The following is a 144179-nucleotide window of genomic DNA, read 5'->3' on the forward strand; positions in this document are numbered from 1 at the left end:
GAGTGGAACGAAATTGAAAAGTGTTTTTGGGAGATCAAGTCCACCGTGAAAAAAAATTGCTCTGCAAAGTTGAATTTTCCTCGCAGATTCAGGAAACGGCACACGCTTCAATAGGGAATAGCATTTTCCCACACGCGTAGCTGGGTGGAACCACTGGGTTTCCTGCTAGTGTGGTACATTTTGTATGGAACCAGAAAAAACCCCCATTTGGATTAGAGGAAGGAAGCAAGTGACGTTTTCATTAGTTGCTTGCCAGTGACAGCTAGGAAGTGCGAGTTGCCCCAGCTGTCAGTTGTAGGGCACGTTCCGTGTCGAAAAAGAAGAAACTGGAGGGGAACGGTGCATGGTCCCGGCAATGTTCACTGTGAAGAAACCGTGGGTTCAGGAGTTTCTAGTTCCGTAAGAAGATAATATCTTTCGGGTGGTGGTAGCTCTGCAGGGAACAGGTGTAGAGACGGTGTGAGTGTGTGCAACGGGTGCACAGGCTAACGTAACGGATAGTCATTAACTACGACGAGTACCTAGTAGGTGTCCCGTCGCGAAGGACCATTTCCGTGGATGCGTGAAAAACAAGTACCTACGTTTTTTTCGTGTCGAGAGTGTGTTTTTTGGCTGTGGCTTTCCATATATTACGCATTCTTCGTTGTACAGAAGAGAGAGAATGATTGCAGGGTGTTAACGGCAGTGTTGGCAGATTTTTTTTTTGAAATTTATTGGTTTGAAGATGCACTCAAAAAAATAATTGTAGGTGTTATGCGATTTGAATGCTTTGAAAAACTGATTGGTGAGGAGAAGCAAATTTTAAACAGTCAATGCAAATTAGAGCACTTTGTTTACTACGACGCTGATCGAATAAGTTTCTATGATTTTCCTACATACTGAAAAGTGATAATTTTGTTCAAAATATTACTTTATTTTCAATTTACGTGACTCAATTTTCTTCATTCGCCACGTACTAACATATTACGTAAAAAGTGTATTGAACATAGAACAAACCATGCTATTAATGAAAAATGAACAGAGGGGCTCTCTGCCTTATAATTTTTTTATTTTTCGCCGATATTAAAAATTGTTTTACGAATTTTTTTAAATCAGCTCTATTTTTGTTTAAAGAAATAAGTAATTTATTACGCTTATTATTTATTTCTTGACAAATTTTGCAGGTTGCATGAAGTTTTTGACCATTTGTTTGCATTTTTGTTCGAAATATTAAATTATTGACCAGCCTTGCTGAAATCTGAAAACCTAACATAAATTAAGCTTGATTTTTTTAAATTTAGGTTAGGTTTTGTGTCTTTAGCGCACAAATCGGGTTAATTAGTTTCCTTTTGGAAATTATTATCGCATAATGTCAGGCGTTTGACTCTCTAGACAATAGACAAGAGTTCGTTTTCGCTTTCTCATCAGCAAACCAGAGCTTCTGCATTAGCTTCTCGGAACAAGACAAGTTGCTTTAGACGTTCACATGTGTCCTGTGATCGCTTAGATTTTTTTGTGCAATTAGTTCTAATTTGGTTTCCAGTTTAGATACATTGTCTAAATAGACACCCAGTTGGTTCTAGTTACTGACGAAACAAAAAATCAAACGATTTGATATCTCAAATCATTTTGCATATTGTCGAAGAAAATAACAGTGCCAATTTTCCAAATAGAATTATAATGAATTGGCCAAACTTCTTTTGCAATTTGTTCAACATTTACATTCAGCAGATAGACTCTTCAAATTTTTGCAAGATTTTCTAAATTTATTGAAAAGTAACCTGTGTAAGCAACGGCTGTGTACGTCTTTTGCAGAACGGATCCGAATAGCATTTTTACACAAAGAGGGGTACTCTTCCGGAAAAATAGCGCGAGTTTTTGTTCGGCTTGATTCATGATAAGGGACCATCCTTAAATCACGTAGGATTATATGGATGAGGGGGGAGCTTTGAATTTTGTGATGATGTGTGACGACTGGGGGTTTATTTTTTTTAAGTTACAGGGTCAAGGGGGGAGGGCACTTACCGACAAGCTACGTAATTACCAGGGGGTATTTAGAGGTTTGTGACGAAATGCTACGATGGGGGAGGGGGGGGGGGGTTAAAACTCACTCAAAAAATGCTACGGCATTTATGGATGATCCCTAACGCCATTCAAGCTCTCATGAAATGAGTGCCCAGCGCGAACACGAAAACGCCATCTGCAAACACGCGAAGTTACACGCAACATGCAAACGCCTTCGTTGTCGAGCACGTTAACATACAAACGCTCGAGCACTTGCGACAATGCACAAAAATGAATATTCTACTTATTTAAATTCAGATCAAATTGTCTACAAATATTTTTTGTGGGACTAGTTGAATTGACTCTTAACTACGACTTACTGAAAAAAATGGATTTGTTTTGTATTCCAAAATCTGTTACTTTACGCTGTCTACCAGTTTAAGGAAGAATATACTGAAAAGAATGTTTGTGTTTTGGCCGTCAAATTGTGTTTACACAGAGTCCATAGCGAAACTAGCGTAGCTTAAAAATGACCTAGTTATCTAAGAATACAGTTACTACAATAATTTACTGAATAATTATTTTTGATGGTAATGAAAATTATTCCCTCCGCTCTGCCAACACTGTTCCGCTCAACTGACACTCGACTTCACGAGCACCACTGCGAGCAAAAATCAGCAGCAGCAACCAAACTATCAATATCGTCTAGTTTTTGTTCCTCCGTTCTTTCCGACAACCCTTTTGCAGCTGCAACCCACAGTATAAACGATTATGTGTAGTGTGAACTAGCCAGTTTTTTTTGTTCTTCTTCCAACAGTAACTTGACCATGGTTAGGTGATAGGCCTTTGCGTGCGCGCGTGTGATATCCAGGCGTAATAGTTCCGAGTGTGCACGGTGTCAGACGGGGACGACTTTCCCCCCGCGATTTTTGGGTCCAAAAGAAAATTCGATTTTCCAATAATTCGACAGCGAAACAGCGGCGAAGAAAGAAAAGTTTTCCATTTCTATATTCTCTCTTTTTCCTATCTTCCCCATACTGCTCTCCATCCATTCGTACGTGCATGTGTGACTGTGTACTCGCAGAAGAAATCGTATAACGAAACCCAACATCAGCCATTGAGCCGTAAATCAGTGTGTATTTGTGTATAGTTTCAACAGACAGTCGTTCAGTGTGCTCTCTGCCTTTCATAATCGTCACTGCTCTCGCGAGTATATTTTTTTTTCATTCAACACGGCAGTGATAATGTGTAATCAATGTGAGCTGTGAATGAAAATTTTGAGGCCAAAATAGAGATCGGCAAATCGGCCTGGTGGAAAGTAATTGCAGATCGCGCGAAATTAGGCTGAATAATATCCCCTATGTAAAATAGTGCAGCCAAGGCCCGATTTCGCTATCGGCTGGCCTCGAAAAAAAAAGAATAGTGTTTGTGTGTGGAAAGCGAATGAGGTTAGCACCCGTTGTGGAACACTGCGTCCTCCTCCGGCAGGTCGAGAGAAAAATAAGGCAGCAGAATAAAAATCGTACAGCATTGAAGCGAAGGATAATCGTGCAATAATAAGCTTGCTTATTTTCTACTTCTCGCTGCCGAAGTGTGTGCTGTACGGAGAGTGACTTATTATAGTGGTGAAACAACAACAACAACAATATCAACTGCAAAACGGAATCAACGGCAGGATCAGGAGCATCACAACCGTACGACTACGAGGGAGAAATGAGTGGTCGGCCCAGGACTACCTCGTTTGCGGAGGGTAACAAGCAGCAAAACTATCCTGTCATGGGAGGCATGAAAATTATCAGTAAGTAGACGCGGATGATGCCTATTGGCTTGTAACATTTTAATTGCGGAATTAATTTTAATGCGTACGGAATATGCAAATCAGAGATTAACAAATATTGCGACGTGGTTGATTGGTAGAAGGAAGCTACATTTTATTCAACCTTTTATGAAAGATACTTAAAGAAATATATGTTCCAATGACCTAATGATAGTCACAGTTTCGCTGAGTCTGGTAAACAATAAGAATTAAACTATTACAGGCACGGAGTACTGGAAAGTCTTAAGCTTCAGGTAGCGAGACCTCCAAATAGTACTTTTTAAATTGGAAATTTACCAATTTTGGGTAAAATATCTTATCTTTTATGTCTGATGTTGCTTGAAAGCCTATAAAGACCGCTAGCCTTTTTACCACCTGAATAAAAGATTGTGTTTAGAGGTTGCCAGTTTTGCTCCTGACTTTAAGTTCAAAGAAACATCTTTCCTGATAATCAGTTAAAGTGCCACTGTGGAATTTACGGTTGTCTGTGTTGTTTTCACCGAATTTGATGCTATGAAAGAAAAGGCATACCGACAACAGAACAGCTCATGCTTAAAAGAATGTTTAATCTCGGATAACATGTATTGACTTGAAAGGGTGTTGATTCACAGGATATACGTTGCTCAAATTCTAGTATGAATCAAAAAATCAATTTACTTCAGAAAAAATATAATAGCTCAATTGTGTATTTCGGTTGGAAAAATAGAAATCATCACTCAAATAAAAATTAGTTATGCAATAAGCGTTTCGACTTTGTCTCAGAATGTGATACTTACTTAGTGCCAGCACTAAGCCAGCGCAGATTTGCGTTTCTGATAGCTCTTGAGGGAATAAATCTGACAATAAAATTATGGATGGCCCGAAGAGGGAAACCTAGTACCTCGACACTGGCAATATGGATGTCAAAATTCTTGAAATTTCATCATAAGACTGCGTCTTATCATTATGTCAAAGCGCTTGTGCTCATTGGGTTTCTTCTACCGAGGGCCCCAAAGTGGATAAGTCATTCAAATCCAAACATTTAAAAATGTCCTGTTCGATTAAAAACTTCCATAGATAGGAAGAGAGGTGCCCTATCCGCATGTTAGGAGTTTCTTTTTGTTGGACACATATCAGCTAATTTTAATTATTTGGCACGGTACTCAGTAGTGTCTATAGCATGACAAAAACGGAAGGCAGCAATTTGATCCTCGTACATACAATGGCCCTTTTTGAGCAATGGTGATTCCATGTTCCAATACGATGGAAGTAGGAATAGGTTTAGTTAAACGGAATCATCACAAGAAAATTTTGCATGAAATGTTGACATTGTGGCTTTTTAGTTCGACAATAACCCAACTAGCAATGCTCAGTAAATCTGTATTACCAGTGACTGTATTTGAAGCAATATCCAGTATAGTGAAGTTGCATTTGTATTGCTTTCGCTGTGATATACACAGGAATGCTGTAATTCAAAAGTTCATGTTGAACTGTCTTTAAATTCCTGTTTTAGCGAAGCTACCCGCGTTGGGTACATGGATGAACAATGTTTGAATTACGTTCCTAAAACGATTAGCATGTTTGAATTACGTTCCTAAAACGATTTGTTTCCAGATCCTGCAACTGTTCATCTTTGCGTACGTTTGGATTGATTGAAATTGTCTTAAAATTGACCACTGCTGCGTTGTAATGTCATAGTCCCTCTCCATTTTCTCTCGTTCTCGGCTGTCGCTCTGTACTGCGGAGCAGTGTGGCCAACCGTACGAATTTTTCTGTAGATGTACGGATTGCTATCTTTTCTATGGATTTCTACAGACCAACTTACGAATTCTACCAAATTTGTTATTCTAGAATTCTTCGATATTTTGCGAAAATGATTTATAATGGATTTATTCTATCGACTTTCTATCGTATACCTCATAATTGTTGCACCTACATGAGCGTAAGATTGGTTAGTTTTGATTGATGTTTTCCAACATTGACTTTGCTCTCTGCTTGATTTGATTCGTTAAAGTAATTTTGTCTTAAGCTTCACTGATGGCACATTTATGTTCGTCTCCTCAGATTTAAAAATTCCTGTCGGTTTTTTTTTGTTAAAAACGGCCTGGAAAGTCGCAACTGGTTTCGAAACGTCGATGGATTAGAGCAGGAAATCTGTCGGCAGTCAGTCAGAACACCAGTGGTTTGAGCCTATCAAAAGCTACTTTCCAGCACATTAAAAATGTCTAAAATAATAAACATTAAGATTGAACTGTTATTGAATTTCCGATTTCGATACTACCGGTTATTAATGATGAATTTATTAGATTCCCGTCGAAGTACTATTGCTAGACAGTACACTGACGAAGAAAATGGAAGAATATTGGAATTGTGGAAAGATTCTCCTTAAATAATATATTTGGTTTCATCAAAATGTGTACGTGAAGGGAAAAATACATAACTCATTTAAATGTTGTTTGATTTTGCGCATCGAAATAGTCTCATCAGTAACTGGCACCTTCTTGGCAATCAGTTGAATATTAAATTCGAAAAGTCAACTACCTTGTGTCCCGAGACAGCAAAAGCTCTGAAAGCAAGCACAGAAGCTCTGGTTTGTTGGTAAGTAAGCGATATCGAAATCATGTTTTTACCTTGTCGATCAAACGCCTCCTACTATGCAAATTATAATCTTTGCATTATCGAACTATTATTGCTTTCTTAATTGTTTTGATCTCATGTTATTAAAGAAGATATAAAATATTCCCGCAATATCATAGTTTGTAAGTTTTTTTTAGTTCTGTGCTTCCCGTGGATAGATTAAGAACAAAATGATGTTAAAGCGGTTTTGGGTGTCGGTTTCTCGCAACGTTCTAGATCTAGCATGAATGTTGGCTCGCTGTAGTAAATCCGGTCAATCAATGTGTACTGATAGAAGATCAGAAATGAACAAAACTCTAGCAGTGTCATTACGAGGCTTAAGGTTATCGAGCTGACAACTCACCCTCCGGTTCTCGTATGCCGCTACAATGTCCGTCAATTCCATCAAGTTATTCGGGTTCAAAACTGCAGAACAAAAAACCCAGCGTATCACGTACTAGAGAACAGTAGATGCTTTTAAAACAGTGAATATCTGGAAAGGATCTGGCATACGCACGTAATGTCATTCTTGAACATTGGTTTCGTATCCAACATTGCTTCTAGACCTTCATGTAGCTTATCCGGGGAACATGAGCTCCCGACAAGTTGTGTTCAAACTTGAAAGGTTCTTTTTTGCGGGGTACGATGCCACAAAAACATTTCGCAGAATTCAGAATCATTCGATTGTTTTCACACCATCTACTGAAAATATCAAATTGCTTTAGAAAACAAAGTGAGCTGGTTTGGTTCCAAGACCACAAGCACGATGTTTGGTTGTAAACTAAATATCGAGGATTTCCTGCGGCACCCAAGGACTGCTAGTATACTTTTTGGTATCTCAGATGGTGATATCTCGGGAAGCTAAGACCGGTTTTACATGTAATTAATCTACTATTATTTGAGATCCATAACTGTACCAGTTTTGGCTAATTTCACCAACTGTAGGAACTGAAATCTTTCTGAAATCAGTTGCTTCTTAGATGTGAGATCTTCATATTTTGGGTCTATTACATATATCAGGTTATTCAATATAGCTCAGTTCTTTTCCAATTCGGCATCAGTGAACAGCAAACATAGGCATAGCAGGCTGGCAAACTCTGACGAAAAAATCCGTACACAATTTTGCAACGCAGCGCGATCGTTCGCCACGGTTAGGCGAACAGTTCGCATGGTGCACGAATTTTTCCGTCAGACTTGATCAGCTTAGGTATAGCAATGTTTGCAGTACTTCCTGCACCCATCCTTAGTCGGTGTTTTTTCTTCTGCAGATAAAGAATAACTCGCAATCCTAATAAAGACGTGGCTTGAAAAAATAAACTAAATTTATAGTCACATAGCGAATAATGGTTAGACCAGAGTGTTGATTTCAAACTTTTTTTTAAATTTTTGTCTCATAGTTCTATATTTAATACTATATTGTTATAAATATTCTGGAGCGCATAGCGCTAAAAATGAAGCTTTCCGTTAATTACAATGAACACAAATGGCCTAACCTAACTTGACAAAATTTTGAATTAGACCGACTTTATTGAAAGCCTAAATGTATACAATCATAAATGAATAAAATTAATCTGCCCAACTTACAAATAGTTCATAAAGAGCGTATTTACGACTATTTGACATACAAACGTCCACGCGATCGAACACGTTAACGTACAAAGACTCGATCCCTTTACGATAAAACACAAATACCAATATGCGATCGCGATCATCGGAACTACGCTCAAGGTTCCGCAATCACAATACGGTCTCTACAGCTCTAGTAGCTTGTCTTCAAATAAATAAAAAATAATTGGTCTACGGTCTATATCAACGTAGGCGAAACATATTACTTTTGTTTTTCTTGCTGAAGAAAAAAATAGGTGAAAACCATTTTTGTACACTCACTTAGCACCAATTTGTCTTCAAGCAGCATCCAAAAACAACACAAGTGCTCGCGATGCAAACAACTGATCGTTAGTAAGCTCACGGAAGCACAACAATTCTACGTATTTCGATAAAATTCCACGAAATTCAGTGCTTCGAACTTCAAGAAAATCCTGTAATCTTGACTCATCGCAATGAACCACAATTACAATTTTCCAGGCCCGTAACGTGCGGTGGACCGGGTCGGCTCCCGCCAAGGGCGCCAGCTTGATGGTGAAATCTTGATCCGCTTTATAAAATAAGCGGAACCAGTGGAAAGATACAAAAAAAAATCAGAATAAGAATGTCATTTGCAGGTAAACACTGCATTATTGTCCGAAAGTCAAATTGAATAAGAAAGCCAATGTAAACATCAAAGGGCGCAAGACTGAGGCCCCACCAAAGGCGACAGCAGACCACGCGACGGCCATGTCTGGTGTATCCAATTTTATTCAGATGTCCCCAAGCAGATCGTCAAACTATTCCTGAGCCAAGAGAGTACAATTATTTATCGTGGAGACTGCTGTATCTTTCTTAAGCATTTCTTCAAAAGCGTCCTTAAACCGCCCTTCAAGGGAACGCTTCAAATTATCCGGGCGCTTCTTTTACACGGAGCAGGATAATAGACGATGTCGACTCTCCTCACAATAGGCACATCCTTGTAGAACAAGACGTAAAAAGGAATAGCAGTTCCACTAAAGGTCACCCGATACGAGTGTATAGGAACATACTATTTTGCCCTGTCCTGTGCAGTTGGCCCTCAAAATCTTCGCTCACTGGAGCAAGAGATTCTTGAAACAGCTAATCCCGTTCTTTAGTAGATCCACACATGAAAACCTTGAATCGGTAACCACACCGTCAATCTCAACTTCGTGGGTGGGCAGGTAGTCTTTCACAATGAATTTTGGACGGCGAATCTTGTTCGCCATCCGGTCTGATGCGGGTTGTCATTCCCCAATAAATCGTCTGCTCAGTAAACCGATCTGAGCTTACTGTTTCAGAAACAGTGCTACTCGAAAAAAAAATTCTCCATCCGTCGCCTTCAAACACCTAGCGTCAACTGACTTCGCAAAGTCTCCCAAGAAAATGCTCCGTCCGTCGCCTTCAAACACCGCATTGATGCTATAACAAACACTTTTCGGTTTCCAACATTTTTTAAAATTTTTGCTATTTTCATTTTACAAATTGAAAAAAGAAATCGATTGGGATTCCTCCGGCCCATGGGCTTATTCAGCTCAATGTTTTCATTTCGCTCGGAATTGACAATGGAATTGAAGTGCCTATTTTCACCATACTACGAAGGGCGCCTCACTGATTCATTAATTACTCGGCCTACAAACAATGGAATGCGTACAAATTGGCATCAACAGCTTTGCTTCGTTGTTAAGCACCAAGATAATAACATACATGCGCTGAAAACAGTGAAATTCTCATGTTTGAGCGCAACGAAAACACGAATCGAGTGCCCCTATTGTTACGCTACCATTTGACTCAAAACAAAGATGACAGACACTGCTCTAACCAACGGCTTCAAATGGGTAGCGTGATAATAGATACATAGCAATAATGGGCCCATCACCCTAATTTTAGTTAGTATTGTAATTTATTGGTTCTTTTAATATTTGTAACAAAATATTACATGTGTGAAAAAATATGGGGTTTGAATCTGGTAAATTTGATTCGTCAGGCCTTTTATTTCTACATCATACTTTTGTTAAATTAGATGAAATCAAAAGAAAATCAATAGAACAACAACCAACACTTCGGAATGCAAATCAAATGTATATCTATTAGGGTGTCCCAAAATGACATCTTGTTAAAAAGTCATCGGGCTCTCTTCTTAAATGAAAACTTAGGGTATTAGGACCACTTTCTTCTTCCGAGTGAATTTGCTAAAACGCTTCCTACTGGTGGCGAATTTTGATTTTTTGAAAAATGGGCCGATTTTGGATAAAATTTCAAATTTATGCCTGTTGAAGTGCTCCTGAACGACCTTAGACTTTTTTCAGCATTTTTTTATTTTCTGATGGTCCCAATGGAGAAGTTAGTTAGATCGTAAAAATTTTGAATTATAAGAGCGGCAGAGCCATTAAAACTTAGTAAAAAGTGAAATTTTTAGTGTTTTTCTACAAACTTTTTAAAAGTATAGAAAACAGTTTATATAGTTGAATACAGGGGCGTAATTTTTCTGAAGAAAGTGTATAGCTACGGCAAATGGGGTATGAGTTATTTAAGTTTTCGTTAAATAACCTTTTGACATTTTATGATATTCATAAAAATAGCAAATTCATTCCGAAGAAGAAAGTGCTCCTAATACTCTAACCTTTCATTTAAGAAGTGAGCCCGATGACTTTTTTAACATGATGTCATTTTGGGACACCCTAATATCTATGTTCACACCAATTCCAAGAAATCATAGACATTTCTATGATCATCAAATTCGATTAAATTCATAGGGTTAAAAAACTGACAAAATCAGGGGCTGATAAGATCGAGAGCCCCAGTCTCACAGTCACTTAGAGACTGGAAAAAAACTTTCTTCTAGTCACCAGGTGACGTGATTGTGCAAATAGGACCCAGGGTCTCCACTGTATTTCATGTTTTGCAATATAATATATATAATTTCTCTACTACCGGATATTGGACTCGAAAAGTTTTGACTTTTCCTATTGTCACGATTTAAAATTTTCGGTACGCTCCAACATTCAAATATTTTACATTTCCTACGCCGTTTTGTGTTGTTTGACTGTTTCTTAGAAGCGAAATAATGGAGATCAGTACCAATTTATACGCATTTCATCAAGTGTAAGCATAGTAATTAGCGAAATAGTATGGAACCCTCTCTTATAGTGTTTAAATAGACCCATTACCATACTTATATAAACCAACCTTCATTTTGGTTTATTCTTAATAATCTGTAATGAAAAACATAAAATCAATTGGTAAAAATACTCGAAGAAATCAAATCAATTTTCTACATTCGGAAAAAAGATTTGTAGTTCCAATAAACATATAGATTAAATAAGATTAATTAAATGATTGGCTTGGAGACAGTCAATTTATTTAATTCAATAAAATTTATTTATCATTTCAATAAAAAATATTCTTCCCATTTTTAATAATTATTTAATTGAAATCAAACTGTTTTTATTGAAAGTAAAAGTTTATTGTTGTTCTAATAAAAAATGTTTCCAGACCAATAAGTTTGTTATTTGAAGTAATAAACAATGAATGGATTCAATAATACATGTTTTTGGTTTAAATATGCTTAATTTTTCTGTGTATGTAAACATTTTATATTTTCAGTATTTCTGGCAGCACTGACGCTCTCCGGTAGACTATTCTCCCACTCTATGCACACATCTGTACCCAACTGCACGTACAGATAGGTTGTTTCGCACATTTTCAAAATGGCGTCATGATCCGTGTGGGAGACTCGGGAGAGGATCCGATACTAGGCAGGAGCGAAATGTCAAAATGATGGTGTGTCCTTTCATATGAATGGATAACCCAAAAGTACCAGTAACTTTCTCCATAGCTACTTCAAATTAAAAATAACCTTTCCTGTCCAACATTCTGTTAAAATACTGGACTTCGCCCGCTACGATGAATCGTTGATTGATCGTATTTTTCGAAAGAGTGCTGTAAATCAATTTTCCTCTTGCTGCCCAAACTTACACCACAAACGCACACACAGCTTCGCTCCCATTCACGCTTCTTACTCCAGCCAGTTTGACCAGCCGATGCAAAATGTGCACTACTACGACAGCAGCAATGCATTGCTTGCCTGCCTGCTGGTGTGACGTCGAACGATGGTGAATGAAGATCGTAGAGTGCGTGTGTATGTGAGAGATGAACGGCTACGGCGGCTCGCTCTCGCCGCCTGCTCCGGCAAAGCTGATTTTGACGTTTCAAATTGCACAGCGGGTGAATGTTGGATGCGAAGTGGTAAAATTTTTCGATGGATGCCGTCGCATATCGGATTTTTCGAACGTTTTTGCTCTTATTCCAGCGCAGAATTTTAACAGCTATGGTTTTTTTCTCTTTGCAATATTGAAAAAATTCTGCTACGCCTAGCCTTCAGAGCATAATTTATCGAATTCGGACAATCGAAAAAAAATCTATTGCGCTCTGTGCTTGTGGCAAAAGCAGTCAGGATACTCGACCACGAAATGTTGGCACCAGTTCTCCATCGTTTGGTTCAGGATTTTGGGCTGGCATATTGTCTGTTATAAATTATGACAATAATTCATTATGAAACATAGTTTCAGGGACTGATCCAGGGGAAAGGTCAAAAATCGAAATGAAATGGGCCGATTTTTTTTCGTCCGGTTCTGCTCGCGCCGGGTGCCTATCATCGACGCTAGAGAGGAAATTCCAAACACCGGAGTGTATCCTAGCAATAAAAAAATCGAACCATAATAATTGTTCTATGATTGATGGTAGGATAAATGAAGGTGCTTCTATTTGTGATTTTAATTTTTATTAACAGTATCACTAGTATCTGCGATCACCTATTTCGCATATTACTTATGGGCACCATCAGTGTCGTAAAGGGACTATTTGATCATCCTGAAACTTTTATCTATAATCGGTTAATAATCGTATTAATTGCAAAATTGCGTCATTTGACTGGATTTTTTTGGCTGAATATGATGTTATCAGGAAACCATATTTTTAGAGATTTTCTGTCCCACTTCTATCCTACCGACACGAATCCGGCACTGTCCATCGGTCGTATGGATTCGTAAGCTACAAACAACGGATGCTGCTGCCGCCACTGCCAGAGACCATCCAGTACGGGCTGGCTCAAGTCAGCTGGTTGCTGCATCTACTTTATTTATAATCCTCTCGAGCTTTCCGGAGGCTTCGGTAATCCTTTTTCCTTTATCATCACCATCCATATGCATATATTTTTGGGGTGTGAAACCACCGACTGCACTTGGCACTCACTGTCACGGTGACCTTGATGTCTGTCGGTTATAACGAGGAAAACACAGCTGGGTGGAAAACCCAACCACGTACCACACCAGCCCATACAAGCGAAGCCATAGCCATGGGAGGAGGCCCTCGTGGAATTCAAATCAGATTTGCATGCTCGTTATACACTGTCTTGGTTCTCGGTTTGTTGTTTTTTGTATTTTGCAGTAGCTGAAATCTATACCTTTTGAGTTACTTCGTTGTAAATTGGACCGGAAAATGTAGCGAAATGTGATTCGAAACGTACTCAACAAACCGAACGACGTTTGGCGTTGAGAAGGAAGCAGTCTACCTTGCTATAAAACACATTCCAACATGGCACAAGGTATCGATTGAGAAAATCCTCCAAATGTGATCCATTTCACGCCTTTTCATAATGGTCCACGTAGTTGCTGATGTAATTTTTGTTGCATTTAAATAAATCACGTGCGGTTCGTTCATTCATTCCTTTTGATCTATTAATAGCTTCAAAAGATCCGACAGCTCTCGTCGTCGTCGTCGGCATCGTCGTTAGTCGATCAACTGTCTACTTGACGGTAGGAAACGGATTCGTTAGTGTGTTAGGTGAACGGAGGCGATGCTAAATGCACATCAGCTTACACCTTGCCAACACCTTTGGTGGATTGGTGGGATTACTTGGCAGTGTTACATGTGACTTATTAAGACATTAAGGTGGCCAGGTGGCCGTTGTAAAAATAATCGTTCACCTTTTGTTTCAATTTGATGAGTTGAATAATGCAATGAGAGATTTTTGGTGTCCGTAAATTTGAACGACCGGGTTTTTTTATGGTGCACATTTATAGTGGACGTATTTTTAATAGTTGGCATTAATCATTTATATGCTTTTTAATATGTACTAAAGGGCTACGTAGTGTAAGTAAAGAAGGATTCGCAAACGAAAAATCGTAACTTCGCCTAAGATCATTCATTGTCTTCAAATTATTGTCCGTATAAATGAAACACAAGAGTTTTCACTTCACCTGAGAATAAGTCCATCATTCTATCACTATCTTGTGTACTTTATTCAATGACAGCTCTCATAATATCGGCTAGAATCAGATTTGTGCCTCAACATTTGTTGTTTTTTGTTGTCCGAGCGAACAATTTGGCATTGTTACTTATTTCTACGGTAAAAATTCAATGCTCCTATGAGATTGTATGAGCTGTTGACGTGGGACTACTCTGATAAATGTCATTTAATTGGTTTGTATATGTGGATGCACTTGGATATTTTTTCCGTATAGTTTTAGTTTTTTTTCAAGCTTCCCATGAGGTCATATCGTCAGATGGACGAATAAAAAAGGAGGGGATTACCACTGAACAATACGTTCATGACGACCGGATCAGGAGCAATAGTTATATGGGTAGACTTATTTTCTTCTAGCATTTAGCACGACAACGTACAAACGCTTGAGTTCTCCGCGATCGTCCACGCATAGCTACACGCGTAAGCTTGCAAACATGAAAACTTCCTGGTGATTAAATGAACGTTTCAACACTTATAAACATAGAAACGCGATCAAGGGTGAATACACAAACGCGCGTGTTCGCGCGATTATGAATCGGTCACGTCTTGAAATTCCTATCCTCGGTCCTAACAACCACCGCCCTAAAAATAACAAATAAAAAAATGTAAATTAGAATCTCGGCCGAGCGATCATGAATATGATATCCGGAAGTACCCATCCTCGTTCCTAGCAGCCTAGGTCCACGCCTTAAGTTGGCAAGTAAGAAATAACGCTCAAATCCACTAAACAACATGGCGACGTTATCGAAAGCTCTAGTGGTTCTTTTAGCATTCAGCACGTTAACATACAAACGCTTGAGTCCTTCGCGATCATCCACTTAATCACCGGGGGTCTACATGTTTGCGACTTCTCAAGCGTAGGTACGCTTGAGAAGTCGTAAACATGTAGACACCACGGTAATTAAGTAACCATTTTAGCACTTTTAAATTTATAAGCGATGTTCACGCATGAACCTACTAACGTTCGTGTTCGACATGAACCGGGAACTCTAGTGATAGGGGGAAACTTTCTCTCTTCTAGTATCTGAACGGCACATTAAAAATTAAGTATTAGTTTCCTCTCGATCGTCAAAAAATACGCGAATATGCGAATGGCCACACGGTTATAAGATCGAATTTATACACGCGAACACACGCGACATACAAACGCCCTCTCGATCGAACCCGTTAACATACAATCGCTCGAGCACTTCGCGATGATCTACAAAAACGAGCATGCAATCGCAATCATCACAAATACGCCCAATCGCAATCATAAAACGATCTTTACAGTTCTAGTACCCCAGATTCAAATATTAAAAAAATTGTTTTCCCGCTATCAAAGTAGGCGAAATATTACTTTTGCGTTTCTCCCTGAAGATAAAATTAGGTAAAATTCATTTTTGTACAACGAATTAGCACCAATTGTTCTAGTATCATCCGAAACAATTGATCGTGAGTAAGCTCGCGGAAGCACAACATTACCATGTATTTCGATAAAATTCCACGAAATTCAGTGCTTCGAACTTCAAGAAAGTCCTGTTATCTTGACTCAATGCAATAAACAACAATTGCAATTTTCCAGGCCCATAGCGTGCGTCCCGTTTTTCAGCAGCAGTCTTCCCAAATGAACATCGTACCAAGGGGTGAGTCGCTTAGAACAATGTGCTATGCACACTGTATCACCTACGATAACACGATATAAGATTACGATTCACAGTAATACACGATCATTTCACTCGTTACCACAATGTGTGGCACACTGGGGCACACTTCTGACAATTCGAAAACTGTCAACAAAGTGTAGTTGAATAATCATAGCAACCATTGCTTTTGTTTTACTGAACACCATGGCACATCGTGGCACACCGTGGCACATCTTGGTACATTGCAGCACGAGCTATAACGCTGTTTGTTTGTATGCACAATTCGATTTGTGCTAAGCGACTCACCCCTTGCATCGTACACACTGTTCGCTCTGGCTCCGTGCTCATATTAAACCTATACATCGTGTACAAATTTAAACACACTGTTTCGTATCAAAACACGTGCGCATGTTCGCCTCCACAACCGTACCCCATGTACGCGCACGCGGTGCGTACACATTAGTTCGTGGCACTAGGTTTCTCTTTCTCACTCTCATCATCACTAGCGTTGATTCTTTTCGCCTTGTGCGAATCGTTCGATGTTCGAGACGAACCTGTACATCGATACGAAGCATGTTTGAGGTTGAACGCGTGCACGAAATTTTGTACACAGGTACAAACTTGTCGATGCTCATGGGAAGTCTTTTCAGTAGATCCACACTTGAAAAACTCGAATCGGTAACCACACCGTTAATCTCAACTTCGTGAGCGGGCATGTAGGTGCGGTAGCCTGTCATAATATAGTTGTCAGTAATGTCAATTGCTTTCTTTAGACAGCCTATTACACATACTTTGCGGAAGATTTTTTAACCGAAAGCACATCAGATATGGTTCTATAGAGTTTGATGTGAATTATTTTGTGCGGGAAGCCTGAGATTTCGACGGCGAATCTTGTTCGCCATTCGGTCAGATGAGGGCTATATTCCCCAGTAAATACTCTGCTTAGTATACCGATCTAAGCATACTGTTTCAAAAACAGTGTTTCTCGAAAAGAACAACAATACTCCGTCCGTCCTAAAGGGTTTTATTGATCAATACCGGCGCCGGCCAGGCCCGAACGTAGACCGCGGAAGGAAAAGGAAGGATTGTTAGTCCAATACTTGCTTTTGCTAGAGGCCGTATATACTACTGCGCACTCCACAAGTATCACGGGAGGAGAAGATATTTGTTAGTAAGTATAGAAGTTGGATTTTACATCTTCTTTACCGACGCCAGAGAGGTGACTCCACTATCTGGACTAGATATCGATCCACATATTTTTGACCACAGATTTTATCACCTCAGAAAAATCTCAACGACCTCGGTTCGGATTGCACCCAGACCAACTGGAATGAGTGGCGGTCACGCTTACCACTCAACCACCGGCGCCGTCAAATAGGTATCCGTGTTCGTGAACTGTTCACACAATCATAAAATATTATTTATGTATTGAATTTGTTCACGATTTCGAGTCATGACTGACCGCAGGCCCATGAAATAGTTCACATATTTATTAAATAATATTCATGTATACGTAAACTGGTTCGTGATTTCTCGCTGTAATAGGTTCGTGCTAGTGAAATAATTTTATCATACAATATTATTCATGTACTTGCGATGGTTCATGATTTCTAGTCTATATCTCACAGCTTACCATGTACGTTCTCAGAAAGAAATATTTTGTAATTTTAAGTTTATTTTCATGCACATATTTGGAGCATGAATATAAATGTAGAATTAAGTTCCACCACAAATACACACGACTTGTCGTGCTTTCTTCAACGAATTTTATTATAATTTTACACGTGGATTGAAAATTACAGCTTCTTTAAACGGAAATCCAAAGCACTTCATTGTATTTTTACTCGAATACTGCTGTAAAATGAATGACATGTAATATTACACGAATGAAAGTGTAAAATTGTATGCTGTTTGATGCTCCAATTGATTTTAATGTAATTTTCAATCAAATGTTTGATTCAATCATTGTATGTTTACATTCGTATTGATTTACATGTCGTTTAAATTTCATTATTTTTTTGGTGTGTCCATAACATTGTTCACAAAATCATAAAAAATCATTCATATTTTCGTGAAATGGTTCATGATTCCGAGTATAATAATCCCGACTGACCATTCCTGCTCGTGAAATAGTTCACAAAACCAAGATCTAGAGTAGAGTGCGGTCAAGTAGATCAGTTTTCTTTGGCGAGTTCGTGCGATGGCATTTTTGCACTGATTGGAAAGGTAATACATCTGGCAACGTTTTGGCATTAATGATTTTCTGCATGATTAAATATTTTTCAAGCTAATTTCAATAAGGCAAAGGTGCTTTTTCAATGTATTTAAAATCTGGGGATACGGCTAGGTAATAAACAATGTACGCGCCTAGAAAATCATCGGTTCAACTTTTGTTTGAAGAGTATGAACTGCAGATTATTTAAAAATTGATAACACAAATAATAAATGAAATTCATTGACGTCATTCAGGTAAGAAAATAAGGAAGTGGCAAATGATGTGAACATTCTTGAAACCGCGCAAGGAAATGCTGAAAAAAAAATTTCAGTAGCTGCGTCTGGCTTTGTACTTGTGACTTCTTCGGCGCCTTCGTCGTCGCCAGAGTGTGGAATTGATGCTGTGCATACCGGGTCACGTGATTGCTTAGCTGTGCGACAATCACGTTTGCGCTTCGGAGCTTTGTACTTGTGACTTCTTCGGTGCCTTCGTCGACGCCAGAGTGTGGAATTGATGTTGTGCATTCCGGGTCACGTGGTTGCTTAGCTGTGCGACAATCACGTTTGTGCTTCGGAGCTTTGTACTTGTGACTTCTTCGGTGCCTTCGTCGTCGCCAGAGTGTGGAATTGATGTTGTGCATTCCGGGTCACGTGGTTGCTTACCTGTGCGACAATCATGTTTGCGCTTCGGAGCATTTTTTTATTTCTTTTCCTTCCGTTTCTGATCATCTACTTCTTGCCTTAAATTATTATATTGTTAGCTCACACGAAATATTTGACGCGCTTTCATTAATGACGAACACTTTCCTTTCACACAAGCACGTAATGTTTTGAACGGAGCTTTGTACTTGTGACTTTTTCGGTGCCTTCGTCGTCGCCAGAGTGTGGAATTGATGTTGTGCATTCCGGGTCACGTGGTTGCTTAGCTGTGCGACAATCACGTTTGCGCTTCGGAGCTTTGTACTTGTGACTTCTTCGGCGCCTTCGTCGTCGCCAGAGTGTGGAATTGATGTTGTGCATACCGGGTCACGTGGTTGCTTACCTGTGCGACAATCACGTTTGCTCTTCGGAGCATTTTTTTATTTCTTTTCCTTCCGTTTCTGATCATCTACTTCTTGCCTTAAATTATTATATTGTTAACTCACACGAAATAGTTGACGCGCTTTCATTAATGACGAACACTTTCCTTTCACACAAGCACGTAATGTTTTGAACGGAGCTTTGTACTTGTGACTTCTTCGGTGCCTTCGTCGTCGCCAGAGTGTGGAATTGATGTTGTGCATTCCGGGTCACGTGGTTGCTTAGCTGTGCGACAATCACGTTTGCGCTTCGGAGCTTTGTACTTGTGACTTCTTCGGTGCCTTCGTCGTCACCAGAGTGTGGAATTGATGTTGTGCATTCCGGGTCATGTGGTTGCTTACCTGTGCGACAATCACGTTTGCGCTTCGGAGCATTTTTTTATTTCTTTTCCTTCCGTTTCTGATCATCTACTTCTTGCCTTAAATTATTATATTGTTAACTCACACGAAATATTTGACGCGCTTTCATTAATGACGAACACTTTCCTTTCACACAAGCACGTAATGTTTTGAACGGAACCTTGAACTGTTTAGAGGCTGATCGAATACTGGCGCCATCTCGAACAGGTGGAATTGTGTTGTTTACGTCCTCTTCACTTCGTTTTGGTGTTTTTCGCACGAAATTGTGCACAATTTTCCTGTTAAAATATTTCTGATTTACGGTATAGTAGTGAGCTATAATGTCTCCAGTCGGTTGACCTATCAGGCCTCCAAGCGTATGTTTCATGTTGATGACCATATTTTTTTCAAAAACAGAAATATCGGAAAACCAACACATAACTCGTGTTCAGCATTAATTTTACGTTAAGTCCGATGGTAACGTACAAAAACATCACGATATTACAAATATCACGATTAAACCGCTGATACCATGAACATGAGTCACATTACTCCACGTGTCAAATTCGATGGTAAACTCAAGACTAAAATATCACGATAACGTGATAAGAAACTAAAAAAATCGCTACTAAAGTCCTTAAATTAAGGACATAGATCAGGCTAATCTGCCCGAAAATTCCGGCAGTAAACTGATGAATAAAACGTAACGTGATGAAAAATCACGATTTTCGCGACTAAGCTCCTGAAACCATGACCATCGTTTAACTACCGGCTGTTTTAATTAATATCGTTTATACAAACCAGTGTATCCCCAAATCATGAACAACAATCATAACAAAAACTAAACATGTTCAGGGAAGAACCACTGTAACGCAATCAAACATTGCAATGTCACGCAATGTTTATTTTTGTGGTGATGTTGTCTTTTGGAAACACAAAGAATTTCATGAATACGAAATTTATTATTCATAATTTAAGAAACATGGTCATGATTTTTGTAAATCGCTCAGTTCACGAAATCGTGATCTTTTTTCGTAAATTTATGAACGGATTTTTTCTGTGCATTTTTTATGCAATGTTTCATGAGCTTTCGCAATAAATAATTGTATTTTTCATAGAAAGAAAACAGATGGGAAATATAATTTCTACTTGTCGATAATGTGACATTAAAAAGTTCGTAAAAGTAGTATGAAAAGGGCGAGCTACCAATTCTTAATAAAATGTTGGCAGTATTTTAAAATTGCAATCGGATATCGTTTACGTAAACGAATGTTTTCCGTATTGTAAAAAATATTTAACAGTCTCGTCGCTGTTTCCCCTCCGAGAGTAAATTTGATTAAACCAAATTTGTTCATGATTCCTTCATTCAATAAGACGATAATTCATCTTATCAGTAATTGACAGACCGGCTTGATCGCTAGTCCTGAGTCCTGACATCAAATCCGTGCTCCATGGAATATGCAGCAAATATGAATTCCTTGTTCTTTCAGGACAACAGTATTGACCAGTCGGTTAAATAGTACCTAAGTAGTGTCGCATTTTTGGATTTAGTGCATAGCTAACTACCCATGCGGTCTGTCAGTTACTGATGAGACACAAATAATCGACTTATGGGAAGTCTTTTGTTGAGCATGAAGAAAGATAAATTATAATTGATCTAGTGTTACAACAAGTTCCTTCGAAATGTCTTATGCTAAAACAACTACACAAACTCATAAAAGTGGCCCTTTCTCTCACTGATCTTGAATGAACTTGTATACCGAGAAAGCGCCTCGTTGGCTCGTCCAATTCGCCGCGGGCGACACGAAAAGAATAGAATAGTATAAAAGCTAACAAACAACAAAAACCGACGACATTGACGCACACATCGGTCTTCTTGTAAGCATTTACTGTGGGGTAATTATAAAAAGCACCCTTGGCACTGCCGTTTTTGTTGTTGTCCTCATCGCTCCCCGTGAAAATACTGCGCTCGGCCAGCGAAACTGTTCCGTTGTTCCAAACCGATTCAAAGGAGTTGGAAATGTTGCATCGGTTTAACTAACATTGTCGAAAAATATATCTTATTTTGAAGTCATCCAGGAAGCATGCCTTATCCATGACCTTCGACTAAGATTGACAAAGGAAATAAGAATGCAGCACGAATGTCACTATTTATTGTTGTTGTGATTATAAATAATTATTTAAGATACCAGCTGCTAGTACGAATCGACCGCCGAAGCTGCTTCGGTACACTGTCGGGTGTAATTTCTCGGCGAAGACACACCTCAACCGATCACCGAAGAAGAAGAAGAAGATCGGAACGACAATCGATGGCTGTTATGTCATTTCGTGATTATTATACAATAAAAAAGAGGGTATTCCCGTGCGCGCTTTACTAGGTCCTGGTCTCTCCTTCTTGGCACCGGGTGGCGGTCGGTAGATTTGAAGCAGAGAGCAAGTTCAATTCATAGCTTCAAGGTCAGTTCAAGGTGCGTCATATAAATTTTCCAGCAGCATCTGGCGGACTGTGACGATGTCGGCTTATTTTTCGCTAAATTGGCTGAGGCGATTACCTGACACGGACACGACGGCGGTGTAGTAATTGTCAGCATTCTTGCTGCAGTGCGTCACACGAAATGCACAAACCGGGTGGAGTACCGTCGTCGTAGCAGCACCTGTTGACCGTGGTGAGAGTAGTCGCTTACTTGCAATTGCATAAAGGTAGAACATTCCAAATGCGAGTGCTAATCTTCCAGAGTCGGCTCGGCACCGATTTGAGGCCTAGCTTGCTCGATAAATTCTATTTTGTCGGTTGTGAGATATGTTTGATTTTACACAAAGAACTCGACCACTCCGTGCACGAATGTGGAGTAGAAGTAGGCAGGAACATTGCAGGAAGGTTCACAGCTGGAATTGATTTAGTTGCTAATTGCTTGTCAATTTATTTCGCCTTTTCGACATCTGCAAAAACTAAACTGTAAACGAAGAATTCCATGATAAAGCAGCAGTCCTTAAACTCGACCATACTCGATTTGAACAAAACTTTGCAGTGATCCTTGAATAGCACATAAATTCAATATTGTTTTGTTAGGCACATGTTCCTTTAGTTGTGGAATTTGCGTTTCGACTTCGTCTCATCATAATCCGACTCTAATTTAGAGAGGAGTAAGCTAGCGCTGGAAACCTCCAAAAACAAAAACACGATTTGTGTTTCTGAACAAACCCTTTAAACTGATGAGAACTTATGAAATCAAAAGTCAATGCAAAATGCGGTTTTTTGCGCTGCTTTCTAACGAGGTTTTTTGTACGCGGATTTTTGAATTAACGCGGTTTTTATGTGGTTTTTGAAAAAATAAGTCCTTTTGAATGCAGAAGACTTAGAAGATTTTCGGAAAGATGGAATAGACGGGTCTGGAAGACTCCTTATAACCCGCACCTCAACAATATGGGTATTAGACCGGCAACAATTTTGACTTTTTTTGGAACAAGTCTAATTCAAATGGTAATTGGATGCACAGATCATTTGCTAAATATAAGTTTTTTGCAATAACTCTAGTTTACCCACAAGAGGTTTCAAGTTTCTGTAGTAATATAGATGGAAACTCGGAAATCCAATAAAAAAAATTCTACACTGATTCTGCATACCTCAAAACATATGGTCGCGTAGCTTATTTTATAACGAACAGCTTTGTTGAAGACTGCATATTGATTGGAGGTTCCCCGATAAAGTTATTTAACTTTGAAGACCAACCATTTTTTTTGAAAATTCCTATTCTAAGCATGTACGAGAAAGAGAGGCAACACATAAATTTATAGAGCAATACCTTTTTAATTTCAAGATGGCGACTTCCGGGTTAGCTACATTCTTAAAGAGTAGGTTGATTTTTGACGCCATTTTGGCATTGAAGATGGCGATTTCTGGTTTAGCGAAATTCGCTACAACCCATCCTACTCATCAAAACCGTTTCGAAAATACTCATATTGATTGAGTTGTAGAGATTCTCGCTAAGCCGGAAGTCGCCATCTTGGATTTCAAATTGGCGTCAAAAATCAATTCTTAAAGAGTAGGTTCCAAAAATTGATTTTTGACGTCATTTTGGAATTCAAGATGCCGATTTCTGGTTTAGCGAAATTCGCTATAACCCATCCTACTCATCAAAACCATTTCAAAAATACTCATATTGATTGAGTTGTAGAGAATCTTGCTAAGCCGGAAGTCGCCATCTTGGATTTCAAATTGGCGTCAAAAATCAATTTCTGGCACCTACTCGTTAAGACCATTCCGAAAATCCCCTTATTGATTGGGTTATAGCGAATTTTACTAAACCGGAAGTCGCCATCTTGGATTTCAACATGGCATCAAACATAAATTTCTGGCACCTAATCGTTAAGACCATTCCTAAAATAACCATATCGCATGGGTTAAAGCGAATTTCGCTAAACCGGAAGTCGCCATCTTGTACTTCAAAATGACGTCAAACATAAATTTCTGGCACCTTCTCGTTAAGACCACTCCGACACTACCCATATTGCAAGGGTCGTAGAGAATTTCGCTAAACCGAAAGTCGCCATCTTGGATTTCAAAATAGCGTCGAACATGAATTTCTAGCACCTACTCGCCAAGATCATTCCAAAAATACCCATATTGATTGGGTTATAGTGAATGTCGCTAAACCGTAGGTCGCCATCTTGTATTTCAACATGGCGTCAAAAATCAATTTTTGGCACCTACTCGTCAAGACCATTCCGCGAATATCCATATTGATTGGATTATAGCGAATTTCGTTAAAACGGAAGCCGCCATTTTGGATTTTAAAATGGCGTCAAACCTAAATTTCTGGCACCTACTCTTCAAGACCATTCCGACAATACCCATATTGCATGGGTTGTAGAGAATTTCCGCTAAACCGGAAGTCGCCATCTCGGATTTCAAAATGGCGGAAAACAAATTTCTAGCATCTACTTGTCAAGACCATTCCGAAAATACCCATATTGATTGGGTTATAGCAATTTTCGCTAAACCATCTTTGATTTCAAAATGGCGTCAAACATAAATTTCTGGGACCTACTCTTCAAGACCATTCCGACAATACCCATATTGCATGGGTTGTAGAGAATTTCCGCTAAACCGGAAGTCGCCATCTCGGATTTCAAAATGGCGACAAACATAAATTTCTAGCACCTACTTGTCAAGACCATTCCGAAAATACCCATATTGATTTTCGCTAAACCGGAGGCCGCCATCTTTGATTTCAAAATGGCGTCGAAAATCAATTTGTGGAACCTACTCTTCAAAACCATTCCGAAAATACCCATATTGATTTGGTTATAGCGGATTTCGCTAAACTGGAAGTCGCCATCTAGGATTTCAAAATGGCGTCAAAAGTCAATTTCTGGCAACTACTCGTCAAGTCCATTCCGAAAATACCCATATTGTGGCATAAGGAGTCTTCCGGTCCCGTCTCTTCCATCTTTCCGAAAGTCTTTTGCATTCAAAAGGACTTTTGCATATTTGAATATTTTTTGCAAAAACGGTGTTAATTGCGAAATCCGCGCAAAATAAAAACTGCCAAAATTCTTCTAAGTTCTTTGCATTTAAAAGGACTTAGATATTTTTTTTCAGAAGAAAGTCTATGTCTTTTGCTTTCAAAAGGTCTTAGAATATTTTTGCAAAAATCGCGTTAATTGGAAAATCCGCGTAAAAAAACCGCGTTATTGGAAAAACCGCGTAATTGGAAAATCCGCGTAAAAAACCTCGTAAAAAATCGCGTAAAAAACCTGAGTGTACCAGTCCAAGGCCCGTCACAGCATTTTGGTTACATTCCAGACTGCACCCACTCATCTTTTTGCACAAGCAAATGAAACAAAGATACTTTTATGTATTTCTGTGTTTACGACTGTCGGGGTTTTATGGGTAAGGCTGTTCGGCATGCAGTCTTTAAAGTAATCTGGACAGATTTTCACTTTCTCTTCTACGTTTCGACAATGTGTTTTTGCCTTCTTCAGGGATTGAATGTTTTCTGTCTGTTTGTCTGTGGTCCTTTTGTGAAGGAACATTTAGATACTTTCACAAAAAGGACCACAGACAAACAGACAGAAAACATTCAATCCCTGAAGAAGACAAAAATACATTGTCGAAACGTAGGAGAGAAAGTGAAAATCTGTCCAGATTACTTTAAAGGATACTTTTACAGTTAACTCTCTCTATGTCGATATTCTCTATGTCGATATCTTTCTCTATCTCGATTATTTCGTAGGTCCCTTCAGATCGCACGTATACAAACTCCTCTATGTCGATATTTTCTCTATCTCGATATCTCCCTATCTCGATGTACCTAGCTTTATATTTGCCTGCATTATTCTCTGTCTATGTCGATGTGTTTTTGTTTTCTCTCAGGACATCACAAAACATATACATAATGAAATGAAAATTGGCGATCAGGGCGCTAAGTCCTATATCAATATTCCGCATGTAGGGACAGTAAAGACATGATTTGGGATGAAGTGGATATTCAATGTTTTCCTACGAGACTTTGTAAAACGAATTCATCTTAATCTGCAACTATCGAGGTTTTCTAGAAATTATGCATTTTTAGGTTCAAAATTTTAACTTTAACTTGCTATAAAAATATTCAAAATGCAGCCATCTGTAGCACGGAAATCATTCTTTCGTGGTCAAAACAATTTTTAAATTAGGGTAACATGGAGAGACTTGACCAAGCGCAGAATTCTATTATTGGCTATGACGTGTTCTATTAGGTTCTTGAAAAAATTTCAAAAATATTTTTATGCTAGTTTCGGGCCGTCAAGGTAATTTTAAAAGTTTGGAATGAAAAATGCTTTCCTTATAGAAAAGATTCCGTATTTAATAAATTTGCGTTAAATGATGTAATTTTGTATCAAACTTTGTATGGACATGGACTACTCGTCTAATAATTACTTCTAAAGTACTCATACATTATTTTATACTTTATGAACTAGTGAAATGATTTTACATAAATCGGAACAATGAAATAGTTATTACTAAAATTTGCACGAGATTGAACGAAATTGTAGTAATGTTGGGGAGAATTGACCAAGATTTTATGGGGAGACATGACCAAGTGGCAATAAGCCGAAGAAAGAAAAATTTTCTGATATTTACTATGCTGTCGTACCTACTGTTAGTTAATCACGTCACAAAAAAATCCCATATCAAACATCAGTCTATATGTTTTTGTAGTAGTAAACAAAGTAGGTAGTAATATGGCTGATTTCGTGACGTGTTAATATGCAATGTAAGCAGTACAGTTAATCCTTAAAAGGAAAAGCATTAAACACAGTCGAAATTTATGAAATGCAACCCTTTTATATTTTTTACTGCTACCTAATGACTTCGACAATATGGAAAAAGGATTACAGTATTATTTATGTCATTATTTTTTGTTCTGATTTTTCAAAATTCTCTTGGTCAAGTCTCCCCAGGCCTTGGTCAAGTCTCCCCACAGTGGGGAGATTTTACAAAAAAAACGATCTCAGACAAACTTTTATAACTTTTGAAAAAGTTAATAATTCCGCAAAAAATTATGAACACGAATAATACCTTTATACATTATATCTCAATGACTTTGGAAGGATTGAAAACTTTTTTAGAGATTTATGCAGGTTTATCTGAAAACCTGGTCAAGTCTCCCCATGTTCCCCTACATGTGCCGCAGAATGATAAACAGCAAATAAGGGATTCCTTCTCAAACAGCAAACTTGATATTTTACAGTGCGAGTGCACTTTACCTCGTCGTCTACTACCCTACTCCCCCCAATACGAGCATCTATATTCATTTCCCGGTATGTATTATGATGTCCTGAAGGAAAAGTTGTCTCAAAGAAAATCATTGTGTTCTATATGTCGATCTCTCCCTATGTCGATGGTCCCTTCAATATCGACATAGAGAGAGTTAACTGTATCATTAAGTTTTTCACATATTCTTCGTTCCAGTTGCTAATAAAATAGGTTGCATCCAGCCATCTATCGTTTGAAGATAGATTACCACGTTACTATTGAATCCAGATTGTTCTTCAATTTATATCCCTCATGATTTCAGTCTCTTCCTATCCTTCAGTTTTCACTTTGCGTCTGGCTCTAGGTCCGTGCATAAATAGACTCCTAAATTCACCCAAATGATCCCAAAATGAAGATTCGTCGCCAAAGAATCCGAAATTCTCTTTAACAGTTATGTGTCCAACAAAAAAAACACCTTTAACAGGCCAACGAGGGTACTCGGGTACCCACAAATTGAAATGCTCATAACTATGGCTTCCTTTAACCAATTTGGACACTTTTAGATATTTTGGATTCAGGAACTCGTTCACTTTTTTATTCTGTACAATAGAACCGGAATAATGGATCTGGTTTTTGGAAATCCAGATATTCCGGAGTAATGTTCCAGTACTAGGATATGATTTGTAAATTTTAATAATGTACTAGCAATATGAGTATCAAAACTCTTCAAATTGTCTAGGAAGTCTGTTCTTTATTGTTACGGGACCCTATGGCAATTTGAAAAATGGAATTGGAATGGAATGGCCACTCACGGCCCACGGGAACCTGCTCCGGAATGTCCGTTCCGGGGTCAAATCACCAAATGGTTCCAAAACCACGAGATACAGCCTACTGATGCAATTCCAAGAATTTTGATACCCATATTGCTAGTATTCCATTGAAGTTCGCAAATAGTACCCCAGCGCTGGAACCTGCTTCCGGAAACCCGGATTCCCGGGAACCGAATGAAGTAACCTGATTCATTTTTATCAAGTCCAAAATTAGATGAGTTCCTGAATCCAAAACGGCCAAAAGTATCGAAATCGGTTGGATATTACCTTAGTTACGGGTATTTTAGTTTTGTGGGTACCCGGCCTGTTACGTAGTAAAAAAAATCAGGAGCCCCTCCTCGCTCCCACCCTTACTATATCAACAATATTATTAACCCAAAAGCTTGACTTAGTCAAGTTCTAAGATGTCACAAAGATTCAATCTCCAGCTATGGATAAAACATAGGAATTTAATTAATTGAAACTTAAAAAGGTACCCGGGTTACGGTTAAAATCAAACACATTGAACTGGGTTCGACCATAACCGATCTTCTTTCGGATCAAAGATAGTCCGCGAAGTATTCTAATATTCCGCAAGACGCAGAAAAATTAGGCTGTGCCAGATATCTCGAAAGTTCGCCTAGATAAGCTCAGAATTGTTACATTTCGTTAAAAGCAAACAAATGACGTTACTGGTGACAAGACATTCATCGAGAACTACCGTGTTTACATGCCCGCTTACAAAGTTGAGATCGCTGGTGTAGTTATCGATTTGAACATGGCATGCATGGATCTACTGAACGGGACGGTATTGGCCTTTTCAATAACCCCTTGCTTTCGCGAGCGAAGATTTTGAGTGACAATCGCACCGGGCGAGATTGCTTTGCGTCTTCTTCGACAAGGATCGTCTGCATGATCGGTTGTTTGTGCCGTGCCTCATGCGTGCATTTGTGTGGTACAGGGTAAGGTACTAAGACAGTGTATTGTACGTTGAACATGAAATGGCAACTCTGTACGCGGGCACTCATCCCGGAGTGTGAGCTCAATACACTCGTCGTTGCAACCGCCATCCAGGCTTCATTTTACTCATCTTTGCAACGAAGAGATAGAGAAATATTTTACCCGCATATAACATGAGTTTTATTTTGGTGCGCATTTTTTGCCCAGTAACTAGGAGAGTAGAGAGAAACCACATGCTCTCATTACTGAATCCTCTTGCTTGTGACAGAGCAAACCTTCATTAGATGCTCTGCTTTTACCTCATCATAGTCTGGTGGAGCAACAGAGATAAATTGCTCAGTTGGCAGATGAGAATAAAATAGTTTCCTCTTTACCCCCAAGGGAACCAAATTTGGTTCGGTTCACATCAGTTTTCGAATATTTAACTCGGCTTTCATGATAAGTATCCATGTTTTACCTTCTGGGAATAGTAAAGATGTTTGAATTGGCAGCTTCCAGTTCAAAATCGCTGAACAACATTAAGGGGTTACACCACTGCAGATCTCGAACAAATGGGCATATTTCGGAATTTTTTCTTGGCACAATAAAGGGAGTTGAAATGTTGTTAAAAGATTTATAACATATATCAGAAAAATATTTTTTCTAGTAATTTCATCACAAGATGGCAACTGTGCAGCATTTCTCCCCATGCGAGTTTTTAGGTAGAGGTCCACGGCCTGAAAACTATCTCCCGTAATTTTGAACCTAGAGTCACAAAAATAGTTTTTCTGATTCCTTATGACAGTTACGTAGGATTTTTTCTCGATTGTTTTGCTTTTTCGCGAAATGGTGCACTATTAAGTGAAAAAACGCCGAAAATACCATTAAAATCGAAACAAATTGTTAATTTAACAAAAATTAAGCAAAATAAAATCCAATTAAAAAATTAAAATCCTACATACGTTGCTGGAGACTTCAATTTCGAATATGCTGTGAAAATTTCAAAAAATCAAAAGCCATTTGTTCGACTTGTATTTCCGGCCAACTCAAAAAAGTGGGTTTGAGGTTTACACAGAAGGCGTTGCGGAAGAATTGATAATTTGAACATTTATATATCGTATTCGTCTTCCATTTTTTGAGATATAATTTTTAACATCCTAAAGCACATCTTAGACTATTAAATATAAATTCGACTTTTTAAAAATTCTACGGTGGTGTAACCACTTAAATGCCTATTAGACTGATAGGATGTTGAGAGTATTTTCATCCTAATTATATTATAACCCTACTAATTTGAAGCCTTTGGTTAAAGCAGCGTCTGCCATCTTTCTTCATCTTATTGCCGTAAATAGCAGGGTGAAAATTAGGGCACTCGAATTAAGTTTTCGTTGCGTTAAAACACCAGTATTTTACCATTTTCCGCCTTAATCCAATCTTTGCCATAATAAAATCAACGTTGTCTTCAAATCATTCTCAAGGACATGTTTAATAAAAAGTGTCCTAATATTAGTGTAATGCTCAAATGTCTATTAATTTGCTCCTCCAAACGTGCATAGATTAAACACTTAGTTTGAATTATTGAGTACTGGAAAATTTTACTTGGGTTTTCAACAGCAAGCCATTCGGTAGTCAATTTAGTAAACCAATTCTGTTACCAATTTCTCCGCAATATTCCCTTTTTATCCAAACGTCAAAAATACTCAGCAAATTTTCAGATGAGGATTGCTGACATGTTCAGTAATTTGATCATTAAATTTGACGAATTGGTAATGGAAATTAATTTACCAGCTTTTAAAGGTTGTACAGAAAATTAAAATTCGAACGAAAGTAATCTTACATTTCCTGAATTTGATTACGAATTTTAGCCCGGAATTTCTGAACACAAAACATTCTCATTATCAAAAAAATTGCTTGTTCGCAAAAATCTTCAATAATTATCAATAAAGCCGAATTATTTCCACTTTTTCGCGATTGAATCTACTATCAGGCTTCTAATTATTATACTTTCGAGTCAAATCATTCATCCAAAATCGTCGTGTGAAAAATTGCCCTAGGCAAGGAATAAATACACCTCAAACATGACAATGACAACCACAAAAATCTCACTATTACTGCTTTCACTGTGTTCTGTTGAAAATTCATGGTTTTACGAAAGACTACGAAGTATTTGCAATGTGCAAACACGTCGTGTTAATGTTTTTCTCCGAAAATGGCGATTTAACAGTTTGTTGTACGTGTTTTGTATGTTTTTGACGAGATTCAATGATGTTTAACTTTTTGCCGAACAAGTTAGTATTTTACTGAATGATGAATATTTTACCGAAAAAAGCAAAAGTAATAATAAATTCAATTAAAAATATTCCAGGTTTTAGCAGCAAATTATTCGGAAAGCTACCGAGGTCGCTGAAAAATGAATACGCTTTCGCAATTTTATAAATCATTTGCTGATCTCCGTTAAAAATACTGTGCAAATCGTCAAATGAAATTACTGAACAACTTTGGGTTAGCTTAGTGTTCGGACGGCAGGCGAAAACAAGATTTTTGAAAATCCGCCTTTTTTTACTGTGCAGATCAAACTAAATAACTATTTTAATTTACCGTAAATAATCGATTATTTGTCTTACTCACAATTGTTTGTTCTCCTTACTTTACAGCTTCCTCTTTTCCTTCTTCTATCGCTGTCTATCGCAATTTATCTACAATTTAATATTCACATTTTTCATTTTATCGGTTTTAGTAATTAATTTGTACGTTCACTTACTTCGTTTTATCTCGGAATTGATAATCTCAACTGTACCGTTCGTATTTGTCCAGTGTTTGCCTCCGCGTATCTAGTCATAAATTTGTTGCTTTAATTCACTGCTTTATATTGTTTCACAAACTTACGTATTCTGGATCTTAGTACAGCTTAATCTTTAATCTATCCACTATCCGAATAATTTCCTTGCTCACAACTTCTAATTTCTTATTCCAACGTATTTTACTATTCTACTACTATCACTTTCAAAATGGTGTTTTTCTATCCTACTTTCCTTCTTATGTTGTTTGTTTACTTATGTTGTCTGACAGTTCCCTCGCACTACATTCGTGATGCACTTCGTCGTCTGTCAGCATGACAACAAATTTGTTGCATCTGTCAATTCGACACGGGTGCAATGGTGCAACTGCCAGTGATGCCAGAACACTTAGTGTGTACATATAGTGACTGGTTTGAATACGCAAAGCTTAAATAATGCACTCATTTGATATAAAATATCGCCATTCTGTTGTTTACGAAACCATCTTATTTTATTGGCATTTTTTCAAACATGCTCTTTCTGAAACTGAGCATCTGATGAGGAACGCTCCCTCTTGAATTGGGCGAGAATTAATACTTTCGCATCCCCCTGCGTGGTAGAGAGATAAGCGTGAACGCAAAAAAAATTTCTTGATTCTCGAGAGCGTGTTCTCTCGCTTTCAATGGGAGCTAGTAAACAGCCCTACTGCGTTTAACTGCTTGCAAAAGAGAAAATGAGCTAATATCGAGAGCAGTAAGGAAGCCTGCCGCCATCACAACATGCTTTTTCTTCGGCTTTCAACCTTCAAGCAGGTAAGACGTATGGAAACATAGTTTGCTGAGTGGTCCATTTTCCGGTACCGATTGGAGAATACACAGCACTAATTACAATGGGTTTTCTCACTTGAAAGGCCGCCAAATATACCAGCAAGAGAAAGCTCTGGCACAATTTCGAAGCAAACAGCACCAGGTCTTAGACAATGGAGAAGAAACAAAGAGTTTCCAACGCTTCCAGGAACACCAAAAATCTCATGTGACTAGTCAAGTAGAGATTCAACTTATTCAAATTAGTGCAAGATCGGTTGAACCCAGGTTGGAAATCGTCAACTTTGTGGCATTGCGGAACTCCTCCCGGCATCGAGGAGACTCCAATTTTCATGGTACGGCATGGGGTTATCTTCTCGATGATAACTGATCTAGCTTACTCTACGATCTTTGCTATAGTTTTATGGTGGCCTGCTTTACTGTCCATGGCTTCATTTCCGTTTCCCTTGTTCCTATGAAACTGAGAAAACGAACGGAAAAAGTTTGCAATAATTTTTGCTATTTTTGATAAAATTTGAAATCTTTGTCTTGCTCATTGTTTATTCTGGACTATCAGGACCGTAACGTAGTCTTCTGGCGCCTTTGATAGAGTCTCAGTCTTTTTGTTGTCTGCTTTGGCTTTCTTTTTCAGTTTGACTTTCAAATAGTAATTTTGTGTGCACCTGTGAAGGATACCCCCCTATCCTGACTTATTTTATGACTTAACCTCAATCATTTTATAAAGCAGATCAAGAATTTAGCGCCCTCCTAAGGTTGTCGCCCTTGGCGGGGGCCAACCTGGCCGACCGCACGCAACGGCTCTGAGTATATATACTATCCAATCGGTGCCATTCTTACGGCTTAGTAATTACTTGGGTACCAATTCCAAACGACCATATCTTTGTCATCAACCGTCCCGGTTGGCAGACGATTGTGATCTTCCGGATATCCGCCCCTTGACTCAACAAACCATCAATTCTTCTTACCCCTTTTGATATCTCAAAACTCGACAAAACAGCACCGGAAAGTATAATGGGCGAAAACAAGATCAAAACAAAACCTGAGTGCCAAAAACCCGCGTTTTTCCCACTGCTTGGCGAATCAATCAAACCTGACCCAGTAAACCACATATCGTGGCGCGCCCATCAGCAGTCATCATTCCGGCTAGTTCCGGTCCGAGGGTTTTCCACATCTGTTGCCGTACGAAAGTCTACCCCGAGGGGAGAGGTGTAACTGTAGCTCTGATGGGGTTTTCCTCAATCATTTCACTATACAGGTGTGGAGGACCTCTGCACGTGTCGCTCAAAGAAAAAAGGAAAAACAAAAATCGGGCCGGGTATTTACCAATTGAGTACCAACAGCTGTGTTGATGGAAGGCGGGTTGGCGAGGGTGAGTTAGCGTGCTCGGTTCGATCCAGATTCGACCTTATCGGTTAGCCAACCAACCACCGCAGGGAAAGTGTGGCTGCTGCGCCAAGCAACCATGTGAATGTGAGTGGGCACTTAAAAAAATTGAAACCAACGAGAGACCGGGCCAATCATAATTGCGCAGTCCAAAGTGAAAATATTCAGCACGTTACTTTTCCTCCTTCCTACCGAATTTTCCCGCGCACGGGGCGCGCGGTAGGCATTCATTATTCGAATGCATTATTTATAAAGTGATGTTTTGGAATTTTGGTGCTGATTATCCAGGGGCTGGTGGCATTGTTGATTGACACGATTTTCGCTTGAAACGGAAATAAAAGTTGCTAAGAGTGCACCGATACTAGTGAAAAAAGTTATATATCTTTACAGTAAACAACAATACCGAAAACTCAATCACCAAACCTGTCGATGGCCGCGAAAAACGAACAGGTTCTAATATAAAATCGCTGCATCACGATCACGGTGATAACCTAATTCGGGCCAATGTCAAAATGAGGATGCGGTTGCACACGTAATCCATTTTCGGTCAATATTACCACTACATCTATAGGGTTACGGGGTAGCGTCTGATAGCCGCATACACCGGGGGTGCGATGATGGTGGTACGACATGATATTTGGGCGCAAACATGTCCGTCCGATAATAGGTTAGCTGCAGCAAAAAGGACGCGCATGCATTCCGCTAGCTAGCTTTACCTCAAACCCGTGCATTGTTTGGACACAAAGAATGACGGTCACTCTGTGTGGAGCTGCGATTGGCGTAAGTAGAGCAAGTCCCTGGAGACAAAGTCGCTTCTCCTCTTTGTGTGGCTCTGTTACTGCCGTCAGTCGCTGCGCTGGGAAGGCAGTGTCCGTCCGTTGTTCGAATTTATGGTAGGTGATTTCGACCTATATATTAGGCGCGTTCAAGGGGGCAGCAACTGCGTTCCATGGTTTAGGGAATTCATGGCTTGATTCTTGACTTTTTCGTTAGACATAATTGAGCTCTATGCTATATTTCTCCCTAGCGTAGAAAAATTTAGGTAAAAACTATTTTTCCTTCAGTAAGAAGAAAATTGCTTAAAGCCGCTTTTGCGCGTTGAGGGCACCAAACCTATAACTACATTAGTTATGGAATTTTCAACTTCGTCTCATCAGAATCAAATACTAATTTAGTGACATGACTAAGTTCTGTCACTACGTTAGTGTTGAATTCTGATGAGACGAAATCGAATTGCAAATTCGTGTGACAGTGAATTAGCGTTTCCATGTCGGGTCGTAACTAATATGCTAGGAATCATGAACCAATTCACGAATCCTTGAATAACATTTTACGATTTAGTGAATTATTTTACGAGGACGAATGGTGAGTCATGACTAATCTAGTAGAAATCATGAATCCCAGTTCACAAAACAAAACCTGGGCTGTCTTAAAACTTCGTTGTCGTGCTCTAAAATTAATAGCGTCTAAACCGTTAACTTTTGAAGTATAGTTTGTTCGGAGAAGTTGTCCTTATGATTGCGCATCCCCAGGAGTATATCGTTTAGTTTCACCAATAAGTGATATACGAAATTTATTTTCTGAACTAATTAAGACAGAGGCTTCGTGTATTCGGTAAAGTTGTAGCAAATGGTACTACAAAAGAATTTGCTGAATGCACCATATATCTAGTAGGGTGGGGCAAAATGATCGTTTTTTCAGCACAGCACTTTTTTGGTTCCTTTTGGGGTCCCAAACAACTGTGCAAAATTTGGGGTCGATTGGTGTTGACCCGGCGTAGCGCATTGCGTTTGAAATTTGTATGGAGATTAGTATGGGAAAACCTACATTTTTGCATTTTTAATTCTACAGACTACAATTATTCCTGTAGTGTGCCAACAAATAGATAGAAGTATAGTCCAGGGTATGCTGAACAACTTTGCCGAAGGATGTTAGGTGTTAGAATATCTCTAAGCCAAGTTATAGCTGTTCAAAGTTCGATACATCGAATTAAATGCCAAAAATCATTTTTATTGCCAACACTGCCGGTGTATCAATGGTATTTCATATAGCATTCAAACATAACATTGTATATTTTAGGTTTACCACATTGTTATGTTTGAATGAATTATTCAAAAGCCTCAATTTCATGACCGTAGGTAGTTGAGCAATAGGGCGTAGTGAGGGGTGAGAGGGGGGGGGACTTTAATAGGTAGAAATTCGAACTGAAATGTTGTCGAGTTGGAATGTTCAGACGAATTATTTCAAAACATTTACACAATATCCTACGCATAATAGTAACGTTGAAATAAAACATACTGTATCCTTTTGCCTTGACTTTTATCAATAGAAGTTACGTTACAGACTGAATCAACTGATGTCGAGTTGATATGTCAGAGGATTATATTTCGGTTTAATACGCATTATGATTTGATAGCATGCTTATTTCGATGCTGTTCGATCACGAGGCGTGAAGCTAATTTCTGGATTTCAACATGAAATCCACCAGATCCCTACAACAATTTTTGCTTCAGGTGATCGAACAGCATCGAAATGAGCATCCCATCAAATCATAGTGTCTATTAAACTGAAATATAATCAATGCAATCCTCTGACATATCAACTCGGCATCAGTTGATTCAGTCTGTAACGTAACTTCTATTGATAAAAGTCAAGGCAAAGGGATACAGTATGTTTTATTTCATCGTTACTATTATGCGTAGGACATTGTGTAATTGTTTTGAAATAATTCATCTGAACATCCCAACTCGACAACATTTCAGTTCGAATTTCTACATATTAAAGTATTCCCTTATCCCCCCTCACCCCTCACTACGCCCTATTGCTCAACTACCTACGCTCATGAAATTGATCTAAGGCTTTTGAATAATTCATTCAAACATAACAATGTGGTAAAACTAAAATATATAATGTTATTTTAGAATGCTATATGAAATACCATTGATACACCGGCAGTGTTGGCAATAAAAATGATTTTTGGCATTTAATTCGATGTATCGAACTTTGAACAGCTATAACTTGGCTTAGAGATATTCTAACACCATACATCCTTCGGCAAAGTTGTTCAGCATACCCTGGACTATACTTCTATCTATTTGTTGGCACACTACAGGAATAATTGTAGTCTGTAGAATTAAAAATGCAAAAATGTAGGTTTTCCCATGCTAATCTCCATACAAATTTCAAACGCAATGCGCTACGCCGGGTCAACACCAATCGACCCCAAATTTTGCACAGTTGTTTGGGACCCCAAAAGGAACCAAAAAAGTGCTGTACTCGGTTGATGTGGCTATGATTACGTTTTTCCATATAACAATGCCCCACCCTAATATCTAGCTTTAATAGTTTGCAAGTCAAAGTTCCCTTTTCCTCATTTTTTGGACATAGTATATTGTAGATGATTATGTTTTATGCAATTTACCATGAAAAGATGAAGCTTTTCACAGTGCGCTTGAATATTTCATTTTAAACTGCGGCGATGGCATACTGTTTTAAACATAACACTCGTGTTTCGATACCGCAAATAACTTTGTGGAAGATTCCAAAAAGATAGGAGAATGTCTAAAAATGTTATCATGAATAAACTAATTTTGAAGGGTTTTCCATATAATATGTTCCATAACTTGTAAACTATTAAAGCTAGATATATGGTGTCCTCGGCAAATTCTTTTGTAGTAATATATGCAATACAACTTTGCCGAAGACACAAAGTCTCTATCTTAATTAGTTCGGAAAATAAATTTCGCATATCCTTAATAGGTGAATTAATCACTGAATGGTATACTCCTGTGGATGCGCAATCATAAGGGCAACTCTCCGAACAAACTATACTTCAAAAGTTAACGGTTTAAACGCTATTAATTTTGAACACGAAAACAACGTTTTAAAACACTGTGGGCCTTAGGGCATTGAATTTTTTTTTTAATTCTCACAGGCCTCTTAGTATTTGAATGAAGATGTTTTTGGTTCTAGAAAAATACGGAAAAGTGTGGTTCTGGGTCATTTTGGCCTCAAAATGCCGCATTTTTAATAATTTTTCTGCTCCGTGATGTAAATTATAGATGAGGGATTCCATGAGAAACCGGCCGACCGCAAAATATGACCATCGTCGATTCGAACGAAACTTTGCAGGTGTGTTCGCTGTATGAATCTCCATGATATTCTCTGGCACTTGGAATATTTTGATACAAGAGTAATTTTTCAAAAGGGCGTAAACGTTTCTACGTGTATGAATTTCAAAATTTTTTTGTTCGATTACTGTATTTTACACAGCAAAACTATCTGAGAACAAGTTACAGGGAATGAATACTTCTGTCCGAAAAAATATACACTGAGAAAAATGTTGTCATTTTTCAAAAAAAAAACAAAAGTTTATGATAAAAATTTAAACTGCGAAAAAACCCATTTTTTAAATTTTTTATATTTTGTTACCAAAAACCTAAAGAGAAAAGAAACATTTTGATTGTGATTGCATGATGGAGAAAAAATCGGCAAAAAAGTTTTTTTTTATTTCGATTATAGAGGTTTTAACCTTAAGGTCATTCGCCTCTTCGTGTTAGAAAAATCTCTTATGAAAAATTTCTAACCCTATGTGCGGGGTCGGGACTGCGTACAAGGCAATCGATTTACCAACTACGCTACGCCCACCCTAGGTAAAAAAGTTTTTCTAACAATAACTTCGTACATGTTTTTGAATTTCATACCAATTGACATACAAAATTGTAATTTTATTACAGAATATAATTCTAAGCACCATTTAAAATCAAAATGCATTTAACAAAAATCTTCCAAAATGTGATAGTTTTCGAGATATTTGAAATTTTGCTACTTTAAAAACAATTCATTCGTGTAGTTATGCTCTTTTTAAAAGCTGTTCGCGTTACCCCATCAAAAAATGTCAAAAATTTAATGTTTATCGTTTTAAAGACGTAAAAGCAACTTTTTAGTGTATTTGGATCATGGAGAAGTTTTCAATAAAAAGTTTTCCTAACAACAACTTTTGACATTTTTTTATAATTCTTACTATTTGCAGTCAAAAATACAATTTTCCTTTTGAATATGATTCTAAACGCCATTTTAAATCGAAATGCTCTTAACAAAAATTTTATAAAATGATAAAAATCTCGAGATATTTTAACTTTTGTTTTGACAACGTAATTATTTTGTTTTATTACGACCTTTTCATAAGTTAGTTGCGTTTCTCCATCAACAATAATAGGTTTTTCAAAAGGCCCGTAAACTTTCGTGCAACTTTCTCTTTGACATCAAGGCGATATTGTAAACCATTTGAAAGTTACATGAAAGCAACCAAAATATATTTCAACCATAGGGTCTGTTGATTAAACTATATAGCTGAATCATATGTTGGTTGTTTTCATGTAACTTTAAAATGATTCACAATATCGCCTTGTCAAAGAGAAAGTTGCAGGAAAGTTTATGGGCCTTTTGAAAAACCTCTTATTGTTGATGGAGAAACGCGACTAACTTATGAAAAGGTCGTAATAAAACAAAATAATTGTGTTGTTAAAACAAAAGTTAAAATATCTCGAGAACTACTAAATTTTAGAAATTTTTTGTTAAGAGCATTTCGATTTGAAATGGCGTTTAGAATCATATTTAAAAAGAAAATTGTATTTTTGACTGCAAATAGTAAGAATTATAAAAAAATGTCAAAAGTTTTTTATTGAAAGCTTCTCCAGAATCCAAATACACTAAAAAAGTTTCTTTTACGTCTTTAAAACGATAAACATTAAATTTTTGACATTTTTTGATGGGGTAACGCGAATAACTTTTAAAAAGAGCATAATTACACGAATTAATTGTTTTTGAAGTAGCAAAATTTCAAATATCTCGAAAACTATCGCATTTTGGAAGATTTTTGTTAAATGCATTTTGATTTTAAATGGTGCTTAGAATTATATTCTGTAATAAAATTACAATTTTGTATGTCAATTAGTATGAAATTTAAAAACATGTACGAAGTTATTGTTAGAAAAACTTTTTAACCGATGTTTTCTCCATCATGCAATTACAATCAAAATGTTTCTTTTCTCTTTAGGTTTTTGGTAACAAAATATAAAAAATTAAAAAAAATGGGTTTTTTATCAATTTAAATTTTTATCATAAATTTTTGTTTTTTTGAAAAATGACACAACATTTTTTTCAGTGTATATTTTTTTCGGACGGAAGTATTCATTCCCTGTAACTTGTTCTCAGATAGTTTTGCTGTATAAAATACAGTAATCGAACAAAAAAATTTTGAAATTCATACACGTAGAAACGTTTACGCCCTTTTGAAAAATTACTCTTGTATCAAAATATTCCAATTGCCAGAGAATATCATGGAGATTCATACAGCGAACACACCTGCAAAGTTTCGTTCGAATCGACGATGGTCATATTTTGCGGTCGGCCGTTTTCTCATGGAATCCCTCACGACGTTTTAAAACACTGTGGCCCTTAGGGCATTGATCTTATTTTTTTAATTCTCAAAGGCCTCTTAGTATTTGAATGAAGATGTTTTTGGTTCTAGAAAAATACGGGAAAGTGTGGTTCTGGGTCATTTTGGCCTCAAAATGCCGTATTTTTAATAATTTTTCTGCTCTGTGATGCAAATTATACATATCTTGCAGTTTTTCTAATGTGAAAAAATCTCAGAAATCGAACGGAACCTTACTGACCTTACGAATACGAGAAGTTGGGGTTATAGGGTTTTTTGTCATTCATGTTAAATTTTATTATTTTCTCGTGCATATATCTCTATTATTTTTCGATCAATTTCCATAAAATGTAACTTGTTCAACGTGAAAAATTCTCAGAAATAAAACAAATAGAAACATTAATTTTTTGACATTAATCCTACAAATCACATTTTTTTCATTAAATGTCCTAATACATCAACTTCCCCTATTGCTCCAGGAATAAAATTTCTCATGTGATCCCTAAGCGTATTTTACACTAAAACTAGTGAATTAAATAAGAATTTTGTTGTTAAATGGAGTTAATTATGTGCGTTTTGATGATAAAAATGTAAAATTGAGACTAATTGTCAAAAAATTTAATATTTCTGAATTTTACCGGCAACGAATCTATTTATATTTTGTTCTTTAGGAACTTTCACGTTCAACAAGGTACAGCTTTTTTATAATTGAGTGAAGAATAATAGAGATATATGCACGAGAGGACGATAAAATTTTAAATGAATAACAAAAGGCCCTATAACCCCGAATTCTCGTATTCGAACAAAAGACAAAAAAAGTTCCGTTCGATTTCTGAGATTTTTTCACATTAGAATAACTGCAAAATATGTATGAGTTGCATCTCGGAGCAGAAAAAAATAGTAGAAATAGGGGTTTTTACGGCCAAAATCCCCTATTTCCATTCAATCAAAAATATCTCCATTCAAATACTAAGATTATTTTCTTTAAAAAGAGGTATAAATTATAATTTTCCAATTGCTACTTCAAAATTTATTGCATTTAATATATTTTTCCTCAATATTTTCCCATAGTACCAATTTCAAAAATTTCAAGCGAAGTGGGCGGGAGTCTATAATTGTCCAAATGATGTGAAATTTGGCATCTGAGCTTACTTTGACATTTGTCACAATATAAGAGAGGTCCTTCGAGAATCAAAAAAAAATTTTTTTCGGTGTAGGGTAAGGTGGGGCAAATCCGACCGTTGGGTAAACCCGACCCCCCTCTGTTACCGAAAATCAGAAGCACTACGCGAACTAATATCAATGTTGTCGTGTAGAGCATCGAAAATAATCATAATGGTGGTATGACAGCATTTCATCAGTCTACATTGAGATGCTCAAACGACAAAAGGTGTGTTTTTAGAACTTTTGATTTGACTTTTGTGCATCATTGACTACAGGATATTTCTGATTGTTAAAGTGATTGCGTAATAAATGTAAGTGGATTTAAATTCTTTGATTAAAGTCCTACAAAGTGCATAGAAGAATTTAGTTCAACCTTTTTCATATTTTTTTAATTGCATCGTAATGAAAAATGACGCGGTGGGGCAAATCCGACCACTAAATAGTGGGGTAAATCCGACCGCTTTTTTGCTAAGAAAATTTTTATTTTTCAGATTGGAATATATTTTAATTGTTATTATTTGTTGTTTTTATGCAAAATGGTTCATAATTACAAACGAAATACACAAAAACATGATGACTATAGTATTCGTCGAGCAATTGCTCCGATGCAAATGGGAATATCATTACGTGCTACTGCTCGTGATTTTAGCATTCCAAGATGGACATTGAACTCAATTTTCTTCATGTTACAATTTAATAACACAACATTCATTGATTTATCATTGAAAGACCATAAAATTTGGATAATAGCTGCAGCAAATCAACCAAAAACATAGGGGGTCGGGTTTACCCCACCATTTTTAAAAACAGCAAAAATGAACATTTTTGTAAAACGCTTGTATCACAAGATATTCCTAAGATCCAAATAAAATGCTATATATAGAAAGTTGCCCAGGAGTCTAACCTTTAATTTGATATAAAAACGACTTGATCCGATGTAAAATGAGCATTTTACAGCCAAAACCATTTTCTAGGTCGGATTTGCCCCACCTTACCCTACTATTGGGCCTGGATAGGCTCTGTCCAAAACCGCTGTTATTTCATTTCGCTCAAAATTTATTCATACTCTCTTCACGAATTAAATCGATAATTTTCTTTTGTCGGTGCGGTTTGTCTACTACCCTCGATTATTATTTTCGAGACTATTTTGTTCATTTCCTTTTGCTAGTTTTCCTTCTATAAAAATATTTGAAAGCCAAAAAAAACAATTGAGAGACATTTGCATAACTGGTCCAGGGTGAGGTCCCGGAAACACAGAAACTTTGATGCAACATAGCGAAATCGAAACCAGATTCGCCATAGTTCCTATAACTTAGTAGATCATGAATTGCGTTTCGATAACGTCCCATCAGTATCTGGCACTGACTTGGCACCAGATTGACGATTTGAAAATGTCTTAAATTCTTAATACACTTTGCACCCATACACAATGGCTCGCAGGCCACGAACTCGGTGAGCTACGTGTGAAATACTTGAATAATATCATACTTAATTAGTCTAATCAGCATTAGTTCAATGTTGTCTTCATGCTAACCTGTCATGCAGGTGTGGGTGAGTGAGGAGGTTGAAAAGCCCATAAGCGAACCACTCCTCAGCTTAAGGGGTTGTATACAAAGTTGGAACTCAAAAAATTTAAATTTTTTATTTAATTTTCTGAAAGTACATACTTTTGTAAAAATCTGTGCTAAATTTCATCCAGATCGGAGCACTAGATTTTAAATTAAAGCCTCTTGCAGCGCGCTGGTTGTTCGACGAATGAAATGGACACAAAACTTTAAACGCAATTATCTCGGAATGAAGTTTTTTGAAAAGTACTGTTGCGGTGAACGTGATATCTCAAAAACTATTCATCCGATTTTAATGTTTTTTTTTTAATTGTTTGTATTTGCATTCCCGTGTACTTGAATGGTTCCCTTTTCATCAAAAAATTTTCGATCCTTTGCAGTGAATGTTTGTTTAAAATTTTGAACACCACAAAACTCAACTTTTTGGTCAACATGTTTTTTTTTGCAAGAAAAATTTGTTTTATTGGGAAACCGATCCGTTCAAATACACAACAATATATGTTTCTTCAATAATCTTTTTAGTTTTTGAATTTCAGTTGAGCGGTTCGGCTGGGAGAGCGTTCACCGCAAACCTCTGCCAAAAAACATGCTTCGAGGGATGGGCTATAACTTCGACAACCTTGAATATTTTTTTAATTAAGCTTATTTTTTCTATCTTTGATAGTGCTACCAACGAACAGTCTTTCGCTTTTTCAAATAAAATTTACATAAAATACTTTTAAAAATCACGAACTTTGCTGATTTTTTCCCCACAAATCTGTATGTAACCCCTTAATTTGGTTGCCCGGTGATAAAGTTGTGGTATAATGATAATGGGCTTGAGAGGGGGTTATTTGGGATGGATGGGGGGTGGTGGTCAGAGGGGGAAGTTATGAGGGAAGATCGAAGAAGGGGTTTCAAGGAGGGGGAGTGGCGATCAGCAAGGCGTAACTCATCTCCCTACACCCCTAGTTGCGCCCCCGTTAAAATGCTGAAACCTTATGTCAGTCGATTTTCAGAGTGATTACATAACCTTTCTATATGAGAAGGGCCATGTGTCGACCTTCGCCATTTTTTTAGATTAATTCAAATCTCGACGTTTCATGCATTTTAAAGACATTTGGCATCAAAAAAACAAATTCGATATTGAAATTTTTCTTTATGGCTTTTATAAAATTATTCACTTCCTGCATCTATACACTCAAGAACCGTCGTAGGTGACTAGTGTTGTCAAATCGGCTTTGGTTTGTCATAAGTGATCTAGACTGGCAAATACAAGTATTTTTGCACCCATTTTAAAGTTTTGCATCATTTTGATATCATTGTGGCACAATTTATATGAAAAAATACTCTTATGGGTAACTCCGGAACCGAAATTCCAATCGACACAACATTTAATAGCAGTCGATGAGACTTTGAGACAAAGCTTGTGCAAATCGGTCCAGCCGTCGCTGAGAAAAATAAGTGAGTGGCATGCACACATACCTACAGACTTCCGATCTCGACGAACTGAGTCGAATGGGATATGACACGGCCTGCGGGTCGGGATTAGGTTGACGATTTTCAGAGAGATTGCCGAACCTTTGGTTATGAGAAAGGCAAAAAAGCTGGATGAGTTATATCTGGGACATAACCGAAGTATCCTGACTGAACCGAAGGTTAGTAATTGAAATCTAATAGCGGCCCTTACACAATCAATACTATTGTGTCAATGCTTGGGAGTATTGTTAGTATTATGCAAAAATATTTATAGGGAAATATATAGGTTTTCACACACATTCTTCTGATTGGTATAGCAGCCCTGCTAAGGACTTTCTAAAAGGTTGGCTATTAGGATGAAACTAAACAATTTGTTCACGTGTTGATCCCATTCTAATCATCTTCTAAAACATAAATTTCATAACTATTTAGTTCAAGATATGCTGCTAAATGCATGAAATGAGCGGGAGCTCATCACGAACGAACTGCAGGCGGATGTTTTAAAATCAGGATTCGTTTTGCAACTGTCGGAAATAGAAATAATAGCCTCAAAAAACGACACAAGCTAATTAAATCCTAATTCACCAACCGGACACGGTTCACAAATGAAGACTTTTAATTAGGTCCTATCTGCAAATGAGAGCCTCTCTTCGTTTACTCATTCCTTTATTTAGAACTTTGGAAAACTGTGCACACATTATTCATTGTATATCGAAAAGTGATGGTTTCGGCTAGCCTATTATGCAGAAAGTTGAAGCGCAAATGTCAAATCGAACAATAAATTTACGGAAGAGTATGTGGACAAAGAGAGGCTCTCATTTTCAGAAAGGACCTAATCAAAAAATGTCTTCAAATATTGTGTTCTAAGTAGGTACAGTCGTTTCAGAAGATGCTCCGATCTCTCCAAACAGCTCAATGCGAATGATATTAGAAACCAATCTGTTAGTGGTTCTATATTCATAACTTTACATCCTTTTTTTCCAGTTGGAGCACCATATTGATAGCTCTGATAGGCAGGAAATTTTCACTTTCCGAGTCGCTTTCGAACGATTTTTTTAATTGTTTGTTCGTTATTTATACGAATCATATGTACTAAAAAATTGCTGAGCATGTTTCCTACAAATTAATAAAGAAACTTTATTTTCACTCAGTACTATATAAATGATTGAAAGCTTACACTCCAAATTTTGCCGAAATTTGAAAAGGGTCCTCTACACTGAAAGGTAAGTCACGACAAAAGAAACAGAATTCTGTCATGTTCTAAGTAAATGCCAGATACAGATGAGACTAAATCGAAACGCAGTCCATGTTTTAGTATCACTAAAATAGTAACAAATTGGGCAATTTATATTCCGGATACATGGTTTGAAGAAATAGTAAAACTCATGGGCTTGGGATGTCGGTAATTCTTGGCCCGAAATCGTCTAAACACGTCCTCTTTCCTATACATACATTTCAAAATGCAAACCAATATTACAAGGCCCCATAAGTTTACATATGTAAAATTGATTGATGATTGGATTTCTTGAAAGCGGGTTGAACCTATCTGGTAATTCGCAGCTTATACGTTAAATTATTGTCGCTTCGATGTTGCATTTGAATCCACATCCACATAGAGTGTACACTGACGTTTTTGCGTGGTTTTAGTGTACTTTTTACGCGTTATAAAAACCGCACTTATTTTAAATGAAAACGGAGAAACCGCGTAAAACCCTTGTTAATTAAACATTTGTCACAATCTCGGGTGAAACTAAGTCGAATAAAAATTAGTGCAATGAGGGTTAAACAAAATTTTCAGGACAACAAAGATTTGAGTTTCGTTTGAAAGAAGGTGGTTAAAAGATGATGAAAATTGATGATTGACGCCATTTTGAGAGTGGCTTCCGGTTACCACAAAACACAAAAAACCTTAATCAATGTAGATATCGTTTGAATGGAGGTTGTCAGTAGTTAAATAAATCTTATAGTTAACGCCATTAATTCCCGACAAATGTGACCATTGGGGAATAATAATGCACGAAAAATAATCCAAAAAAAACGTTGATTACCTTTTATTTCCCTACTTTGCAGTACGAACAGAAGTATAATCGTGCAGTTTTACGCTGATAAAAATATTTTTGAGTACGTGTTGCTGGTTCATTAGTAACTCGAAAGATGGTGTTGGAATCGCCAAAATGATTTTGCTGGTTATTTGTTCGAGGTTTTGACTGTTAATTTTGCACAAGTAACGTATCATTATGGCTCAGTTATTGCACTGCCAATAAAATTCTCAGTCGCATAATTTGAAAACTTGTGCACTACAGACATTTTGGGCGTATAGGACCTTCTTCGACTTCCGCCGTCTATTTACTTCCGTCTTTCAAAGGACAAACATTTTCATACGGCTTTCTAATGTTGTATGGTAACTAAAATTTAAAAATCGATTCCCGTAACTTAAAACCTTCCCCCTGTCAAATTCACCCACTTTTGTATAGGATTCTAAAATCAAATGCAAACCGGAATTCGCCATCCATGATTTCGAAATGATTTCAAATATCGATTTCTATTATCTTAAGCAAGTAGATATTTTGTGGAAATCATCAGTTCCCGCCATAAACTTACTATTCAAATGGCGATGATTTGATGGCTTTCAATGTTTTGTGGTAACAGAATGCCGCCAACATTGATTTAAAAATGGCGTAAATTATCAATTACTGTTATCTACTGACTAGTCCCTTTCAGACGACACCCATATTGAAGATGATTTTCAGTGTTTTATGGTTACCAATCAATTTTAGATATGTTCTCACCACCTCCATTTAAATGTCACTTCCAGGGCATTGTAGTTACCGAAAGCCATGATCTTTGATTCCGAAATGGCGTCAATCATCTATTTCCGTTATTCACTAATTTCTTTTAAATGACATCCATATTGTCGATTGCCAATAATTTAGCCTCAAAAGATAACCTGAATAGTGGACGCGGTAGCAAAATTATCCCTAACAAAAAAAAAATTGTCGACGGTTGCCAGTACTTTGTGGTGACCGAAAGTCGCCATCTTTGATTTCAAAATCGCGTTTATCATTCATTTTCATTATCTACTTACCGCCCCCTCTCAAACGACATCCGTATTAACGATGGTTTGATGATTTTCAGTGTTTTATGGTAACAGAAAGCCACCATTGGGGATGGCGTCAATCATCAATTTTCGGTATCTAGTGACTATTCCCTTTTAAACAAGACCCACATTGATCACGGTTTCAGTCTTTTGTGGTTACCGAACGCTGCTATTTTGGATTTCAACATGGCGTCAATCATCGATTTTTGTTATCTACTAAGCACTACCTTTAAAACGACTTCTATAGTGGGTCACTGTTTTGTGGTCACAGAAAGCCACCATTTTGTATTTAAAGATGATGTCAATCATCAGTTCTCGTTATCTTCTGACCAGCCCTTTTCATGCGACACCAATATTGATGATGGCTTCTAGTTAGGCATTGTATGTCTCACTCACTCACGCGAGAACCAGCTTATTCGATGTCCCAACTTTACGGGATAAAATGAGTCGCGAAATTCACCGTATCCACCGTCGCAAAATTCATTCGTATCCACCGTAAATAGCGTGGGAATATTCTTTTCCGATAATTTTTTTTAGATTTTTCTCTTTTTCACATAATATTTTATTTTCGCGCAAATTAATAAAAGTGCCAAAATATACACTTCATTTCAAAGAAAACCAACAGAGAAGTACGTTAAACTTGTTTTGTCGTGTTTTGGAATAAAGCCAACAAGGCAGCGAGCGCAAAAAAGATACCGTGATTAACTCATTCGCTCATTCTCCGGCGGTTTTATTTTTCCGGAGAAATAATGCGTTGCATTTGGCCGGAGAAGTTGTATGAGTGTCAATAGCTTTTCGTGTGAGAATGTGAGTTTTTATTGTCGGAGTTGTAAATTATCCCGACGCATTTACTCATACGAGTGATACATGGAATGTCTGCTTCTAGTGTTTTATATGGTAATCTGATAGCGGCAATGTTGGATTTCAAAATGGGATCAATTTTCGTTACATAGTGATTACATCCTTTGAAATGACAGCAATAATGATTATGTGTTTTGTGGTAACCGAAAGCCAATATCTTGGATTTCAGAATGGCGTCAATCTTCAATTTTCGTCATCTACAACCTCCCCCTTTCAAACGATATTCTTATTGTTCACAATTTCCTGAATTTTGTGATAACAGGAAGCTGCTATCTTGCTTGCATTTCAAAATGGAATTAATTATCAATTCCCAAGGCAGAAATCACGATTTCAAGGGCTTCGATTGGGTTGTGCTAAATTAGTGATAGTCCCCACACAACCGCAAAAATGAGTTCTATATCTTTCTTGTGCTGCATATTATGTTGAACCTTTTTAGCGCTAATTCTTATTCGACCCACTTTAGCCCGAGATTGTAATACATTTCGATCCAACAGAAAATTTTCTTATAAAACTAGAATAAAAGAGCTTAGAAGGGAATTGAATGAGGTGCTATGGAAAATACTTCCATAATTTTTGTTACTCTCAAGTGTTCGCTGATAATTTATAAAATTTACACGCACCTCTTCTGGCAACAACCTACAAAGTGATCCTCATGTTATGTCATTCAGGATGTCAAGTTGAAACTAGTAGACCATATTGCATACGTCGCATTCTAATGTTAACATTAAACTTAGATTGGCGTTGTCTTCCGTTGAATGCCACTTCCAGGACGTGTAGTCATCGAATTGACGTACTAGAAAATACGTCAACCGAACCCATCCAATAATTCTAAACATCGAATCCGTTAATCAATCAATCAAACTTAATCCCACCAGACGACCCGGTTACTAATATACGCCATCCCCCTGCGAGCCGGCGGCGGCCACGGCAGGTCAATGCGAATGTTTTGACATCGCGTGATTAAATGTATAAACTGCCGCCCGGTGGTTGGTTAGCGTTGAGTCGGAGTGAACCAAGGATTTCTATAAAGTCCATGGACGCTGCTCGCACGAACTTGGATGGTGATTATTTTCACAGCGAATCTTGCACCAAAACAAACGACCACCGGTCTAATCGATAGTTGATTTGTGACAGGGCAACTAAGTGCTAATGACGTCAAACTGCACGCCCTCGTCGTGCTATCATCACCATCAATAAGAACGAAAGGAGCTACTGTTGGGCATAAAAAAAATCAAAGACATATGAGATCAAACTTACACACACAGACTTTTCGGATCATCAGCAGCGCACCACCTTTTGTTTTTTTATCAGTTACAAATAAACGATCGACTCACGTCACACCGACCACGAATTCAATTCAAATTGTTTCCGCGTTCAATGAAAAGCGCAGCCCGATGTGATGCGGTAGCGGATGCCATTTCTGGTCAGTCAAAATCGCGATATCACAATTATCAGCCGCGGAAATTTCTACTTATGCGCGCAGAATTCGACCGAATCGGATTTTTCCATCGAATTCCACCTTTTGAGTCGTGACGGGAGGGTGGTAATGCGCGCAGGTTGTTTGTGCCCGTTTGTAGTGAGGACAAGCGGTAGCGTGGTTGGTTACGAAATAGGCACGCGTTCCAAAGTCGAGCCGCTGAAGCTGAAGTGTGAAGAAAAGCGTGGCAATATTTATGGATGATATATACGAGTGAGAAGGTGATGACCAACGCTGAATGATGGGCATAAAATGTTACTAATTAATCCGCACTACTAATGTGAGAAGAGTCCAATTGGAAAAGGCGAACTTCGTGTGATGATATAGATACATATATCAAACAGTATAGTGACCATTGCGGGATTGTGTTTCGCTTCCGAAGAGACGAACGATACGAACTACTACCCCCCTACCCACGACGAACCGCGGAAGGAGGAAGTTTAGTGGTTATTTGCTATTAATATTTTTTTTCTCTTGCTTTCGCGCAAGTGGACCCAGCTGGTTGTCTACGAATGATGTTTGAAAAATGCCACAGGGGAATCTGTGCGGTGTTTGGCGTTCGGGTGACGACGTGTGGTTATTGTTGCACACGCAAGAAAGCGATGCAGAAATGTGAACGGGGCAGTTTTGTTTTGGGTGTAACTGTTTACTCGACCTTTACCATGGAAACTGAACGGTTTAAGGTGGTGACGGGGTCTAAACCGTTGTCTCTTAGTAACAGAGTGACTAGCAGGATTTTCCGGCAACAATGCACAGTACGATGAAAGGTATCCAAAACGTGACGTTTTAGGGAATTTTACCAACAAGTACGTTCCTTATGTCAGAGTTTGAAAAGTCTGAAAAATCGATTTCAGATACTTAGAGTGGCCATACGATACTCGGTTTACTCAAATTTTTCTTGGATTGACGTTCATTTCCCGACTGGCTATATTACTAGAAAGGAAACTGCATGCGGAACCCGAAACGTTTTTACTACAAATTTTCACACAATTCGAGTTTTTAATTTAGGCTTCTTTCACATCTCGGAAAGAGATGAAAGGCTGAACCCTAATTTAGTTTCTATCTCTTGTAAAAAAGTCCATGAAATCGATTTCATAGAACAAGGTCAGGAAAACTGTTAACCCACTTTGCACAATTCTTCTCACAATTCGAATTTTTATTTATTTCTGGATCTTAAATTCACTATTAAATCTCATGCATTAACCTGAAACAATACAAAATTGTTTTCATTGAATTTGGAGTTCAAAATGGTGTCAATCAACGATTTTTGCCATTTACTAATCAATACCTTTCAAACGACATCCATATCGATGATGGTTTTCGCTACTTTGTAGTCCCAGAAAGCTACCATCTTAGATTTCAGAATGGTGTCAATCATCAATTGTCGTTATCTACTGACCAGCTCCGTTCACGCGACAGCCATATTGATGATGGCTTCTAGTGTTTTGTGGTAACGGAAAGCCATCAACTTGGATTTAAAAGTGGCTCCAATCATCGAAGTTTTGTTATCTACTAACTACCATGTCAAACTCCTTAGCTTTGAGTTCGATAGTTTTGAATTATGGCATTTGATGTCCACGGTTCAGGAAACTTGATTCAATTTGTTTGGTTTTCGATACAGCGACAGTACCAGATCGTTAATTTTAACTGTGATCTGAATCCAGAGATCGAAGAATCTAAGTCCTATTTTTTTACCTTAAGGTCATTCGCCTTTTCGGGTTAGAAATCTTATGAAAAATTTCTAACCCTATGTGCGGGGTCGGGACTCGAACCCGGGTGCGCTGCGTACAAAGCAATCGATTTATCAACTACGTACGCCCACCCCCAAAGTCCTAATTTGATCTAAACGATTTTGTTCAAAATTGTTACACGAGGAAACAGATTGAATAAAAAAAATCGAATTTTGCGCTTCGAATTAATCTTATCAGTAAACTTTACCATATTGGCAATCGGTTAGACTCTAACTCCAATTGATGTGATGTATGATCAAGACTTTCAGTGTTTTGTGATAACCGAAAGTTCTATGCTATATTTCACCCTAAGGAGAAAGATTTGGTAAACATTTCTCATCATTTCTTTCACCAGAGCGAATTTTTTTGGTAAAAGCAGTCTTTGTACATGAAAGGCTCAAATCCAAACTTATTAAAATCATGGGTGCGTTTCCACTTCGTCTCATCAAAAACCGACACTAACTTTTTGTCGGAATAGATTAGCGCCGGCTTGACGCTAAATCCCCAAAATTAGAACACACTTTGCGTTTCAATCGTCAAGCCGGCGCTAATCTATTCCGACAAAAAGTTAGTGTCGGTTTCGGATGAGACGAAGTTGAAACTCACCCATGACTTTAATAACTGAAAGTTGCCATTTTAGATTTCAAAATAGCTTCAATCATCGATTTTCGGCATGTACTTATCACTACCTTTTAAACGACGTCTATATTGATGATAGTTTTCACTGTTTTGTAGTCACAGAGAGCCACCATATTGGATTTCAGAATGATGTCAATCATCAATTATCGTTATCTACTGACCAGCCCCTTTCACATGGCATTCATATTGATAATGGCTTGTACTGTTTTGTGGTAACCGAAAGCTGCCATCTTGAATTTCAAAATGGCTCCAATCATCAATTTTTATTATCTACTGACCACCATGTCAAACACCTTTGCTTTAAAATCGATAATTTTGGATCATGGCATATGGATTTCACGGTTCCGGAAACTTGAAACAAAATATTCGCGTTTCGATTTTAAATATCCAGTACACTCTTTTGTTGTGCTGCATGGAAGTTCTTCGCCATTTTGTCGAAAATGTGTTCAGCTATGTAGTGTTCAAATTTAAAGTATATAATATGCATTACTCACGAAAAAACTGTGATTTAAAATCTTTCGAAAACTATTCGGAAAAGGTGAAATTTTCCAGCTCATCTCGGTCAGAGCTGCCAATATGGTGCATCAACCGAACACATAAATGATGAAAAATTCTAAATATAGCTCCGCTACAGATTTGTTTTTATTATCATTCCTATTTGGCTGCTTGGGACGAACGGACGTTGCAACCTGTGTTATAAATCTGATCTCGTTAGTAGTTAAAATAAGAGAAAATTATAGCAAGTAAAAACGCGAGATATAGCTTTTATTATGTGCGCTTGGTTGGAACGGGTCGTACAATAAATATTTGCGAGCTGTGCACGGCCGGTGGATGAATCAGTTTGTGTCGTTACGTGCCACTAGCAGAAGCCATCGTTTTCATTTTGAACGGGTTAATGGTAGCACACAAACGGAGAAACCGATTTTTAATCATCTGACCGTAGCCTGTTTCCGATTGGTTTCCGCTAATTTCATGCACCGAGCCGCAAATCTTAAACAGAAAGAATTGTGATTTCAGTCGGTTTCAGCAAGTAAAGCAGTCTTGTCAGATCTCAAAAGGGAAAATTTCGGATGAATCCAAATTTTGTGCATAATGTATGTTTTTTTAGTGTTTCGGATTCTCCTCGTCAGTTACTAGCACGGAGCTGCACAAACTAATTCTCTCTCGGTCAATACCGTCTCCAAATTGGCACTAGTTGGACACTAAAACCCAAAAAATCACACGTCTCGCGTGAACGCTGAACAACTAGTTGGTACCAAGTGATGTCTCGATAAAAAGCACAGAGGTTTCGTTGGCCGACGAGGAATGTGAACCGAAACTGTCTTTTGGTATAAGAACCAAGCGCCTGGTACTTTCTATCGAAACATCACTCGGTACCAGACAGTTGTTTAGCGTTCACGCTAGACGTGTGATTTTTTGGGTTTTAGTGGTGCCAATTTGGTGCTGGTTTGGGCTTATCTAACTAGCATTAAGTTGGTGTTAGTTACTGACGAGGAGAATTCGAAGCACTAAAAAGCCATACACTTGTCAGATGTCCGGAGACTGTATTGTAACACCGGGAGAGAATTAGTTTGTGCAGCTCCTTGGTAGTATCGAGGGCAAAATGGAACAAAAAACCCCCACCCAGAGAACATTTTCTTTGGAAAACAAATTAGCCCTTATCAGCGCTATCAAATCTTCAACCAAGAACAAAATTTGGAGATATTTTCCTTCGCCAACTATTATTTTTATTTCCGACGGGTTGAAATTATCATACACACATCGAAAAAACCGGTCTTGAATTATCTGATTGAAGCTCATTCCTGATTGGTTACCGTTAATTTCATGCACCGAGTCGCAAATCTTGAACAGTTTTTGTTCGAAGCTCCACTTCTTTGACGATGGAAGTGAACTTATTTCATTCGATGGCCAACCCATTTGGCCTCGAACGTAACCTGAACCGATTACAAAACAGGGGGTTGTATGCGAGTGCGGTATCATTCGTGTGTTACATTCGTGCTGGCACACGACACACACGTTGTGGAGGCTGTAAAGGGGGAAAAGTGAAGAGGAACACAAAATCCCGCCTGTTTTGCGCCGATATCCAGTTTTTCCTCGGCAGAATCCACCGTCTGCTGAGAAAGTGCTACTTGCCGCCGAAATATTAGAACTGGCAGGCAACACAGCCCTTGGAAACAAAAATACCACCATTATCCCCCGTCCGATGCAGCTGGCCATTTGAAATGACGAAGAGCTGACAAATTTCTCTCCGGCGAGACCATTACTCAGGATGATGTGTGGCCTAACATCCATATCATTTTGTTGCCAAAGCAAACCGAAAGGATTTAAGCTTCCATTGAATATCATTAGCTTGGAAAAAAAACAGTCCGAAGTAGAGTCACGACACCTCGGCTATTTCACAGACATTACCCACTCAGCTTTTTTCATAATCTTCAGTGCTAGCAAAATGTTATTCCGAGACAACATCGTGAATAACATTCCGCCCCTAGACCTTACTTGTTATTTCGACTGAGTTCACTGCCTTTTTCGTTAGCATACTGGACAACATTGGTGATAGTGTAATACTTAGAACTCTCCCTAATCGGGGCTCCAGCTTCTGTCAACTTTCTTGGCAGATCAGCGCTTGACATCTATGCCAACAAACCAGAGCAGTATGAGCTCAAAAATTCTTACTGTGCCAAGGAATCAAGTTAGTATTCCGATATGCATATCTTCCTGCACCCTTAATCTTTGTTGCTGGGTCGCATCAAATCACCAATAAATGTGCGTTTTTTTTTTGGTCTAACAAAGGCAGAATTATCAGCTGTCTGCTTCAATTATTATCGGGCGTTTTTCCCCGTCGCCTCCTCGAGCACTTATGACTCACCTGGTTACCACTTATAACTGGTCATGCATATAGGTATAATTTTTTTTGGGTGGGGGATTCGTGCTTAAAAATGGCACAAACATATTGTCAACAGTTGCGCCATACTGTGTCAGCCTCGTTATCGGAGTCCTTGTAATTGAGGTTGTTTTTCTTTCTTCTTTTGAATAATATATTATCTTGTAGGCTATTGTACACGGGTAAGCTTGTTTGGATGGCTATGCATGTGTTGACCGAAAGCATTTGGAGTGAAAAAATTCAGGTGGGCAAATGTCCCGGAATTAAGTGTTATTTAACTATTATAATTTTGTTGTAACGATCAATCCCTTGGTCTAGAGCTAAACCTGCAATCGCTTTGCTGTGTGTGGTAACTCAGTAGCTCTTTCAATTACACAGACAGTCCCAGAAAGTAATAGCACATCAATTTTGTAAAGATAAAAAATTTATTGCTACCTAATTAAAAGTGTATTCACGCGGATAATTTCACAGCGACAATTAGAAGCAAATGAAAATTGTTCATCATTTTCGCGATTAACGGTTTGAGAAATTTGCTACCGGAGCTTGTTGTTTTTTAAACAATCGTGCGTCCGCTTTATCGACATGCTTCACCTTCGCGTAGTGTTGACATTCTAATAATATTTTGTACTGCAAACCGAGTTGACTTTAATGTCACTATTCATGGTAATCTTAGTATATTTTTGGACACAGCTTATTGTTTTCAAGATTAATATGTTAAACCATGTACTACCCATGTAACCAATAAGCATTATAACGTCTTGAAGAGCCGTTAAGTCATATATTCTGATATAATGCTGGTATTATGCCAGAAAAGGCGAAATATTGTGCTATTGCTGTGCAGAGATTGACAGCCCATTTCTGCGTAACTAACGCTATTATATAGCACCAGCACACAAATGTCAAATTTAAAAGCCTAATATTGGCACTACTCATGCTATTGGAAAGCTTCAATTGGCTGTCATTTTCCGCAATTGGCTTGCAACGATTTCTTATGTTTTTTTCGGTACGAAAATTACCATTAGTAAGTCTCGAACAGAGGTCCTTCACGGTAAGTGCGCTGCTTTTGCTGACTGGGATATATTGCATATGACAAATTTCCGCACCAACTCGAACAAATTTTGGCAGCACCCTCTCAGATTTTAAAGAAACATTCTGCACATGAGAACTTTGTCACAAAAAGCCATTCTGCATACTTTGTTTTTCCAAAAATCATCTAGACTGTCTTTTGAGAAGGGTAATTTTTTTTTCAAATGGCTGCGGTCTAAAAATGACAAATCCTACAAAAAATGTTGTAGGAATAATTTTCACAAAATTAGTCAAATTTGTCAATAAAAGTATTGAAAAAATTCTTCTTCGACTCCCACACTGAAAAAAACGATTTTAAAAATTTAAAGTCGATTTCCAAAAAAACAATTGATTTGGATGAAATTTTGTTCCAAGATAGGTTATTATATTCTCTACCTACCGTCAAAAAAATGTTATTTGGAAAAAACTTTTTCTTGTCCAAACTGATTTTTTTTAATGTATTATTATCGAAAACTAACCCAACGAAAGTTATAATCATCTCAGAATCCAATCCAAATGCTAGTTGCCTGATGCATGCAAAAAGTATCAGTAACAAATTTGGTATTCGTTTGGCATATTACGTCGGTTACCTGTAACTTACCTGCATCAATACTCATACCAAATAACAGTACTATAAAACTAAGGCCCTGAAGCAGTCTAGTAACAACAGTTGTGAAGATCAGTTCTAGTAAAATGATCACTATGGATCAATTGTATAAGTCAAAGTTAAACAGTATCAAATTCTGTGCGAAGATAAACAATCCAAAGTGTAATCGTAATAATTTACGTCCAGAAGTCGCCATCTTGGATTTCAACATAGCGTCAAACATAAAGCTCTTGCACCTACTCATCAAGATCATTCCGAAAATACCCAATCAGTCTAGATTCTGGACTCTGAAATCCGAACTCTAGTCTCTAGATACTGAACTCTGCAATCTGCACTCTGGATTCTGGACTCTTGGCTCTCCCCTCGGGACTCTTGGTTCTGGTCTCTGCACTATGGACACTGAACTTTAGATTCTGAACTATTGACTCTCATCGCTGGATGATTGGCTCTTGGCGCTGACCTCGAATTTCTGTACTATGCACTCTAGACTCTGAACCATGGGCTCTGGTATCTGTGGTCTTGATCCTCCACTCTGGAATTTGAACTCTAGACTATGGACTCTGAACTTTGGGCTCTGCACTCGGGTCTCTGGATTCTGGACTGTGGGCTCTCTCCTTGGGACTCTGAATTCTGGTCTCTGGACTCTGGGCTCCGAACTCGTCACATTGGGCTCAGTATTTTGGGGTTCAGGACTCTGGTTTCTGGGCTCTAAACTCTGGTCTCAGGATTCTTGTTTCTGAACTCTGAGCTCTGGATGCTGCACTCTTCAAGCTGAGTTCTGGACTCTCGCCTCGAGATTCTGTGTTATGGACTCTGAATTCTGGGCTCTGTGCTCTGGAGTCTGAACTCTTACCTCAGTATTTTGGGTTAAGTATTTCAGCCTCTAGTTTCTGGTCTCGGAGCTCTGGACTCTGGCCACAGTAATTTGGGTTGAGGACTGTGGGCTCGGGACCGAGGATTCCTAACTCTGTTCCCTGCACTCTGGACTCTGCATTTTTAACTCTGGATTCTGAGCTTTCGCCTCGAGATTCTGTGCTATTGACTCTGAGCTGTAGACTGTGGTCTCTGAGCTATGGGCTCTGGACTCTAAACTCTGGACTATGCACTCTGCACTCGGGACTCTGAATTCTGGACTCCGGGCTCTCTCCCTGGGACTCTGGGTTCTGGTCGCTGGGCTAGGGAATCTAAACTCTGGATTATCGAATCTGAACTATGGATTCTGAACTCTGAGCTCTGGAATCTGGACTCTAAACTCTGGTCTCACTATTTTGGCTTAAGGGCTCTGGATTTCGGGCCCTGGGCTCTGGATTATATGCTGAGCACTCTGGGCTCAGTATTTTGGGATAAGAACTCTAGACTCTGGTTTCGGGTCTCTGGGCTCTAGGTTTTGGACTATGGGCACTGGCATCAGAACTCTGGTCTCTGAAATTTGCACTCTGAACTCGGAACTTTGTATTCTGGACTCTTGTCTTCGGAACTCTGGATTCTGATCGCTGCGCTATGAACTCTGCATTCTCGACGCTGAGCTCTGGACTCTAGACTCGTCTCAATATTTTGAAATAAAAACTCGCGACTCTGGATTCTGGTCTCTCTCTCCTCAGGACTCTGGGCTATGGAATCGGGAGTCTGGGTTCTCTCCTCGGGATTCTGGGGTCGGGTCTCTGGGCTGTGGACCCTGAATAAAAATACACTGATGAAAAAACAGTTTGGGCATGGAAAAGTTTTTGTTTTAAGTAACTTTTTTTCCTTGAAAGTGTCCAACTTCAATTTTTATGGTAGGTAGGGAACATAATTACCTATCTTGGAACAAAATTTCATCCAAATCAAAGATACCTCAATTTTTTGTAAATCGACATTAAATTTCTAAAATTGAATTTTTTCAGTGTCAATGAATGTCGATGAATAATTTTTTTCAATATTTTTATTAAAAAAAATTGACTAATTTTGTGAAAATTATTCCTACTACATTTTTTTGTAGGATTTCAACATAGCGTCAAACATAAAGCTCTTGCACCTACTCATCAAGATCATTCCGAAAATACCCAATCAGTCTAGATTCTGGACTCTGAAATCCGAACTCTAGTCTCTAGATACTGAACTCTGCAATCTGCACTCTGGATTCTGGACTCTTGGCTCTCCCCTCGGGACTCTTGGTTCTGGTCTCTGCACTATGGACACTGAACTTTAGATTCTGAACTATTGACTCTCATCGCTGGATGATTGGCTCTTGGCGCTGACCTCGAATTTCTGTACTATGCACTCTAGACTCTGAACCATGGGCTCTGGTATCTGTGGTCTTGATCCTCCACTCTGGAATTTGAACTCTAGACTATGGACTCTGAACTTTGGGCTCTGCACTCGGGTCTCTGGATTCTGGACTGTGGGCTCTCTCCTTGGGACTCTGAATTCTGGTCTCTGGACTCTGGGCTCCGAACTCGTCACATTGGGCTCAGTATTTTGGGGTTCAGGACTCTGGTTTCTGGGCTCTAAACTCTGGTCTCAGGATTCTTGTTTCTGAACTCTGAGCTCTGGATGCTGCACTCTTCAAGCTGAGTTCTGGACTCTCGCCTCGAGATTCTGTGTTATGGACTCTGAATTCTGGGCTCTGTGCTCTGGAGTCTGAACTCTTACCTCAGTATTTTGGGTTAAGTATTTCAGCCTCTAGTTTCTGGTCTCGGAGCTCTGGACTCTGGCCACAGTAATTTGGGTTGAGGACTGTGGGCTCGGGACCGAGGATTCCTAACTCTGTTCCCTGCACTCTGGACTCTGCATTTTTAACTCTGGATTCTGAGCTTTCGCCTCGAGATTCTGTGCTATTGACTCTGAGCTGTAGACTGTGGTCTCTGAGCTATGGGCTCTGGACTCTAAACTCTGGACTATGCACTCTGCACTCGGGACTCTGAATTCTGGACTCCGGGCTCTCTCCCTGGGACTCTGGGTTCTGGTCGCTGGGCTAGGGAATCTAAACTCTGGATTATCGAATCTGAACTATGGATTCTGAACTCTGAGCTCTGGAATCTGGACTCTAAACTCTGGTCTCACTATTTTGGCTTAAGGGCTCTGGATTTCGGGCCCTGGGCTCTGGATTATATGCTGAGCACTCTGGGCTCAGTATTTTGGGATAAGAACTCTAGACTCTGGTTTCGGGTCTCTGGGCTCTAGGTTTTGGACTATGGGCACTGGCATCAGAACTCTGGTCTCTGAAATTTGCACTCTGAACTCGGAACTTTGTATTCTGGACTCTTGTCTTCGGAACTCTGGATTCTGATCGCTGCGCTATGAACTCTGCATTCTCGACGCTGAGCTCTGGACTCTAGACTCGCCTCAATATTTTGAAATAAAAACTCGCGACTCTGGATTCTGGTCTCTCTCTCCTCAGGACTCTGGGCTATGGAATCGGGAGTCTGGGTTCTCTCCTCGGGATTCTGGGGTCGGGTCTCTGGGCTGTGGACCCTGAATAAAAATACACTGATGAAAAAACAGTTTGGGCATGGAAAAGTTTTTGTTTTAAGTAACTTTTTTTCCTTGAAAGTGTCCAACTTCAATTTTTATGGTAGGTAGGGAACATAATTACCTATCTTGGAACAAAATTTCATCCAAATCAAAGATACCTCAATTTTTTGTAAATCGACATTAAATTTCTAAAATTGAATTTTTTCAGTGTCAATGAATGTCGATGAATAATTTTTTTCAATATTTTTATTAAAAAAAATTGACTAATTTTGTGAAAATTATTCCTACTACATTTTTTTGTAGGATTTCAACATAGCGTCAAACATAAAGCTCTTGCACCTACTCATCAAGATCATTCCGAAAATACCCAATCAGTCTAGATTCTGGACTCTGAAATCCGAACTCTAGTCTCTAGATACTGAACTCTGCAATCTGCACTCTGGATTCTGGACTCTTGGCTCTCCCCTCGGGACTCTTGGTTCTGGTCTCTGCACTATGGACACTGAACTTTAGATTCTGAACTATTGACTCTCATCGCTGGATGATTGGCTCTTGGCGCTGACCTCGAATTTCTGTACTATGCACTCTAGACTCTGAACCATGGACTCTGGTATCTGTGGTCTTGATCCTCCACTCTGGAATTTGAACTCTAGACTATGGACTCTGAACTTTGGGCTCTGCACTCGGGTCTCTGGATTCTGGACTGTGGGCTCTCTCCTTGGGACTCTGAATTCTGGTCTCTGGACTCTGGGCTCCGAACTCGTCACATTGGGCTCAGTATTTTGGGGTTCAGGACTCTGGTTTCTGGGCTCTAAACGCTGGTCTCAGGATTCTTGTTTCTGAAGTCTGAGCTCTGGATGCTGCACTCTTCAAGCTGAGTTCTGGACTCTCGCCTCGAGATTCTGTGTTATGGACTCTGAATTCTGGGCTCTGTGCTCTGGAGTCTGAACTCTTACCTCAGTATTTTGGGTTAAGTATTTCAGCCTCTAGTTTCTGGTCTCGGAGCTCTGGACTCTGGCCACAGTAATTTGGGTTGAGGACTGTGGGCTCGGGACCGAGGATTCCTAACTCTGTTCCCTGCACTCTGGACTCTGCATTTTTAACTCTGGATTCTGAGCTTTCGCCTCGAGATTCTGTGCTATTGACTCTGAGCTGTAGACTGTGGTCTCTGAGCTATGGGCTCTGGACTCTAAACTCTGGACTATGCACTCTGCACTCGGGACTCTGAATTCTGGACTCCGGGCTCTCTCCCTGGGACTCTGGGTTCTGGTCGCTGGGCTAGGGAATCTAAACTCTGGATTATCGAATCTGAACTATGGATTCTGAACTCTGAGCTCTGGAATCTGGACTCTAAACTCTGGTCTCACTATTTTGGCTTAAGGGCTCTGGATTTCGGGCCCTGGGCTCTGGATTATATGCTGAGCACTCTGGGCTCAGTATTTTGGGATAAGAACTCTAGACTCTGGTTTCGGGTCTCTGGGCTCTAGGTTTTGGACTATGGGCACTGGCATCAGAACTCTGGTCTCTGAAATTTGCACTCTGAACTCGGAACTTTGTATTCTGGACTCTTGTCTTCGGAACTCTGGATTCTGATCGCTGCGCTATGAACTCTGCATTCTCGACGCTGAGCTCTGGACTCTAGACTCGCCTCAATATTTTGAAATAAAAACTCGCGACTCTGGATTCTGGTCTCTCTCTCCTCAGGACTCTGGGCTATGGAATCGGGAGTCTGGGTTCTCTCCTCGGGATTCTGGGGTCGGGTCTCTGGGCTGTGGACCCTGAATAAAAATACACTGATGAAAAAACAGTTTGGGCATGGAAAAGTTTTTGTTTTAAGTAACTTTTTTTCCTTGAAAGTGTCCAACTTCAATTTTTATGGTAGGTAGGGAACATAATTACCTATCTTGGAACAAAATTTCATCCAAATCAAAGATACCTCAATTTTTTGTAAATCGACATTAAATTTCTAAAATTGAATTTTTTCAGTGTCAATGAATGTCGATGAATAATTTTTTTCAATATTTTTATTAAAAAAAATTGACTAATTTTGTGAAAATTATTCCTACTACATTTTTTTGTAGGATTTGTCATTTTTAGACTACGGCCATTTGAAAAAAATTGGTAAAAAAAATTGACCCTTTTCAAAAGACAATCTAGATCATTTCCGGAAAAACAAAGTATGCAAAGTGGCTTTTTGTGACAAAGTTTTCATGTGCAGAAAGTTTCATTAAAATCTGAGAGGGTGCTGCCAATTCTGAATACGATTTAGCGCGAAATTCGTAATGTGTTCGAATGAAAAAAAATATGCCGAATATAATTACATTACAATAGCATTATATCAGATTTTTATTGCTCTGTAAAGGCACCAAATGCACATGTAAAGTATACATGCTTTAAGGATCCCTGAAGCATGTACGCATAACATCAGCTTTATATACGTATACAGAGCAAGCGATAATGGTATATATCGACTGTGAATGTATGTATTTATGATGCTAATATAGAGCTTGCTACAATGGAGTTTTAATGCAACATTAGTTCAAATGTATTGCCAACATTGTGCAATGGCTTAATACTTATGGTTATTTGGGTGACCTGTGAATAATAAAAATATAATGTTAATCTTGAAATTGTCCGCTATTTTTCGAAACAAAATTTCAATGTGGAGTTCGCTTTAAAAAAATTTAGAAAAATAAATTTGCAAAAATCCATCTTCTTCTAAGATAGCTCTGGATTATACAGAACATATGGGACACCCTGATACGAAAAAATATCGCTCTTTTTACGTGAGCTCATCTATGTGCCGTTAATCTCCAAAATCTTTGGTTTTCAGAATTCTTTAATTGCTCTTCCATGACTAAAATAATATCTTCGCAGCATCCATAAGTGTTAGAAATCAAGTTTGAAAAGGTCTAAAACTATAACGATACAACCTAGAAACGAAACACCTAGCCCTTCGTTCGTAGTCGTGGCCACTTTAATCACCACACCAAATGAAGATTATACTTATACCAAACGTTGACGAGCCGATCAAACCGGAAGAAACTTTAAGACTACTCAAGTTGAATGCGGCAGTGAGTGCAAAAATACTAGCGAAACTATTGAAACGCTTAAGGCGGACGGGACACCGCCGAACTCCGGAAGCCAAAACGGAGGTCATACAGGAGGCAGAGGAGGAGGAGGAGGCAGATCGCAGAAGCAGCAGCTGCGACGACGGCGGTATCGGCTTCGATAGTAAAATCAGCAGTCGGAAAAGTGCCTCCAACTCGGATCCGACAAGTTTCGGTGATAGCGGAGACAGTGGACCGGAGTTTATGCGAGAGGAACTAAGTTAGTACTGGTATTGATGTGTTTTGTTAGTTTGTCTTTAACACTGATTTCACTTTTAGAGTTATACACCTACACCCTTACCTGTTGCTTGTGTTCTTTTGCTAACTTCAGGTTTCGTTTTAAGTATGTGCTGTAACTATAATGTTCTCGAATGAGGATCACTACCTCGATCACCCTCCATCTTGATTACCTTTATCCATATGAAACCATGAAAACAGAGGAAAATCATCCAATCTGCATTGAAACGTTACTAAAATTTCATCTTCGTCGTGTTCACCAAGAACGGTTTGAGACTATCCACGTGACATGCTTCGTGCGGGTACCTTTGAAATTCAAAAAAAATATTGGTTCCGGTTCGGCCCTGTAAAAAATTATAGCTAACTCGTGAGCCCTCTTCTACGGCAGATAATACCGAAAAATCTTTCTATCACGCTTTTATGAGTTTGATAAAAGTTCCTGTTATTCTAAAAAAATTTAAGGAATGTGGAATATTGTTGGGCATTTGATGGGTATACGTTAAATTTGGGCACTCCTACCAGCAGAAGACAAAAGATTAGTTCGTGAGATTTTTAGCCTGATTTTAGATTTTTTCCGAATCTCTATATTTCACATCCTTGCTCTCACTTGAGTACTATGGCTCTATAATTTTCCCAACTTAGTAATCTATTTCTGGAAGGATATTCCCGGTTCTCCACGGAATGCGCGTAAATGCCTCTGTTGGTCTCTGTTGGTTTGGTCCTCCGCTAACATGTAGGTAATATGAAAGTTACCTGATAAACAAATTCCGACAACTATATGTTTACTTGTAACGCTTTGAATTGAGCGTGGCTTTTTACTACATACACATACATGAATTTTATCGATTAAAAGACCAGATTTTAATGAAATAGTTCGGCACTCTCCCTAATAGGGCCAAGGGCTAACATAGGCGCATCTTCCTTAGCAGTTGCTCAATCCAATAATAGCACATGGAATATTTCTTTCGCCGATTTCCATCGTCCTGTTTCCAAGCACCACAGAACAAGACATCAACCACGAAAAGGCATCAAATATTCCATTAAAACATCTACATTGTCCATCAATCTAATGTGGCAAGCTTCCACCTAACAAACGACCACTGCTGATGGACCCTGGAATAATAGACAGTGATTATCCTTCCCTGATCGAAAAAAAGAAACAACAAATAACTTACTACTTGTATACCGCCGCCCATACTATCCATAATTGCATATCAGCTTAGAGTACAATTGTTTGGAACTAAGTAAAATATATGGTATAATGTACGGTACACAGTACACACCAACCACCAACCCATATGGGAGGGAAGCCGTTGTAGTGTTTTTTTTTTCATTTTCTTCCATCACGGCCGATATTGATTTGATTTTTTGTCTGCTCCCTACTTGCTTCGTCTTACTGATTGAATGACAGCGAGTCGGCTATTTACGGAGCCTAGGTGCGGGTGAGAAGTAAGTGAACTTGAACTTGGTATACGCGATGCGCGCGGGAGTCGTTTGGATTCGCTCCCGTTGCTGCTGTCACACGTCAAGCCGCGCTGCTGTTTCTAAATAGTGATAACTAAATGAATGTGGTAGGGGGTGGGGGTCTTCAGGCGATAACCGTGGTAATTAGCATGATGGTTTGGACAACAATTAATTGCCAAGTCACCACCGACAGTTGCCACAGTGGGAAAGGTGGTGACATAGCGTGTGCGTCGTATTTACGAAATCGAACGTCGGTGCGTCTGCCCGGTTCACATTGAGTCATGATTCCGTAGATATATTTCTGTGAAAAAACGGAGTAACCCGTTGTTGGCCATGGTGTCACGATTGGCGATAAATATCAAGCTTTGTAATCCTGGGAGTAGAGATAATAAAATTCTAGTACAACGGTGAAAAATGTTCTTTTTCGCATTATGCTATATTTCACCCTAAGGAGGAAAATTTTGTAAAAACCAAAATTTCTCATTAGGGTGAAAAGTTGTTGGTAAAAACCAGTCTTTGTACAGGAGGGCACAAATCCTTATTTCATACTATGTTGCGTTTCCGCTTCGCCTCATCAGAAACCGACACTAACTTATCGTCGGAATACATTAGCACCGGCTTGACGCAAATCCCTTAAAACTAAAACACACTATGTGTTTCAATCGAACGACTGATCAAACGTGATGTCCCGTTCGAGCAGAAGTTCTGTTTATGCCGATGAGACACAGTGAAGCCGAAACTTGTCTTGGCTTAGCAGGCCTATGCGAAAGCACTATGCTATATTTCACCCTAAGGAGGATTTTTCACATGTCATCAGGAGCTTCGTACTATAGCAGAACATACTTTGTAATCAATATACTTTCGCGTATCCACCAATAAGCTCATTTGACGCTATGCGCAATGTTTCCAGAACTCCGGTCGAAATTAATTTATTTACCGTGGTTGCAATAATCACATTTTATGATTTTTAACCGTTTAAGTATTATGAAGGAGCAGCTTTATCGGGATGAAATTCAACAGCAGCCAATTGAAGCATTGCACCAATCATATTAAATTTGGAAGATGGTGGAGATCTGTCAAGAATTTTCTGAGAAATATAGGTGTGAAATGAACTGTGAACAATGGAAGTTGGCCAATGTGATCAAAGCCACTTCGGCCTGCAAATCTATGTAATTTAACACCAATTTTAAGAAGTTTTGCATCATTTAGTTATCATGGTGGGTCCAGTTTATATGGGGATTCACTGTATTACCGCACTTCTCATCCAGTAACTCCGGAACCGGATATCGTATCAGAAATAAATTTTATAGCAACCTTTCATTTGAGAAAATCGGTTCGGTTATCTTCGAGTAACCAATGTGTGCTTGTACATACATTCTCACATACACACTCATAAGCACACACACATTTCCCGAACTCCACGAAGACCTAATCACCTAGTCTCTTACACCTCGCTAATTCTGCTTATGGCATACTTGCTGTGTTGGCAGCACTGCCATTGCACAGTGGATGTTAAATATGCTTGTCACAGTCCATCTTCATCCTCGTTGTTCGTAAAGGTTAATCTTGCTCTTGTGTCTCTCGTGTCAAGTGATTTCTTCCAAAGTCATGGGATTTCACAGAACGGTATGAGTTTCGGCCCTTCGCGCCTCAGTTAAGCAGTCGATTTTCAGTGTGATTTCATAATCTTTCTATAAGAGAAAGGTAAAATGTTTTATATGGGAATTTCACGTGTGATCGGATTTTTTTACTCAACTCTCGAACCAATACTTCGTTCAAATGAAATTCGGTAGCAATAAATGGGAATACCATACCCTTCATTTAAGACTAAGATTGTAAGAATCGAGTCAGCAATATATGAGAAACAGGTGTGAATCTAGTTTTGGAACTTGGTCATTGCCTCGAATTGCTGGGATCCTCAACAGTTCTCAATGTGGTCAAAGAGACTTTGATTTGCAATTAGTGATCTGGACCAATAATTTAAAGCAATTTGAAACTCATTACAATTAGTTTTTCATCATTTAGATAAAATTATTATACCGGTTTGTATGGGAATTTCGCATGTGACCGCATACTTCAACCCGTAACACGGGAACCAGAACACTGATTGCAATGAAATTTAATAGCAGTCACCTGATGCTGTTGCTTTCATTTGAGACTTAATTTGAGAAAATAGAGTCTGACAGTTCTAAGAAGCAGATGTGAATTCACTTCAGGAACTTAGCCACTTTCCCGAAGCTTCCGGTTCCGCCGAAGGTGTCCAATGTGAGTTTTATTGGGAACCAGCAAGCTGAAACTATAAATCCAAGCAATTTAGAACACATTTTATGAGATTTTGCATCTTTTAGATAACATACTGATACCAATTTATATGGGAATTTTAAGCGCGATCGCACTCTTCAACCCGTAACTCAGGAACCGGAAGTCGGAATTGAATGAAATTTAATAGCAGCCTATGGGAACGTTGCCCCTTTAATTTGAGACTAAGTCGGTAACCGATGTGCATATGGTCAAGGCTTCTGTCTGTCACGTTACATTTTTACGCATATTTCATAAGATAAGTCAGCAAAAACAATAAAACCATATTCTATCACAACTGCACATTATTAAGGGCACTAAACCGCATATTTTTTCTACAGAAAGTTTTTTTCTATCATGAACCGTTTTCACTTTATTGTCATTTTAATACGTCTGTCACGTTACACAATTTTCGCAGTTTGGAGGTTGCCCGACTAAATAGAAAAGGTCTGTTCCGTTGGCCCCCAAATTTGCATGAAAACAGTTGTAAGTTGAAGCTTAGAAAGCAAGGAAGAGCTTGAAATATAGTTTTCCTGAAGAAAAACTTTGTTTTCGATTTTATGGAGTATTCTCAATGATCTGTCACGTTACAACCAGAATCTGTCACGTTACAGTTCTGTATTTTCATTGAAGCAAGGATATCAACACAATCGTACACAGATCATCCTTAATCTAGAAACTGAGTATTAACGGGAAATTTCATGTTTATTTTGAAAAACATATTGGTTTTGATGAACAAGCGCGAAATTTTTTTGAAAGGGTCGTAATTTGACGAAGTAACATATTATGTCAAAAGAAAATCCAAAATAACTTGAAAACATCTGCATTTCGAAGGATAATTTTTCGTGAGCATTTTGAATTGAAACCCCATTTTGAAATACATTCTATAACTAAATTATTTAAAAAAAAATCAGAATTAAAATAATTATTGAAATATGTTAAAACTTTTTATTGTTATTTTCTCTACGATGAAATTATACTTTAAAGGTTTTTTTTATTTGCAATTAAATTTTAAACGTGTTTTGTTTTTTGCGTTTGGTATTTGTGAGTAATTTATTACAAGGGCGTATTTTCACTACTAGATATTTTTGTTGAAAAAAATCAAAATATTTCGAAAAAACATTCTTAAGAGCATTTTGCTTCGAAATCATATTTAGTATTAATATTGTATAAGAAAATTATATTTATGACTGGCAAATACTAAGATATTTAGAAGAATACTTGAAGTTAAAAATGTTTTCTTACTAATAACTTCCTAATAGTGCAATTATAGTTTCATCAGTTTACAGGCTTTCGTTAACAAAAAAAAACATTGTTTTTCTGTAATTGTATTTTCATTTTTTTTTAACAATATATTTGCATTTTTAACATTTTTTGTTTTTTTTTTTGAAAAATTTCACCAAAAAAAAGTACAATTAATTCCCTAGAATTCGCTATCATATAGTTTTGCTGCACAAATGGCGATTTTCGAAAAATATATATTGAAAGTAGTGCATTCAAGATCTCATACGCCCTTTTTAAGTATTACTCTTGAATAAAAATTGTTTGTTTAATATTGAACAATACTTAGTCTCCCATATCATGAAACGTAAAAGCTTTCATCAGAATCAAAGATGGTCACCAATATTGACGCAATTGAATCAAACTTGATAGAATTGCTTTACAGCAGAAAAAATCTGTCACGTTACATAAGATAATCTGTGTTTTCTTAAAAATTAATAAAACTTTAAAGTTTTCACAATACTGTTTCAAAAAGTAGACTCAAAGTAGTAGGAAAAAATGCAGGTTAGACATTGTATGCACGCTGTTGGTGTGGTCCACAAAACTTTTTTGAATTTTTGATCTGTCACGTTACAAGTTATTTGGTTTCCATTACTTCACAACTGAAAATAAGCAATAATCCATATTCATCAAAAATTTTCAAGCAATATCATCAAATTTAAATTAGACTACGATAGAAAAATGTGGTTGCAAGCAAAAAGTTCAAAATATGGATTTTGGCTACCTTTTTATCTCCTTACGGTCTTTTAGTCACTTTCAGGTCATGCAAGTAGCATCAACAAACTTTCATAAATGACAGACATGAATTTTTTTCTAGGATCACCATTCATATTTTTTAATATTAGAGCTTATATACATACGGAAAACAAACAGTTTGACGCAAAATTTGATAAAAAATAACTTCGCCTGTGGTTGCCATTTTCGGAGCCTTGACCATATTTTTGATCACATACGTACATACGTACACACATACGCACACACACAGACATTTGCCGAACTGAGTCGAACGGGATATAAGACTCAGCCCTCTGGACCTTGGCTAAAAAGTGTTTCAGTTTTCAGAGTGATTGCATAGCCTTTCTATAGGAGAAAGGCAAAAAGTTAAAAAAATTCTGAGCGCAATGCAATGACTTTTCTATATGAGAAAAGTAATAGTTCTCATCGTTTGCTACCATCTGTTCACCAACACCTTTCACTTAAGCCTTATATTGAAATAAATTGTTGTGTTTTATAGTAACCGGAAGCCACCATATTTAATTTCAAGAAGGCTCTAATCACGCATTGCTGACCACATCCGTTTCAAATGGCGTTTTTACTTGAACCTGAAACTGAGTCAGGTTCTAACCCCAACCGCTGTCAGTTCATACATTTTGGGGACCATTCATAAATTACGTAACGCAAAAATTGCCCAAAATTGACTCCCCCCTCCCCCCATGTAACAAATTGTCACAAATTTCTTCACCCCCGCCCCTCCCCCCCTAATACGTAACAAATTTCTAGAAAAAAAATTTTTTTTCTTCGGTGAAAACATGTTACGTAACGATCTAGCTAACTCCCCCTCCCCCCTATGTCACAACATGTCACAATTTGTTGTACCCCCTCCCCCCCTAAAAGCGTTACGTAATTTATGAATGGTCCCTTGACAGCAGTTGGGGTTATAAACTGACTCAGTTTTGCCTCAAACAAAAACCACATTATATTCGTGTGAATTTTGGTTTTTTAATAGTAACCGGAAGCCGCCATTTTGAATTCAAAAGGGTTGCAATCATCAATTTTTAGCTTCTACTAAACAGCACCTAGAGACCATTCATAAATTATGTAAAGCAAAAATTGCTCCAAATTAATTCCCCCCTTCCTCCATGTAACAAATTGTCACAAATTTCTCCATCCCCTTTCCTCTATTACTTAACATATTCATTAAAAAAATCGGTAAAAACATGTTACGTAACGATGTAGCTTATTCCCCCAGCCCCTATGTCACAACATGTCGTACCCCCTTCCCAACCCCCTAAAAGCGTTACGTAATTTTTGAAAGGTTTCTTATCAACTGAAACTTATACTGATATCTGTTTCTGGTGTTTGATGGCAGCCCGAGGTCTTCATCTTGTACTTAAAAATGATGCCAATCACTAATTCACGTCATCTACTTACCAACCTCGTTCAACTAAGCCCAATATTGAACAGAATTCAAATGTTTTGTGACAACGGGAGGCGCTAGGTTGGAGTCACAAGGGTTCCAAACATAAATTTTTGGCTTCTGTCTAACAACAGATTTCAACTGAACCTTATATTGATAATAGTTCGTGGTGTTAACCGAAATTCGCCATCTTGGATATGAATTATCGCTATTTTCTTACGTGGTGCGTACCCCATACCCCCTCTGTGTAAAAAACCTGAATGTATTTCATTTCTGAATACACTCAGGTTTTTTTTACGTGGGGGATACAGGCCGTGTAAATTTCTAAATCCGTGTAAATGAAGACCGCGTAAATTTAAGAATCCGCGTTGATGGAAATGCATACCGCGTAAATTCAAAATGCATTCAAAATGTTAATGCATACCGCGTAAATTCAAAAATCCGCGTAAATAAAAACCGCGTAAAGTAAAAAATCCGCGTGAAAAATCTTGAGTGTAATTCCTTGAAATGTAAATTTCCAAGAATTTAGTCTGATTTTACTGATACTGATTTGTTACCTAAGTTTTAGTTTATCTAAGCCTGAGCCATTTTATATTTTAATTCGCCAACTTCACGAATGTCTGATTCAGAGATCATCACGAGCATCATAGGTTCCAAGTTACTCGTCGATCTTGAGTCACCAGTCTCGTGATACGCCCGCCACTGCCTCGCTTTCTCCGAGCGCACACATACAACGTGTACGAAATCTACCCGAAGTCGATAAACTAATCCTTGTGCTCTGCTGAAAATAACTTTAGTTGGTCTCTTTCCCGACGAATCGTATGAAGAAATAATCAAGAATCTGATCTTGTAACGCATGAGCTAATCACCAAACGTCTAAATCAACGAATTCTATTCTATTCTATTCTATTCTAACCCTTACACAGCCAGTATTGAAAAGCATCCTGGAAAACACCGCAGTTATTCTTTAGCGTTTTTCTTGTCAACATTAATATTTGAAGCATATTATAATATGTCGCAAATATTAAAACGGCCAGGCCTACTGTGCAGAGTTGGGTTTGAAGATGTGTCAATATTATACGGTAATTGAATTATTCATTTAATAAATAAATCAACCAACGAATCGTTTTGAAACTTGAATGAGGAAGAAACGAGGACAACCGTACCGACCGTTTCAGTTTATAGGGGGTTAGAATGAAACGTTGGGAGTGACTTTGCTAAGAAGATTAATGTCACTCCGTTGGTCCTTTGGGATGGGACAGAGGTATTTACACCTAGCCCTGGCTCATTAAGCCTAGGTTAAAGCGCCTTTCCAAACGTCTAAATCAACGAATTCTTGTTTTTTTTACTCTTGAGCTTCTGAATTTAAAACTTCGTGAATTAACAGTCACACGACATATATGACGCCTAAAGCAACTGGCAAGACCCAAATGATGTGGCGGGAGGCAAAGTCAGAAGCTCTGGTTTGCTGACGAGAAAGCGGTAACGAACGCTTCTGGATTTGCTTCCCGGGACATCATTAGGCATTCACCAGTTGCTTTGGACGTCATGTATGTCGTGCAACTGTTTGGAAATAGTGCCGTAACTAGTGCTAATTTTTTTTTATTTTTTTTTTATTATTTCAATTATAGAGGTTTAAGGTCATTCGCCTCTTCGGGTTAGAAAAATCTCTTAAGAAAAATTTCTAACCCTATGTGCGGGGTCGGGAATCGAACCCAGGTGCGCTGCGTACAAGGCAATCGATTTACCAACTACGCTACGCCCACCCCCTAGTGCTAATTTGGCTGCTAGTTTAGATACATCGTCTATTTTGGGCCCAAGTTGGTGCGAATTACTGATGAGATGAATTCGAAACATGAAAATCCAACTTCATTCAAGTTAGGTCTTGTGCCCCAAATGCAAAAATTGGAGTAATCTAATTTTTCCCTTGGGAATAAATAATATCAAAATTACTGCTGTGCCCTCCAGCACAAACAGTATTCGTCCAATTTTCTTTATAGGAAACAATGTAACAAAATGAAATATAACTATTAATTACTCAACAAAAACTGGTAGTACTTGATAGAGTGGCTCCCATAAGTAACCCATATTTGACCTATACTTATGGAGGATGTTTTTGTTTCACATTACATGAGGTTTATCTCACTTATCGACGTTTTCTTTATGGATCGTCGACAAATCGGTGCCAATATCTCTATTTTTCGCGTTAGGTAATTTTTTTTACGCATTTTGCGGCGGCGAACATTTTTGAAATACTTTGAGCATAAATACGTTACACATAATGGACGTTAGGCATAAGGAACTATTGGCATAATGGACGATAGGCATAAATTATCATATTGAAGTATCACCTAAAGGACCGTTTTTTGTGGTGATAGCATCGGGTGGTAAGAGCATGAATGTTTAAACTTTTTTTTGATGTTGAATAATTATACTGGAAGCTGATCGAACTCAATCAACTTTTTATTGTCCTGTTTAAACTTGAAGAAAGCTTTGCTCGAATAAAAGAAGCAGACCGAATACTTGGCATGCGCAAACTCAGCTTGCGGTAATTTCTCGACGTGCGACCGATAAATTGCGAATGACTAAAATAGTTGCAACACTCTTGTTTAGAATCAATCTCATTTGTATTGGGGTATGAATAACGTAGATTAATTTAGATTAGTTCTTACATACATACATTGTGCAATAGTCTAAGAAAATAAAGTTAGAAGAACAGCTCATGAAACAAAGAATGGTGCATTTTATTATTCATTAAGCGAATATACGAATATTACTGCTTCTAAATTGATTATTTCCCATATTATTCAGGTCAATGATTATATTCTTAAACCCATCCAAGATAGAACTACGGGAATTGTCTAATACGAAAGAGAGTTTTTGCGTGTACTGTAACGAGATACCGAAGCCAAAGAGATATCGTCACAAACGTAACATCCGTAGCCTAATGTTGATATTGTTTCCATAGGTTCCGAAACCTAGTTTTTGTTCATTATTTTGCTTTATTTTTCAATATTTGGATACAATTGTAATGGTAATACATCTAATAGGCTTGAAATGTGCTTTAACCAAAACTGTTAAGTTAAATGAAGAAAGCACATCCACGATAAAAATAGAGAAAAAATCTATACTAGTGAGGGATAAATGTAATCGCATGACATTTTTCATGTTGCTGTCTCTCGTTTAAGTTATACGAAGGTTTGGTATAGCAAGGTATGGTTTTTTTTCTTAGCCAAAAAACGAGTTTAAGGTTGAAATCGGCTATTATTCTTATATTTTTGTGAAATATGTCTAACGTGTTTCTTAGACTGCCCAGAAAAGTGATGAAGTTTTGAAAACTCAATCGGCCCACCCCTGAGTCGATTCCTAGTCCCACCAGGAGTATTTGCACCAAATTTTAAGCAAATCGGACAAATCTTACTACCGGACCAACGTGCCTGAAGTTTGTATGGAAATTTTCAACAATTTACATGGAGAAAACCCACCAGCTCGCATTTTCGCCGCTAGGTGGCACTGTATGCATCGTATTATCACTGTAAGTGAAAATAAGAAAGATAATTTAATTGCCTACAACTTTGTCGAAGACTGCTAGTCAATCCGGCTTTGTTAAAAGAAGTTATTAAACTTTTAACGCAGTGATGTCTGAGTCAGTTTTGCATGGGGCCTAACAGTGCATGGTTGTGTATCAGTACTCGATTCACACGAACTAAAAATTTTTGCGAAATAATCGCTAGGTTAATAACTTCTTTTAACAAAGCCGAATTGACTAGCAGTCTTCGACAAAGTTCCAGACAATTAAATTATCTTTCTTTTTTTCACTTACAGTGATAATACGATGCATACAGTGCCACCTAGCGGCGAAAATGCGAGCTGGTGGGTTTTCTCCATGTAAATTGTTGAAAATTCCCATACAAACTTCAGGCACGTTGGTCCGGTAGTTAGATTTGTCCGATTTGCTTCAAATTTGGTGCAAGTACTCCTGGTGGGACTAGGAATCGACTCAGGGTTGGGCCGATAGGGGTCATTTTTTTCCCGTCACTCTAGTGTTTATGCCTAACGTCGCGCACCCGGAATAGGTTGGGTTTTTACGCAATGATCGCTTTGAAAATAATGAATAACAATTATAACAATCCTCCCAGCAGTTTCCAAATTTCCGAGAAAACTTTTCTGGCCACCAAAGAGTTAGTACTTACAGTAATGTTCCACCATGTGTGGTTTTCCTCGCGTGATACCGGTTATGATGATGAAAGCAGCAGCAGCAGCAGTCATAAAATCCTCTTCCGGTCAAACCCCCCGTTTTTTGTGTCTTTGTCTACGAATGAATGCGAAGGTTGGTACACCTAGAGGACGCATGACCCCGGTGGAATTATTTTTGGAATATGAATAATATTTACTTGAAGGAAATGACCAACGATGACGACGACGATGGGTGGGCGGATGCGTGAGGTGTTCGCTTTGGAATGTTCTGTTACTATCGTCTGATGAAATATTTAGGGGGTTTGTCCGCTGGGAACCCACAGGGATCTGGGTGTGTGGCATACAGATGTTTGTAGTTTGCTTCCAGGTTACGTAATGTGGGATTTTCAGAGCATTCTTTTTGCAATTGTGTGTTGTGGAAGCAAGAGATGAAACTGTCACATTTAATTGACAAAAATGGTCTTCTTACAATAGTATATGATAGTTGATTAATTTATGTGTTCTTCGGTACCTAATTGATTGGTAACAGGCAACAACAAATCACGCACATTTCACCTAACCAAATGTCAACCGAAACCTTAACCTACAATCGCAAGGATTTTGATTCGCTAATCCGTAACCTTTCTGCTTTCCATAAATGGAAACCCAGCTTAAATTCTCACACAAACAAACATGCTAAGTCTGCACGTTTGTTCGTGACAACGAACCGAGATGGCTTTGGACGTATTTCCGTCCTTCCGTTTCACCGGCTTTGCGGGCTAACTGATTTCACAGCACTAGAACCGAAATGCAAATTGTATCAAGATTTATGGAGTACCTTCTACCATTACCAACCCAAAAGCGTCAAAAACACGCGAGCGTTCCGTAGGAGATCCGTAGCCCATTGCTACTCTTGCATGCAAATTACGTCGGGGTGTTAAGGTGCTATCTAGATTGAAAAATTTATTAGCACGAATTTGGCTAAGAATACTGAAGAAAGATTCAAAATGTATACGCAAATTTTGATGACAAATGGTCTTAAGACAATATTCCACTGAAACCTGGAGTTTTGTTTTTACCATCCGTAGTTCTGTCATAATGATATATAGACCAACCATCCGTGGCCCAGAAGTGGTTCTCTGCACTACGTTGAATATGACGATATGAGATGAAAACATCTTCCATCCCGGTATAGCTGGCAGAATTCGGATCCCCGGTGAATCACGTGCTCCACACAAACAGAGCTCGCTTCTGACTGTATGGTGTGTGCTGCATCTTCTGTATCGTGCTACTGAACTGAATCCGATTTGTTGCTTGCTTGCTGTCATAATTATTCCCCATTCATTCGCTTCGAGTAATTCGTACTCTTTTCGCCGGGTCGTCGTAATGAATAAGACCAACAACTTTGTGTAACACGGTTGTGTGTGTATGTGTTACCGCACTGTTCAAATTAGCACCGCAAACTAATTATCAGCTCTCAGAGCAGCTAGCTTGTTGTCGGCTTTCCTCAAGTGGGTCGCTAATAAGAGATGGAAAACAGTGTATGTGTATGCAGCTGGAAAGTCGGCAGCATTTGATATTTTGGTTGTTGGGTTACCTGATTAATTAGGAGGTTATTTGTGTTGTTGTTGGGTTTAACATGTGTTAAGCCGGTGGCAGCTAAATAGCAAGAAAACTCTTTCGAACAAACTATAAACTAGTGGGCGGCATAGCATAGTTGATAAGTTGCTCGCCTTGTATTCGGTTGACCTGAGTTTGAACTCTGATTTCTTACGCGAAGATAGAGATTTTCTATCCCGAAAAAGTGACTTTAAAGCATCTATAATTACAAAAGTTTTTTTGAAACGGAAAAAATAGACAAAGTAGAAAGAATAAATAGCCCTCCAATGAATACTATTGATCACTGGAAGCTCCAATGTTTCAAGAAAATTTAGCGCAACTCACCATCAAAGCACAATTGAAATTTCTAAATTATGGGCAATGAACTAAATAAATATACTACCTACTGATATTTTACTTTGGTAACAACACAGTTTTTAAGCTATTTATTTAAGCTTTTCATGAAACTTCTTGTTACTTCGCAAAGTTTTTTTTTCTTCCCACGAAACAGGCAAAACGACTCTCAACGCCTGAGGAGATCACACTCAAAAAATGAAATACAGTGCCTTTCACCGATAACAAAATATTCCACGCCAAGCGTCCTTGAACTTGCTGTATCTCTCCTGCTCATAATGTCAACCCAACAAAATCGATACCATTAACAATTCAGGCATTCCCTCCCCTGAGATTACTGGACCGTTCACTTTTCCACTTCCGAAGATGGATGATGATAGTAGCATCAATTCGCATTGTATTGTACCTACCCCCGGCAAATGGAGTGGTCAACATTGTCGGCATAATTTCTGCACTCATCTGTCACATTTGAGTGGCGAGCCGTTCTAGTCACAATCAGCTTCTGTTAGCCGAGTTCTCGTCCTACATGTCGTTACGAAACGGTCGTCAGTTGAATCGTCTGGCACAAGTGCGTCAAGTTGCGGTAAATAATGGGAATTTCCGGAAACGAGTTAGTTAGGGGTTTTATAGCACCAGCATTGACAAGGAATTTACTTTCCAAGGTAGCGCAAGGCATCCAAGTGTGAACCGGAATGCAGCTTTCGCTTTCCGAACGGAGATGTGATGCATTTGCGTTCGTTGGGGTGGATGGCTGGTGGCTGGCACAACATGACATGGAGATTAGAGCGCATGTGCGCCCATCTGCAATGCACAACAACAACAACAATAGCTATCAAGTAGAAGCAAAGGAATGCTGAATCCATCGTACATCGGAAGCCGCAGAAAGTCGCTTTGGGTGACTGAATGTTTGCGTCCATCTGAACCTGAAACAACGAACGTTTCGCGTCGCCCCGTTGTCACCGGCAAGCGAACATCGAGGTTGGTCGGTCGGGTAGATTTGCGGTTGGGACAAAGCTCTACTTCGTCAACAATTTATTATTGAATGAGTTGGGGTTGGACGGAACGATAACGATGAGAAATGTGTTCGCCTTTCTTTATACAATTTTGGAAAATTTTCAATGGTGTGTGGTTTGCTATTGGTCTAATACTGAAACTTGCCGTCCGATTGACTTGAAACCTTTTGAATATGTTGGCCTCGAGTGCTTTTGAGCACTAGGCTGCCCAGAAAAATAATGAATTTTTGAAAACCCAATCGGCCCACCCCTGATTCGATTACTAGTCCCACCAGGAGTACCTGCACCAAATTTGAAGCAAATCGGACAAGTCTAGCTACCGGACCAACGTGCCTGAAGTTTGTATGGGATTTTTCGACAATTTACATGGAGAAAACCCACTAACTCGCATTTTTTCCGCTAGATGGCACTGTTTGTATCATATTATCACTGTAAGTGGAAATAAGAAAGATAATTTAATTGTCTACAACTTTGTCGAAGACTGCTTATCAATCCGGCATTATTGAAAGATGTTATTAAACTTTAACGAAGTGATGTCTGAGTCAGTTTTCTATGGGGCCTAGTTGTGCATGGTTGTGTATCAGTACTCGATTCCCACGAACTATACATTTTTGTGAAATAATAGTTAGATTTAGCTCAATAGTATGTTCAGAAGAATTGTAGTAAATAATACGAGTCATGTTTTGGTTGAAAAAAATTAGTTCCAACTGTGACCGCATAGATGGCGCCAGTACTAACTTTTCATAGAAGAGAGATAGAATATCGAAATGTTCGAAAGAATTATTGAAAAATGCCTGCTCTGCAACTTTGTAGAAGACACCTAATATCTATCTCTTTCCGTTGAAAAGTTAGTGTTGGCGCCCTCTATGCGGTACAATGTGGAACTAAAATTTTCTAACCAAAACATGACTCGTATTATTTACTACAACTCGTCTGAACATACTATTGAGCTAAATCTAACCGTTATTTCATAAAAAATTTTAGTTCGTGGGAATCGAGTACTGATACACAACCATGCACAACTAGGCCCCATAGAAAACTGACTCAGACATCACTTCGTTAAAAGTTTAATAACATATTTTAATAATGCCGGATTGACAAGCAGTCTTCGACAAAGTTGTAGACAATTAAATTATCTTTCTTATTTCCACTTACAGTGATAATGTGATGCAAACAGTGCCATCTAGCGGTAAAAATGCGAGTTAGTGGGTTTTCTCCATGTAAATTGTCGCTAGGCCCCATGGAAAACTGACTCAGACATCACTTCGTTAAAAGTTTAATAACTTCTTTTAACAAAGCCGGAGTAACAAGCAGTCTTCGACAAAGCTGTAGACAATTAAATTATCTTTCTTATTTTCACATACAGTGATAATACGATGCATACAGTGCCACATAGAGGCAAAAAGGTGAGTTAGTGGGTTTCCTCCATGTAAATTGTCGAAAAATCTCATGCAAACTTCAGACACGTTGGTCCGGTAGCTAGACTTGTCCGATTCGTTTCAAATTTGGAACAAGTACTCCTGGTGGGACTAGGAATCGACTCAGGGATGGGCCGATAGGGGTCATTTTTTCCTGTCACTCTATTGAGCACGTTATGCAAATGTTATCTGAGCTAACAAAACGTACTGAGGTTATACTAGTAAACTTATCAGTTTTGTGAAAGTTACAGACCGAATATATAACGCACAAAAAACGGTTTAAATCAGCCATGATTGTCAGGGGTCATTAGATATATAGGCGGAGAAATTTCTATTTGACCCACAGTGTTCCTCGACTATTTTCAGCTGCAGTGTCCTTTTTCAGTCAGTTGAATCGATATTGTTTACCTATTTTAGTTTGATGATGTTGATGTTGTACCCCAGTAAACATATATACGTTTGGCGTACGGATGTTGGGCATGCGTACGTTAGGTATAATGGTCGTCAGATATAAAGGCGTAATGGACATTAGGCATTAACTTGTAGTAATAAACTGTAAGCTGACCAATCTCGATTAACGCCTTATCCTATTGTATTAACCTGAAGAAATTTTTAATCGAATAAAAGAATCGAGCAATAGGTATGGGGAACTCATTTTATTTAGGTATAGAAAATACACATGACTTATTCTTTCGTGACGTTTACAACGATTTGACAAATATGTTATAACTTTATCAAATGAACACCTACATCAAAACTTATTACAGATTCGGAAAGTAGACAAAATTTCACGAAAGATTCAATCAATATAAACTGAATATACTAGAATTTGATGATTTGACTTTTGTTGAAATACGTGGAAAATTCTAATTTGCGACGCATTATAACGTCACGTAATATTATCGCCCATAAAACAATCCTCTTCCAGTATATTCAGTTAATTAAGTTCATTTGATACAGTTATAACATATTTGTCGAATACAGATTCGTCAAATCGTTGTAACATCACGAAAGAATATGTCACATATACTTTGATTAATGGTTACATACATGCGTGTTGCAAATGTCCATAAGGAAATATTTGGCTCGAAAAACAGCTCATGGAATGAAGAATGAATATACAAATGTGGCCGCTTCTACAATGATTATTCAATACAGGGATTCTATTATTTTGGCCATGAAAGATAAAACTTCGCAACTGTTTACACGGCTTTTTTATACGGTTTTCACAATTAACACGGGTGTCCACAAAAATATTCTAAGTCCTTTAAAAGGCGAAAGACTTTTTCAATAAGTTTTTTGTCGTCACCTTTACCTTTCAATATAGGGATACCTTTTTTAAAATTTTGAAATTAAGAAAAGTCGTGTAAGCTTTAGAACGTTTATATCTGTTGTTGTACTGAATGAATAATAATCAATTTTTTCGCCATTTTGTCGAAAAAGTGTATAGAAATGGGATATTAAACTTTGCAGTATAGAGGACGGGCATTTACAAAGAAAAACTGTATTTTGAAAAATCTTTTGAAACTGGTTCGTGAAAAGTGAAAATTTACAGTCTATCTCGGTCACAGCCGTCAGTATGGTTCACCAATCGAAAACTAAAATGATGAAAAGTTTTAAATATTGATCTGCTACAGATGCGTTTCTATTACCATTCGTATTGAGCTGTTTGAGGCGAACAGAGCATCTCCTCGAAGGGTACAATACCGAGAAGGAAACATTTGTGAGCTGTTTAAGGCTGGTGGATCACGATTCAATTAGTATGTGTTATACAATGTTACTAGCGGAGGCCATTATTTTTATTTCCGTTGGTTGGAAAGTAGCATATATACGGGAAAATTACTTTTTGAAGTTATCCGAATTCATATCCGACCGAACTTCGTCCGTAATTGCCGAGCCGCAAATCTTGAACAGAAATAATTGGGATTTTAGTCGCATGCTACTATTCAAGCTGATCGGATACCTTCTTTTCGGTAGACTGCGTATCATCACCGGGAGAGAAGACGATTAGGGACCATCCATAAATGACGTAGCATTTTTTGAGTAATTAATCCCCCATCGTAAAATTTCGTCACAAACCTCTAAATACCTCCTGGTAATTACGTAGCTTGATGTTAACTCCCCCCCCCCCCCTGTCAACGCAATTTTTTTTTAATGGAAAACTATGCTAGTTACTCCCCTTTAAAAAAGCTACGTAGCCTGACCCCCTTCCCCCCGTCGTCACACATCATCACAAAATGCAAAACTCCCCCCTCCCCCATATAATGCCACGTCATTTATGGATGATCCCTTATTAGGATGTGGCCGCTTCCGTGGATTGATCGCATTATGAAATTTGTGTAATGATTTCGTTGAATATCATTAGATTTGATGTAACGTCCTGAAGTGTAGGGAAGACACTCCGGTTATACACAGACCAAATCCTCTTATCTTTTTTTGCACGGTTTTCGCAATTAACACGGTTTTAGCAAAATTATTTTAAGTCTTTTTTTAAGACAAAGATAAGCAACTATTGAATTGCAATTGTGCCTTTCTCAATCATGAACACGAGAATTTTTTAGTTGCTTATATTTATTAAAAGCTATCAAATTTACAACAATTTTATTATACATGACTTGACAACTATATACAAGAAAATAAATCATTATTCGAGTTCTAAAATTTTGCAAAAGAAAAAACAGCCACGGTAATATTGAATTGAAAAAAAGGAGCGAGATCGACTAAGTCCCAAAAGTCGATCTTCATAAAAAAAATTTCGAAATAACATAAAATCTCGACGTTTCATGCATTTTAAAGATGTTTGCATCAAAAATACGAATTCGATTTCTGAAATTTCATGCATTTTAAAGATGTTTGCATCAAAAATACGAATTCGATTTCTGAAATTTCAGAAATCGATTTCGTATTTTGGCCGCTTTTCCCAGGGGCTTCCGGAACCGTCTGTGGTGGTCATTGTAGTCAACGAAAGTTTAGTTGGCCGTCGGTGACCTAGAACTGCAAATTTAAGTGGTTTGAGAGACATTGTAGCGAAATTTATACCTTTTTTGCTTTCATCGGAGTATCGGTTTGAATCACAATTTGCTATGCGATCGCACGCCACAACCCGTAACTCCAGAACCAGAAGTCGGATCGGGATGAAATTTAATAGCCATTTACGAGGGCGCAATACCTTTCCTTTGAGACTAAGTTTAATTGAATCAGTCTAGCCATCTCCGAGAAACCGATGTGAATGTTATTCTGAATTTAGATACTTCCGCCGGGGCTTCCGGAACCGATGATGGTTGCCAATGTGGCCAAAGAGACTTTGAATGGCTGTTAGCGACCTAATACTACAAATCGAAGTAGTTGTGGTTAAATTTTGGAAAAATTTTCACCTTTATACATTCATTGCAGAATTTATTAAAATCGACGTTTTCTGCGTGATCGTACTTATCACCCTGTAATTCCGGAACTGGAAGCCGGATCCATTAGAAATTCAATAGCAGCCTATGGGAACGTTGTACCTTTCATTGAGTGACATTTTTGATCACATACACACACAGACGTACATACATTCACACACACATACATACATACACACATACATACACACGCAAAGACATTTGCCGAACTCGACGAACTGAATCGAATGGTATATGTCACTCGGCCCTCCGGGCCTCCGTTAAAAAGTCGGTTTTCAGAGCAATTTCAATACCTTTCTATTGAGAAAGGCAAAAATGGATCGGTCCACTCACACTTTTTTTTAATTACTGTGAAAGTAAGTTGTGCCAGATCTTATAACCGAGCCTCGATTGTCTCATCGTCCATCTATATGGGGATGTTGATTGTAGAGTTGTCACTCACAATCACTTGTTCTAAGTTATTATACGACGCGGAAGAAGTCGATAAAGGCGGATTCCGTAAACATAAGCTCCATTTTCACCTAAAGCAATTCCTTCACTCATCTCGACAGATTACCACGGCACGAATTAAAGTAACGATTTCATTGTGTTGTTTAAACAAAGCACACCATGTAAAAGTAGCTGTTTTTGTCGTTCACTTCGCGCTGACTCGGGCAGGTCCAGAAAGCACCCTGAGTATCATGATCGTTTGTTTTGGGAGGTGGAAATAGCAATCTTCTTCAGTATTTTCTCATTTAATTGTGCAAACCAAGCAAGACACCAATTTGTTAAGAATCCAACATACGTGTTTTTCTCAAATTCTTATTTGGAAGGTCCCCTCCTTGTCGGGTTTGACGGTATTGCAAACATCATCAAGCATATTTGAACATCAGTTTTAAAGATCCTCTGACAGGGAGCTGCTTTAAAATGGTTATTGCATTACGCCTCGCTAGTGGTGCATCGAGGAGACCGAGATGGCTTATGGACCCTTTTTATTGTTTGTGTTTTTTTCATACTCCGCACCAGCCTAAACTAACGATCAGGCAACAGCCTGTGCACACTAGCGTGGCCGACTGGCAGGTCGCCGTCTATTGACTTTTTTGTGGGCTGTGTTTGCAAACATTGTTCAACAGCTTAATGGTAGTGTTTGTTGGCACGGCTCGCAGTGGGGATCATTGTGTATCGATTTATCGGTCGACTTCGGCATTAATTAAATAAAGAAATGTAGAAGTATAAAATTATTAGTTAGTATTTAGTCACTAGTGTACTATTGTTATGTGCTAGTCGCATGTCTGTCTGTGTATGTGTTTGTCTGAGTATTTGTGACAGATGGATCATGGATGCAGAACTGGTGCATATTATAGAATAGTTGGTAAACCCGGTCTTCAATTTATGCATTCGATTCTATTCATTTGGGAAGATCGGATGGGATAAATTAATTTGTTGTACTTCCATTAGTTTGATGTACACCAAAAATAATATCGGTCAATTTATACACTTCTATTTAATCTCTTTGCATCTTTTTTTTCTTTATTCGGCATGTTATGATTCCTTTTATTACTACACTCAGGTTTTTTTTTACGCGGGGGATACAGACCGCGTAAATGAAAACCGCGTAAATGAAAACCGCGTAAATTTCAAAATCCGCGTAAATGAAAACCGCGTAAATTTCAAAATCCGCGTAAATGAAAACCGCGTAAATTTCAAAATCCGCGTAAATGAAAACCGCGTAAATTTCAAAATCCGCGTAAATGAAAACCGCGTAAATTTCAAAATCCGCGTAAATGAAGACCACTTAAATTTAAGAATCCGCAATAAAGGGAACCTCATTGATGGATACCGCGTAAATTTCAAAATCCGCGTAAATGAAAACCGCGTAAATTTCAAAAACCGCGTAAATGAAAACCGCGTAAATTTCAAAATCCGCGTAAATGAAAACCGCGTAAATTTCAAAATCCGCGTAAATGAAAACCGCGTAAATTTCAAAATCCGCGTAAAAAAAAACCGCGTAAAAAATACCGCGCAAAAAAAACCGCGTAAAAAAAACTTGAGTGTATATCCTAAATTAGATTCATACTAACACTCACTAACACAATTAATAGCATATTCTCTCATATACACTCACAATCTGTCCCATTCCAAACATATAAACGCTCGTGGCTTTCGCGATGACACAAACCTGGCCACCAACGCAAACATGCAATTGTAATCATCTACACACACTCAAGCACTCCGCTAGCGAATGACGGATCTCAATAGTAGCATGTCTGTAATAATATACGTACATGGAACTATTGAGAACCAGAGCTACAGGTCCAAAGCCCTGGTAAAGGAGGATGGTTGTGATGATCTGGGCCGCGGTCACCACGTAAAGCAAGATAGGTCATAACCCCAATTCCAAGGCGTGAAGCGACCCGTGCCGAGGGATGAGTAGTCGAGGGGGTGAAAAAGATGCTCGATCGTTAACGGAGCCTGTGGGGTACCTGGGCAACCCCCACAGTAAGCGTCCCTTACCACGTTAATTCGGAGCTCTGGCGTGGCGGACATTTATTCTCGCGCTACTCGTGGGTACAAATATGGAGTTAAACAAAAACAAAAATAAACAGAGGTGCCAAACCCCTTTGCTAGAGGTGGTTTGGCGAGGTCTCCCCCCCGTGGGGAGAGTAGTGGAGCGACGAGTGCTGCATCTGATAGCACCAGTGACCCCCCAGTAGTGGTAGGAAATAGCCCTACCAACGCACTGGACGGGCCACTATCCGCGATGCGCAAAGTGGTGGAGCAGCTCGATTCAATAATAAAGTTCACTAGCGCAAAGCAAAACATAAGCAAGGAGTTAAAGCAGAGCCTCCTGGTGCTCCGGAAAACTGTTCGTGTCGCAAGACAGGAACAGCAGGCTTATGCCAAGAGGGTGGAATGTCGGGAGAAGTCCGACAGAGAAACCCAGACAGTGGCCTCCAAGAGGGAGGAAAGAGAGAAGGTCGATACAGGCACTCAGACAGTGGCCTTCGCCTTCTATGGAGCAGCCACGTCGCTCGGAGCGGCGGCCGAGTTCCCCTCGAAGGGAAAAGGCAAGGGCAAGGGCAATCGTAAGACGGCGCCGAACGCGAAGCGCTCTAGGAAGTCGCCAGGCGAGGGTGCAAAAACCGATACCACACGGCGTGCAACCGTTAAGGCCAGACACCGTTTGGTCGAGGTAAGCGAGGGCGAGAGTTACCTCGCTGAGCAGAGCGTTGGTACCAGCAACCCGGCGCGACCGGGCAGAGGGGCGTTAACCCCTGGACGCTGGTCACCAGGAAGAAGCCGGCACCGACACCGTGTGGTTAAAAACCGACAAGGACAAATACGCCGACGTCCTAAAGTCGATGAAGGCGGCCGAAAGCCTTTCGGCCCTTGGGCAAGATGTGCGCAGCGTGAGACGCACCAACACGGGAGGAATGCTTCTGGTACTGAAGCGAGGCGCACAATCTAGTGCGGTGTACAAGGCCTTGGTGAAGGCGCCCAGGTCAGGTCGCTAGGGGCGGAAATGACTCTCCAGTGCAAGCATCTGGACGAGTTCACGACCGCAAAAGATGTCGTCGCAGCCGTTAAGGAGCAATGCGACGTCACAATCGAGCGGGCCTCTGTGCGTTCTAGAGAGGAACCCTCTGGCACCCAAGTAGCCTACCTCAGGCTACTGAAGGCGGATGCCAAAAAGGTAACCGAGAAAGGTAAGCTGAAGATCGGCTGGTCGGTATGCCCAATTAGCATACCCCAGCCGCCTTCAGTGGATAGGTGCTATCGGTGCCTTGAGTCCGGTCACAAATCCTACGAGTGCAAGGGCATAGACAGGACCAAACTATGTCGTCGCTGCGGCGAGGAGGGGCATAAGGAGCGGGGTTGCACTAAGGCGCACAAGTGCCTTATCTGCACCGCTAAGAAGCAAGCCCATAAACATGCTATGGGCGGACCTTCGTGTCCCTTCGGTGAGGTAAATAAGAAGAAGCCGTGAACGTCACACAGCTAAATCTTAACCATTGTGCAGCAGCCCAACAGCTGCTGTGGCAGTCGGTCTCGGAGTCGAGGACAGATGTCGCCCTCTTATCAGACCCGTACAGCATCCCTGCCGGCAACAGCAATTGGGTGTCGGGTCTGAAATGGTGGCAATCTGTACAACGGGACGGTTCCCGGTTCAAGAGATAATACACTCCTCCGCCGAGGGTGTTGCGATTGCCAAGATCAATGGTGTGTTCTATTGCAGCTGCTACGCTCCACCAAGGTGGCCAATAGAACAGTTCAACCAGATGATCGACAGGCTCTCGTCAGACCTAGTGGGCCGGAAACCGGTAGTCATAGCGGGAGACTATAACGCTTGGGCAGTGGAGTGGGGCAGCCGCTGTACAAATAGCAGGGGTCAAGCGCTAATGGAGGCGCTTGCGAAATTCGATACTGTGCTAGCTAATAATGGCTCCGCTAGTACATTCCGTAGAAACGGGGTGGAGGCGTGGATTGACGTAACATTTGCCAGCCCGAGTCTGGCTCCAGGCATGGAATGGAGGGTAGACGAAGGCTACACTCATAGCGATCATTTAGCAATCCGCTTTAGGATCAACTATGGTGTGCAGCATCCGAGGGCGGGAGATCCCTGTCAGGTACGCGGGTGGAAGTCCAATCACTTCGACAGCGAAGCTTTCACCGCGGCCCTGGGACTGGAGGCCAACACCGACAGTCTAAGCGGGGATGCGCTGGTAGCTGTTCAATCACGCGATCAGCACCCGATTTCATCTACCCCCGATTTTATCAGCTTTCTGACTCGATTTTATCAGCTTCTTGTGAAAATTGATAGTTGGTAGTTTGATGGGCTCTAGCAGACGAACCAAGTTGAATTCGAGTAAATCCTCTCTTGGGCATATATTTCTTATCTTAGACATCCGAAAAATGCAAAAAATAAAAGTATAGCTTTTTTTTTAAGTTTAAATTTTAAATCAGACACCGTCAAGGGAAACTTAAAGTAAATAATCAAAAAAGATTGCAAGGCTATATCTAAGCAACAAAGAAGAATGTTTAAAGAGCTTCGGTTTATTAAAAAGACAGACAAATATATGTCCCGATTTTATCAATGTCCCTGTTTTATCAGCTTTAAATTCGCCAAGGGGCTGATAAAATAACGGGTCTTTACTATATATGCAATGCAAATTTCGGTAAAATACTACAGTTTTCAAGTAAATGTTGGGTCGCTGAATCCGAATTTTGCGTTAAAAAAAATCGATTATATCTACCTGCAGTGCGATATAGCCTTTCATATTACACTAATCATTCATAGTTAATTTTTTCTCCAGCATTTTGTAGAGTATGAAATAGTACACGTTTTGAAGTACTTGTAAACATTTTTTTCGTGATTTTTCAATGAAAATTCTCGAAGTGGAGTGAGCGGTTTGCCTGGTACATCGAATATTCCGTACACATGTTTTTAAAAGTAGCGCCCAATAAACTAGGGGTTTGCTCAGGAACACAAATTGTGTCTCCGTTTTTTGGAGCTAAGATCAATCCGGCGCTAGCTTAGTCCGTTAACTAAGTTAGTATCGGATTCTGATGAGACGAAGTCGAAACGCAAATTCCATAACTAATTAAAAAAAAGTTTCTGGCGGTCAATCAATTATCGATATTATTTAAATTATCGCTATATAACGAACCACTCTATGTATTCTTCTATATACTGAAAAATTTGTTAATTTTTGGCAAAATCTAGTTTGAAGCACTAAAATATACATCTATAACGATATAATCACGAGATAAAAACACGCTTTTGCCAAAATAATTTTTTAGTTTTATTGGTCTATGTGGGGACCACTGTGCACCGCTCGCTCGACCATGAATCGGTTACGTCCAAAAGATTCAACCTTCGGTTGTAGCAGCCTAGACGTATGCCTTTAGTTGGATCAATCAAAAATTGACGCTCATATTCACTAGATAACACGTTCCATAGCGACATGACCGGGAACTCTAGTGATACGGGGAAACTGACTCTCTTCTACCATCTGTACCATACACTAAAAATTAAGCACCAAATTCACGGTCAAGAATACATGCGAATATGCGAATGGCCACACGATTATAAAATTGAATTTATCCACGCGAAGTTACATACACGCTAGCGCAAGCGACAAAAACGTTAACATACAAACGCTCGAGACCTTCGCGATCACACTGTAACGCAATTAGTGAAAACCCACGCCAACACAGGACCCACAATCAGACTTATACATACAAAATCACACGCAATAATTATCGGTTTTCGTCTGTCAACCGGGGGAAGTACATCTCAAACGCAGAACTTATCATTTCAATGATGGCCTTGGACCTGCGTTACCTGTGTTCAAGGTACCATAGCTTCGTCCGTCAGGCCAAGGATGTATGAAACCCGCTAGCCACCACCCTCGGCCCTAGTTGCCCATAATGTCGTTGATAAAACCACCAAAAATATATTTCGGGTATCCCACAAAAAAAGACATTAGACTATTATTTATGAGGTTGGCTGACATGTTCGTCTAATAAATAATATTTATGAATCTCGAAAATCTCTGTTACACCGAAAGGAATCTTTTTAGAATCGCACATTATCAGCGTAACGACAAGAAATTTCTATTCGTGTCGCTTGGTCACACTGATTTTATCTTATCGGCCACGGAATTCAACCCTGACCGTGTGCGTATCCACGCTGCTCTGGAGGTGAGCTATCTGGCAACAAACAAACAGTAGCAAGGGTTTGTTGATGTTTTCTTAGTAGCACATTATATCGTTCCATGTACTACCATTGCCATTGCCCTGCATGTCACGATCACGGTGCTGTGCGATTTCCAAACCGCACGATTTCATGCCGCGGAATCACTTAAACGCAAACAAGGTTTAAGGTCGACTTCCACAGCTGCTGAGTGTAAAATATGAACTTTAGTAACGCGAATGCAGTGACCCTCGGCTCCGAAGAACACGGACCAACTAGCCCTCCGCTAACGTAACGGTAGAGTGAGTCCGCCCCTGTTGATCCGATGGCATAGATGATAGTAAGATCACAATGCACAAAAGTGATTTTTTCGACAAGTTTGTGGTATGTAACAAATTTCGCAGTTTTATCAATTCTCAATAATAAAATTAATAAATGGGGTCAATCCTAATGTTCAAATCTATATCCTGGTAGTTACCACCATGCCACCAAACTATGCTGGTCGGTGCTTTTTCTGTCTTTTTCGCTCTCTAACCTCGAAAGTATGTGGACGAACGGTTATTTTCATTTTTATCCTATCATTCCGAACGGCACTAGTGGTGCGGTGCGATACCCGCCGCGCTAGCCTCTACATCAACCGACAACGACGACGACGACGGCGAAGGTGTTGTCTTGAACCTGCCTCTGCTTTCAGCGGGTGTTGTTCCACAGCCTGATATACCCCTCGCGTTGCACGATAATATGTGTCTAGGCTGTTTGTTGACCGCGCCGCTGCGCTGTGGCCAGATTCGCCATGTTGATGTTGTTGTTGTGGCCAACTGACGGAAGCATGTTGAAAGCAGACATTAAAGTAATGCGCAGTATATTATGTTTGCGGTTGGGTGGATGGGTACGAATTACATGGCAACGGTGCACGGTGGGTTTGTGGTCGTAAAAAAGGAGACTAAAATCTATGATTTGAAACTTTGTTGGAGAAAATTGGCAGGGTTATTCAATCAATTCATCATTGGTACCTGTTCTTCAAACACGAGTTTAAACTGCCTTGGTCCATTACTATTCTGTAGCTGAATTTTGACCTTCTCTGTCGACAGTTTTCGCGGCCGTTCGGAATAAGAATAAAGTTAGGAGAAACGATCCATTTTTAATTGTCAAACAACGACAGGACAAGGTTAATAATTTTAGACTGTACATTAGAATTCGACCTCACTATGTACCCAGCTTTTTTGCGCACGACGTTGTTTTTGTTGTATGGTAGGGTAAAGTACCAATTTTCACGCTATTGAGGAGGGTACCTCACTAAATCATTAATTACTCGGCCTACGAACGATCGAACGCATATTAATTGGTATTACCGGCTTTGCTTCGTTGTTAAGAACCAATCTAATAACACACATGCTCTGAAAACGATGAAATGATTATCTTTGAGCGAAAGGAAAACTCGAATCGAGTGCCCCAATTTCGCCCTACTATTTGACCCAATGCGTTGATCAAAGATGGTAGAAGTTGCTCTAACCAACGGCTTCAAATGGGTAAATTTACAATAGAAATATGGCGAACATAGTCTCATTACCATACCGAATAGAAGCAGAGAAAAGGTTCAGCATAGTATAAATAAAATTTTATTTTCGTTTGAACCTTCCACCGAACAGCCCCTGGCAACCTCCTCAAGTGGCATGTGTAATCAATCCAGAGAGCAAGATTATAGCACTTTGACATCAATCAGAGGGTTGCTGGGGCTCGTCATATTTGCTCCGTGTTTAGCAGTTAATATAGGACACTAATGAGGGTTGAGCTATTGCATAATTTATTCGATCTATTGACACTTCATCACTACTGATGAGATATTCAGTTTCAAACTTAAGTTCATTTATTAAGATAGTGTTTTTCTCACGAAATCACATCGATCTGATCTAATCGGTCCCCTCCTACGACGGGGAGATGTCAATCATCTGTTTTCGCGGTAGCTGTCACGGAGCATGCGATTGTTTTTCTTTATTTAACGATGCAAACACCACCCCCTCATAGCGACTACACTGGGTCGAGCTGCGTGTTGTGGCACGTGCTTACGTTGAACCAAACTTTAAAATTAGCTGCGCGATTCAAGTGCGGTGCGACATTAACGCTACGAAAAACAACAACAGCGACTGTGTTCGGCTGAGGTAGAGAGTGTAAGAAATGAAGAGAATGAAGGTGTTTTTCAGTTTAATTTTCCGTGCGGTTCGTTGGCTTCTTGCGAGTGTTGTTTACCTCGCTACTACTTCGAGGAATGGGTCACAGGCCATTGAGAATTTTGTTCAAAATGCAAAGTGCGTCATTATTATCCTTTATGGAAAACAGTATGAGTCAAGACTCGGAACAAGCGGATTATGGGTCCGATATTATCAGGAATCAGAACATGCTGGTTCAAATGGTCTGTGTCCCACTCAGTACCGTCTTTACGCATGGGCACACTGGAGTGGGTCACGCGATAAGGATAGTTATGCACCTATCATATTAACGGTCTGTTCTGTTGGCGCCATGAAAACTTCAAAGAAGAGAGTGGCCTTATCTTTATTTGTTTCGAAAAATATGTTGATGAGCATTCTTGGATTAACATACCAATCACATGTTGTTCATTCTTAATCTGCGGATTTCAGTTTTGGTTAAACTGGATTAATGTCAAACTCATAGTTAGATTATGAGCGACGGCTACATACACTCGACTAAGCAAAGAATCGTTGTTCCTTATCCTGCAGTAAGAAACGCGAGGCTCGAAAATGAACAATCTGAAGGGCTTTTTGGTGGCATCCAACGGGGAGAATTGATCGAAATTGTGAGTTAAGCGAAAGCAATTATGTAAAAAAAATCCCCTCAAAGACAGGATTCGAACATGCAACCCTTGGGATTCCGGCCGAATACACAAACTCTTAGTGTATTCCTGGACTATGATGACTTCCCAGGAATAATACATGATTACAGGATTACAGAACAGGACAGTGATCGTACCACGTACCACCGCTAGATACCAAAGCTAGTTATGTAAGTGCCAAAAATCCAAACAAAAATTGTTTAATTCGAACGGTGGGTTTGCTCCCGCCATACATCTGTTAACTGGGCAGCTCTACGATTGTATGGTTACTGGGAGCGAGTATATAGTTATATACCCATCGAAGGTAATTATTTGGGGCCTCAATCTTGTGTGTCTTGTTGCACGATTAATTGGAGTTACTGTTCTTGAGCCCAGATCCCCTGAATACTTGGGTTTGAGTCCGCATGTTTTGCCGAAAGATCGTCTACATTAGCTTAAGTCCATGCAAGCGCTCCTGATTCTGAAATCGATGTGAGCAGACCAATTGAGTTCTGACTCAAGAGTTAGCCCAAAGGGCTTAACATGATATGCGACCATACTTTCTGAGTAAAGACCTGCAACGGACGAGCTCCTGTTGTAATCCTTCGTTGCTTGAAAATCACCATCGATGTTTTATTTGGATTGACTCAGAATCCAACATGTTGACACCATTACTCAACAACAGATAATTTTTGCTGTATCAAATCAAAAATGAGTTAATACAAATACTGGTGATCATTATATGATAATCATCGGCGAAACCATTGCTCGGAAATGCAAGCACGTTAAGTTTCCTCAACAAGCCATCGGCGATAAGGTTCCATAAAAGTGGTGACAATACACCACCTTGAGGACACCCGAAGACCCTCAGCTTCCTAATACTTGTCATAATGGTGAACACAGATATCGGTTTCTAAGCATTGCGTGTACCCACTTCGTGATATAAAAGTAGGGGAATCCGGGGTTATTAAGATCGTAAGACTTTCTGACTGCCGTACATATTTGCGAGTCGACTTCAATGGTTTCGACCCGTCTCCGTGTCTGCAATTCCAAGTTATTCTACATAACTTTTCGAGTCTAGCAAGTTTGGCATTCCACCAAGGGGTTTCTCAAGCAGCACGCATAACTCGAAGCGAACAAGCGTCTTGGTATGCTGCTACTTTGAGTGAGTTTGCTTTGCCCACGACATCATCCAAGTCACATGGAAATTTAATCGTTCGAAAATATCCACGAAACCGGTCGGTAGATATGGGATGACGATATGTGAAAATATCGTGTGAAACGCTCAAAAGATCGATGGGTACGAACTGTCAACGTCATAGGGGAACCCGGGGCTATTAAGACAGTGGGAGTAATTCGGACCCCCTCGATTTCTCAGAAAATAGCAAGACTTTCTGACTATCGCACAAATTCGTGGACTCGCAATACTGAAACATTAACTTTGAGAGCTGAAGTTGATTCCTTGTTATTTGTAGAAAAGAGATGCAACGTGTTTTGTTGTTTTGACATTCTCAAAACAAAAATCATTATAATGGAAAAACCGTGATTAAAGCAACAAATAAAAGGGAAAAAATAAAAGGTAAGTGTTTTGGAAAGCTTGAGGCTCCCATTTTATGGAATGATTTTTGTTTGGGTGAAAACAGAGATATTTTCGAGACGCTCACCACTTTTGTGCGATATGAGCGTACGGGGCTATTCGGGCCCCCTGTTCCGTCAACCACAGTTGAGCGGCTTGCGGCTACGCACACCATTGCACACGCCACAGCAAAGAAAATACATGGGCCGCCAATCGACAGCTGTGACATACCAGATTAAGTTTTTGTAAAGCAATTTATTTTTTTTGCCTCTTAAGGAGTATCTCTTGTAACTCATAGGTAAACATAATTCCATTGTAAAAAAATCAAAATGGCGGTCTGAATTGCCCTGTAGGGAGATCCGAATTACCCTTACATTGTAAAAGGATGGAAAAACGTAGAGGTTTGCAAATCGTCGCCTAGCGCTGCCATTCAATGGTGCAAATGAACCTTTTATGGCACCAAAATGTAGCTGAGGTTTCAAACTAACAATTAGGACTTTTGACCGGTAACTTTTTTCACATCTATCCACCCAAAAGGGCGATTTGCTTAGGTAGGTCCAAATAGCCCCGGGTTTCCCTACTTAATACTGTCTGAGCAGACGGGCACATCTAACACCTCCTTCCTGTCAGATCGAACAAATGTTGGACAATTTTCTACAGTGACTATATATTTCATCAATTCGATGCCTCTCAAATTGATATCTGCGCTGCCCTAAAGTATGTGATGTGGATTTGAAACAATGCCGATTATGAAAGGAATCACATTTCTGTCCATTTCATCAGAAGGTAATGATTCATTGCAACCACAAATCTGTTCGCAGACGACATAGTTTAATTCTTCCAACCGATCAGTCTTCGGTACGGAGCGGAATCTCAACTTAGGGACTTCTTTTTCTGCCGCCTTCTATGCTATCGAAGCAGAAACCACGCAGCGGAGATACTTTAACCCGCCGGATGCCACACGGCTGATTTCCAGGGATAGAAAATATACCTTGAAAAGAAGAGTGACAACACGTGTACTAATCGATGTAGGTCAACCATATCCAAACAGGAACAGCCCCTGGCAGTAGGTTACATCTCTAAGTGTTCTGTCCAAGAAGTTTTTATTCTCAGGTGATACGATCCTCAAAAACGCCGATCAGCCATGTTGGTTTTAGACAGCTAATAACATTGTTTACTAGCTCTCTCCATATGTTTGCTTGGATTTCAGTGGGTAAACAAAGTTGTTCGCTGTCATTTTTCTTCCCCGCACTCTGCTGCACGCTTACCTCACTCCTCACCTAGTTACTGGCAAAGACGAATCACCTTAGAACTCTAAGCACCTTGGTTCTGTCAACCCAAATCAAGAGAACCTTTGTCCACCTTATCCCATTTCTGCTACCACTCGACATCTAGTCAGCTCTCAGTATTTTGTTGTATTTCTCGGGTTTTCCTTCCTTCTTTAGCATTTGCTACTAGCCAGTATGACGATGTCGATAGAGATAATTTCCGCCACAATGCTAACTGCGTCCGAAGAGGTTCGCCATTATTGTAAAGAAATTGTTTTGTTGACTTGAAATTATGATATGTTAGACAAATGAAGTAATTAAATAGTTAAAAAAGATTTGCTCTCGATACCGCAGGTTTGAGCTTGTTCGATGTGAGTCGTTTAGCCAACTGATGCGTAATAAAGTCGGAGCAGAAAGTTAGATCTAGCACATCCTTCCTTTCAGATTGTACAAATGTTGGTCGGTTTTCTGCATTGTTTATATGTAGATTCGTACTATAACCATGAGTCTGATCGTACAGTCCCGCTTCACTCGATTCCACTATATCTTCGGCACTGCAATTCAGACAGATCCTCCGTACCTCAGTATCGCCGAGCACACACTAACCAAAATATGGCACTTGCTCCAGCTTGACCCATGATTGTTCGGGACAATACTAGCTAAAACGTGAATTACTTTGACCGCCTCCTCGCATACATATTCGACGTAGTTACTGAAGTTCAAAAGGCATCCATAATCACACTCGGGTGTTTTGGGTGTTCCTATGTCGTAGTAAAATTATTAATTACCTTTTTTGAAAATTCTCAGCTCACTAAGTTGCCTGATCTCACATTCAATGTCAATCCACAGCGGGTCTAGCAATTTTTAGTTGATAATATTGTAGGCTGTGTATTGGATTTGATTGCAGTAGATTGTTTTTATGTCTTGAAAATTTCTCGATAATAATGCCTTAGTTATCAAGTATTTATTGAACTAATAAATTGTTTTTGGAAATTTGGCTGTTCCGTGTTCCAAAGTTGATAACCATAACGCAATAATTTCATTGGATTACATTGTTGTTGCATTTATTTATCAAGAAAATTTGTTGATCTCACGATTTATAGCAACACTTCGCACATGCCGGTAAATGCCTGTATATTTAGAAAAATGAAAAATTTAAAATTGGACGCGTCTATCTGGTCTATACCTCAATTATTATTAAGCATACTTGAAAAAGATCAATGCTTCCGGAATTTCAAAATTTCGTAGGCAATTTACAAGTTATCAAAAGCTATTTTATTGACTAAAATAGATGTAAAGGACACAATAATATCATCATCAATCACCTTTTTTGGAAAAGAAAAATCTACGGGCCCAAAAGGGTCGGTACTAGCAATCAGAAATCTACGGTCAGAATTTGAATCTTAGATTCTGACTTCGAGACGTCTAACGTCTGTCAGACGAGGGCTTACAACTTGAAGCATTTCCTGTATTGTTCGAAAAGGTTCAACCAAATATGTATTGGGTTGAACTATCCTCAGTTTCAAACACCTAAATGGATTTAGAAATCTTTTTCCGATAATGCCATATAGATTTTTTTTATACCTAAACCATTCTTAAATGGGTCAAGAATCCTTTCGGCGATGATGAGCCGGAGGTACAAATTATTTACCCAGTGCAGCAAGGGCCACATATCAATTTTTTCGTCGATCCAGTACTTATAAACCGTAAGTACTATATATTCAGTATCTTCGGAACAAATTACTCGCAATATGCGCCCTTCCAACAACCAACTGATTACCTTTTATATAACCAGAGATATTGACGATTTTATGCCTAAAATTCAGCATTTCTAAGGTGAATATCTCCGGAGGCGGTAAAAGTGCAATCAACGTCACGGTACTTATAACCCTATATCGGGAAAAGATTGTATATATCAGAAATCAACGGTTAGAATTCGAATCTTCGATTCTGAATTCGAGCCTCAAGCTGTCTGGACCCGATTAGCTGCTCGGAATATGCAAATTCAGACACTAGAATCAATGTAAATCAGGATCTCAAAGTTCGAAACCATAAGAAGCATTGATTCACAAGTTTCTACTTCTAAAATTGAAAACCCAGCTTCGTTCAATTGTGAATATTCAACTTTTCCCAAGTACAAAGTACGAAGTGTTGCTACAAACCGTGAGCTCAAAAAATTTTCTTGATAATGAATAAATTACTACAAAACTACCATCTGTTTCAACAGATTTTTCCGTCGATTCTTAGTTTACATGACTTCCTGTTCGAGATTTGACCCATAAAAGGGTTGTCCTATGACACGAGCACCTTAACGTTTGTCAGACAAGGGCTTAAAACTTGAAATAATTCCTGAAATGTTCGAAAAGATTAAAAATACTTTAATCTCAATGTTCCAAATTGATTTTAAATCCATATATTTTTCCAACGATTGCTCTTCATTATTCCAAAAACGTTGTTTAATTGGCTCAGGGTCCTTTCAGTGATAATGAATCGAGGCGAACTGATTATTTACCAAGCACCATTTAAAACAAAAACTATAAGATTAGCTGTCCTATAGTGTATTCAATAATTTTTGGACAGCTGATCTCATAGTATTTTCGTTTTTACTTGGTGCTACACCGGTGTAGGGCAAAAAAGGGTTAGAGTATTACACTGTTAAAAACGAAAATATCATTAAATGACAGATAATGTTGCGATTGATTTCCTTTCGAAAGAAACACCCAACTGTGTATTAATTCTCCCTCAAGTCACATTCATCATGTCCACCACCATCGCTTTGTGCATGCAGTTTTAACCTAGTTTGCTATGATCTTCGTACTCTCTCATACTGCAATTGGAGCATGACGTTTTCGTGTTATATTCAAAAGAAACCCCCTTCGAAAAACCAACCACATTAAAACTCACAACTTTTTACTTTTTCCCCTATTCCCCTCTCTCTCTATCTACCAACGGACAATGCGCGCTCCCGATTGATCCCTAACAACACTCCCGTCTACAACACCTTCCCACCTGTTGCACCCGCGCCCGTCCGCGTCCGACCGACCATCCATCCGTCCGTTCGCCGCTCTCGGTTCAGTGCACCAACGGAAGATCGTACCGATAAAGGCCAGCGGAGTTATAATTCACTATATACCACCAAGTAAGAAAAATCGCGTCTTTCTTCGTTAATACTCTACAACTATAAGCTTCTCCATACTATCCAACCATCCATAATGGACATCTTTGTGTACCAGCCCTGCTCTGTGTGTCTCTGATTGACGTGATGAATGTGTATATAGCAGCGATTTCGTGGTGAATGCTGGTGTTTGTTTACGATGCTCTCGATGCGGGCAATGTACTTTAATTTGTCAGAAAACTAAATTGTACGATAATTACATTTTCTTTCATTTTTCCACACAGCTTCTGCACTCGCTGTCGCCGCCGTCCAGTGCACAGCGCAATCAAACCGTACGATTTTCCATTAAACTGATAATCTTCCACCTAATATGCCGAATAAGAATAAAGTGATAACGGCAAACACGCTCAATGTAATGTACTCAATGGTTTCTCTGAGCTCTAGAGATCCAACGGCAAGACCGCGCCTCCTTCCACTTATTTTTGGCATTCAAATACAACGTTGGCATGCCCTCTCGAAGCAAAAACACTTGCAAACCGCGGCGGGCACAGCAAGAGCACATCTTTGCCAATCGTTATGATCCCCATCCTACCGCCGAACTGTACAGCTACTGATCCATTGTGCGCTAGCTAACACGCGCACACACACAAACACTTGCGCCCCGAAGTAGGTGATGTAACAGCTAATCGTACGATTAACCTTGTGTTTTGTAACTTCTCTCTGCCCATCGTGACGGGCGTGTCAGTGTATGTTGTATAGGGCAATAAAATTTAGCTGCTTTCTCGCGCGATCGTTACCATATTTTTGTTTCCTTCAAGATTCCACTGACGTGTTGTGTACGCCAGCGATAGTGCTTCCTTTGTTATGATTACCGCGTGACGCTTTGACGGCGAAAGGTTAGAGACTAGGTACAGTCGAGTCAGCGCGAGTATGGTTTTTGTTTTGGCTTCGGGGCTATGAGAAACGGTTCCGGTGTAAGCAGTACCGTCTTGACGTATGGGTACACTAGGTTAGAGCCAATAGCCCTAGGATTTTAGGGGCCCGGACTTAGGATAGATGTATCATACTAGCAGCTACCTTCACTGGTGAAGTCAGGAGAACTACGAAAAAGTATGTTCCTATTCATTTTGTGACGAAAAAAGGTGGGTAATGGCAGATACACAATCAAAGTGAAGTAAAATAGGCTTTATACTGTTAATTCGAATGCAGTCATTTTAGGTGCATATAACAGATAATATTAAAGTCGTTTTTGCGGTATTTGTGGAAGTTCGGATTTTCACATACTGTTGAACAACTAAAATTATTCAAACATCTTCATTAGATTCTCGTTTGCTAGTTATAGAAAAGGTATTTGTTGTAACGGAAGGAACTGACTCTGCGACTGAATTTAATATAAGTATTTAATATAAACGCGAATAACTTCTGAAAAGGTCGTAATAAAACAGAAGAATTCTGTTGTTAAAACAATTTAAAATATCTCGAGAACCACAACATTCCAGAAATTTTTTGTAATTAACATTTTGATTTAAAATGGCGTTTAGAATCATATTCAAAAATAAAATTGCGTTTTTGACTGAAATGAATTATAAAAATATGTCAAAAGTTGTTGTTAAGAAAACTTTTTTATAGAAAGCTTCTCCATGATCCAAATACATTGAAATAGTTTCTTTTACTTTTTTTTAAAGTAGATTTTTGACATTTTATGATGGGGTAACGCGAATAACTTTTAATTAAGGCATAGTCACACGAATTAACTGTTTCGCTGGAACAAAATTCCAAATATCTCGAAAAAGAGAAAGATTTTTGTTAAATGCATTTTGATTTAAAATGATTCTTAGAATTATATTCAGTAATAAAATTACAGTTTTTATGTCAATTGGTATGAAATTTTAAAACATGTATGTATAAAGTTATTTTTAGGAAAAAAAAAATTAAGTTCTCCATCATACAATTTTATTCGAAATGTTTCTTTTCTCTTTAGGTTTTTGTTCACAAAGTATAAAAAATCAGAAAAAATGGGTTTTTTTGCAATTTAAATTTTTAACACAAATTTTTCTTTTTGTGAAAAATGACATTTTTTTCAGTATATATTTTTTCAGTATTATTTTTTTCGCACATAAATATTCATTCCCAGAAACTAGTTTTTAGAAAGTTTTAATGTATAAAATACAGTAATCGAACAAAACAAATTTGAAAGTAATGCATGTAGAAATGTTTACGTCCTTTTGAAAAATTGCTCTTGTATCAAATTATTGCAATTGTCAAAGAAAATCATGGAGATTCATAAACCGAACACAAATTCAAAGTTTCTTTCGAATCGATGATGGTCATATTTTGTGGTCGGCCGGTTTCTCATGGAATCGCTCCCATATCAAAGAACCTATCCCTACAAGAATATGCACAAAAAGAGACTATATAACAAAGAACCGTTATTTTATCTCTGCAGCAAAAACACGAGGATTGAAAATGAATGAATCTCTAGGACGATTAGTAGAATATCTCTTTTCGCAGAAAAAATCTAAACACAGATTTTAGAAAACGCCGTTTTAACTTTTCGGTTAAGAAAAAAGAAACTTACTGCAGGGATACTTTAATCAGTTCCGCCAGGTTCGTAGAGCAGACCCTCGACTTCCTCGAACAATTCATATATTTTTCGATAAAAACAAAAAAAAACGATTTTTTGAGATGTCTTGAATGAGTGCCCCCTTAATTTCAAGGCTCACCAATATTAGGCCATCTGTTAACGAAATGGAATGTTTATAAAAACGAGAGTTTGCCTCTTTCGTAGTTGGAAGTCGACTTTATCCAGTTTCATCACATCCGTAACATTATACTGCTTACATTACAGAAATTAAGAACAATACTAAACAAAACAATGTAAACGCCTACTACCAATTAAAAGAGTCATAAATTCTGTCTGGAATATTATTTTTATTTACTTCAAAGTACAAAATGTGTCCGAATGTATTTTGGTCCACTCTTGGACCGTGGCTTTCTTCAGCGTCTCGAGGCTGGTGTATTTGTTACTTCGAACCTTGCTCTCCAAAATGGCCCAGAGAGAATAATTCGTTACATTCGTGTCCGGTAAGTACGAGAGCCATTGTGTGATCGTAATAAAGTTCGGAACCTTTTGTTTTCAGCCATTCTTGGTTCACTCGCGCTTTGTGAGATGGTGCCAAGTCATGGTGAAACGTCCATGGTCTGCGACCGAAATATTTTTCTGCCCCAACGGCTTCAAAGCAGCCTTCAGAACACCCTTCCGATAATGTTTCGCATTTGATTTACCGCCAGGCTCGATGAAAATAGTTCGAGAGCGCCCATCAGCGGTTACAGCGGCCCAAACCATTATTTGTGACGGGTGCTGCCTCCTGGTGGCCAACCGATGATTCTCGTATGAACGGTCGGTCAAGTAAACCCTATCGTTTTAAGAGTTTTCAAATTGCTTAATTTGAAAACTTTTGAAGCAGAATACTTCTAACGTTTCAATATAGGGGCATCATTTCAAAGTTTTCGGCCGGAATTTAACCTGAGTTTTTGAATGTGAATATCTGTTGTTGTTCTGAATAAAAACATTAGATTTTTGCGCTGATCCGAAAAATGTTTAACAATTTTGTAACTAATTCTGTAGAATGTACAATTACTGAAAATAACGAAAATAATGGATTTTATTAAAGCAGTTATTATCTGCACCATGATTGGTTCATACAATTCGCTTACAAGCGAGCCAGACTAGCTCCACCTCTTTGACGTTGGAAGTAAACTGTTTTTGTTCGATGGCCGGCCCCTTTGGCTTCGAACGTAAACTGAACCGGGTGCAAAACCGGGTGTCGTATGCGATTCCGACATCATTCGTGTGTCTTGTCGTCCAAATCCATCAGATTTTTGATAAAGTGGAAAAAATGGAACGCTAAATCTGAAGTCGCCATCTTGGTCTACAAAATAGCTTCCGACATCGATATTTGGCAAGTATTAGTCAAGCCCGTTTCAAAAATACTCGCTTTGATTGGTTTCTTGAAAAATCCGCTAAACCGAAAGTCGTCGTTTGGGTTTTGGACATGGTGACAAACATCGATAATTGGTGTCTACTCGCTACTCGTTCCAAAAATACCAACATTGATTAGATTTTAGAGAAATATGTGAAACCAGAAGTTGCTGTCCCGGATTTCATAAAAATAGTTATAAAAATACCCATATTGATGGGGTTCTAGAGAAATTCTCCAAACCGGTATTCGCCATTTTGACGTTTATTTGGCATCTACTCAACATTCCGAAAAAATCAAATTTTTAGAATTACCTGGTTTCATGGTTTTTTCACGGAATCCGGAATTAACGCAATTTTTGGGTCTTCCTTTATAGACAATAAGGAAGAAGGCGAATCGGAGCTTCCAGCTTTAATTGAACAGTCATGTTAAAAATAACAGCGCGACTTTGCAGAAGTTTCAGTAGTGCATTTTTGTCCAATGCTGTATTTCTGCCTTCCTTGCATTTCATTTCTATTATCCTATTGCTGCTCTGTGCTTGGCCGTCGCAATATCTAATGTATTTCTCTTGATTCCCATTACACATATACACACTCGCACGAACTCTTAAAAGTATACGGGATTTTGCAAACGATCACACGGTGAATAAAAAAAATGAAACGGATAAAAATAAACACGCACAATTACATTTAAACGCTCGAGTCTTCCGCGGTAATACAACATTTGGGCATAGTTACGCCCACGATCTTGCAATCACAAAAAAACGTCCCGGCGAACAAGGCAATGTGTTAGCACTTACAAATTTATAAATACGGCCTTAAGCGCTATTATACAAACGTCCGTTCCTACGCGACCATAAATCGGTCACGTTCGGAAACGGTAGGTCCTAGAGTCCTAGTTCCATGCGTTCAGTTTGACTAATCTCAACCTAAAGGTATCTATATACGAGGCAACAAATTTCAGGGTGTTTTGATAGTTTTTTTGAAATGAGATGAATCCATGACAACACCATTACCATGATCCGTTAGATCCCATTAAAAAACCGTATTTTTGTGTTTTTGGGTCATTTAGACCTCGGACCTTACCTATAGTCTTTTTTAAGGAGTTGTATGGTATCTGAACTAATGAGAATTTGCTCAGGAACATAGCCGGATGCTCTAGTGGTATGGAAGAACTCACTCTCTTCCAGCATCTGTACCACGCACTCGAAACTAAGCCTGCGTCCGCGATCTCCCACTTACAAATTTATAAACGCGTTTTATCACTTGAAATTCTATAAACGCGGTCTTAAGGGCGAACATACAAATAGTCCTTCCCGCGCCATAAGGGAGCATCCATAAATGACGTAGCATTATATGGGGGAGGGGTGAGTTTTGTATTTTGTGATGATGTGTTACGACAAGGGGTAGGGGCTCATGTCATGCTACGTAACTAATTAAAGGAGGAATAGGGCTTGACCTGACGTCACGACAATCTTACCCGTTTCATCTAACATAGGTTTTTATATTTTTTATTGTTTGGCGTGACAAGGGAGGGGGTAGAGTTACCGTCAAGCTACAGTGGGGCGGGGGTATTTAAAGGTTTGTGATGAAATGCTACGATGGAGGAGGGGGTGTTAAAAATCACTCAAAAAATGCTGGATGGTCCCTAACGAATTATTCTCGACCGTAAACTCCCACCCTCGTACCTAGAAGATTACATACATGCGTTTAGATGGATCATGATAAAAAAAGCAAACTCATATACGCTAGATAACAAGTTTCTTGGTGTAACATATAAACGCTCGAGATGTTCGCGATAATACAAACCTAGTCACTAGCGCGAGCAGGCAATCGCGATCATCAACGTAAATCTACGCCCGCGATCTAGGAAACATTAATACGATCCGGTGATTAGTTCAACGTGTTAGCCCTTTCGAATTTATATCTCAAGCGTGAACGTATAAACGTTCGTACCCACGCGATCATAAAGTCTCCTATGCACCAACTCTATATCACAATCAAAATCACAGCAAGCTGTATTGGTCGTACGCAGTGTTTTAGCGGGTGATATTTTCCGTCTCGTTTACAATTGTAGTGAGTGATTCTGACAGAGAGTACTTCCGATAATCAAGCTCTTCAGCTCCCGCTGAACTACCTGCAAAATAGAAATCAAGAGACCATTATTTCATTATCTTTGATGTCACCTGAAGTCTGAAGTGAAAGTGAGAGTGCTTGTGTACTGCTGACTGAGCGACTGAGATTTTTTTTGCTGTATTTTGAAATTCATTTACGATCCATTTTACAAGTTTTTGAGTTGGTACACCTACAGGAGGAATAATTTCATTATCTGGTTTGTGAATTTTTAGGATCTTCTTTTTATTCTGTGTAAAACTTGAGACCAGAGAGATTTCCTTCTAGGATTCATTCTCTTTGAAATTTGTATCCACCGGTATTATTATATCCTGTAGAGGATCCATTCTCTGCCCTCTATATAGAGCGGATGTATTTCTGTTTGTGTCATGACAGGATGGGATAGCTCCAAATTCATCATCACTACTTTGTTACCATTGGTACCTTTAATGTGAAACACTGGCTGTTGTCTCAATTCATTTATTATTGTAGATTCCCCTGTACGTTGTTTCCCTCCTTAATTTTGTTAACTTTATCTACAATAATTCCTTTTTTTAGGACCGAGAGGTTGCCGTTTTTTATATCTGTTTGAATATCAATAATGGCATAAATGAATAATGTATTAGCCCTTGGTTAAGAAATTACAAAACAAACTTTAAATCTTTAAAGAAGTTATCGGAAGCCGGCTGCCTAGAGAAATAACACAATTGACAGCTATCCTAACAAATTCCCTCATCTCATGATACATGTGAAGATGCAGAGAAGTCCCTGGTGTCTATCGACAAAACGTATCGAAGTAACATCCCTTCCTTCCCTAACCGATCTACAGCCGAACGCGGCCGATTATTTCCGAGTGTGTTTCAAATGATCATTTTGCAATCGCAATTAGTTCTGGCAAATAACTGAGTAGCAATCACGGGCGATCTGTTATGTTTATAATATCATCATTGGTGGTAGTTTTGCGGGCGTCCAGGCGCTAAATGGAGATCAAGATCACAAAACAATAAAATATTTCCTAAAAAACGAGCAATGTCTCACCAAAAGTTTCCCTCTTTTGACAACCTGTTTATCCAAATATTCACGCTCAAAACCGTTTACAAAGTAAGATAAGCCTCATTGGGGCTTCATCACGGATGACATACACGTATACAAATATACAAATGCTCACGCAATCGATGATGGGAACATATAAACGTTCGAGACATACGCGATAATACAAACCTGGTCACTAGCGCGAGCAGGCATTCGCGATCAACAACGTTTCATCTACGCCTGCGATCTAGGAAACATTAATACGACTCGGTGTTTAACTCATCGTGATAGCCCTAAGCGAACGTATAAACGGTCGCTCCCACGCGATTATAAAGTCTCCTATACACCAACTCTATATCATAATCAGAATCACGCCAGCTGTACATTGAATTATCATGGCTGGGGGTGCTAACAGAAATCTTAATACCGCAATAGTCCTATTTTGTGTGACGCTGGTTGCAGGGAGAGACAGGGCTTTTTATCAATAGTTCTGTCCGATTTATCAGAAATTTGACCGTTACAGCCATAGCCCAGACAAATCCAGGTCTCCCTGTATCAAAACAATTCGCGTCTCATGTTCACCAAATTTTAGATTTTTCGCGCGAAAAGCTTCATCACACGCGCTTATTTGAAGGTGAATCTCTCGGTTTTCTAACCTCTGTTATCTTACAACGCAAATTATCTAACTTCTTTTTCCTCTCGCGCTGGCATAACCCATTTCCACTCAAGTGACTGTTGTCAGATAGAGAATCACACGAAATGAGCGGGTGGGCGAGCGATAGGATTTCATACATTAAAACGAAAAATATTTACTTCGCTGATACCACCACCGCCGGCGTAGGCGTAGAACCAGAGATGTTTTTCGCCGAGGACGTTTTCTATCAAACACCAAGGAAGTTTCACTTTTATGTTCACGCCTATTCAGCTTTGATGAACACGCAAAAAGGAATGGTCAAAGAGCCATCATTTACTATTTACATGCTGCGCAATGCAACAGTCAACTGCACAGAATGCAACCGTTTTGAAGGTGTAGTGTGAGTTGATAAACATCAAAACAGCAAACGGCGACTGACTGACTGGCGTTGAACCGTTTGACCGCAACTGTTGCATATCTTCGGGGTATTTTTGTTTTTCGCTTTTCGAGAGAAACCGCTTCAAGCTATATGTACGACGACGACAACCACAAGAGCTTCAAAAGCTTCCCACCACCAGTCATGTGGGATGGGAAACACATTATGGGTGGTTTATTGTATGCAAAGCTGCCATTCCACTACTGCTGTCACCCGTCACCTTTATCTTATGGATGCCTCTAGTGGGGTGCTGAAGGAAATCGATTGCTTCCGGGAATTTACCGCCCCACAGCAAATTAGGTCAATTGCCTGCCGTCTAACTTGACGGTAATGTGTACTAGCATTTTCGGAACATTACGGATGAGCGTGTAAGCACGCTATGTTATAGTCAGACGCAAAGTGGGGATTTCCGTTCCGTGGGAAAAAACGCGATGTCATGCTTATCTGTGTATAGTGTATGTATACTATACAGGGTGTTTGGTTCCTCGTTAAAAACATTTCAAGAGGTGGGCATCTCATCGATTATTGATGAATGAGTTCTTCTACTATTAATATGGTCAAATCTCAACCGTTTTCTAACTTTTCTGATTCTTCCTTCGAAGAATACAACTGATTCAAATTAATTTGAACTACCCCTACTTAATCCTAGAGTGCTAGAAATGTTTTTGATCTACCCGTCAAATCCAACCCTAGCAAACCGATGCAACGAACGGGTGAAATTTCTTTGTCAGCAATTTTGAACAAGCTTCTTTATCATCATGAGATGGCAGCAACCATGCATACCGGCAAATCCTTTCTTCGGGAGACGACAAACTGTGGGAGTAAAATTCGCTGATGTACGGATAGGATACAGTAGTGACTGACATACTTGCACGGGCAGATAAAGGTCAAGGTGTCCTTGCCTTGGTGCTGCGATAAGAAAACAGCCTGCTTTCCACGTGCTAGCGAAGCTACATCTTACAATAAAGTGACAATGACGCTGCGTTTCTTGGTGGAAAATCCACCGATTGTGTTTACAGTCGCAGGTTGTATACCATAGCTTCTGATATGCATAGTCATTGAATGAAAATCAATAGTTTTCGCCAGTCCGTGTCTTCAATATTCAATTAAATTACCAGAAACGTGAAGCGAAACGACCGCGCATTCATGCAATCCGATTATGGAAACTAGCGTGCGACAACGAATTAAACGAATCTAAGTCCTGACAATGGAAGGATAATAATTTTTAAAATATTGTAAAACCTTTTTCTGAGTCCTGACAATGTAAGTGATAATAATTTTTTTTTTTTTTTCATTCGTAACCCAACTTTGTACCGGGAAACAAGTGCTTTTTGTTCTCTCCGGTGTGGTTTAGTTTTTTCGGTGGTACGAAGGTGCTTGCTGTGGCAGAGGCTGCAGTAAAGCATTACTAATAAACAGTCCCGCGAGTGATAATTGTTACCTGCGATATCAGTTAAAGTAGTGCAGTGAAGTGCGTTATTAAACATTTTTCTTGCCTGAAAGACGGCTTTGTTTAGACGAGCTATATCAGCTCTACTGTGTGAAGGTCACGCGGGTGACGGATAAAAGAAACGAAGGATCAATTCACCTACCAGCTCGTCAGGAACCAACTGGTGAAGTTTTTCGTTTTTTACTTTTCTTATCGATTTTTTTCTTTTTATTGCTTTTGATTTTTTATTTTGATTTAAGTTAAACAGTGCGGTCGAGCGTGTTGCTCCCGCAACAAAATGGAACAAACAGAAGGATCACCCTCCGAAGAGGAATATTATGAAGAAGAACGTATATCTGATACTGAGACAGATAATGTTATGGTCGATCCACTTCCCCCACTTTCCCCCAATGTCTCACAGCCCCCCCGAGTCAAGGTTTACCAGGATGGATCCGCTGGTCCTTGGGTGGTATACTTTCGGCCCAAAAATAAACCGTTAAACAGCATAACTGTTGCACGGGAGCTGACAAAACGTTACTCGGCCGTAACCGAGATTAAAAAGGTTCAGTCAGATAAACTGCGCGTAGTCGTTACTGACTTGAAACAGGCCAATGATATCGTTAGCAATAGCCTCTTTACGCTGGAGTATCGCGTCTACATCCCTTCTCGTGATGTGGAGATCGACGGTGTGGTAAGTGATGCGGGTCTAACTGTCGATGATCTGATGAATGATGGGGCTGGCCGCTTTAAGGACCCTAACCTTCAATCAGTTAAGATTTTGGAGTGCAAGCAATTGCACTCAAAGTCCATCGAAGATGGTAATTACTATCCATCAGACTCGTTTCGCGTAACCTTCGCCGGATCTGCACTTCCGAGCTACGTTGAAGTGGGAGGAGCTCGTCTACCTGTACGCCTGTTTGTACCGCGGGTCATGAATTGTTCCAATTGCAAGCAGCTAGGTCACACGGCCACCTACTGTAGCAACAAGCAACGGTGCGGTAAATGTGGGGAACGCCATGCGGATGATACTTGCAGTAGGCCCGCTGAGAAGTGTGTTTACTGTGGGGAGAATCCGCATGCACTTTTGACATGCCCAACGTACAAACTTCGCGCGGATAAACTGAAGCGATCCGCCAAAGATCGCTCCAGACGCTCTTACGCAGAAATGCTTAAAAGAGCTGTTCCACTTATCTCCGAAAACCCATTCGCTCTCTTGCCAACTGACGATAACGCCTCTAACGACCCTTGCGAGGGGCATTCTTTGGCTCCGCTTGGAAACTCTAGGAAAAGACCTAATCAAAACTCACCTGAACTTCCTCGTAAGGGTCCTAGGTTGTCCCAAACAAGGGTACAAAATAAAAATAATTCATCAACTGGAAGTGCTGGTACAAATCCGAAGATAATACCTCCTGGTTTTGGGAAATTGAGATACAACCAGGAGTTCCCAGCACTCCCCGGGGCACCAAAAATCCCAAGTGCTCCAATTTTACAGTCAGAAACTCAACCTAAAACGGGATTCCTTAAATTTTCTGACATTGTGGACTGGATATTCACAGCTTTCAACATTACCGATCCTATGAAAAGCTTGCTGGTTGCTATTCTACCAACAGTAAGAACATTTTTAAAACAGTTGACTGAACAATGGCCCCTCCTTACAGCGATCGTATCCTTCGATGGCTAACTTATTAGACGGAATCAGGGATCTGATCACTGTTTTACAGTGGAACTGCAGAAGTATTATCCCCAAAATTGATTCATTAAAACACTTGCTAAATTACAATCATTGTGATGCATTTTCCCTATGTGAAACATGGCTAACTTCTAATATAAACCTCAACTTCCACGATTTTAACATTATCCGCTTGGATCGAGAAGACTCATATGGGGGGGTACTTTTAGGGATCAAAAAGTGCTACTCCTTCAATCGAATCAACCTCCCTTCGACGCCAGGCATTGAAGTTGTCGCTTGTCAAACAACAATCAAAGGCAAAGATCTTTGCATTGCTTCTATTTACATTCCTCCTCGGGCCATGATGGGATATCGAAGATTCTCCAACGTGATTGAACACCTTCCCTCGCCCCGCCTGCTTCTTGGAGACTTTAACTCTCACGGTACGGGGTGGGGCTGTCTATACGACGATAATCGATCTTCGACAATTCAAGACCTTTGTGACAACTTCAATATGACAATTCTGAACACAGGGGAAATGACACGAATTCCTAGACCACCTGCGCAAGCAAGTGCACTGGACATATCTTTATGCTCGACATCACTACGGTTAGATTGCAAGTGGAAGGTAATATCTGATCCCCACGGTAGTGACCACTTACCAATTGTAATTGCAATCACCACTGGTTCAAGACCATCGACACCAATCAATGTTCCCTATGACCTCACACGAAACATTGATTGGAAGAGCTACGCTGCTGAGATATCCAAAACTATCGATTCAACACAGATACTTCCCCCGGAGGAAGAATATAAGTTTTTGTCCAACTCGATTCTCGATAGCGCGATTCAAACTCAGACGAAACGAGTACCCGACGTGAACACCCAAAAACGTTCTCCCAACCCGTGGTGGGACAAAGAGTGCTCAGACGTGTACGCGGAGAAAGCTGCCGCGTATAAAACCTTCCGGAACGACGGGTTAGTTGCTAGTTATCGAGTGTACGCGATATTAGAAAAGCGAATGAAAAATTTAATGAAAGCTAAGAAACGCAGTTACTGGCGCCGGTTTGTCGACGGGTTAACAAGAGAAACATCGATGAGCACTCTTTGGGGCACGGCCCGACGTATGCGAAACCGAAACAGTACTAACGAGAGCGTGGAATATTCAAACCGTTGGATATTCGATTTCGCCAAGAAGGTTTGTCCGGATTCCGCCCCGGCACAGAAAATCTACCGCGCCGCGTCGCCTTACAATACCGCGAACGAAACACCGTTTACGATGGTGGAGTTCTCACTTGCTCTCTTATCATGTAACAATAAAGCCCCGGGGCCAGATAGAATTAAATTCAACTTATTGAAGAATCTGCCAGACTCTGCCAAAAGACGCTTGTTGAATTTATTTAATAGGTTTGTTGAGGGTAACATTGTCCCACATGACTGGAGACAGGTGAGGGTCATCGCCATCCAAAAACCAGGAAAACCAGCCTCCAACCACAATTCGTATCGTCCGATTGCAATGCTGTCCTGTATCCGGAAGTTGTTCGAGAAAATGATCCTGTTTCGGCTCGACAATTGGGTCGAAACAAATGGCTTACTGTCAGATACACAATTTGGCTTCCGCAAAGGCAAAGGGACGAACGATTGCCTTGCGTTGCTCTCAACAGAAATTCAAATGGCATATGCTAACAAAGAGCAGATGGCATCAGTATTCTTGGATATTAAGGGGGCTTTCGATTCAGTTTCGATCAACATACTTTATGAGAAGTTGCACCAGCATGGTCTTTCGCCAATTTTAAATAACTTTTTGCTAAACCTGTTGTCTGAAAAACAAATGCATTTCTCGCATGGCGATTTATCGACATCACGATTTAGCTACATGGGCCTTCCCCAGGGCTCATGTCTAAGCCCTCTCCTCTACAATTTTTACGTGAATGACATTGACGAATGTCTTGTCAATTCCTGCACGCTAAGGCAGCTTGCAGATGACGGTGTGGTCTCTATTACAGGTCCTAAAGCCGTCGACTTGCAAGGACCACTGCAAGATACCTTGGACAATTTGTCTGCATGGGCTCTCCAACTGGGTATCGAGTTCTCCACGGAGAAAACTGAGCTAGTCGTATTTTCTAGAAAGCGTGAACCAGCGCAACTACAGCTTCAATTAATGGATCAAACTATTGCTCAGGCTTCAACATTCAAATATCTCGGGGTATGGTTCGACTCTAAAGGTACCTGGGGATGTCACATTAGGTATCTGAAACAGAAGTGCCAACAAAGGATCAACTTTTTCCGTACAATAACTGGAACATGGTGGGGTGCCCATCCAGGAGACCTAATCAGGTTGTACCAAACAACGATATTATCAGTGTTGGAGTACGGATGTTTCTGCTTTCGCTCCGCTGCGAACATACACTTCATCAAACTGGAGCGAATCCAGTATCGTTGCTTGCGTATTGCCTTGGGTTGCATGCACTCGACCCATACGATGAGTCTCGAAGTGCTGGCGGGCGTTCTTCCGCTGAAAAATCGATTCTGGGACCTCTCATATCGATTGCTCATTCGATGCGATATTCTGAACCCATTGGTGATTGCAAATTGCGAAAGGCTTGTCGAGCTTAATTCTCAGACCCGATTCATGTCCTTGTACTTCGATTACATGGCACAGAACATCAATTCATCTACATATAACGTCAACCGTGCTCATCTCTTAGATACTTCTGATCCAACTGTATTTTTCGATACATCCATGAAGGAAGAGATTTGTGGAATTCCGGATCATATTCGCCCACAAGTGGTCCCAAATATTTTCTATAACAAATACCATCAAGTCGACTGCGCCAAAATGTTCTACACTGACGGATCAATTCTCGACGGGTCCACAGGCTTCGGTATCTTCAACGAAAATCTTGCTGCCTCATTCAAACTCAATGATCCTGCTTCAATTTACGTCGCAGAATTAGCTGCCATTCAGTATACTCTCGGGATCATTGACACCCTGCCCTCAGACCATTACTTCATCGTTTCGGATAGTCTCAGCTCCATTGAGGCCATCCGTGCGGCGAAGCCTGGAAAGCACTCACCGTATTTCCTGGGGAAAATACGGGAATATCTGAGTGCTTTATCTGAAAAATCTTACCAGATTACCTTGGTTTGGGTCCCGTCACATTGTTCTATTGCGGGCAATGAGAAGGCGGACTCTTTAGCCAAGGTGGGCGCATTAGAAGGCGACACTTACGAAAGACCAATTTGCTTCAACGAATTTTTCAGTATCTCTCGTCAGAGGACGCTCGATAGTTGGCAAACCTCATGGAGCAATGGGCATCTGGGACGGTGGCTACATTCCATTATCCCGAAGGTATCAACGAATGCTTGGTTTAAGGGGTTGGATGTGAACCGGGACTTTATTCGTACGATGTCAAGGATCATGTCCAACCATTACTCGTTTGACGCGCATCTCCGTCGTATAGGGCTTGCTGAAAATAATCATTGTGTTTGTGAGAACGGCTATCACGACATCGAGCATGTTGTTTGGCTGTGCTCAGAGTACTGTGTTGCCAGGTCCCAACTAATAGATTCCCTTCGGGCCCGAGGTAGATCACCCTATGTGCCAGTCCGGGACGTCCTGGCAAGCCGTGACCACCCCTATATTTTTCTTATCTATATCTTTTTGAAAACCATTGATGTCCAAGTTTAATACATTTTACCCTCTCTCATTCACAGTAGAATCGCACCAACCTATCCCTGTATCTACAATATGGCATTGCTTCACGAGTCTTCGGTGCACACTCTTCTTGATAACCGTCTATCCAGAACATCATGACATACCGCACATGCAGATGATATAGAGTGCCAATAATTATCCGAAATATCGACCCTCCCCTCGCCCCTGCGATTACAGGCTGGAAACTACAACACTACAACAAAGTGTGCATATCCGCCACAATGATCAATCAGCAAACGACGATGTCAATTACACAATATGTATCCCACTTCCTACCTTTTTCCTTTACTAACATAAGAGGGGAGCAAGCCGCCCCTAAATACGGCTTTCCCTTCCCCCACTAACATGTGACATGTAATATAAAAAAAAAATGAATTATCGGCCTCGTTAAGCTACAGCATTTGGGCCTAAATAAACGTATTTTAAGATAAGATAATAATTTTCAAAACATTTGAAAACCCTTTTCGTGATGATTCTTGAAAAAAACGCTTTTAATCCACCTAACAGTGTGATGAGACATTTCTTATAACTCTTATCACTCTCTTCGGATATTACATCGTTTGAGAACATTTAGAACTTGATGCTTCGCGATGTTTTTGATAACACATACTACATGGGAAAGTGGCAAGACTCAGAGAATCGCTCAAATCAGCATAGGACAACATCAGTGCTAGAAATCTCAAATCAAATCAATGGGAAGCGAAAAACTGGCCCATAAAATAGACATAGCAACGAATTATTGTTAATGCTCTGTTAATAAAATATCTAAATTGTGGTGGGAAAACTGAATTTTACTAAAGGGGTTATATATTGTACTGAGCCAAAAAAATCGCATTTTTTGAATCGATTTGAAGTTTATACTTTACTCAAATTACCAACGCGACTGAGAACTAAGAAATCAACGCTTTTTCTTGAAAAGGGCGATACTAGCAGTGACACCATTCAAAGAAAATCAACAGTGAATATTTCCAGACTTTTATTTCCTATTTAAGAACTATTGTGTTTTTTATATCCTAGATTGCATGATTCAGTGATCGAAACCCAAAACTTCATAAAGTATTTGAAATTATTAAATTAAAATTTGTTTTTGCTATTGAAATTTACAAAATGATAGTATCGCCCCTTTGGCGATTGTTTACTTTTTCGATCCCACCTATCAGCATTGAAGTATCGTTCTTACGTTTTTTTACAATAACTACCGTTCTACACCACCGATTTCGTCCGGGTTTTTTTCAATAGCGATCATTGTTACTATTTACAGCTGGTATCAGCTTGATAATCCTAAAAAAAATACGAAAATGACACTTTCGCTTCTAAACTGCTAGCAAAAAAAGTATCGCCCTGTTTGTTTGCATGGAGCGTGGAGGGCGAAACTTTAAATAAACAAACAAAAATACAGTTTCGCCCGTTGTATTTTTTGCTGTAGTTTAAGAAAGCAATATCGTAGAATCAAAATTTTTAGGTTAATTGGTTGCGTTTCAAAGCCCTCATTCGCATGTATGAAAAAAGCCTTATGTTTACATTTGTAAGTATCGCCATTTTCACAAAAAAGGGTTGAAATGAAATCGCAGCTCCGGATATCACGCTATCTCTGAAGTGCATGCGTGCATAGTTCCAAATTTTACTTCGACATCGACTTTTTCTAAAGGTGACTTCCCAGTAGTATCCTTGATTTGAATTATTATCGCTAATCCTAATGCCAAAGAACAAATAAAAACCTCTCGAAAACGAACCGTTTGGGAAAGTCATCATCATTACTGGAATTTTCATTATCACGAAACTTTTCGATAACCTTCCGTCACTTGCGTTAATGCACTGTGTGCACAGTGCTCTGAAAATCTAGCGAAATCGTCTTAGGGCACCAGCGGGTCTAATTCAGAGCTATCTGCGCGGCGAGTAAAGTAAAGAATACTAAAAATTAATTTCTATTCCATAATTTTCAGTTCAACAATTCGAGAGATCGTGCTCACCGCAAGCCATGAAAAATAGACTACGTTGTGAAGCGATGGTCACTATTATTATTATTGTTTAATAATCTTTCGTAATATTGTGTAAGAAAAAAGCTGAAAATTTCAGTATTTTCTCTATCTGCAACATATTAACCCTTAAGTATACCAATTAATTGGTATACGAATTGGAATAGGTTCGCCAAATTTTGGAAGAAGTCTATAAAAAAACCCCTTGAAAATTACCTAAAAATTGTTGTGTTCGATACAATAAAAAATCCCCAAAAATGAAATGTACCTATTAATGTGAAACACAGTGAATAATACATACAATAAAGACCCATTTTTATCAGTCTCATGGTGTATTTTAGGCTGACAAAATGGGGACATTGACTAAATCGGGCAATTTTTTTTCTTTATAATAAACTGAAGCTGTTAAAATATTCTTCCCGTCCCTTGATGTAGTCTGATAACTATTTCTGATTATGATGAACTTTTTATTTTTGCATATTTCCATCTTCATGATAAGGAAAACATGCTCAAGAAAGGATTTACTCGAATTCAGTCTGGTTCGTCTGCTAGAGCCCATCAAACATATGTTCATATTTGGCTGATAAAATCAGGGTTTCAATGTATTATAATAGATATTCAGCATTCAAAGAAGTTTCTTGTGAACGAGTGTAGAACGATTTTGTTTCTACTTACTTGAAGTCAGCGGCGTATCCAGAAATTCGGTTTGGTGGGGGTTTGGTGAAAATCGATCATACTGTCCAAACGGCATAATTCCGAAACCGTAATTTTTGAAGTTTTAAAATTATGCAGAATTAATTTTTCAGAAAATAGTAACAGAGTTCGTGTCTAGCGAATTTGTTGAGACTTTATTGTAGTCATGAATATTAACCTGAGAAAAATCACCATAAATACTTCTTGGACGATATACCGTCAAAATTATTTTATCAAATGATGCGCTGTTTAACGTTTGTAAAACTCATCGAAGATACTAAACCTCCGAAGTTGGCGGTTTCAAAATGATGCTATCTTGACCTTAAATTACTGATTTTAAACATTTGACCTATACATATAATTGGTCATACAATAAAAATCAAATGCTCATCAAAATCGATCAGGAACTGCTAGAGTCGAATAGAAATCGTCATTTTTCATAAATTTCTCTCTACATTCGGAAAGTGTTATCCTCGTTATTAATCATATTACGTTTTCGTCTCAACTCGACGCATTCCAAAAAAAAACCTGTTTTAGGTGGGTGCAATTGTGCTTTTCTCATTTGTCCAGACTACGATTCCATGGCTGGTTATGTTCAATACAATGGTGGAAATGAATATTACATGTTCAGTACGATTTGCACATACGTACAATGGATCGACAGCCACGATCTTGAGATACTATGTGATACTGAAACATCGCTTGAAACCAGCGGCGGATCATGGAGAAAGATCCGGGAGGTCCAAGTCCTGCCAAAAAATTTCAACTTGTTAAGAAATTTTAAACTAGTTTTAATTTTAAAGTAGCAACCCCTCACTGCATACTCCCTCCGGGCCGGTATGATTGACGATTTTTAGAGTGATTGCATAACCTTTCTATATGAGAAAAACAAAAATGTACCAAAGTCCAAAAAAAGTCAATTTTTGTCAAACATCTCCATGTTTCATGCATTTTAAAGTCATTTGGCATCAAAAATACAAATTTGATTTTGAAAATTTTTCATTTCAGTTTATATGGGAATTTTCTGTGTGATTGCACTCTTCAACTCGTAACTCCGGAACCGGAAGTCCAATCAATAAAAAATTCAATAGCAGTCGATGGGAAGGTTGTACCTTTCATTTGAGACTAACTTTGTGCAAATCGGTCCAGCCATCTCTGAGAAACAGAGGTCACATTTTTTCCACATACACACATACATACACACACAGACATTTTCCGATCTCGACGAACTCAGTCGATTGGCATATGACACTCGGCCCTCCGGGTCGGGATTAGATTGATAAATTTTAGAGTGAATGAGAAAGCCAAGAACATTTTTACCAAATGTTGAAAGTTATGCATTTTTTTGGTGAGCAGTTCTATGTTTCATAGACATTAAATCAATTAACTTCGCTTCCTATTAAATAAAGACCCTTATTACAGTACATCTCTACAAAAACGAGATCAATTTGAAAATAAATCTGAGGACTATGATTGATTACAGAACTCTGTAATTTTCTATTGGAATGTTTTCAGGCAGGAATTTGATATTGATGCTATTAGACAACTGTGAAATCAAGACCAATAGATCAGTTACATATCAGAACCCCATTCCGACAATTTATCAAAAGTCCTCATGATGTTTACAACAACAGGTTATCAATCTACGGATCAGATAATTGTTATTGTAATAATGAATTAAATCAGTCTGCATCAATAAATTTTCAACTTCAATCCAATATTTTTTTGGGTGTTGTGGGGGGGGGGGGGGGCGTTGTATGGTTTGTCAATTTCGGCAGATAATTCAAAAAAACTGCAAAAAACGCCATTTTTACGCATTCAAACATTCATATCTTGGAAACTAAACATCAGAATCAAAAACAAATTAATAGCGTTCATACTGTTTTCTAGTTCTTTCATTTAAAATTGGTTTGGATAAGATCGGTTCAGCCATTGCTGAGAAACACGAATGAGAATTTGTCCGTTACATACACACACACAGACATTGTCCCAAATCGTCGAGCTGAGTCGATTGTTATATAAGACTCGGCCCTCCGGGCCTCGGAAAAAATCTTGAAAGTTTGAGCGAATTCTATACATTTCTTTTATAAGAAATGTATAAATATAATTTTACGATGTTAAGTGAATAAATCACACGGGCAATCGAAAGAATATTGGTTCCGTTTAGCACGACTCACACTAGATCTATTCTAGTCAAAAGTAGCGCCTCTAGAAGCGAAAAACTAATGACATAGGTTCGTCTATGTATGGAAAACCAAAAATCCGGACACGCAATTGCATTGCTACATGGCACTTACATATCAAATAATATGAAGTTCTGTAATCGGATTCACAAAGATCACACGAATCATACTCAACACTCTGAATGTTCAGTCTGTGCAATGACTGAATGCGAATTTGCTTGGAAAAAATGCAAGAAATTCTTTGACATTTTCAATCACATCCGGCAGAAAATTTTTTGATTGATCGCAATTTTGCGAACTACGCCAGTGGTTGGCATGTTTGGATGCAGCCGAAGAGTTCTGGACCAACGAAATCAGTCGCAGAGCAAGCTCTAGTTAATTCGTCCGTCAATTTATTACCAGTAATACCGGAATGACCAGGTACCCATAAATGCAAAATGGCATTTTAAAAACTAAGTTTGTCGATTTGAGTTCGACATGTTATTACTAATTTCGATCTTGAATCTCCTGCATGCCAGAGCAAAAATTCTTTTCCCGAGCAGTTCGTAAATTTGGCATTGTAATATGCATGTGACAATATTAAGCAAGATGTTTAAATGATCAAAAATAAAGATGAGAAATTCAATATGAGCCAAAATACAAAATCTTGCTCAATACTGTCGAAGCAGAGAGTTACATCTAACACATCTTCTCTGGCAGATCGTGCAAATTATGGGCGATTTCCTACATTGAGTATATACAGATATTTGCTGCTTGAGTATTGTATCAATTCACTGCCTTTCAAATTGATATCAGAACTGACCCTAATCATCAGGAGTTGATGCTGAAAATATGCCGAACAATCGATGTACTTCCTGTCTATGTTATCCACAGTCATATTGACCGTGACAGTACAAATATCGTGAGTTGTGAGGTCGGATACAGGAAATGCGATAATACAACTATTAACAAGTATACATGTACGAGGCATTTCACGTGAATTTGCCATGTTTGTTGAAAACTACCAAGACAGGGTTCAGTAAGTTCCAAGATAGAAGTTTTCTTTATGGAAATATTGTTCTTATACCAGAAATATCCATATTGCATGGGTTATAGCGAATTTCGCTAAACCGGAAGTCGCCATCTTGGATTTCAAAATAGCGTCAAACATAAATTTCTGGCACTCACTCGTCAAGATCATTCCGACAATACCCATATTGCATGGGTTGTAGAGATTTGCGCTAAACCGGAAGACGCCATCTTGAATTTCAAAATAGCGTCAAACATAAATTTCTTGCACCTACTCGTCAAGACCATTCTTAAAATATCCATATTGATTGGGTTATAGCGATTTCATTAAACCGGAGGTCGCCATCTTGGATTGCACAGTGGCGTCAAAAATCAATTTCTGGCACTTAGTCTTCAAGCCCATTCCGAAAATATCCATATTGATTGGGTTATAACGAATTTCGCTAAACCGGAAGTCGCCATCTTGGATTTCAAAATAGCGTCAAACATAACTTTCTGGCACTCACTCGTCAAGATCATTCCGACAATACCTATATTGCATGGGTTGTAGAAATTTGCGCTAAACCGGAATTCGCCATCTTGGATTTGAGAATGGCGTCAAACATAAATTTCTTGCACCTACTCGTCAAGACCATTCTTAAAATATCCATATTGATTGGATTATAGCGATTTCATCAGACCGGAAATTGCCATCTTGGATTACAAAATGGCGTCAAAAATCAATTTCTGGCACCTACTCTTCAAGACCATTCCGAAAATATCCATATTGATGGGGTTATAGCGAATTTCGCTAAACCGGAAGTCGCCATCTTGGATTTCAAAATGGCGTCAAGCATAAATTTCTGGCACCTACTCATCAAGACCATTCCGGAAATACCCATATTGATGGGGTTATAGCGAATTTCGCTAAACCGGATGTCACCATCTTGTATTTCAAAATGGCGTCAAAAATCAATTTCTGGTACCTACTCTTCAAGACCATTCCGAAAATATCCATGTTGATGGGGTTATAGCGAATTTCGATAAACCGTAAGTCGCCATCTTGGATTTCAAAATGGCGTCAACAATCAATTTCTGGAACCTACTCGTTGAGTCCATTCCGAAAATACCCACATTGATGGGGTTATAGCGAATTTCGTTAAATTGGAAGTCGCATTCTTGGATTTCAAAATGGCGTCAAAAATCAATTTGCGGCACCTACTGTTCAAGACCATTCCGAAAATATCCATATTGATTGGGTTATAGCGAATTTCGCTAAACCGGAAGTCGCCATCTTAGATTTCAAAATGGCGTCAAGCATAAATTTCTGGCACCTACTCATCAAGACCATTCCCAAAAAGACCCATTTTGATGGGATTATAGCGAATTTCGCTAAACCGGAAGTCACCATCTTGGATTTCAAAATCGCATCAAAAATCAATTTCTGGCACCTACTCGTCAAGTCCATTCCGAAAATACCCATATTATTGAGTTGAGGGCCATAAGGAGTCTTCCAGACCCGTCTCTTCCATCTTTCCGAAAAACTTCTGTCTTTTGCATTCAAAAGGACTAATATTTTTTTGCAAAAACCGTGTTAATTGCGAAATCCGCGCAAAATGAAAACTGCCAAAATTCTTCTAAGTTCTTTGCATTTAAAAGGACTTAAATTGTTTTTCAGGAAAAAGTCTAAGTCTTTTGCATTCAAAAGGACTTAGAATATTTTACCGCGTTAATTGGGAAATCCGCGTAAAAAAACCGCGTTTATTGGAAAATCCGCGTAAAAAAACCTTGTAAAAAACCGCGCAAAAAACCGCGTAAAACCTGGGTGTACCTTGAAAGAATTATAAGAACTGCACTAATATTAGTAATATTACCCTAAAAATGTCATTAAAATGCCAAAAAAAACATAAAAAGTATATAAGAGTACCGTCAGAATACCATAAAATCACCAAAATAAAATATAATGAAGATACTAAAAATGTCCATAAAATATACAGTAACTATATACTCTTCTATAAAAAATACCGTAACAGTACTATAAAAATACCATCAAACTACCATAAAATATTCGAAAATACCATAAAATTACAATTAAAAAGAACCATAAGAATGCAATTTACGTACAACAATAACTATAAAACTATAATTCCATTCAAGTACCAAAAGTACCATAAAGATGGTATATTACTCCATAACGAGAAAATTGCTTTAAAACGGACTTTATGCATAACTATAATTAGTCCAGGTGTTTGCGTTTATGCATAACCACGGCATTTGACCAATGTGCCGGGCTGACGCTAGTCCAAAATTGGATAACTACTTATGAACTTACTAAAAGACTTGAATTCCACGATGATGAAATGGGTTTTTCGCAATTTAAATTTTGAATATAAATTTTTGTTTTTGTGAGAAATGGCACATTTTTTCAGTGTATATTTTATTCGTATAGAACAAATCATTTCCTGTAACTCGTTCTCAGTTAGTTTTGATGTATAAAATCGTATATTCGACTAAACATTTTTGGAAATTAATGCACGTAGAAACGTCTACGCCCTTTTAAAAAATTGCTCTTGTTGATATTGCAATTGCCAGAGAAAATCATGGAGAATCATAAACCGAACACAACTGCAAAGTTTCGTTCCAATCGACGAGGGTCATATTTTGCGGTCGAACCTTGTTTTCAGCTAAGCAAGCAAAATACTATATTACTCACTTTTTATGCACATAAAATACAATAGAAATACTATAAAGCCAAAAAAAGGCAATAAAAATATTACAGTTACTATAAATTCAACTTTAACATGCTTTAAAAGTATTTTAAGAACATTATAAAAGTATAATTACCGTTCAAATTTTATTAGAGTAACAAAATACCATATAACAACATAAAAGTAGCATTAGGCAACCCTAAAAGTACCTTAGAAACTCCAAAATATCATAAAAATACCATAAATGCCCTATAACAAACCAAAAAAGAACTAAATAAATACTCATAAAAACCATAAAAGTTCAATTACATTTAAGTACTTTCAATACAATAAAGTACTTTTGAAACCCCAAAACCGCCAAGTACCAAAATTCCATATAGAACCATAAAAGTCCATTGGTTATGGAAATGCATTCCGAGCTCCGATAGTTGTGCTATCTTATGACAAACGCCATTTTGGGGTAAACTGAGTTAGATATGGCACATTACTTGTTTGAAAATTCTCTACAAAGTGGCGTTTTCAGAATTTTGAAATTCTACTTGGTTACTTAGATATAGCGAGAAACGTGATGAGAAATTGTGAGTTTTTTGCTTCAAATCACTGGTTCTAGGGATTTGCTCAAGTTATATTGAAGTTTTAGATGTTTTTATGTGTGAAAATGTCTGAGGAACGCAATGGCATAAATATTTTCAAAATAACAATTTTTTCTAGATTCCCTGACTCATTTCCTTCAAAATGCATTTCACCGATTGTTTATAGACCATATGAACGCAAAGATATGAATAAAAGTTAAAAATTGATGATTTTTTTTTCTATGGAAAATTTTCCATGCACGGTTATGACACGTCATACAAATTTTGTCGTCAATACACGTGTGAGTGCGACTTTTGTTTACATTCATAGTAAAAACTCGCAACATAGTCAACTGATCTTCGTAATATTTGAGAGATTAATGCAGAATAGATAGAAGCATCAATTGTCTTCTTTGGATTGTTTATACCGTTTATATGTTTCAAGATATTCAATCTCAAACTTTAAAAATCATTTTTCTCAAAATGTGCAAAATGGCGCTTCTCATAAGATAGCACAACAGCGACGAGCTCCTTTCACATCCCTTTACACGCAAACGTGGTATTAAACAATTTTCTCCTCAGGGAGGACATATCGTAGTTGGAAAATCAATTGCCGTGTACGCAGCTCACCTGAGTTCGATTCTCAACACCGCACATAGGGTCAGAGATTGTTTTTGAAGAGATTTTTCTAACCCGACAAAGAAGCGAATGGAATCTATAATTAAAACATTTATAATCGAAATTTAAAAAAAATAACAATATTTTTTACCTAAAATTTTCGCAACTAAGGAGAAACATAGCGTGGTACCATAAAAGTATCAGGAATGCACCTTAAGGCACTATAAAGTACCATAAAATATAATAAAAGTTCCATAAAAAGCATAAAAGTACCTTAAAAATACAATAGATATATCAACACATGCCATAAAAATAAATCAATGGCTTTAAAAATATGAATACAGTGAAGGCCCGTTTTTATCAGCCCCTTGGCGTATTTTAGGCTGATAAAACGGGGCCATTGACAAAATTGGTACATAGATTTTTCTTTCTTTTTAATAAACCAAAGCCCTTAAAATATTCTTCTTTAGCTCCTAGATATAGCCTCATAGTCCTTTCTGATTATTTAGCTTAAATTTCCCTTCCAACTATGAATTTTTATATAAGGGTGACAAAATTCGGTCAAAAAGCTGATAAAATCGGGGTAAGACAAAATCGGGGGCTGATAAAATCGGGTTTTCACTGTATATGTGCCATAAGAGTGCCAAAATTACAAGTGCAATACAAAAATCGTAAAAAAAATTACGGTGTAGAAATACCAAAATTTAATGGAAGTGTTTCAAAACCTTAAAAATACGTACCACACTAAAAAGCTCCCTAAAGGTTCCATAAAGACACCATTAATTTTATGTTTAAAAATGCCATAAAAGCACAATCAATCGAAATTGAATGATAAGACAATATAAGTCATATAATTTCAATATAAGAGTACTATAAAATACAAATGCTTAAAATGCATCAAAGGTGCCATAAAAATACTAAACAAATACCATAGAGGAATCAAAAGAAACCATGAAAGTACTATAAGAGTATTGTTAAAAAAGTCGCATTTTTGTGAAAAATGCCGTATGGAATGTGCTATAAAAATATTATTAAAATAAAAAATATTGAGGTGAAACACATCCTACCTTTCATTTTTCCTCACCTGATAACTTTTTCTACTTAGTAATGTCTAGCTAATTAAATGTCGTTAAAAGGAGTGAAAAATGTGACTACATATTAACCGATATAAAAAACAAGACCATGTTGTAAAAGTATAATAAATATGGTATATGTTCCAAAGATACAAAGAAAAATATAAAAGTACCGTAAAACACCACAAAAGTATTATTAAAATACTATTAACGTATCTTAGATATACCACAAAAACATCCTAAAATAACTAAAAATACTATAAAAGTGTCATAAATATAGTATATATTCCTTTAAAAAAGTCATGAATTTACCCGAAAAGTATCTGAAAATACAATAAAATATCACAAATACTATCCAGCTATTTACGTGCTACAAAGCCGACCAAAAATTACCCTGTTTCGTATTGTAATAGTTGTTTACACTATCCACCCATTCAGAGAAAATCATCCTGTCCAAAGCATCGGAAGTTTGTTCAATGAACGCTTAACATTCCTAATGGCATTGTTTTTAAACTGGTATAAACATCCATTGCCAAAAAAGGGCTATCAAACATATTACAAACAAAACGATGTAGGCCGCCATTGTGTCACGTACAATGCGGGATTTAAATACTATACAAACGCCACAACAGCAGCTTAATAATATCATACTTTTTTCATTTGTTTGTTTGACACGGCTCAATACGTAAGCGTAACTGAGCCGCGGATGTTTTATAATTTTCATGATTAGTAAAAATAAAAGTTAGCTTTCAAAATATCTGTCCATCGGGGTTTATTGATGCAGTTCGCTGCTGCGTGTAGGGATCCTCCTGCTCGACGGTGAAACATTAGCTGCGTTGTCGATCGACTTGGAGATCGTTCAGTCTGCCTCCTCTCGCGTTTTTGTTCACGTCCATGTACTGCCTTCATCTTGCTCACGGTCGGACAAGCTCATTTCTTTCTTGTGAGCCTAAGGGGTCACTGTTGTAAATCCGTTTTCATCGGCATTTGATTCTTTATTGGTGGTGTTGGTTTGAAGGCATTTGGTATAATCGTTGCTACTTCACTGTTGGTAATGGCAGTTTGTTGAGTGATACTGGGTACCATCGTTGTTGAGTTATAGTTTGTTACTGCCCGGTCCGCGGTTGATGGTTTAACAACCGGTTGTGGTTTAGCATATCACTGGCATATACCGGTCATGGTCGTATCAGATGAGACTTTCGTAGCAACTTCTGCTCAAGGTTTTCCGTAGTGTAGCGTCTAATAACAGAATTGGTACGCAGGAATCTGCCCTGGGTGCGTGACCAATGTTTGTTGAGTAAATGATTTCCATTGGCTGCTCCGGTAGGAAGGGATTGGTTTTGTCGGACGTATTCTCCCCACACGAACGCTATTGCGTAGACCAGGGCAAAAGTTCCTCGATGTATCTTCTTTAACGTCCTCCACTTTTTCGTATTTTGACATGTGTTGTTTGATAATGTCAGCATTAGTACGCAGTGCCAGGTCATGAAGCTTTACTTCAATAGTGTTATTGTCTATATATTTAGAGATGCTGTATAAAATGTCATTACATTCGACGACGTATTTCAAGTTGTTCTGCGAGGCAAATGTTTCGTGTTTCTGAACATAATCAGTACGTCATGACGTAGATGGTGGAACACCAACAACCATCACTTCTGATATGGCGAGTTTCATGATGGCCTTTTCAAACATGCCAACAAACTCATCGAACATGTCGAAAAGTCAGCAGCAGCACAGTTTGACCGAATCTGTGAATAAACTATGTTTGCATTGTCACTTATTGTTTGTTCACGTTTCACACACTAGGTAGAAAAATTCAAATCTTACTTTTGCAATTAGACAAACCAGCGTACGGTGCCCTGCTATCGCTGTGGAGCGATTTGTGGCTTCTTAGATGAAAAAGATAAAAAACCAAACTGCCCTAAAAATATTATACAAATGCCATAAAAATGATGTGAAAATAAAAACGTATAAAAAGCAATGCGAAACACAATAAAAATACTATAACATGCCATGAAAATTATGTACTATAAAAAATACCATCGTATAATAAAAATACCATCGAAGTATCAACCATAAAACTTTCATAAAAATTCCATAAAGGCGCCATGAAAATACCATCAAAGTACCATAAAGTACTTTATAAATGCATCAAAAATATCAAAAAATTCATTAGAAGTATCAAAAAATGCCGAAAAAATTATAAAAGTATGGTTTATATACCATTAAGTAGCTTTGAAATATAATTTTTGGAATTTACGTTTATACGGTGCTCCTGTTCTCCGGTGTAAATTCCGATAAGTTGAGCTCAAAACGTTAAGATTCAACTGAGAAAACCTCGTTAAACGGCCATCTTTGAAATAGAAAAAAAAACAGTGGTACAAATCAGTAGTAATATGATGACGGCAGAGCAGTGGGACTAAGGCCAAGTTTCCTCTGGGCCGAGCAGGACTGTGAAGCAACATCAATTTTGGCACAGAGAACAGCCGTCCATCTCAAGCGTAAAAGTTGAGTAAAATATTTACGGTGCATCCAAAGGTAATTGTGATGTTATCATCACAGGTGGTTCTGTCGTTATTCCGTAAAACGCATGAATTTTATTGAATTGACAGTGGACTACAAAATTGATATCCAAGAGACCATCATAATTATATTGGGATATGTCAGTATGGTTGCCATAGTGTTCTGGTGGCTATATGTTCAAATGGCATAACAAGTATTTTAAACTTGTTTGTTCGAACTTAGATGTCTGTCCTCTGTGACTGAGTTGTAACATATTAAAATTTTAAATTATTACTGTTTATCAAACAACAATCATTAATACACCACTAGAATGGGAATAATAACCGGCAGAATAGTTGCAGAGAAATTAGTATTCGTGGACATTACGGTGACCAGCGCTCTCTGATTTGATTAATAGTCGTTTGATCCGCTTCAGACCTAGGGAACCCTACTGGATATCAGGTAGGAGACAGAAGTCTTAATTTTACAACTGACGACATCGCACGCGTTGTTAGGAGCCTGATACATTAGACTAGACAAATAAGAGGACTTGACGTTACACACTTCGAGACAAAGAGGCGCAAGATTTAGTCCTCCTCCCGAGAACCGCTGTATAGTTGGCCGACAGTTGCCACTTCGTCCGATTTTGCAAATTTTTGTCCCGCGGAACGGACCGGGATCTCCTAAGCTATAAGCTTAGTTATCTCGGATCTCGGACCACTTGAATCAATGGGCTACTAATAAAGTAATGTATTTTTCACAATAAAACCAATGTTAATTTTGAAATCCAGGAGTTTTTTTCTACTTCCTGTAAAAAATGAGAGTCCCTTTTTAACTGTTTTGCGTAAATCGTTTGTCAATTTTCGTTACAACTGTTTACCAAAAATAAAAAAAACCTCATGGGTCGACGATGAAAAATAACGGTTTTACGGTTTGTCTCTAGTACGTCAGGATCGTTTTTTATGAATATTTGAAGAATTTCATATCTTTAACAAAGTTGTTTCTAATATGGTGCTCAAAAACTTCACCGAAGATACCAAGCCTCTAAACAATGAAATTGATACTTCATAATTATTTCCAGTAGGATTAATCACTAAAATTATTTTTTTCAAAAGATACCAAGCCTTTAAATGATGTGTGGAATTGATTCTGCATAATTATTTCCATTATTTAGGTGCTTGATATCATCGATAAAGTTGTTGTAAATTGTATTGTAAACAACTTTGTTGAAGACACAAAAATCCTCAAATGCTTTTTGAATCCGATTCTGACGTACTAGTGATAAACGGGAAACGCCATTTTTAATCGTTTTCTTTTCCCCTTTCCGAAAAGCATTATTCCGCAAAAAAAATGTTCGTGGGAATCGACTACTGATTCACCACCATGTGCTGTTAGGCCCCATGCAAAACTGACTCAGACATCACCTCATTAAAAATTTAATAACTTCTCTCAAGGAAGTGGGATTCATTTGCAGTCTTCGACAAAGTTGTTGGCAATAAATTTATCTTTCTTATTTTCACTTTAATGATAAAGTGATACATGCAATGCCACCTAGCGGTGAAGCAGCAAGTTGATGGATGGTGTTTCTCCATGTAAATCGTTGAAAAATCCCATACAAATCTCGAAAACGTTGGTCCAATAACTGAACTTGTCTATTGACGAACTGTCACTGCGCCCAAAATAGTGTGGGCAGATCCAATTTTAATGCCTGCTGTATGGTAGCATAGGATAATGTGGTAGCACCGGAGTCGGCAAGGATGTTAGGTTCGTATCCAGCCAGTAGAGCGGATCTTTTTCGCTATTTGTTATTCCCGTTTTTCTTTTTGTTTTTTTTTTTCAATCCGATTACCGTTATTCACCGCCTTGGTAAAACAAGTATTGACGACTTAACAATATCTAAAATAAGGTCGTTATACCATAAAAGTAGATTAAAACCATACTACTACCATCCAATATGATTAAAACCATACCAGAAAATACAACGAAAATGTCATAGAACAATGCGAAAATATTTTAAATATAGGTATGTGTTAACCATCCTATATTTCGAATCTTCCAAAGTAGCGCGTGCCAAAAAGCATCATCATTCGCGTCTTTCTTCGATGTCGAACCTATAATTAGCACCTACAATTTAACGCGCAATAATCATGTACTTCGAAGAAACCAAATCCGGTTAGTTGGAAATTCTACATTCAATCTTTACTTACCCGTGCCAATCGCAACCTCCCGTCCTATCGCTAATAAGTTCTTTGTAACAGTACTGTTTGCTGAAGTACTCGCTTTGTAGTAGGACATGAACCGCGACGACGAGCCTTGGCGAAATCAGACAACCTAATATTAATCAGAAAAATATGATCGATGTTATTAAGGCGTTGGGATCTTTGGATATCGCAGAACAGTGGTCTCAATTGATAATTTTCAAGCAAAAGTACAAGAAAAATCTTTTGGAACTAATTCTAAGGGTTTAGACTACCTTACTCCAAAGTCAAGTGCACAACGCAAGAACTATCTATTGATAGGTTATTAATAGGAAATTTAGTAATGAAAAAAATTTTCAGTTAAGTTTCCATAAATAGGTTCTGTTGATTCCGTAGATTTCTTTTGAAAAAAAAATATTAATTTTTGTGTTCAAATACCTGAGTAAAAATGATATTATAATGCAATATAATTAAAGAAAAAAATATTATTTAAGTAATTCCTCACGACCAGATAAAGACATTGTTTTCCTGTCCTCAAAGTAGCCTAACCCCTTTAATTAAACATTACCGAACGGGTACGTCGACATACCAAACCATCTTACAACCATCTCCTCTATCGCGGCCGCCCAACCATGGGTACTACTGACTGCATCGCCCAAGGTGACCGATTTTGATTAGCACCCTCACGCTGCTCCCCACAGTGTGTGTGTGTGTGTGTGGCAACAAAATTTGTCCCTCGTGACGCGTAGCGTCGGACGCACGTTCGAACTGGATTTTTCCTGCCATTTCACAGTGTGTACATACATATCCAAATTTGCGATTATCTTTCTCACTGCGCGTTGATGTCACCACACTCGCTAATGAATTGTGTGGCTTTGTGTTTGACTTAACATATTCCGTTCCGCTTTGAAATGTTGCGGCGCTTGCGTTCTATCCAAAATTGCTAAAATAATTTTGTTTTCTCTTTCCTTTCTTTTACAGGTAAGCTACACCCTTCATTATTATATCGCATGGCTTGGGCCAACGATCGAGAAACACGAGTAAAGTTACTTTCCAAATTACAGGTTTGATTCTAAACACTTAACGCAGAGTGACGGAATGTATGTTCTGATGACAATAAATTGATTAAATACATATGTTGGCAAGAGGCGTTTTTGCAACTAATTAGATATTAGACTTTACAGCCACAAGGAAGTCACTTAGCATCACTCGTGTTAATATCATTCATCAATAATATCTGTACGCTCTCCCAGTTTTAGACAATGTTTCACCAATGTGGCTCGATATTGCAACAGGTGGCAGTATTGGATGTTCTAATTTTATTTAGTCTTTAAGTAACTACGCTTTTTAAACTAATATTTAGTTCAAAACCGTGCTGCACGAAGAAGTCTTCTCCAGCTCACATATAAGATTAGTTTCAAAAAATCATTTTCAGCGGTTATCGTCTGGCATTCTGACGACATGTCCAGCTAACTGCCAACTGGTCCACCATATCTTTCGTTTCAAAACACTGGAGTCCCGTGTGTCCTCTGCCAGCATACTACACGTTTCTTGGACGTAGAGTACAACTGATGTAATGAGCCTTTAGCAGGTGGTTAAATTCGACACTAAACTGCCCGGAAAGAAAACAAATTCGGCCCCACTCTGAGTCGTTTTCTAGTTCCACGAGGAGTCTCTGCTCCAAATTTTAAACTATTCGGACAAGTCTAACTACCGGACCAAGTTGTTCGAAGTTTGCATGGGATTGGTCGACAATTTACATGGAGAAAGCGTACCTAAAGGGGAATTTTCACCGCTACGTGGCGCTGTATGCATCAGTTCATCACTGCAAGTGGAAAATAGAAAGCTAATTTTATTGCCTACAACTTTGTCGAAGACGACTACATATCAATCCTACTGTTGCGGCTAGTTTTGGAAGGAAACACCGTTTTGATAGTCCTGCTATACAGCGGCTTCAAAGCTGCAATATTTTTATTAATTAATTTACAAATTCATATTAAGGGTTTATTTGGTAAATTACATTTCAGTGTTCTTTCGGTTCCCTCAACTAGTTCCGCCAACAATTCCGAGGACTACGGCAGTTTTCTATGCCGTCTTTGTTTCATCCTATATCACTTCTTGCACTCGATAATCAACTATCCCATTTTGACAGATGCGCGAGGGAATGAGCGTTAGTTTCACTGCCATATAATTGCGCATAAAGGGCGTCGCAACATACCCCCACCCGTGAACTAATTTATCTCCCGAGTAGCACAGATATTTTTCATAAAACAGCTTGTAAACTCAGATCCAGGGTCCCAAATTCTTATTGGGTACGATTTCCCATTATCGGTGAGCAGAACTCTTTGCTGCCACCCAGATAAAAGTTTATGCTTTACAAAATAACATATTTCGTCTACGACTACCACAAGCACAACAGCTGAAAAACAGTAATATTGATCAAACTGTTTTGCGCTGTCTCTAAAACGCAGAGACGGGTTTCTATGCCGTACAGAGATTAACAATATTTGAAGTGTTTCATTTGCCTGTTCCTTATTGTTACACGGTTTTGCCTTCTCTCGGGTGATCGTTTCATCCGCAATATTTTTTGATCGATCTCGATATAAAGTTTTGGGTTCGTTAGGCTGGTTTGGCACGTCTTTGCACTGCATATCAACTGATTCACGCTCATATTTTTGCCGAATATCAGCAATCTTGCGTTCGTAATCCTCCTGGATCGTGGCTGATAAGAGGTCGTACTTTTGTTCCATCTCAACCAGTTGACGATCGTACTCTCGTTCTCTCACACGGCGTTCTTTTTCCCATTGTTCATTTTGTAGCAACTGTTCTTTTTCTAGCATTTGTTAGCGTTGCTCCAAAATTTGCAATCGTTCGCTTGATCCTTTAAATGATGAATCCCATAATGTTTGGCTGCTTCTAATATCCACCGTCGTCGGCCACAGCCCGTTTGATTGAGATTTCAACATAGTTGATTTGAAATCTTTGAAATTTGTTGCGGCTAGTTTTGGAAGGAAACACCGTTTTGATAGTCCTGCTATACAGCGGCTTCGAAGCTGCAATATTTTTATTAATTAATTTACAAATTCATATTAAGGGTTTATTTGGTAAATTACATTTCAGTGTTCTTTCGGTTCCCTCAACTAGTTCCGCCAACAATTCCGAGGACTACGGCAGTTTTCTATGCCGTCTTTGTTTCATCCTATATCACTTCTTGCACTCGATAATCAACTATCCCATTTTGACAGATGCGCGAGGGAATGAGCGTTAGTTTCACTGCCATATAATTGCGCATAAAGGGCGTCGCAACACCTACTTTTTTAAGAGAAGTTATTAAATTTTCAGTGAGGTGATGTCTGAGTCAGTTTTACACGGGGACTAATAGCACATGGAGATGAATCAGTTGTCCAATTCCACGAACTTGTTTTTGCGAATCAATGGTTGGGTTTAGCTGGACAGTATGATTGAGACTACTTTAGTACATGATATGACTCATATTTTTACTAAAAAAAATTTAGTTCCATATTTCACCGCATAGAAGGCGCCAACACTAACTTTTACAGGAAGAGAGATTGAATATGAACATGTTTACAAGAATTACTGGAAAATGTTTGTTCTACAACTTTGTAGAAGACACCACATTTCTATCTCTTTCCTTTGAAAAGTTAGCGTGGACGCCATCTATGTGGTGAACTGTAGAACCAAAATTTTCGAGTTTAAAGACAACTCATATTATGTTTTACAAATTTTCTTATCCTTTTATTCTACTAAACCCAAGCATTAGTTCGCAAAAAATAAAGTTCATGGGAATCGACTACTGATTCTTCATCATGTGCTGTTAGGCCCCATGCGAAACTGACTCAGACGTCACTTCATAAAAGTTTTAATAACTTCTCCCGAGGAAGTTGGATTGAATGGTAGTCTTCGATAAAGTTGTAGACAATAAAATGATCTCTTTTATTTTCACTTGCAATGAAAAGGATGGCTTTCTTCATGTAAATTGAAGAATCGACTCAGAGATGGCCTTATGGGCGCCATTTTTTTTGTCACTCTAGTTGACGCGTTGGGCTCACGACCCTTTTTCAGGACTTACTACAACGTGAATATTTGGTCCGTAGTGGCGAAGAAACCAGCTTGATACGAACTGTCTTACTATTGGTGATTGGAGCTGATAAAGAATTTGGGAGAGCGCATTGAAGGCGGCGTTGGAACAATCCAAATTATCACTCTTTTTGTAGCTGGTTGGCACTACTACTTCCCCTAAACCGCCCTCCTCTCAAATCTTAGAAATAGCCCAATGCAGCGCTTACATGGCAGCTGATCATTGTCAACTTTGTTGTTTCTAAGTTGTTCGTTCTCCTCGTGGAGCTGGATATTCGTTGGTGGAATTCGCGCGGTCCTCTCATCAAATATCGCTTCTCCATCTAGGTATTCATCGCAATACTGTTTCCACCGATTGATCTCCTCACACACTCATTCGTGAAGATGATTGCGTCTCTGCACATCTTGGTTTTTAGCATAAAATGTTTGTTCGAGCAATGCATCTGCGCATAGAACTTTCGGGACAACGTTGCTCCGTCAGAATGTCGGGTCTGTCTATATCGCTCCTCGTTCGGCCTCGTACGGTGTAGCAATATCTTCATCCAGGCTGCAGTCATGTTCTCCACTAAATATTGTCACTCGTTAAACTAGTCTTTTCCTCCTGTCATTCTCAATAGTAACCGCAGCAAACTGTCAGATAGTTCAATAAAACAATCATCAATTACAAGCTTATCATTCCGCTGCCGGCACGCTTTAGCTGCGCGTTATATGTAAAAATATTAACATGCACGTTGATGATGCTATAGTTGAAGAAACAACCTTTGATATCACTACACACATCAGCTTGTTAATCAACCGAAACTTGACCACGTGTCGGTGCATCTTACCAGGCACTAGAAACCCGTTTCCCAGCTCATTCGATGTGCCGCTGATAGTAACCGCTGGTAGCCCATTTTTCCACATCTTCTATACCGCCAAGCGAGATTTCTGTAATCCTACTACGACCGCGTTAGTTTGTCTCATATCGTGCAGTATTCCTTCGTACTCAGAGAAGCCAAGTAGTTTACAGTTCTATGCCCTAGTAACAATTCAGGTTTTATGTTAGTTTTATAGCTCTCTCATACAGCTTGTGGTTCATGCGTCTGCACTATTCTTTATTTTCCACTGTGCTGCCGAGAATGGAACGTAGATTTCTTCTTTCAAATACACCGAACACTCGATAATCTGCTTCCTTCAACGCCCATACCTTATGGCCGTACAAAGCAACAGGGAGTACCAGCGATTTGTATACAGCAAGCATTGTGCACTTCTGTAAGATACGGGCTTTAGCTCACTAGTAAACCATAAGTCCTATTAGTTGCAGAAACACGCCTTTTTGCCTCGCGACTAACATCTCTACCTATTCTCGCACCCAGACATTTTAAAAGGCAAAAATGCCTCTTTCACTGCTCTGCGATCAATGCCAATGATATCAATCGTCCGCGAAGACAAGAAGCATGTGAGACCCCCACTCTGATGATTGCCAATCAGATCTTAGTATTGCACCTTCGAGCGTTATGCTGAACAATATATTAGAGAGGTCATCGCGCTGCTTCAATCGATCCAGCATCACAAATCAGTCGGACATCTCTACGGCTATTTTGATTTTGACCCATCCAGCGGCATACGAATCATGTCCTAGAATTATCTGCCACAGTTCGTTTCGTTTCTCTGAATCGCACGCCGCCTTGAAATCCACAAATAGATGGTGAGTCCACAAGTCATATTTTCCCGCAATTTATCCAAAATTTTGTCGTAGGCAAACGTTTAGTCCGTCGTTAATCGTCCTTTTCGAAACCCACTTTGGTAGTGAGAGTAGCTTGTAGGCGGCATTGAAAATCGGTGTGCCTCTCTAGTTATTACACTCGAGTTTGTGGCCCCTCTTGGAGATAGGGCAGATGCGAAAATCCATCCAGGTAAGGTAAACAAAAATCGCGCGTTCTTGAAACTATTAATGTATCCGTCATACAAAGTAAAGCTTTCGGTACAGTTAATGCTCATTTTGGGCCGCTCAAAATTATTTCATAATCTCTTCCCAAATACAAACCTTCGCTTTTTTAGGTGTTTTTCATTGTTTTCCATTTCTTCTGTAAAAATATTTAAAAAATATAACGAAGTATGTTTCAAGACATTCTTGCGTGATGCTCATTTTAGGCTCAATTTTTTTTCATATTCTCTTCACAAATACAAATCTTCGTTTATTTTAAGACTATTTCATTCTTTTCCAGACGACGCTGGTGGTTGAGTGGTAACCGCAATCGCCACTCACGCCAGTTGGTCCCAGCCGTGGTCGTTGATATTTTTCTGAGGTGAAAAAAAACGTCGCCGAGGTCACGTCTTCCTTCGGAAGGGAAGTAAAGGCGGTGGTTCCCAGTCCATTACTTGATGGGTCAATATCTAGTGGGAGTCACCTCTCTGGCGTCCGTGTTGGGCCTCGTAGTGGAAATAGACCGACGGAAAATAACTAGAATTATAAGATTCTTTTCCATTCCTTCTGTAAAAATATAATGATTAAGTATGTTTCAAAACATTTTCTTGCATGATGCTTAAGCTCAAGATTAACGAAAAATGAAAAAACTGAAAATGATAATTTAAGTGTAAATAAGAAACAATACACCCGATAGTCGGCTGTTCCGAGTTTATGTTGCTAGTTTAAAATTCTCAGAAATTGATCGCGAGCCACTTTCGTACATATTTCCGTATTATCTGCCAAGACATACCTCCTGATCTTCTATCTTTGCTACTAACACTAACAGCAGCGAGTATCAAACTAATATTCCTTCCCTTCTCCGATAGAACAGCATTGGGTGTGGCAGGCGTCGTTATTGGCCATTTTATGAAAATGTTGCGTCAGCGAACCATGTACACTGAGAATGATTTGCTACTCCCAAGCACCATTGTTTGGTTCATTGCCCATTTTAACTCATTCGGTTAGTCACGAAGAGTCCCTTTTAAAAGGCAAAAAATCCTCTTCCACTACTCTGCGATCAACGCCAATGATGTCGATTTCGTCCGCGAAGCCAAGTTGCACGTGAAACCCACCCTGATGATGGTTCCGTTCCTTTGCACAGCAGATTTTCGTATCGCACCTACAATGAACAATAGATTAAAAAGTGCATCGCCCTGCTTCAATTCATCTAACGTCACAAACAAGTCGAATATCTTTCCGGCAATTTTGACGCTTTATTTTGACCCATCCAGCGTCATACGAATCATCTTAATCAGTTTTTTTTTCGAAAAACTGTTCAAGCATTATCCGCACAGTTGGTTTCGTTTCACTGAATCGTACGCCGCCTTGAAATCCACAAACAGATGGTGTGTCTATAAGTAGTATTACCGGAATTGATCCAAAATTCGTCGCAGGAAGCATTTGGTTCGTCGTTGATTGTCCTTCTCGAACCCTGACAAGGAATCCGCAATGGACATAATCTGCTAAACAGAACACGTGAGAATACCTTGTAGGCAGCATTGAGGATCGTTTAGCCTCGATAGTTACTACACTCGAGTTTGTGGCTCTTTTTGAAAATAGCGCATATAAGGCCATTCGACCAGCTGTCCCTAAACTCGATTTAAAATTGGTCTGTAAAAAATTGCTTTTGAATTTTTTACAGATATGCCTAAACTACTCAAAACTAACAGTAGGAGTTCGAAGAAAATAATTATCAGATAAAAACTGTTTTGTGTATTTATCCACGAAAAATTATCCATTTGTTCGTAAAAAGGAGAAAAAGGTACCTAGTGCCTTCAGCAAAGTTTTTTGAAAAATATTTTCTGAACTTGGCCGGAGATAGTAAGAGTTCTATGTAAATAATTATAAAGTAAAAACTTTTTTTTGAATTTTTCCCACGAAAAATGATCACTTTTCCATTGAAAGGAAAAAAAAGACAGCTAGTGTCTTCAGCAAAGTTTTTTTAAATATATTTTCCGAAATTTAGACGGAGATACCGGCAAAGATTTCAGATCACCCTATCAGACATCTCATTGCAGTGTTTTGAAATGTTGTTAACGTTAACTTTAGAAGTATGCTTTATTCGGAGATGTTCTTACCTGCATGATTGCGTATCTGTAGACATATACCGGGTATTGATTAATTCACCTATAATTGATATACGAAATGTATTTCTCAAAACTATTGTAACGTTCGAGATTTTATATGTGATTTTGCTATTAATAGTTCACATATGTTACATTACACTTTAACACCATTATCCTAATAGTGGCCGACCGCTTGCAAATACGCTATAAAATACGATCGCATTGCCATAAACTTTGACAACCGCAAACTCAAGCGAAGGAAAACTTCCGTGAAAGAATAAATTGCCTGTCAGCATCATACGAATTGTGGAAGAGTTCATTCTTCTTGCCCGGGCCGCCGGCCAGAGCGGTGGTGTATCGTGGTGGCTGCCTTTTGCTGTTCGATATGGGACAGCTCTTCTATCTGCCGTCCCGCATCTGGAGAAGGACCAAGTATATTTCTATCCGTTTACGCTGGTGTTAACGAATCAGCTTCGGTATCGCACGATACAACCAGTCGGCAAGGGAAACAATGCCGAGGCGGCCGATAAACAATTCTAGTCGACGAAAAGGAGAACATAAAACGACGAAGGCGACATGCGGAAATTACGGAGTGATACGTTGTTCGTTGCAGGTTGCAGAATTGCGGACAGGCTAGGTGAAGGAAGAACGTGACATCTAGACAGCGATGGTAAAGAAGAAGAGTTGTGCAATGTGGTGAGACGTATGTGAAAGATGTGAAGAGAAAAGCGAGACAGGAAAGAATAGTGTGATGGTTAGGACAGGAGAATAGGGCGGAGGTCAGGCAACTGGAATGACAGTAAATATAAATTTATTATAGAAAAATGTGCACTCCTTTTATTGCAAGCAAAGGATGCCCTCCTAAGAAAACGTAACGTAATGTGTTTCGATACCGCAAACAACTTTGTGGAAGATTTCAGGAACATAGAAGCATGGCAGATAAAGTTCTCACGAAAAAAATAATTTTAAATGGTTTTCCAAATAAAATGTTCCATAACTTGAAATTTATTTTTAGTAACATTTACTACTGATTTGCTGAAGACACATATCTATCTATCTTAATGAGTTTAGAAAATAAATTGCGTATATCACTTAAATATGAATTAATCACTGAACGGTATAATTCTATAGATGTTGGAAGGTTTCGCCACAAAATTGATGCTTATAAATATAATGGTTTGGACGCTACTAATTATGAGCACGAAAACGACGTTTTAAAACACTACATTACTAAAATGAAATCTCGCGAGATAAATACTTTAGCATTTCGCATTTTTGGACCACTGTGCATCGGAAGCAACGGCCCCTCGCAAGCAAACCTGTAATCCACCATTTGTCCGGATAACTCAAACACCGGGAAGTATTCTCCATTTTGTATTTGAGTGATATAAAACGAGCGTCAACACTAACTCAGTTACCAATTATTTCAGTTCATCGATATACGTCGTTTCGAAGAATCTAGAAAATAGTCTAATCCTCATCTTTCCATATTTCCATATTTCCATATTTCCATATTTCCACTTTAAAACAGGCGAGGGTTATTCGGAAAATTTTCTAAACGGTTTTGGACGCTGACATAATATTTTCATGAGATTTTGAAAACAATATACATTTTAAAGATACAATTCACTTCACAATTTAAAATAGATAAAACAAATAAATAATCGAATATTGTTTGTTTGTTTATTTGTTTATTTGGGTTTTAACCCCAAGGGTCATTCGCCTTAAGGTAATCGAATATTATTTCTGTCAACTATTCTGGGCGCATCTTTTTGTTTCATGGTGAGGTTAATGGTCAGGTTTATCCTTTGCCGCTTGCTGATCATTCCGTCTGCCTTCTCCCTCGCTTGTGTTTGTGTCCATCTCGTTTTCGCTAGAGCATTGATTTTCACTGTTATATGTTTTATGCTTTTTTGTGTTTTCGAGTGACTGGTATAGCCCTCTTCCTTTTTGTGTATTGTTTCCCTAAATTTGATAACTATTGACTTGGAAATACCGTGGAATATTTTTTGTCCGGCATTTATTTTTCGGCAGACTGTCTGTGGTGTATCAGCAGATATCAAAGGCTGTTTGATGGTATTGATTGTAATAGATGAATTTGCTTTAGTTGTTTTGGCGCATTGCTTACCGTAGTGTGCTGTCTGATTACCGAATTGGCCCGTGGCCCAGGGTATGTGCATACGGTTCTTTGTATGTAATTAACACCTTGGGATGATCTGCCCTCGAAAGACAAGTAAGACGGCATAGATTGGTTCAGCTGCATTCGCACCACCCGAATACCGTTGTGAATGCCAGGGAAAAAGTTTCTCCAAGTGTCGTTTGTGACGGATTCCACATACTTCGACATAAATATTTTGATATAATCCGTGCTAGTACGCAGTGCCAAATCGTGTAGCCGAGTTTCATTCAGATCAAGGTCCATATACCTGGGGATCTTGGCTTTGACTTGGTTTTCATATTCGACGCCGTCTTGCATGTTGTGCTTTGCTACGAAGCTTTCGTTCTCGGCTAAGGAGTTGAACGTTATTAGTACTATTTGTCTCGTATGATGTAGCTGTATTCTCCCATAATGTGCGAAATTTATTTTGTAGTTCACTCAATTCACTTCCAGTTGGGGACAACGGAATTTTTCTGTATCTGTATGTTACACGTACACGTTAGAGCGGCGCGGGTGGTATCTTTTGTTTGTATGCTGTTTGTGGTGCGCTTTTCGACTTCTGATCTGTACGAGAAAAGGGAAGTAGACTGCAACCGAACGGTTTTCTTTTCAAAACCCCAGCAGAAATTAGCAGAACCTAGCAAATTCGATATGCACAGTACCTATTTGAACCTATGAGTGGCACGGACAGTGTAGAAGACTACTACGACACAAATACTCTTCGGTTGTGAATCTATTTTTATATTCCGAGAACTTTCCGGAGTCCTCGGTTGCTGCGATCACCCCGACCTCAGGAATAACGATCACGGCATACCAACATTACTGAAGATAAGAATTCACCAAGATCTTGAATCAATCGATTTAAATATTTTCCTTAAAATTCTGTTTAATTTCGAACCCTAACTCTACCTCGTACATTATCGATTTTCAAGGACTTTATTCTTTTATTTATTACCGATTGAAATGACCATAAATATAACCCCGTCCTGACAATAATTAAGATTAATATATTCATCAACTCCGGAACTTAAAATGATTTGCACGTTTTATCTGCTACCATATATCGAAACGATTAATTGAAAAAAGCATCATACCACCGATTTAACCTTCGGAAGAGATTGTACTGGCGGGTGTGGCGTCCTGTGCGAGCAGCGAACCGACACATTCCAAAATAGGAGCCAAAATAACCTGTTCGCGTTCGATTTGCTTTTTCCCCCCATTGAACCTAAGCCCACAAGCGAAAAGATGAAAAAGTTCGCTGGAAGGAACACCTTAACAGAGAATGCTGAGGTTTACAAGGGGAGAGATTTCATTGCCTCCATTGTAGCCTTTTTACTATTCATAAAACGTGAATACACTAGAGTACCAAAGAATACATTTAGTTTTTCTGGTGCCTCATTTTTTCCCATTTTTGCGTTTTTTAATACATTTCGTATTCACAAAGATGCATAATAAAATAATTTTGATGATTAATTCTTCTAGAAATAATTATGGCGACTCAACTCTTCAAACAAATTGTACAAATACTTGATGTCTTCGGCAAAGTTGTTGAGAATGCTATTACAAATCACTTTGTAGGAGGCATGGAAGCCTTCTTAGTCAATCAAGTTGTTTTTTGTCGAATAGTGTACTGTTCTGGTTAAGGGTAAGTGTTTAAAAAGGACGGATATTTAGTTCGTTTCAATTCATTGGTATTTTATCATTTTCTTCAGAATCTGGTGGTATCCTATGATAGGTCAAAGATGGTCGTTATCCCTCATAGTTCCGAGTAAGCACTTATCTTCAGAATGCTGAAGCTGTTTCAGTATAACACCGACCAACCATGTCTTGAGCGTGAAACCCTCTAAACTGAATAGAGCCATCTTCGCTAAAAAGCTACTCCTCCAGTGTAGGGCTGTTCCCAACCTTGTGTGTGTATACTAGTAAACTGGAAAGCGGCATGACAGTGTCAGTCAGTACTAAGCGCTGAAATAACGACCCTTACATAACGTCTTAACCTTATCTTTGAGATACATACACGAAGCTACTAAAAATATCTCTGAGAAACACTCCTTCAAATCTTTGAACATGTACAACACACACGCACACCAAGTAACATCCGGACTCCATTCCACTGCGCACTCCTCGTAGAGTGAAATGCTTCAAACGTCATTATATTTCGCACATGTCTCACGCGCTTTCGGTTCTTCTTTTATTTATGGCGTGGCGCCTCGTGTACCTTCTTCTGCCAAGTACAGGCTCCCTCGCCACTTCTGTGATAGCTATGACACTAATACGTCCCCGCCAACGGAATACCGATTTTGCCTACCCCAAGCGACGGATTCGCAGTTTGGGGGATCGCCGATGTGTTACTATAGGCTAGGCGAATGTGGATTTATGTTTGAATAAAGTTAAGTTTCAGAATTTCTTTTTTCTATGAAAGTTACAAAAACCTATTGACACATTCTTTCGTGACGTTTACAACGATTTGACGAATCTTCGTTCGACAAATATGTTATAACTGTACCAAATGAACGCCCACATCAAAACTTATTACAGATTCGGAAAGTAGACAAAATTTCACGAAAGATTCAATCAACATAAACTGAATATACTTTGAAGCTAGCAAATGATATTGTTGGCTACAAGTCTTTCACGAAGGAGTACAGAGTATATGTACCAGCAAACCGGGTTAAAATGAGTCGGGTTGTCACCGATTCGGATCCGCTGACACATAGAGTTGGTTTTTTGAAGACATTAAAATTGTCGCAAAGCTCATGAAGTGAGGTAGATCGATAATCATCATGAAGGCTATCCAATGCTGTACGAATTTCGCTGCGGGGAGCTGTTCCGCAATATCGTAAAGCCGTCGGTGGCCAGCTGAGGCTCTACGGGGAATGTAGGTTGAAGCAATGTACTTCAATGTCTGGTGTCGAGGGGTCGATTCGATTGAAAGAATAGCACTTTTTGATCCCCAACAGGAACTCCCGTAAGTTTTCTCAATCTAAGAGGAACATATTCAAATCGTGAAAGTTGAAAGCTATTTCTGAAGAAAGCCATGTTTCATGTAATGCAAATGTATCGTATTTCAAGGTACGTACTTGAGGCACCTGCTGCATGTTAGATATTGATATTGAAAGTGCTTTTGAAAACGTGTCTGTCGAATACATTTTGGAAGCAGCACGTGGTCATGGAGTACCTTCATATATCACGAACTGGATACACGCAATGCTTAGCAATCGACAGCTGTGCTTATCGTAAAGACAAATGGAGATAAGGAAACTCAGTGTCCGCGGATGTCCTCATGGTGGTGTGCTGTCAACACTTCTATGGAACATTGTCGCCGATAGCTTGTTGAGGAAACTTAATGAGCTTGGGTTTCCGACATAATCAATTAATCCCAATAAAGTATCAATGGTGTTTTGCACGCAACAAAGGGTTGCAACCGGAGCTCGTCCGTTGCAGTGCTTTAGCTCTGAAATTGTTGTCGCAGATCAAGGTAAGTACGTTGGGGTAATTCTTAACTCAACACTTAATTGGACAGTTCACATCGATTTCAGAATCCAGAAACCTTGCATGGCCTTCGGTCAATGTTGACGGGCTTTCGGCAAATCTTGGGGACCCAAACCCAAGTACATTCAGTGGATCAACACAAAAAATATTAGACCAATACTGGCATACGAGTTCCTTGTTTAATTGCAGAAGGCAGAAGTCATGACAATCCAATCAAAGTTAAACCTTCTTCAGAGGATGGTCTTGATGGCGATAACTGGTGAGTTGTCGACCACACCTACTGCTGCTCTAGAGGCACTCTTGAACATAATACAACTATATGTGTTTCCGAAACAAGGAGCACTTTCTTGTGCATACCGCCTCAAGGTTACTGGGCTCTGGAACAGAAACAGAATAGATCGAACAACTAGTCACACAAGACTGTGGCCTCAAATGGTTACTTGAGATGAGTTGCTCCCAGTGATCTCACACTCATATATAGTTTTCCTTTTAAAACTTTGCTGCATTTTTCCAAGCACCATTGCAGTTTTCTAGTCAGGGCACTGACTGGACATTGCAAATTAAATTATCACATGGCTACTAGTCAGCATGCTGAGTATTATTCATGCGATCTTTGTGAATCCGATTACGAAACTTATATCAAACAAGAACAAAATCCAGATACGCAATTGCATTTATTGCCCTGCAGTAATGCAATTGCGTATCTGGATTTTTTGTTCTTGTTTTTTCATAAAAACCCCGATTTGAAAAAGGTTCGACACAAGGTTGTTCGTATTTGGCTGTTGCTCAATTCATGTAATTTCAAACAGCAAATCTTGAACTGTGTGTTCTCGAAAACAGCTGACGCCAGGTGTTTGAAGACGAGGGATGGAGCATCTACTTCGGAGATTGTATATTAAGACCAGTATACTGAGAGTTTTTAGGAGCTGTTTGCTAGATGGTCGATTGGTTATCACCGTACATATTATTTAGGGTTGTGGTACCGGTACCGAAAATCCCGGGACTACCGACCTATACTTGGAACAGAAATACCGGTATTGATTAAAAATAGGTACTGGTATTTTCGGTACTATGCTTTCGATGAGCAATATAATTAAGCTAACCTTTCAGCACTTTTAGGAGCCTGTTTCAAATATCGGCCAGCAAGGGGATATTAGAAGATCGACGAATATAACTTCCGTTGTGCGTAACTGGATATTTTAATTATTTATTCGAAAATAAACACAATGATCTTTCGTTCATGCATTTTGAATTAGCTTGAATAAAACAACAATTGATCTGTATTTTTTTTTTTTTTGAATATCCCATAAGCGACATTCGGATTGTTTCCCATTATTCACTGTATGCCGAAATAATAAGTTTCGGGCCAAAGTCATGCCTATATACATTTTGCTGTTAATGGTTAATCTATAAAAGAACGAACACCGACTTAGTACCTAACCTCGATCCGAATAGGGCACGCGTTGAGATCTGACCTGA

General features: G+C 38.9%; 1 protein-coding gene across 1 annotated transcript; it reads left to right on the forward strand.

Moving 5' to 3' along the window:
* Window positions 1-48726: 48726 nt before the first annotated feature.
* LOC131684832 (uncharacterized) lies at window positions 48727-98827 on the forward strand. The gene is made up of 4 exons (XM_058968035.1): window positions 48727-50315; window positions 63347-63799; window positions 98381-98443; window positions 98704-98827. Exons 2-4 carry the CDS (start codon window positions 63463-63465, stop codon window positions 98766-98768), a joined length of 465 nt encoding a protein of 154 aa, XP_058824018.1. The 5' UTR covers window positions 48727-50315; window positions 63347-63462; the 3' UTR covers window positions 98769-98827.
* The last annotated feature ends 45352 nt before the right edge of the window (window positions 98828-144179 follow it).

The sequence above is a fragment of the Topomyia yanbarensis genome, chromosome 2 (assembly GCF_030247195.1).
Source record: "Topomyia yanbarensis strain Yona2022 chromosome 2, ASM3024719v1, whole genome shotgun sequence".
Taxonomy (NCBI): domain Eukaryota; kingdom Metazoa; phylum Arthropoda; class Insecta; order Diptera; family Culicidae; genus Topomyia; species Topomyia yanbarensis.

Coding starts and splice junctions, on each gene's coding strand:
- LOC131684832 (XM_058968035.1), top strand. CDS start 63,463: ATGAAGATTATACTTATACCAAACGTTGACGAGCCGATCAAACCGGAA. Junction 63,800..98,380: donor GTTTATGCGAGAGGAACTAA/GTTAGTACTGGT, acceptor CTCTCGGTTCAG/TGCACCAACGGAAGATCGTA. Junction 98,444..98,703: donor AATTCACTATATACCACCAA/GTAAGAAAAATC, acceptor TTTTCCACACAG/CTTCTGCACTCGCTGTCGCC.